A 144179-nucleotide genomic window follows, 5' to 3' on the forward strand; every position below is an offset into this window, starting at 1 on the left:
TCCACTCCATCCACAGCAAAGCTGATCACTGACGATGCTAACACATGCCCTTGCTTTTCTGGAATACGGTCCTGGGTGTGTCTTGTATCTAAGGAGCATGGTCCCAACCATGTGCACTCTCCTCATTACGGAGAACCGGACACAAAATATGTCCAAGTGTCTGACCGCTCGAGTCGGCCATAAAAATTTACTACAGAGCTATAGAGCATAAAGCTTAAGAGCATGAGCTCCAGCCAGACAGCTGGGTTCAAATCCCAGCTCTGCCACTTGAGCTACACAAGTTTTAACCTCTTTGTGTCCTTGGTATTCTCTTCCATAAAATGCAGGCAATAACTACACACACTTTCAGGGGTTGGGGATTGGGATTGTCAGATTCATTCATGCATGGACAGCGCTGACACAGAAGCTGTCGGTGCTCAGATCACAGCACCAGCCACTTGGTACAAGCCCACCCCATGCCAGAACTCTGCTAGGCTCCCCAGGGGTAGAGGGTAGAAGCGTTTTCTGCCCTTGAGAAAGCAGGATGGATGGAATGGAGACACGGTAAGAGTCATTTCAAACCAGAGGACCATGGTCAGCAAGGAGGCAGTGACTCCAGCCTGGGGGTACCAGGAGGACCTGGAGCAGAGAAGTCCTGAGCAGAATCTTGAAGACAGGACAGGAGTGAGGCAGGTGAGCGGAGGTGGGGAGGGCACCGCGACAGAGCAGGAGGTGTGAGCAAAGGCGGGAGCCTGAGACTGCCTTTCACATTTTCCTTTTCCTCTGCCTGCGTCGCCATCTTCATCTCTCCCCTTCTCGGATCGTGTAAAGATAAAAGATAAGCCTGGGAAAAATGGTTCTATACATAGAGCTAGAAAGATTAGTCTTGCTCTCCTTTCTGACAAGCATTTATCTAGTTTTCTAGATAAATACTGTGAAAGAGAACCGGAGAAGGAGACAGAGACCAAAGATTAAAAACCACAGGTCACAGTGCCTGTTGCTGCCCTGGGTTCCAAATGCCGGGGCCTCGCTGCCTGCGGCCCCCATCAGATGCCCCCTCTTCTCCTGCCCACGGGGAGTATGTGGTCCACGCATCGCACTGGAGGTCGTTCCAAAGCCGTGATGTTGAGCAGGGTGGAATTATTAACAATGATACCGTGTGTATATTAAGCTCATGGTTTGAGGGGTTCTTTACATTTCCTCACGTGCTCCACAACACAATCCCTGTATCCCCTAAAGGTCTCATTTTACAAATGAGGACGTGAACTCAGAGAGGTTGGGTAACTTGCCTGAGTCCCACAGCATGCACGTGGGGCTGAGATGGGACCAGATTCCTGGCCCCTCAAGCATTCCTTCCCCAGTACCACTCTGCTTCAAATTACTGAAAAGTAGTTTTAAGATCCACACATGACAAAGCTAAGCACCAGAATGCCCTGCAACACCAAGACACAACCTCCTTTCTTAGACAGAAAAGTAAAGACACAGGAAATTGATAGAATCACCAACTCAATGGACATGAATTTGAGGAAAGTCGGGAGACAGTGAAGGACAGGGGAGCCTGGCGTGCTGCGGTCCACTGGGTCAAAAAGGGTCAGATATGACTTAGTGACTGAGCAACAACAGGGAAACTGAATCTTTGTCTTGTATTTTTACTTAAAAAAAAAGTACCCTCTGAGTCACTAGTTAATGCAGATATTTGAAATGAAAAGAGTTCCTTCTTATCCTTCTTGGAATGAAGCAAATGTATCTCATGGAATAATAATAGTGAGTCCTGCTACTAGTAAAAACCCAATGATGAAGCCGGATGCTTGATCGCCATTCTCTTATTCTCAGCACTCAAAGTGGTAGTGTACACCTGGGTTTGAGAAAGACATAGGTGGGAGAAAATGGGTAATCATCAGAACGTCCAAGACTAAGTAAGTTCAAAGGGGACTGTTTCCTCTTAAAGAAAGTATCTTCAAGTTGGAGGTGCAGGATATTTACAGAAGGGTAGGAATAGGCTAAGAAGATGGTGTCCAAGCCTTAACCATCATGTGAAATAAAAGAGACGCTGATTGCCAATGCCATGACTTTCTCACCTCTTGTCCTCACTAAATTAAATTACAGTCCAGAAGTTGGCTATTTTGTAGGATGCATTTTTCTACTTGAAAACAACTTTGTCTTTTGCCAAGAGCGAAGCCCAAAGAGAAGGGATCAGAAGGAAGTCACTTCAGCTAAGTTTCAGAGTACATGTGCTTATGGGGCCCTCTACATGCGACATAAACCCTCCCCGCCTTTTACATGGAAGTGGCTCTATAGAGTTTCAAGAGCCAGAGGTTAGAATCCAAGGGTGTCGGCTGGAATCCTGGCTTGCTGACTGCTAGGTGCCCTTGTGCTCTCTAACCTTCACTCTGTCCATCTGAGAAAAAGAAAATAATGTCAGCCTGCTGGTAAGGATTGAATGAGATAACATATGTAATGCAAGCCAGAATATTACATATATAATGTAACCACAAATATCTATTGCCAATTCAAGGCCCAATTTCAACAGAAAATTGAAACTGTCCTAAGCAAAAGTGAGGCCATTCCTTTTAGATGATTATTATACTTAAACTGACAGCAATAATTCTTAGTATTTTCATTCCACCATTTCTCTCCCAAATGATCTATAACTTCTGGCCACCTAATTCCAGGACCTTCTCATTTCCTTCCCTAACCTCAAACTGAGGTTCCATAAACCGAGGTACATAAACGAAGACTGACCAATAGCTGAGATTCCCTGCTATGGTGGTAGAAAGACATTCATAAGTTTCAGAACCAACTTTGAATTTTATCTTGAAATCAAAGCCTCTCTGTAAAGAGCGACAGAATAAAAAGGAGAGGTTGAGAAGGTGAGTAACCATGTTCCTATTTATTCCAGAAAGCCCGGTGCAGTGAAAGCAACTGGGGCACATGAGATGAAAAGGCCTTCCTAGGGATTTGCCCCCAAAGTTAGCATGAGAAAGGTGAAAAGAAAATAAAAAGAGGATGTATACAGATGACTTGAGAGGGCTTATTTCTAGCTGGGAAGATCAAGCAGGACTTGGCGGAGGAGAGAGTCTTACAGATGGACCTGGAAGGATGACAGTATTTTACACGGAATTTGCAGCAAAGGGGAAAAGCACAGTAAGTGATAAGGGAGCGCTTTTGGAAGAAATGCCCTTAATAAACACAATGTAAAATGAAACTCAAAGAAGCGAGGCACTGAGAAATGGGTATGTTTTCATCACCAGTCTGTAGCAAGCACTAGAGACACTCGCATCCATACAGCTCTAGTGAAACACACCGGAAGCATCACGAGGTGCTTGGATGGCCAGGAAATGAAAACGTTAGACGTACAAATATGTCAACTGTATCCTCAATGCATGTTAATTTCTATCACATCGGTATCGACAAGCAGCATTTTTGAGCAGTGCCCATGTGCAGAGAGCATTCTGCTAAGCACCAAAGACTTAAAGTGACATAAAGCAGGAAGCAGGAGTCTCATTCTCATGGAAAAACGGCAAATTCATCAACAAGCAAAAGTGATTTCTCTTCTATACGGAGGAAAAAAAACCCACCCAGTATTTTTTTTTTCCTCAAAAAATCCAAAGGGTCAACGTTCTCCTACCTAAGAAAGACCTTCCGTTAAATCTGAGCACCTATATTTGGCCAGGGTCAGATTTCTTCTGCAGTCTCTCTTCCTCTGTGAGCTGAAGGAAAAACCAGGACACACACGTAAACAAGACCAGCACAGGACTGAAATGAGTTCCGTCTCCCCTTAAGCCCAGAAACAATCCCAGAGTTTCTAACAAGGTGATCGAGAGAAGAGCCACGAACCCCAAAGACAACAGCTCTGGCCCCACGGAACGCATGGTCTGCATGGTAACAAACCCAAAGCAAGAGGCTGCAGTATCTCCATGATTCGGATGTTCTGCTTCCAAAGGACCAACCAATAGATATTGGGAAATGCAGATCAGTGAGTCCTCTGCTCAGGGTTCTCCTAGACAATCATCGGCTCACACCTCTGCACATCACACCAAACTCCACTGTGAGTCCAAACCACACTAATCACCTTTCTCTCCAACTGCTCTGAGCAGACGTCCAAAACAGAACTATTTTTACTTTCTTATGATTTGTCCTTTTAAAGGAACACAGATCCAATAAATCTGCTTTCTCCTCTCACCTCTGTACATTTAGGTTCACATTGATTTTAAAATGGGGAAGGGAGGGAGACAAAAAGGAAGCAGGTGAGAAAACTATTAAGCCAGCCAGCTTAACAGTCAGTGATTAAAGTAACAGTCACAGAAGAACGAAGCTTACTGCCTCCCACCTTCTTCCTCCTCTTCATGCCTTTAATATTCAACTCCAGGCGCTGAGAGGGAGGGGACGGGGGCCAGTGGATCCCAACCGCACTCAGATAATTGCCCCATTCACACCCCTCACCAGTCAATCAGGGTCCGCTCAGCCAGCCCCATTTATTAATAGTTTTCCTACATTTACAGTGTTACACAGGAGTGAAATGAGGCTCTCTCTCGAAATGAGAAATGGGGCACCCTCAATACAGACTAAGTGGAACAGGGGATGGGGCCATGCGCCCTACTTGCAGGCAGGCACACCTGTTTCAAGGGTGTCCGGGAAAGCAGTCCCCCACCATCCCTCCCCCCAACCACCCTGTTCCCAGCGCAGGTCACTGGTGAGAGAGCCCAGGAACAGGGTTACTATAGCTCTCCTCTGAAGCTCACACCAGTTCCACCCTTTGGGTACACTCTGTATAGTACATGCCCTCACGCTCCAACCACTTCTTCTGACCTCTGACTTAGGGACCCTCTGCTGGTTATGGGACCATTTCACAGCCTTAGGGTCTCCATTTGCACATTCAAATACTAGGGCTGTGGGATGCTAAGAGCTAACAGGTGCCTGTCAGTCATCTCGCCCAGCGGTTCTCAAATATGGCCTCACATGAGGCTCCCTGGGAAACATATTTAAATGACCACAGCCTGGCTATCACCCTGAGAGATTTTAATTGAACCGTTTGGGGTCGGCCTGGGCACGGACATCCATGACCTTGGGGTGGTGTTATTTATTTGTCTGTATTTATTTTTGCCAAAGTTCTGCAGGTGATTGTGTGACTGACCTGGGGCTAAGGAGCACTGTCTTGCTTGGTTAAGGAGCCTGTCTTGCTCTTTCAGAAATGAGGAAGTCAATGCCCAGCATCCCTGGGGGTCACATGGTCACGGGGTAAAGAACACAAGCAGAAACCAAAAGGCGTTTCTGATTGCCAGGACCACCGCCGTCCTCACCACCACGGAGGACACCCTGGGAAAACGTAACTCTGTAAAGACCCCTCACACTCCCAGAGGGAACAGGATACCCTGGGCTCCAGAAGATGGGGCCAAGGGCTCACCACTGGCTGGCTTCGGGGTCAGGCAGGCCAAGGAGACAAGTGGGGCCGGGCAGTGGAGGGGAGGCACCGAAAAGGGACTCCGTGGACCTGACTCTGCCACACGCACGTGGCTTTAGGCCACGTGGCTAACCTCAGAACTACTTTCACAGTTTCAAAATGGGGCCTGTGGAAGATAATCTCCAAGGTGCCTGTCAGCATTAATATGCTGCTGCTGCTGCTAAGTCGCTTCAGTCGTGTCCAACTCTGCGCGACACCACAGACGGCAGCCCACCAGGCTCCCCCGTCCCTGGGATTCTCCAGGCAAGAACACTGGAGTGGGTTGCCATTTCCTTCTCCAATGCATGAAAGTGAAAAGGGAAAGTGAAGTCACTCAGTCGTGCCCGACTCTTAATGACCCCATGGACTGCAGCCTACCAGGTTCCTCCGTCCATGGGATTTTCCAGGCAAGAGAATTGGAGTGGGGTGCCATTGCCTTCTCCAATTAATATGCTACTTATCCTATTTCTTTCATATACACATATACACACCCACATGCATTACTGTACCTAAATGCACAGACACATTTACTGCATTTAAGAAAATCTTTGACTACTGTTTGGCAAGTAAGTCCCTGCACAAACATGCCCATATGTACACAAGTCTAGTGTGTGTGTGTATTTGGATACACACACACAAAAAAACTGCTCTCTAATCTAAAGTGACCAGACTAAGACCCCTGGGAGGTGAGAGGGTCGACCCAGAATGTCTGGGCATTCTCATGGGGTACAGAGGGCTTTGGGGAAAGGATTAAAGACATCAGCTAAGCTCCAGGTTTCTCCCAAGCCTCTCTTCTCCCCTCCCAGAACAATGCAGCTTTCATCCGGCCCTTGTTTTGAAGTCCCTTCTCTCCGAAAGAAACGAGATCCGATTTCCTAAGAAATTCTCACCAGTTGAAGCTCTGAGAGGGTCTCTATAAAGAGTCATAGGAAATTGAGGCTTGACATTTCTCTCTAAAGGAGGAGATTTGTGGTCTGAATGAGGCGGTGAGCAAAGCCACAGACGATGGCATGTGTGGAGCACGGTGTGGCTGTTAGAAGTCGTGCGAGTTAACCAGTTGAAACCTTCAACTGTCTTGATCTAGGAAGCTCTCCACGACGGGTGACAGATACTTCCCCTTAGAAGGGTGGACCCCCAGCAGGGCCCAAAACTGCATCTCTTTTTCCTTCCAGACCTGTCACTCCCTTAGGCCTGGCCTCCTCCTGGCCCCTGGCCCCGCTACTCTAAGCACAGCCCTGTCACTATGCCTTCCCTGCCCTGCCCCTCCGGTCACCTTGAAATGAATGTCCCACCACCCAGCGGTGCCACCTGCTCATCTACACACCCTCAGGTGTACGCTGTCTTTACATGTAGGTGGCTCTTCAGGCTGAGCTTAGGTTCCTTTTGCTAATGAAACGTATACAGACCATAATATCCAGAGAAATGGTGACAGTGCGGGGAAAGGGGTAGAGAAGGATGGGGAGCAGGAAAAGGTACAAATAAAATTTAGCAGAACATTCATTTCCAATCCCTCTCCCCTTAGGCTCCAGTGCTACAGTTCACTGAAGTGCTAGCTGGAGGTGTCTTCTGAGCATGTCTACACCAGGACAGCCCCATGAGGAACACTCCTGAAACAAGAAGCCCTCTAAAGAGGCCACCAAAACATTTTGTGAATGTCCTAAGAGCAAGTAACTGAGCCCCTCTTCTTTCATCACTCCCCTTCACCATTAAAGAAAGTAGCTAGTGTCTGCCTGGCATAGCCTCTCTCTGCCTCCCTTCCTCTAGAAACACATGGGGCTCGGCTGGGCCTTCGTTCCTAGTAGCTTGGCCCGGGCTAGGATCCAGCTCTCTCCCTGGCTACAAACCAACTAACAGCTGTCCCTTTCTTTATAACGGCCATCAGCAAAGTTAGCAGCAAGCCATGGCCTGAGATGAAGATGGTGTCCGTTGCTCATTCCAGAGGCAAGCCTTATAAACAGGGCTAGGATTCATTAACCGTAGAGCTGCTAAACCAGAAAGGACTCTCTTCCCTCTTCTTTCAACAAGACCCTCACATTATCCTCTGGCCTCATCATCTGGAATCTGAAATTCCTTCCTAATCACTGAACCAGCACGATGACGTGCTGATCTTCTCCCCAAGTTAAGGGATGTGAGCAAAAGCGGGAGGCTTGCCCCGTGACAACACCTGCCTCTCCGTCTGTTCTCCATCCTCCTGAAACGACCATTCTCTCCTTCTTCTAGGAAACTGCTAATTAAAGATGTAGTTTAAATGTCACCACCTCCATGAAGCCCACCTCTTTATCCAAGGTTGCTCTCTTTTACATCTCTTACCCAAGGACACAGTGGTCTCCTTACATGTCTCCCCCATTAAATCCCCAACTACTGGAAGGCACAGCCAGAGCTAAATTTTTTTTATAACACAGTGCTTGACAAAAATTGGTTCTTAACACATGTTTGTTGAATAATTGAGGAGAGCAAAAGTCATAAAAATAAATGAAGTTAAAAGAAGAGATAGTGTGAAAGAAAAGAGACCAAGAGATAAATAAACTCAGAAGCTGGAGTACAAGAAAAGAATCGGTGATGAGAAGGACCGGAATAAGAAAACCAGAGAGGACCGAAGGCAAAGAGGCAAACGACATCTGTGGGTGGAAGAGTGAAGGAAGAAAGGACAAGGGTGAACTTAAATACAAAACCTCCTCTCTGATTTTTGTCTTTTCTATTTTTAAGAACAAAGCAGAAAGGCTGGAAGTCCCCAGAGGAACAGAAATACATGTGGAACTGCCAATGTTCACGATGATACAGAATTGGGTTCAGGAGTGATGTAGACCCACGATCCATGGTCAAGTAATTTGGGCATCACTTGGGAGATGGCCAAAAATGCAGAATCTAAGGTACCAGCCCAGACCTCCTGATTCAGAATGGACCTTCTAATAAGGTCCCCGGGTGATTGTTATTCAATAAAGTTTGAGAAGTGCTGATGGAGACATCTGAAATTCACAAATAACCTCCATATCTCACTCTGTTAAGAGAAGCGGTACACAAAGCCTTGGCAGTAAGCAGCTACCCAACTTAAACAAATCACTGAACGTCCCTGGATCTCAGTGTCTTCATCTATTACGTGAGGTCAGAGAAGATGCTTTCAAAAGTGTCACAGAGCTCTCAAACTCTTGATCTCCTCTAACATCCTAACTGTGAACCATTCCTAAACCCACCTGAATGAATAACAAGTAGCATCTTTCACTAATTAATATTTCACTTCTTCTCTCCACTCATTCACTTACTATTTTCCCAAGTCTCTATTATGTGCCAGACACTGTGTCAAGTAAAAATGATTCCAAGGTGAATAAACCCCTCCGTGCCCTCAAGGGGCTCACAAACTTCTTAGGGAAACAGGGCATATAAACAAAACTAGGATAAAGTGGACTCATGGTCATCCGCAAGTACCAGTGATGGAGAGAAGGCAGGACTTCCCAGGGTAGGCACAGAGGATTTCAATGACAGGTTACATAGGCACGAGGTCCCTTCTCTGCCAACCTCAGCTGAAAGCAGTGGAAAGTGAAAACACAAAAATAATATGGTTGGAAGTCACTGAGGAACCAACTGCAAGGTTCTGAACACACCTCTCTGGGCTCACCAAACCCTAAGAGCTGATCCACACCACGGATCTTGTGTCATGGCTGCAGGCACCTCATTAACAGCCACAGGTATACTGTAGAAACCCACCTCCTCTGAGTTATGCCTGCCCCTTCACATTCTATCTTCTGCAACCTTCTGAAAGATAATATCAATTCATCCACTAATTTACTCTCCCTGGAGACTTCTTCTTGTGGTTGCAAAGAGGAGATGCACTTTAATAAATGTGAACAATTCATTAGACTCTTTGGATTCATATTTATTTACAGAGAGAGCAGATATTACAATCCAACTGTATGCACCATAGCAGAGACTGCAAATGTAGTTTACCGAAAGGAAGAAATTTCTAGAATTCTTAAGGAGGGTGCAGAATGGCAGTGAGGAAAAGGAGCTTATCCACTTCTGACCCCAGCAAGTTAGCCAAGATGAGCTATTTTGTCAGCCCTACTGTCCATCACTACAGAGAGAAGGCCATCATTCAGAACAATAGTTTCCCTGCCTTTAGAATGACGAGCTCCACCTGGCTCCTATAGGCTGCTATTTTGCTCTGGTTTCTTCACACACAACCGGTCCTTTCCCCTGCCTCTATTTCACAGTCTGTAAATATTAACTAAATTTTTGCTTTAGCCTGTCAGTACTAGTCGATATGTTATCTCAATTTTCAGATCCTTGAACAAGAAAATAGGGGGGAAAAAAAACTCTATATCCTGGGTTCATCATATTCATGGAGGAGATGGGAGATGGTTATACAAGGTAATGATGATGTGGCCAAGGACTGAACCCAGCTCAGTCCTGTGCAGCCACTCATCCCACCAACCAATTTTAGTCCACGTGTCCACCCCCCAGATGCCCATTGCCCCACACACACACACAAGTCTGGGTGCGTGAATGTGAAGGTCAAGGGAGACGGTCAAGGTTCTGAAACCATATTTCTGGAGGTAAAGCAGGAATACAAAATCAAAGTACCTGCTGTTCATCCCTTCACCAGAGGAAGTCTCTCTTCTCTCTCAGCCTAACAGAAAGGCACTGGGTGTGCAAAGTAGTGACTAGAGGAATTTTTTCTCTTACTCCTCCTTTTCTGTCATTTCTCCTCCTTCCTTAGTCTCTCTGCCTCTAACCCCCCCTGATAAATTATACAGATAGTGTGGCAAAGCAAGGCTCTTCAGACAGACAGGCTTCCCAGGGATGGAACCAATGGAGAGAAGGAACTAGACACTCCTGGGCACACCCTGCCCCCTCCTTGCTTCCAGTATCTATTCTAAGCTGCCACATCGTCCTGTGTTCACATCTCCATCAGGCTTTGCTACACCTGAAACATATATACAGAAGACACCATGTTGTTCTGCTTCCCTTGAAATCACCAGTCTAACATCCTTAACCGTGCTTTCCTGGGAAGTCTTTATTTCCTATTAATTTTTTTCTTAATTGCATATCATGGAGGCACCTCATTTGGAATTAAATGTGCTCTTCCTCCCACAAGGAGCCACATTTCTTTCCCACGTAGCCCACACCATCAGGGGAGTTGACAGGAGGGAAGACAAAATAGAACCCAGTCAGCATTTTGCACAGTGAGGGGAAAAAAAAAAAGCAGGGGTAGAAAACAATGGACCCGAGACAGCCCAGAACACCACTGAGTTCAGGGCATCTGCTCTCGAGGACCGGACACCTGCCTCCTCCCAGGGTCTCCAAAAGGGCTTTGGATGTGGAAAGGCATGGATCACCTGTGGTGACTCCTCCCTGAATCCCAACAAGCTCTTTCCGGATAGATTCCATTCTTCCTCTTGGAGGCTTTCCCACCACTTAGTCCTCCCTTCCTCCCCTTTCAGTGTCTTGTCCTTTGCCCAGTCTTAGAGCCTGCTAAGGATGGCCTGGAACCTGTCTTCACCCCATTGGCATTCAGGGCAAATGGGGCTGAGACTCTGATCGAAAGGCCTCCTGACAATCTCGTCACCAACCAACCTGATGAAGGACCTACTTGGTGGAGAGCACTGGGGTGGCCTCAGAAATGCAAACGAGGCAGAGGCCCATCTCAACTGGTTCATCCTACCTATGGGATCATTGCACATGGAGCTGCTATTGTCACCCAGACCTCTGCTCTATTCTGAAGTCAAATTCAGACTTCATCCTCCCACCTGAAGGAGCAGAGCAGATGGGGAGCCACTCAGGTGTCTCAGGTGAGCGCACAACTAGATCACCCCGGCTATTTGTAGATGGTGAGAGCGTGGCTCCAAGTGGGATCCCAACCTGTCACTCTGATAACACCATGGTTACAAATGAGAGTTGAAGCAAGGAATGTTCAGAAGAACGAAACCTGGGGCAGGGCAGCAGTGAATCAGATTCCAACCATTCTTTCTGGACAATGAACTAACTCTCCTCTAAAGTGATGTTGAGTGATAAGGACCTTCCAGGACTTCTCCCACATCCCTTTAGTATTTTAGATTGTTTCAAAGTATTATAAAAAAAAAAAATACTGGAAAAAAAGATTTGGAGGTGGAATACTTTCAGGAAGATTACTGGTACTAGTGATTCTGCTACATTATGTTGAAAATCTTTATCTCAACCCGATTCCTACCCTTGGGTGCCTTCGGAGTTTGGGAATATACGGTCAGTGGAGTAGCCAGCTCACCACCTTGGCCCTCCAGCCCGTGGGCGATCTTATTTCCTAGGAGTAGTCTTGGATTGCATGAGTGGCTAGCTGAAGAGCCATTAGCTAAGTCTTTTCCATTTCTCCTGCTATTTCTCTTTCCAAGTCCATGAAAATACCGCCAAACCACACTGCTCATGTTGTAGAATTCGATGAGACGGAGAAAAAATGTAAGTGTTCATTCTCTTTGGAGGGTCCATGGCTAACCCAAGCAAACTGCACATCTCTTTGTTTAACACAAAGACTCACGTGTCAAATTCTGCACCCCTGCCACACGCACAGCATTTTAGAACTCTGCAAGATAGCCATTTTGCAAGAGTGTGGAAGTAACAGTTTGCTTGGAGGATGTGTGGGTATAAATAGATGTGTAGACAGAAGGAGAAATTTATAGCTCAAATATAATAGCACACCAAAAATTACAAATGAAAAAGCAGAATACTGACAGAATTCTTTCTTTCCGAGCCTAAAATTTGAGTCCTCTTAACCTGCAGCATCCTCCAATTCCAGGTGTTCTGAGAGCAGGCTGATTTCCTACCTAGACCTGTCCCTCTGCAGTAGGCCTCCCGGGATCTCTGGCCGAGGGTCGGCGTTTATATAGCAAGTGGACTTCGGGGCAACAGCTACAAGAACCTCATTCATTATTTCATTTTTAAAAAGGGCATAAAAAGGATGCCCAGGAAGGTAGAGACAGGAGCTAGAGAGACATGGAAGTGGCAAGGGGGAAAGGCAGCCTGAAAAAAAAAAAAGAAAAAAAGCTTTCCCGATTCCCATAAAAATCAGAGCTTTAGCTCAGGGTGAATAAATTTGCTATTTGACTTGAAAATCACACAGGTCTCCCAGCCCTTCTGCCATCCAACGGCTGTCCCTACATATATCCGGCCCCATGCCTTCAAAAAAACCCCAAACCTGTTTGATGAGGCAGGAAAAGAAATAACATGGGAGATCTCCCCCTTTGTAACAAGCCTTTCCCCCTACACAGCATTATTTGAGTATCTTGTTACCCTTTCTTCCCCCCTCAAAAAAATCCACTTGAGGGACTTGAAGAGAGAGATAAACAAGGAATCCCTACCCCAGGTGAGAAGAAAATGAAATTGGATTTGCCCTACCTTGGTTTGTAGAAGCCAAACCTCTAGACGGACAGATTAAGGGAGTGAGCATGGTGGGAATATCCAGTCGCTTCTTCTCGCTTGCATATCCACATAAGAAAGACGAAGGATAAAGAAAAGGAAGATCATTTAAAATCCAATTCAGCGTGAATTTTGTTTTAATCTTGTGTCTTGAAGAGAGGCAAATTCAAAGAAAAAAAAAAGATGGAATTCAAAGGTAATTCAGGCTATGGAGAACAGCTCACAATGCAGAATCCAGAATGATTATTCCGTGTGCATGTGAGGTTAGTGGCCGGACTATTTTTTTTTTTTTTTTAAACAATTCTTCGGGCAATTACGGTTTTTGGTTTTTGGAGCTTTAGTGGAGGAGGCTCTGTGTAGAGAAGCTGGGGACCGGCTCTGTCCCTCCGTGGAGCGTGGTCATTCCCAAAGCGTCCCCTTCCTAAGGGGGAAAAAAGAGATGGTCAGGGTTTGATTCGAGTGTCCCCCAGAGGATGAGAAAAATGCATTCCGAAAAAAAGAAATCAATTCGTTTTAAAGAAAAGGGGGGAGGAAACCCTGCATTTCCCACAGAGTGCACACCAGAGGAATGGAAAACAGCTGGCACCGGTCTATAAATAATTCAGAAAAGGTCTGGCTATACCATTCCTGGGACAGGCATGGATGCGAGGTGGGAAAGCCAACCTGAATGGAAGAGGAGAGAGGGAGAGAGAGGGAGGGAGCGAAGGAGGGAAGTGGGAAGCAGGGAGGGAGAAGCGGCTCCCTGTAGCAACACACACTCACACACACACGCAGAAACACAAGCCCCACTTAACTCGCCAGCAACTGCGGCCCCCAGCCCCATCTGCAGTGCTGCCGACATGTCTGTCTCGCCGTCCCCATCGCCTCCAGCAGCAGCGCCTCCTCCCACCCCGGGCTCGTGCTCAGTGGGTTCTGATTGTGCACCGGGTGCACACTGGGCATTCCTTGGAAGGGGCACACTGACACGCGCGCGCGCACACACACACACACACACACACACGCCCCCGGCGCGCACGCGCCCCCGCGCGCACACTCACGCCGCCGCCGCGCTGATGTGCAGCGCACGGGGCTTCACCTGCAACGTGTCTATTGGACGGATGGTCGCGGCGCGCGGCTCCGGCCCCGGGCACCGATGCCCAGCCTCTCTGCTCGGTAAGGGGACGAAACCCCGCAACAAAAGGATCAGAGAGTGCCCTACCCCTCTACCCTGAAAAATCTTAAAAAAACAAAAAGCCACGTCCAAATGAGCAAGTGCCGGTTTCTGCCGGCTTTAAGAGCCTTACCTAATAACCAGGTTGGTTAAGGGTTCCACCGCCTCGACCCTTTATCTTCCTGACACCCCCCCAAACCCCAAAATTGAGACAAGAGACTCCAAGGCGAATATTTACTTACCGGTTCGGAGCTCCTGGGCGATTGCAGGGTCTCCGGAGATGGGGTGGCTGGGGATGGAGGGTTTCCCTTTCCTGCAAAGCAGGATTAATTATCCGTCTGGAAGGGTCTTGAAGTTCACGACTCTTCTTTGCAAAGCAAAGGCAAATGCATCCGGACGCCAGCACTTCTGGATGGTGGTGCTCAAAAACCGCCCAGACGAGCACTTGCGATAGAGCAAAGCCCCGAGATTTCCTAGAGGTGAAGAAGCCGAAGGAAGTGGTTTTTTTTTTTCCCCCCAAAGGGGGTGGGGGACCTGCCTTTCTCCAAAAAGGTGGGGGGTGGGGGGTGGAGAGGCAGGAGCCCAGATTCCAGTTGGTGGTGATGGGAGCCGGGGGAGGGGAAGCGGGCGGGGGCAGGCTGTGCAAGTCAACCGCGCGGCAGCGGGAGAGGGAGAGGAGGACGAGGGGAGGATGGGGAGAGTAAGAAAAAGGGGGATTTATCACCGGGGGCGGGGGCAGGGCGGGAGATCACAGGTCGCCTGGTCTGGATTTGGGTCTCACACTCAAAAACGTGCCACACACACACACACACCCTACCTCTCACACACTGCCCTGGTGGGCGGAGAAACCCACGAAGCTGGGGGAAGACGCTCGTTCTCCCAAGGTGTGTGTGCGCGCGTGTCCTCTTTCTCCAGACCCCCCACCCCACCCCACCCCCAAACCCCGTCACCCCCTCACTCCTATTGCTAAGACTCTGGCGGAGGCAGCTTCCCACGTCATGTGTTGGGGGAAGTGGGGTAGGAAAAAGGGGGAAACGGCTTAACCCGAGTCTGTGGCGCCTCCTGCTGGTCGGATTGGGGAACAGCGACGAGGAAGGGCGGCCAAGGGGTGGGGGGAGCGAGACAGGGCCCCCGGTGGGCGGCCCGGCTCCGCAGCGGGTAAGCGTCTCCCCAGACCGGACTGCGGTTTAAAATTTAAGATCCTGGCTTCATTGTCCATAAATCAGCCTTGGCTTCGTTAAGTGCCCGCGTGCTGCAAACAGTTGAAAGCCGGGTTCTTGCCTTCAAGAAGCTTAAGATCTATTTTGAGCACAGGAGGCTGACGCCTTAAAACAACGGGAAACAAAGCAAGGCAAATGTAATTAAGGGCTAAATTGTATAGTACCGATTACATGTGTGCTTTGCTGACTGCTAGTGAAGGTTTGAGGAATTTGGAATTTTTTATTAAAGTAGATGCTGGTATTTAAAGACTTTGAGAAGAAGATGAGACAGATGAATAATCCCTAAATAAAACTAGATTTCCTGACATTTGCAAACCCACCCTCTTGTGAAAAGCAAACATCTATTCATTTCTCTCTCTTAAGCTGCTATTTTAACAGTAGTTTCACCACCTGTAGTATTATTTTTAATATTAATATCATTGTGCAGGTATCATTTTTATTCAGATCCATTGTCTCTTCAGAGATACAGAATGCTATGGTGGTAGGACATTTTCATTTTGGTGACATCATGAGCTTCTCACCCATTTCTGAGAAGGAGCCACACATGCACAGGTCACAATCCTGTGTGAAGCGTTTACACCTAGCAGCTGGGCGCTTTGATCTTTGTAGAATGCAGTCCTACACACCAGACAGCACCCCCAATGTATCTGGACTAATTCTTTCATATTTCTGCATTTTGATAGGCCGAATCTTTGAATGTAAGATTTTTAAGACAAATACATAAGCATTACGTGAAAACACAAATACCCTGTGTTCACCTGCAAATTACTCTTTGGCACCCCACTTCAGTACTCTTGCCTGGAAAATCCCATGGACGGAGGAGCCTGGTGGGCTGCAGTCCATGGGGTCGCTAAGAGTCGGACACGACTGAGTGACTTCACTTTCACTTTTCACTTTCATGCATTGGAGAAGGAAATGGCAACCCACTCCAGTGTTCTTGCCTGGAGAATCCCAGAGACCGGGGAGCCTGGAGGACTGCGGTCTATGGGGTTGCACAGAGTCGGACACGATGAAGCGACTAGCCGCAGCAGCAGCAGCAGCAGTAATAGTAGTCCTATTTTTTTTTTTTTTTTAAGTCAAGGTAGAGCTGGTCTGGGCTTCCCTTGAAGACTAAAGAATCCATCTGCAATGCAGGAGACCCAAGTTCAGTCCCGGGGTTGGGAAGATCCCCTGGGGAAGGGAATGGTAACCCACTGCAGTATTCTTGCCTGGAGAATTCTGTGAACAGAAGAGCCTGGCAGGCCACAGTCCATGGGGTTGCAGAGTAGGACACGACTGAGCGACTCACTCAAGACAGAGCTGATCTTCCATCTCTTTGGAGAAAAGCAGAAACATCTGGAATTGCTGTGCCCCTTGACACACAACAGCTTACCCAACCCAGGCCCCTCTGTACATAAATTTCCAGTTGTTAGAAGTGTGGGTTCCAGGAGGGGTGTAGGATGAGGAGAGCCAGGGCCCTGTGGGAATTTCCTGAAACACTTTTCCCAGAGTCTTCCAGGAATGCCCATTAACTTCAAAATAATATCCAAGCTCACTCAAGGCTTTTTTTTTTTTTAAACTTCAGAGCCCACCATCCCCTTCCTATCCCCAATCCCCTTCACCCTAACTGGACCAATTCTCTTCTTTTATTCCATTCCTGGACCCAGCAATCCTGCTCTTCCAGTTCACTTTTGCAAGTGCAGAGGGAGGGAGGAGCTGTCAGACCCCCTCTTCCTCATGAAGTCCACTCTCCCTTTCAGTGGCTCAAGTGCCACCTCCACAGAGGGTATTTTTCTGTTAACCCAGCCTGAATTGATTTCTGTACCAATTTCAAAGATTTTTAAATGAGGTCTGGCACCTCACTACCATCCCCACCTCTAGTTTTCCCAACTAGTTGTTTGACTATTTAGGGAGACAGACCAGCATCTAGGTATCCATATATTCCCAGCATGGACTGTTGGTTAGCAACCAGAGGAGTTCCCCTGGGGTGATTCAAAATGGCCTCATACATGGAGGGCAAGGAGGGACCAAAGGAAGAGGCAGACCACTCCAGATTGGTAGGTGGCAGTTTTTTTTATTATTATTAATTTGTTTATTTTAATTGGATGCTAATTACTTTACAATATTGTGGTGGTTTTTGCCATACATTGACATGAATCAGCCACGGGCGTACTTGTGTCCCTCATCCCCAAAGCCTTCCCACCTCCCTCCCCATCCCATCCTCTGGGTTGTCCCAGAGCACCAGCTTTGAGTGGCCCACTTCATGCATTGAACTTGGACTGATCATCTATTTCACATAAACATGTTTCAGTGCTATTCTCTCGGATCATCCCACCCTCGCCTTCTCTCACAGAGTCCAAAAGTCTGTTCTTTACATCTGTGTCTCTTTTGCTGTCTCGCATATAGGGTCATCATTACCATCTTTCTAAATTCCACATATATGCATTAGTATACTGTATTGGTGTTTTTCTTTCTGAGTTACTTCACTCTGTATAATAGGCTCCAGTTTCATCCACCTCATTAGAACAGATTCAAATGCATTCTTTTTCATAGCTGTGTAATATTCCATTTGTATATGTACCACAACTTCCTTATCCATTCATCTGCCAATGGACATCTAGGTTGCTTCCATATCCTGGCTATTGTAAACAGTGCTGCAGTGAACACTGGGGTACACGTGTCTCTTTCAATTCTGGTTTGCTCAGTGTGTATGCCCAGCAGTGGGATTGCTGGGTCGTATGGCAGTTCTATTTCCAGTTTTTTAAGGAATCTCCACACTGTTCTCCATAACAGGTATACTAGTTGGCATTCCCACCAACAGTGTAAGAGGGTTCCCTTTACGCCACACCCTCTTCAGCATTTATTGTTTGTAGACTTTTTGATCGCAGCCATTCTGTCTGGCATGAGATGGTACCTCATTGTGGTTTTGATTTGCATTTCTCTAATGATGAGTGATGTTGAGCATCTTTTCATGTGTTTGTTAGCTATCTGTATGTCTTCTTTGGAGAAATGTCTGTTTAGTTCTTTGGCCCATTTTTTAATTGGGTCGTTTATTTTTCTGGTATTGAGCTGCATGAGCTGCTTGTATATTTCTGAGATTAATTCTTTGTCAGCTGCTTCATTTGCTATTATTTTCCCCCATTCTGAAGGCTGTCTTTTCACCTTGCTTATAGTTTCCTTCGTTGTGCAAAAGCTTTTAAGTTTAATTAGGTCCCATTTGTTTATTTTTGCTTCTATTTCCATTACTCTAGGAGGGGGGGTCATAGAGGATCTTGCTGTGATTTATGTCAGAGAGTGTTTTGCTTATGTTTTCCTCTAGGAGTTTTATGGTTTCTGGTCTTACATTTAGATCTTTAATCCATTTTAAGTTTATTTTTGTGTCAATGGCAACCCACTCCAGTACTCTTGCCTGGAAAATCTCATGGACGGAGGAGCCTGGTGGGCTGCAGTCCATGGGGTCGCTAAGAGTCGGGCATGACTGAGCGACTTTACTTTCACTTTTCACTTACATGCATTGGAGAAGGAAATGGCAACCCACTCAGTATCCTTGCCTGGAGAATCCCAGGGACAGAGGAGTCTAGTGGGCTGCCGTCTATGGGGTCGCACAGAGTCGGACACGACTGAAGTGACTTAGCAGCAGCATGGTGTTAGAAAGTGTTCTAGTTTCATTCTTTTACAGGTGGTTGACCAGTTTTCCCAGCACCACTTGTTTAAAGAGATTGTCTTTTCTCCATTGTATATTTTTAGGTGGCAGTTTTAATAAGGAAAGGAACTCACATACCAGGCTTGCTGTCTTTGGCAGCTGCAAGATGAGTAGATCTCCATTTCTATTGGCCCTACATAGAAGCCCTAATGGAGTTCAGTCACATACACATTCCAGCGTACAAAGGTGCTTGTCACACAATTGTGTCCAACTCATTGTGACCCCTCCAGGCTCCTCTGTCCATGGGATTCTCCAGGCAAGAATACTGGAGTGGGTTGCCATTTGCTCTGAAACAATTTCAGGGGATCTGAACCCAGGGACTGAACCCAGGGATCGAACTCTCATCTCCTGTGTCTCCTGCATTGCCAGGCAGATTCTTTACCCACTGAGCCATCAGGGAAGTCCTGTACACTCCAGATGATCTTAATAACATGTCCTCTCAAGGCTGCATCCTTGAAGTGGCTCCGAGTGCGAACAGCGGGTGAAATGAATATTCCAAAGATAGGGGAGGGTGTAAGGAGTTTTTATATTGCCTGGGTCCATTGGCGGTCACATCCTCTTAATGATCTCCTCCAACAGTGGTGCAATTCCAGACATGCAGTGGGGTCTCAGTGAATCTTAAGGAAATTTTTATGACTGTTAGAAACCATTTTCCCAAGCAGCCTTGCTGACCATGGAAGAGCTGATTCTAGGGACGATGCAGCTTGTGAGTGGAAGGTGGTATCACTTCTCTATGATGTTCACTGCCTATTTAACGGGGGAGACCTCTCTCCTTATTTCTGACTTCCGGTCACTCACTTACCCTCGTAATGAACAACCTTTGCCTCCAAAGACCACAAGCCTTTCAATAAAACTGTTTTCAAAGATCACCCAGATTCATGAAATTTGAAACACCATTTCTCAATGTTGCAAGTATGCATTTCCTAACTCCTAGTCCAATAGTTCAGAAAGCAATATTCTAACATGACAAGATGCTGGCTTGTATTTCACAGCATTGTTTATTGAGGTAAAAGATCTTGCTCCAGGCTGCTAATGACACCGTTGGAGGTATTCTGCCAGCTCACTTGACCCAAAGGATCCCCGGAGATGCAGACTCTTGTCCATGGCCCACTCAGCAGATGCAAAGCCCATGCCTAGTCTAGGGAAAAAGAAGTATATTTATCTCACAGCATCTTTCAGATCAAACACTAAAACCAAAAGGTAGGGCCTGAAGCTTACAATTCAGGGTCCTTCTTTAAGGAAAAGAGTAGAAATTTTGATGCGAAAGCAAATCTTTACTTAACATGAGAAAATAAATCGCAACAATTTAAGAATTCTGATATTTATAAATGTGACATTTTTTAAAATTAAATAACAGGTTTTACTAGTTGCTGCTTGACTCTTTGGTAATACTTGCTTTTCTACCTTTTTAAGCTTCATACTCTTTGAACACCTCTTCACATTATGATTTATATCATTTTCTATAAAAATAATAGAAAGAATCCAGTCTGATGGTTGTTCAAAATTTTGTTGTTGTTGTTGATCATTCAGAAAGATTTCTTACTTATTGGTAGTAGTGAAATGTACATTTTTTTTTGAATTGTTGTAGAATTGGGGAAAATCTTTTCTCAAATTTCTTTCATATATAAATTGTAAGGCTTCAGGAGTTTCAGTTTTACTGTACAGTGACTCATCTTATATATCTTTGGACTGATGACACTCATTAACCAGTTTGCAATGTATTATAAAGTTTTACATTATCTTCATCCATGTCAGTATTTTGCCTCAAACCTGCCAGAAACTTAAATCATTTCCCAATGTGTACAGATGATTCACTCCTCTTCATTAACTGGATTATCGAACAATCCAGAGGGCTATTCATTACTTCTATTCAGAATTTCTCTTTTCTTCTTAAAGAACTAAAGTATAATTTAAAAAATAAAAGAAAAAGGTTGCAATTCACTTCTCAATGTCAGATTGATTTCTATTGATGTCAAAGCTAATCTTTTTCTTTTTTGTTTCACATTCCATTAATTATTATCTAAGTTTTCTCTCAACTCTTTGATAAATAAATGTAGATTATAAAAGAAGGAACTCTTCAAATATGTCCCAAACACCAGTCTGTAATTTCTCACTTCTTTTATTAAAATATCCCAAAATGTTTTTTCCAAATTACAGGTTAGGTGGTGCAATCAAGCTTTATCAACTCTTTGAATAAACTTTTTTACATTTCCATGTTTGGGTTTCTCTTCCCTGCCGATGAAAAATCTTAGAGCCTTAATACTGATGTACACATGTTACAAAGCTTGAGCAGCTTTCTCATGGGAAACATAATGCTTTGGTTCTTTAACAAAAATTCTAAGTGGTCACATACTCTATCTGGGAGAAAATTTAAACGGAAAGAAAAAAACTGACAAAATACAAACGTGGTCAACAACTTCAGGTGAGGTGGGGAAGATTTTTTTTCCAACGAGAAAAGGAATGACCCAAAGAGCACATGTTCTGTGGCTCTTTCATGCCACAATGCTGGGCGAGTAGGTATGAGGCGCAGGTGGTGTTTTCTGGAAGCTTTCCCTTGGGACAGCTGGCAATAACTTCACAGGAAACTGATTGCAAGCCGCATAAATGTATCTCACTAAATCCAAATTAAATTATTCCCAGCTCAACTTCCTCCTAGCTTCATCTCGAAGATGCACACCACCATTTCAAGGACATTCAGCATGAGGGTGTTGTAGCCACGCGTTCTGAGAAACAAACTCACTCAGAAGGACAATGCAGATAGTGGAGTGCAGTTTATTACAACAGTGGGCCCAAGGCAGAGTCTCCTCTTAGCCAAGGACCATGACCGACTTTTGTGAAAACCTTAAATACCCAAAGTGTACTTGCTCAAACCCACCTCCCCAAGTTCCTTGAAACTAGTCCGGACAAGGTAAAAGAGAGATATGATCAAAGTTAGCTTATGATTCATGTGTCACAAGACTAGATAAACAGTGGACATTTATCAGTAGGACTGTGGTCATATCCCGATAAACTTAATGGAATTTACAACTGTGTTCTGTTACAGAGATAATTAGCATATTCTTTTAGGCAACGGAGAGTCCAAGTCCTGAGGCTCTTTTATCCTGGGGTCTGGTTTCCCATTAGTATGCCATTTCTATAGACACCGGGCACAAAGTTCAGAGTCCTTTAGGAGGGTGACCATGCATGTAGCCTAATGTTCACCGCCTGGCCTAAGATGGAGTCCAGCTCTGTCTGTTTCCTCCTTCAAGGGAAAAATCAGAGAAGATTGGAGTGGAAAGAGATAGCAATCTTAAATTATTTGCAATTTAAATATGCTACTTTCACAAATTCTACTAAAACATTTGGACACGTTATTAGGGCCTCTCTCACAGCTTTAGAAAGGGCCCAGGTGAGTGGCTGGGAGTCTGAAGCTGCATTAGCTTCAAAGTCAGCCTGCCCCTGCTCGTTACCTCAAGTAAAAGAGGCTTTCCGGTTTCTAGAGAAAATATTCAACTGTTTATTATCTCTGAAAAAATAATTGGTTAAAGGGTTAGTTGACAACATGCATATTAATGCCTTCAGCTGAATCCAATCCATCTTATTTTGCTTGCAATTCCTGGAGTGTACAGGAAACACGGGCAGAGCATTCAATTTTAATCACCCTCACAAGCATACTAAGATTCTGACTCTACCATCATTACTCTTTTAAAAGAATCTCTGTTTTGTTCTTATCATAATGATATTAATTATTCAACTCGGGCAGTCTTTTTTCAAAGGGATAAACAACTTTCATTCCTGTGTGAAGACCTGCCTGTCCTCCAACAATGAAAGCAAGTCTTCATTATCCACTGCGGTTTTTTGAGCTTGTTGTATATATTGGGAACAATACATTTCTAGACATTTGCATTGTGTACTCAGGGGAATATTTCTTTAATACATCCCCAAATAGGCCCTTTTCTTTTCCAGATTATACAGTGGGGGCAGAAAGGAGGAAAGAGAAAAGGGAGGAATAAATAAGACTTTCAGAATGAAGACTGAATCTAGAAAGCAGGAGATATGATGTGATGCGATGTGGTGGTAAGAGTTCTCTGTAACAGAAGGGGAAGAATCCGCATGGTGTTATCTCTAGTATCACTCAACTCCTGCGAGAACACAACCCACATGGAAATAACTCCCTATTAAGCACAGTCAGAGTTGGCACTGCCTTATTAATTGTTTTTTCCCTTCCTGCAACATAGCAAAAATATGACAACGCTGTATCTGACCCAGCTTGTTTTTCTTTTTAAAAAGGAGTTCTTTGGAATCTTGCTTTTTGCCACCTGTAAAGGTCTTTTTATTTTTTCCACCTAAACACTTTGGGGGTGGGGGGGAACCGTCTCTCGTCTCACCATTACGATGAAGAGAAGATGCACTCTTCTGATGATACAGAATCAGATTGTTGAAGCTTCTTGAGAAATGTGCCCCAATGTCTTGTACTCAGACAATATGGATGAGAGACTCCATCTCCATCTGAAGGCATCTTGAAACATCTTATTCCCAGAGGCAGTCGGATAATGATGCAAATGATAAAACAAAATGGAGATAACTTTTATAACTCTTCTCTCACTAGTTCCTTTTTCTCTTGTCATTTCACGCTCTTCTCTTCAACTTTTAATGTCTTCCTTTGTAAGTCACACGTCTGGGCCCCCAATTTATTTTTCCACTTTATCATCTGCCTCCTTCCACGTGGTCCTTTACTCCTGGAACAGTCCCTGTCACCATCCTCTGGGCCGATACCACCTCTTTTTCCTGCCCCCTTCCTTTTATCATGCTTCTGCCCACTTCTGCTGGCCCCTCTGTTCATCACCCTGCACCCTCTGCCTTCGTAAGCAAGAGACCTTTTATAGAAACTAATTAAATAAAGGAAATAAGGACAAAGCAGCGTAGGGTTGTCCTGCTGGAGTTGAGGGGATGAAGAGGCTGCAGGGAGACCTGGGCACCCTATTGAGACAACACAGAGTCACAGGGTGTGAGATGATCACAACATGGAGTCAGTAGTTCCACAAAATAAATGTGAAATTAATGTGAAACTGTGTGAATTAAGCAAATTTCATTAGGGGCTGTGTGTATATGCATGTTGTCCCCACAACACATCAGACAGGACTAGTCTGGTGGCCAATCCCATGGGAGCTGGGAAGTGTAATCTTTTCGAGGAGGAGTAGATCCATAAATTCTGTGAGCAGCAATGATACCTAGTTCCTCAACCAGTTTCTCTCCTAACAACCAGAAATTAGACATTTAAGTCTTAAAGCTCAAAGTCAAGGTGAAAGCACTAATTTAAAATGTCTTTGGATAAGCATGTATACTCATATATCCTAATTTCTACCTCCCTTCTCAGAATCTAGGGTGTTCATGCTTTGATCCGCTTCACCACTCTTATTCCTGTCCAGAGAGACTGAAAAGATCCAATGACATAATCCATATGCTTTGCAAACTTTAAAGCACAGTATGAGTAGTATCATTCTGTCTGGTATTAGAATCTTTATTTACCCTCAGTTATCAACTGAGGGTCAAGTCATTCAGTAGTCATGGAGCACTTACACTAAAGTTATTCTACTAGGTACTGTGCGTATGTGCTTTGTTGCTCCAGTCGTGTCCGACTCTTTGTGACCCCATGGACTGTAGTCCACCAGGCTCCTCTGTCCATGGGATTCTCCAGGCAAGAATCCTGGAGTGGGTTGCCAATTTCCAACTGAAAGGGACTCAGCCATGTCTTGGGCAGATTCTTTACCACTAGCACCACCTAGGAAGCCCACTAGGCACTGTAGAAGATACAAAACAAATTAAACACCTATCCCTGCCCTCAAGGAAGTACAGTTTCATTAAGATACCAGGCTGTGCCTGTGAAATGTTAATAAATAAAAGCAAAGCAGCAGAAAAGATGTGACAATTGGCACTTCTCACTGGAAATACTATTCCAGAGATCATGGAAGAAAAAAATGTGGAATTTTTCAAAACGGTTTTCTGGGACAATCTTAACAGTTAAAGAAATGGCGAACTCAAATGCATGAAGTAACATAATGTAAGGATGATGAAGTGTATGCTGAACTGAAAAGTGTATGCTCTATCCAAAGGCTTTCAAATTCTGGGAGGAACACACAAACACACCATGTGGATCAAACAAAACACAGCTTCCTGGAAGTGTCTGGACTGTGACCTCTGCCTTAGAGTACGTTTGTGCTGGGAAAAATAAAAAAAAAAGTCAAAATGTTAGTCGCTCAGTCGGGTCTGATTCTTTGGGACCCCATGGGCTGCAGCCTACCAGGCTCCTCCATCCATGGATTCTCCAGGCAAGAATATTGGAGTAGGTAGCTATTCCCTTCTCCCGGGGATTTTCCCGACCCAAGGATTGAACCTGGGGTGCTACTTGATAACAAAGCTTTACATTAAAAAGGTAATTTTGATACTGCAAATTCATGTGCCCTACACACAGTGAAGCCAAACAAGCTGAAATGTCAGGGTTTAGAGCAGAGGAAGCTTTACTGCAGGACCATGCACGGAGATGGGTAGCTCCTGCCACAAAAAGCCCCAGACTCCCCAGAGGGTTTCGGCAAAACACTTTTAAAAGCCAGGTTGGGGGTGGAGACAGTCACAGGGTCGGTAATTGTGCACAATTCTCTGATTGGCTGATGGTGAGGTAGCACGGTGCTGTCACAGGAGTTAACATTATCAGTCCTTAGGCTCCAGAGGCTCAGGGCTATGTACTCATGGTCATCAAGTAGTTATCTTCCATTTGTTGGAGAGGGGATAGGTTTCTTACATCTACAAAACAACTCAGGACTTGTGCAGCAACTCCTATTATCGAGGTACTTTCAGTTCAGTTCAGTTCAGTCTCTCAGTCGTGTCCAACTCTTTGCAACCCCATGAATCACAGCACGCCAGGCCTCCCTGTCCATCACCAACTCCCGGAGTTCACCCAAACTCATGTCCATCGAGTTGGTGATGCCATCCAGCCATCTCGTCCTCTGTCATCCCCTTCTCCTTCTGCCCCCAATCCCTCCCAGCATCAGGGTCTTTTCCAATGAGTCAACTCTTCCCAAGAGGTGACCAAAGTACTGGAGTTTTAGTTTCAGCATCAGTCCTTCCAATGAACATCCGGGACTGATCTCCTTTAGGATGGACTGGTTGGATCTCCTTGCAGTCCAAGGGACTCTCAAGAGTCTTCTCCAATACCACAGTTCAAAAGCATCAATTCTTTGGCACTCAGCTTTCTTCACAGTCCAACTCTCACATCCATACATGATCACAGGAAAAACCATAGCCTTGACTAGATGGACCTTTGTTGGCAAACTAATGTGTCTGCTTTTCAATATGCTATCTACGTTGGTCATAACTTTCCTTCCAAGGAGTAAGTGTCTTTTAATATCATGGCTGCAATCACCATCTGCAGTGATTTTGGAGGCCCCAAAAATAAAGTCTGACACTGTTTCCACTGTTTCCCCATCTATTTCCCATGAAGTGATGGGACCAGATGCCATGATCTTTGTTTTCTGAATGTTGAACTTTAAGCCAACTTTTTCACTCTCCACTTTCACTTTCATCAAGAGGCTTTTTTGTTTCTCTTCACTTTCTGCAATAAAGGTGGTGTCATCTGCATGTCTGAGCTTATTGAGATTTCTCTTGGCAATCTTGATTCCAGCTTGTACTTCTTCCAGCTCAGAGTTTCTCATGATGTACTCTGCATGTAAGTTAAATAAGCAGTGTGACAATATACAGTCTTGACCTACTCCTTTCCAAATTTGGAACCAGTCTGTTGTTTCATGTCCAGTTCTAACAGTTGCTTCCTGACCTGCATACAGCTTTCTCAAGAGGCAGGTCAGGTGGTCTGGTATTCCCTCTTTCAGAATTTTCCACAGTATATTGTGATCCACACAGTCAAAGGCCTTGGCATAGTCAATAAAGGAGAAATAGATGTTTTTTCTGGAACTCTATTGCTTTTTCAATGATCCAGCAGATGTTGGCAATTTGATCGCTGGTTCCTCTGCCTTTTCTAAAACCAGCTTGAACATCTGGAAGTTCGCAGTTCACGTATTGCTGAAGCCTGGCTTGGAAAATTTTGAGCATTACTTTACTAGCATGTGAGATGAGTGCAATTGTGTGGTAGTTTGAGCATTCTTTGGCATTGCCTTTCTTTGGGATTGGAATGAAAACTGACATTTTCCAGTCCTGTGGCCACTGCTGAGTTTTCCAAATTTGCTGGCATATTGAGTTCAGCACTTTCACAGCATCATCTTTCAGGATTTGAAATAGCTCAACTGGAATTCCATCACCTCCACTAGCTTTGTTCGTAGTGATGCTTTCTAAGGCCCACTTGACTTCACATTCCAGGATGTCTGGCTCTAGGTGAGTGATCACACCATCATGATTATCTGGGTCGTGAAGATCTTTTTTGTACAGTTCTTCTGTGTATTCTTGCCACCTCTTCTTAATATCTTCTGCTTCTGTTAGGTCCATACCATTTCTGTCCTTTATTGAGACCATCTTTGCATGAAGTGTTCCCTTGGTATCTCTAATTTTCTTGAAGAGATCTCTAGTCTTTCCCATTCTGTTGTTTTCCTCTGTTTCTTTGCACTGATCACTGAGGAAGACTTTCTTATCTCTTGTTGCTATTCTTTGGAACTCTGCAATCACATGCTTATATCTTTCCTTTTCTCCTTTGCTTTTTGCTTCTCTTCTTTTCACAGTTATTTGTAAGGCCTCCTCAGACAGCCATTTTGCTTTTTTGCATTTCTTTTCCATGGGGATGGTCTTGATCCCTGTCTCCTGTCCAATGTCACGAACCTCCGTCCATAGTTCATCAGGCAATCTGTCTATCAGATCTAGTCCCTTAAATCTACTTCTCACTTCCATTGTGTAATCATAAGGGATTTTATTTAGGTCATACCTGAATGGCCTAGTGGTTTTCCCTACTTCCTTCAATTTCAGTCTGAATTTGGCAATAAGGAGTTCATGATCTGAGCCACAGTCAGCTCCCAGCCTTGTTTTTGCTGCCTGTGTAGAGCTTCTCCATCTTTGGCTGCAAAGAATATAATCAATCTGATTTTGGTGTTGACCATCTGGTGATGTCCATGTGTAGAACCCTCTCTTGTGTTGTTGGAAGAGGGTGTTTGCTATGACCAGTGCGTTCTCTTGGCAAAACTCTATTAGCCTTTGCCCTGCTTCATTCCATACTCTAAGTCCAAATTTGCCTGTTACTCCAGGTGTTTCTTGACTTCCTACTTTTGCATTCCAGTCCCCTATAATGAAAAGGACATCTTTTGGGGGTGTTAGTTCTAAAAGGTCTTGTAGGTCTTCATAGAACCGTTCAACTTCAGCTTCTTTAGCATTACTTGTCGAGGCATAGGCTTAGATTACTGTGATACTGAATGGTTTGCCTTGGAAACGAACAGAGATCATTCTGTCGTTTTTGAGATTGCATCCGAGTACTGCATTTCGGACTCTTTTGTTGACCATGATGGCTACTCCATTTCTTCTAAGGAATTCCTGCCCACAGTAGTAGATATAATGGTCATCTGAGTTAAATTCACCCATTCCAGTCCATTTGAGTTCGCTGATTCCTAGAATGTCGATGTTCACTCTTGCCATCTCCTGTTTGACCACTTCCAATTTGCCTTGATTCATGGACCTAACATTACAGGTTCCTATGCAATATTGCTTTTGCCAGCATTGGACCTTGCTTCTATCACCAGTCACATCCACAACTGGGTATTGTTTTTGCTTTGGCTCCAACCCTTCATTCTTTCTGGAGTTATTTCTCCACTGATCTCCAGTAGCATATTGGGCACCTACTACCTGGGGAGTTCTCCTTTCAGTATCCCATCATTTTGCCTTTTCATACTGTTCATGGGGTTCTCAAGGCAAGAATACTGAATTGGTTTGCCATTCCCTTTTCCAGTGGACCACATTCTGTCAGACCTCTCCACCATGACCTGTTCGTCTTGGGTGGCCCCACACGGCATGGCTTAGTTTCATTGAGTTAGATAAGGCTGTGGTCCATGTGATCAGATTGGCTAGTTTTCTGTGATTATGGTTTCAGTGTGTCTGCCCTCTGATGCCCTCTCGCAACACGTATCATCTTACTTGGGTTTCTCTTATCTTGGACGTGGGGTATCTCCTCATGGACACCCCTCCTGATCTTGGAGTAGCTCCTCTTGGCCCTCCTGCACCCGCACAGCCGCTGCTTCTTGGACCTGGGGTTGCTCCTTTTGGCCGCCGCCCCTGACCTCGGACGTGGGGTAGCTTTAGAGAAAAGCAAAGGCAGAGGATAAGGGGGAAGGTCTGCCCCCATCCCAAGGCACCATGCTCTGTTACAAGTTTCAGACAGATAAGAGATAAGGAAGATTGGAGGGAGTGGTCTTCAGAATATCTGCTGTCCCAGAGAATCTGGCCACAGGAAAGTTTGCCTAATCTAGTAAAACTAGATTCGAAGAGAATTTAAGTACATTTTGCTTAAAGTATCACAAATTTAAACTTAGTAAGGTCAAAATTAATGAGGTTTTCCTGTACTTTGAAATCAGATCTGATGGCATGGTAGATGTTAGAACTAAAAAATTAATAATTATCTAATAACTTCAACATTTAAAGAAAGAACAAGGAAAGAACAATTAACTAACATGATTGCAGAAGGAACAATGGATTGGCTTAATTAAGGCCTTCGAAAGACATGTGCTATTATGCTACAGGTTTTCTGAGTTTTTAAAAGAGTACATTCACACTTGACACCAAAATTCTTAGAATTTGGTTAAGCAGGACAATTACTTTATGTCTTATCTTGACCCCTGAAAAAGACTGACCATGTTATTTAATTTGAAAGGAACTTAAATTTAAAATTATTACTAAAGATTCAAAATATTTTCTTTTGTACTAGTATTTCTAATTACTTTTACATTAAAATAACTCTTTAGCCTATACCTTAATTTCAAAACACTAGCTACTTGTGTTATTTGTTTCTATTTTTATAGATATTTATGTATATATTTAATTTTTATGTAGTTGTAATATATGTGATTACATAACTTGTATTCTTTTTTCACTTAAATCTACTTTTTATATTATTTTCTAAGTAATCTACATAAGTCATATATTGATGAGGATAAAGGTCATAATTTGCTAATCCATTCCTTAAATTTTGTTTCTAATTTTTTACTGTGATAAATAATTTGCTACTGCTACAGCTGGATATAAAAATATACATTTTTTCTCTTAGAAATATTTACTTGGGGTGCATCCCCCAAAGTGAGATTATTGATCATTGAGTACTATCACATTTATTGACTTCATTTCCAACTTTTCTCTAAGGAGATTTCTTTGAGGGGGCACCCAACTTCACAGCATGTGGGATCTTAGTTCCCTAACCAGGGATCGAATGCAGGCCACAGGAATGAAAGTGCTGATTCCTAACCACTGGACCATCAGGAAATTCCCATCTAGGAAAACTTTATGAGCTTGCAAAATCTTATTTGCACCTCTTTCTCACTGCCCTGCAAACTTTCTTTATATTATTTTATTTATATTTGTTTATATAACGTAACAAGGAGTATCTCCTATGAGCATCTCCTTTAATATATATTTCTGTAGTTCTTATCAAGCTTATTAATTTAATATTCATCCTCTGAGCAAACGATTTGCTCATCTTCTTTGGTCAGTCATTTTGTGGAGAAGAAATATTGATTTTACCTATAGTTATTTTCTTTACATTTGTATATTCAAATTATACCCATCACATTTATTTTGCACATTTATCCTAGTATAAAACTTTAATTTTGAAGATTTTTATATTAAACTATTTTAAAATATTTATCACAGAAGCACTTACAAAAATTCCTAACTATCATAAACTTCCAGAAAATTCACATTGCCCTAAAATAGTCTTGATTCAGTGAAATTTTGATCAATTTCAATTTTCCTTGCAATATTACTTTAGTGTTTTGACTTTGTGAATCACCCAGGTTGACCTGTGTTACAGAAGTTGAGTTAAGGTTGGATCTGGGTTTATGTTTTTATAGGGTTAGCAAATATAGTATAGAAAAGTCTCGTGTGGTAGCTTTCCATGGAGCAGCGATCATAAAATGTATAGTACCACCTAGCAACCTAAATCCACACTATTATTCCAATAATCCATTATTGGGCAATACTTTCAGAAGCCATGCTAGAAGCATCCTGGTGAGACTCTCACTAGTAATAGAAATAAATAAAAATTCACAGTGATGGAGCACTGCTGAGAAAAAGGCCGTGTTCCTTCTTGCAACAATGTTAACTATTTCTCTTTTCTGTGACAGCCACAGTCATCCACCATTTCAAAGTTAAAGAAACAATAGCCTCCTCTTAAAAAATTCCCTGTGCTTTCTGATGCTTCATTCTTATTAAGGAAAAAAATATTGCATTAGGAAATTCACTGGAGCAGTACTATGACCTCTGCAGAATCACTTTCTATTGGTCTCATCTACTCCCATGGTTTCCAACACCCAAACTGTACAGCTGGGATTTCCAGTGATTTCCTGTACCCTAGGCCAAACCTTTCTTCCAGACTTGAGAGCCACATTTTCAAATGCACTGGAGATTGCTGCCCAGGAGACTGATGTCTTTGAAACATTGCACACTCAACATGTCCACACTTATCCATATTCTTTCTTCTCTTGTCAAGTCCTCCTCCGCTACTATGTTCCCTACTGGGGATAGTATCAGCATTTACCCAGATGTCCAATTCAAAATTCTGAAGATGAATCCAACTTGTCCCTCTCTCACACCTCTTACTCTAATTCTTTCTCATGAATATCTCTTGAATCCATCTTATCCTTAGCTTCTCTACTCTCACGATTTCATTCCAAGCTCTCCATAGCTTTACCCTGAGCTGTTGTAATAGACCCATAATCATTCTTCCAACTTCTAGACTCAACTCCCTCCCATGCATCCAGCATACTACATTAGGGGGATCTCTTAGGAATACACATTGATCAAGACACTTCCCGCTTTAAAATTCTTAACTGTCTCTCATCACTTACAGGATAAAGTCTAAACTGCTTAGCATGGAAGCATGTTAAGAGGACATTCGTTATTTGCAAAATGCCTCCAAAGAACAGATAAAGACTTGAAATGATGACTCTACAATGGTGATGAATTACACTAACAACTTATATAGTTAGTATATAACTGTTATATACAGTAAACAATTTTTATAATTAATAACACAAATCTTATATGACTAAGTGGAAATAGAAATGCAGTCAATGACTGCATCCCTAGTTTTTCATACTTTCATCTTAGAAATAGACAGCTATGTTCCTTAATCCAATTTCTATAGTTTTTGGAGGTGAAGCTTATATTATCATAATGGTTTATTATTAACTCAGTAGTGGGGGCTTCCCTGATAGCCCAGTTGGTAAAAATCCATCTGCAATGCAGAAGACCCCAGTTCGATTCCTGGGTTGGGAAGATCTCCTGGAGAAGGGATAGGCTACCCACTCCAGTATTCTTGGACTTCCATTGTGGCTCAGGTGGTAAAGAATCTGCCCACAATGCAGGAGACCTGGGTTCGATCCCTAGGTTGGGAAGATGCCCTGGAGAAGGGAAAGTCTACCCACTCCAGTATTCTGGCCTGGAGAATTCCATGGACTATCCATGGGGTCACAAAGAGTCAGACACAACTGAGTGACTTGAAAAATAAAAAAGTAGTGGATCAATATTTATCAACATTGGGCTTTAATAGTGTGGTTATTTAATATGTTATGTTGTTTTTATTCACTAAGTAGTGTACAACTCTTTGTGACATTATGGACTGTATTCCTCCAAGCTCCTCTGTCCAAGGGATTTCCTAGGCAAGAATACTGAAGTGGGTTGCTATTTCCTTCTCCAGGGGATCTTCCCAATCCAGAAGTTGAATCCAGGTCTCCTGCTTGGCAGGTGGATTCTTTACCACTGAGCCACCAAGGAAGCCCTTGCATACTCTGCTGCTGCTGCTGCTAAGTTGCTTCAGTCGTGTCCGACTCTGTGTGACCCCATAGACGGCAGCCCACCATACTCTACACATGCTTAATAATTTTAGCATAATTCCTGAATGAAAGAGTTTATTGTAAGAAGTTAAACCCACATGCTTTAATGACATACCAGAGTTCAAAAGGCAAGTGTAACTTAATTACAACCAAGTCCAACAGAAAGATTAATTCACACAATGAATTTATAGATCTACTCATCATAACATTTCTGTTTTTTCATTTCATCATTTGAGAGTAAATAGTGATTTGATATTTTTTTAAATGAAAAAACACACAAGTGACAAAAAGGAAACAGTTGACCAGAAGGACAGCTCTAGGCTTATAAACTATATTGCAGGGTTTCAACAGGGCATTCAGAGAAGCCACAGGTTTAGGATTGTTAATCATGATCAACTATTAAAGTCAAGCTTGAAAAAAAAAAATCACTTCTAACAATAGAATGGAATATGAAATTTTTCCAAAAGGGTCGATAGAAAATCTGGTTGTGGCACTGTTTTAGTTAATGGATCAAGGAAAGCTGTTTTGCCTACTTTTAGAATGTTTTCAAATGAAGGATTGGACAGAACCCACCTGGGTCTCTTTCCCTTAGAAAAGTGGAGCACTGGCAGAATTCTTTCCTCCACTCTCTTGTGCTTTCTCTTGAGCCCCAAAGTTATTCAGGCTCAGGGAAAAGAAGACAAAGAAGAGAGACTTTCTCACATCAGCTCAAAGGTATTCCTCCTTTTGTGGATTTTCACTTCTATTCATCCTAATAAATCCTCTCATTTCTTTCTCTTTGATCCTTTCACCTTCAAAAAAAGGCCTGGATGTAAATATACCATACAGTGACTAAGAGAAACACCAGAAAGAAAAGAGGCGACGGTGGTGTTTTACCTAACCGCTAGAAACAATTCATTCTCTCTCGGGGCTTCTCGCTCTGCCAAGCAAAGTACAAAAACAGCTATCACGTTATCAGTTCCAACTTTGAACCTGGAGCTTCAGATTCCTGCTCAATGTTGGCCCTGCCTCTCTAGCCCATGAATTTTCCCAGTATTCCTAACCAAAGACCCGAGAAGACTGGATCACCTGTATTCAGAGTTTGTCAGATCCAGAAGAAGAAATGAATTACTTTCAGCCAAATGAATGGTTCTCTGATTCTCTGTACTTCAACCTAACCCTCCGAGGCATTCATCCAAACTAGAAAACATGTCTACGGATTGCTTCCTTCCTATTCCCTAGGGAAGTGGAATAAATAACAATTTTTAAAAGAACTTCCAGGTTAAAAACATATAAAACTCAATATTATCTTGCCTAAAATAGTCTTTCTTATAATAACATCTTATGTCTCCCTTTAGCAGAGGAAATAAAGTTTTTTTATTATATTTAATACAGAAAGTTTTAAGGCAGGCTAGATTTTTTTTTCTCGATTTGTCCATGTCTTGCTTATAACAGTCAGGTCACATTAGGTTTGGGGGAGACAAAGGAGACATAGAATAGGGTAAGTCAGGTAAGTTCCTTGAAATAATTGATTGTTTCCAAGTATTATGTTTACCCCAAACACCCTCTTCATTATGATGGAATATAAAATTCTGATCTACAAATAAACACTTCACAAAAATGTTCATTAGACTTTTTTTTTCCTTTTGACTGAAGAAACACCACTCTTGCTCAAGAGCAAGGATTTAAAATTATGAGTTAAGAAGTTGGGGGATTTGATGAGTTGTTACCAGGCTCCTGTGTGTGTAAGTTACTCTTCAGCCATTAAATAAATGTTCACTGAGAGGAAACTCACCAGCACGAGTGTCAAGCTTCTGATTAAGCACTTGCAGTACAAAGGTGGAGGCAGAAGAGAGGTCACGTTCATTCTAATATCATTGTTTTAAGAGCAAAAAGGAAGCATCAATAGCATTAAGGTACCAAACATGTTTTAATGATATTTTTGAAGCAAGAAAAAGCTTCCAGATATTCAAATGGGATGGGAAGGTTAAAACTACTCATAAGATGGATGAGAATAAGGTATTTAGTTGTCATGGGAAGTAGATTTCAACATGGAGTTCCGCCTACTTAACGTTTATATCCACTTCCTCTCATCTTTATAGGGAGGAAGATGAATGCATCAGTGTCCTTACAGGTGCTTATTACACATGAGTCCTTACATCACTTCTTCCCTATCCTTCTCTCCAGCAAAGTCTCCGTGGAGTAGGTACCCACTTACTGTTGCTGCTGCTAAGTCACTTCAGTCGTGTCTGACTCTGTGCGACCTCAGAGACGGCAGCCCACCAGCCTTCCCCGTCCCTGGGATTCTCCAGGCAAGAACACTGGAGTGGGTTGCCATTTCCTTCTCCAATGCATGAAAGTGAAAAGTGAAAGTGAAGTTGCTCAGTCGTGTCTGACCCTTAGCATGGACTGCAGCCTACCAGGCTCCTCTGTCCATGGGATTTTCCAGGCAAGAGTACTGGAGTGGGGTGCCATTGCCTTCTCTACCCACTTACCGTGGACCATACCAAATTCATAAAGGTTAGTTTTCTCTAACTAACACATTTGTTAGAAAACACATTTGTTCCTCCCTCTCTTGGTCCTCATCACTCCTCAGTCCAGCCCAGAGACATTTCAGCACTCTGGTGGGTGTGAGTAGGGAAGGACAATGCCTTCTCCTCTTTCCCAAATGGGATCTGGGATCCAGCATACGTGGCCAATGTGATATTAAGGTGTTTCTCTTTCAGGCCACTTTGCTCCCATATACACACAGAGAAATGTATACATTCAAGTGAATACATTCAAATGTATAAGTCATGGACTGATTCTTGACAATTTTCACCAGTATATCTGATCCTTTTTTTCCACTTTCTGGTATGCTGTAATCTTGTAGAACTGAAGTTCCAGTCTGTTCATTTCCATACAGATTTAAAAGGACCTTATTATTTGAAATGTTCCCCCCTTTTTAGAAAGTATTACTAAAATCTTTCCAGAGGGTACAGTATTCCTAATATTAAAACTAGTCAAAGATATAAAATCACACAGGTACACTTGTATAATGAAAAACTTGCTTGAGCGGTAACTGGAATGTAATCTTCCAGGGAAATAGGTCCTTTACTCTGGTTCGCTTATCAGTAAATGCCACATCCCGTACACTGTTGAAGCCTGGGACCACTTGTCACTTCAGAAAAAATGCCTGGATTTTAAGAATCTTCAATTTTCAGTTTTATGAAGTGCACAGCAACCAGATCCATTGTTCTGTTCAAAAAATTTTAAGCGTTTTTAAATGTCTCAAATGACACTTGGCATGCAAAATGGTATTATTATTGCTGCAATCATTTTAATATTTGGATAAATACAAGAATCTCCTAGAAGACCCTGGGGAAGAATAATCCTCCTTCTCTATTCTACCTTTCAGTACTATTTCCTGAAATAGGGAATCCCATTTTTTGTACTCCCGAAGTCAGCCATGTATTTGACAGCATCGCCTAGAATGGAATTCTTTCACATTTGGGAAAGAAGATGAAGGTGAATGAAAAGAACTAGAAAATTTTTGCACAGTGAATAGCCTAAGAGATGGCTTAGTAACAGTATTCAAGGGTATAAGTGTTTACTCTAAGAAAGATGATGGCAAGCTTAACTTCATTCCACTCAGGACAGAGTGCAGGAAAAAAAGAACTTAAAATTGCCCTGGAAAAATATGTTGTCCCTACGAAAATATTTAAATGCACACATGGAAACTGGACATGCACATATACAGACATAAATACATTCAAAGCCTTCATAAAGCCCTTGTGTATTGTATTTTCTTTAACGTGTGTGTCTTGCAGTTTAATAACTTAGTTTAGATTTATGATAGAAATAACCTGTGCCGAAGTGAATTTATGAAACTGTAGGCCAACCATATTGTGCAGTTATAACAGTATATACTAACTGTATGTCCTATGTCAATAGAAATGGCTTCCTTACATAAAAAGATAATGGTTAATTTTGGCTATGGAATTAGTCAGTATCAGTCTTGAAAGAAAATTTCTTTTGACTTTTATATGATATACATATGCTATTTCTATCATATCTATAACCCAAGTTATGAAACTTTAAAAAGCTATATCTGGACATTATGAAGCACCTGTGTGTGTGTGTGTGTGTGTGTATATATATATATATATGATAAATTCTAATATAAAGATTGAATCTAAAAGTAAATAAAAGTTTGCCAGCTTCTTAGACTCCTAAGGAAATATTTTGTTTGAATGTTTTGTAATTTCAGTCTCTTTTGAGTAACAACACCATTTCCTAAAACTATTCAGGACCCAGTACTTTTTCCCATATCTTCTCATATATAATTCTTCCTCAACCTTCTTTGAAGACACTTCCTTTCCTCCATATCCTGTAGATATTGAGTCTTAGTGAATAACTATGTGTCTTCCTATATGTATGAAGGCAGAAAAACTCAGGTGAGAGAGGAGAGAATTCCTCTCCCAGAGGAAAAAGCCAGAGGAAAAGCACAGGGATATGGAACAAAGTAACGTGTTTAGGGAAATGCAGGTACCTGGAATGTGCCTGGAGAGTGGATGCTTGTTTGGTGGGGGGAGGTGGTGAAGATGGGGACATGATGCTGAATGACAGATAGGGCTATGGATGGGACGTAGGTAGACAGGCTTTGGGACCTTTCACCACACTCTGAGGTTTAGAGTTTTTGCAATGGGTAGCTCATGATGGTTTTAAGCAGAACATTGGGGTCATCAGGTTAGGACTTGAGAAAAAACATTCTTGCCACGGTGTGGAAGACTCACTGGAGGGTCCAGAAAGAACTAGGTGGATGCTGAACTAAAGCAGCAATGGGGGAATGAAATGGAGGTAGTTGGTCTGAAAGAAATTGACAGGAAAAATTTATAAAACTTAGTAGTAGTTAAATGAGAAATTAAGCAAGAGAGATGAATGGCAGATGATTCAGTGGGTTCTGAATTTAAAACATGAGATGTCTGATGCTACCATGCATTGAGGCAGAGACTCGGTTCAGTTCAGTTCAGTCGCTCAGTTATGTCCGACTCTTTGTGACCCCATGAACTGCAGCATGCCAGGCCTCCCTGTCCATCACCAACTCACAGAATTCACTCAAACTCACGTCTATTGAGTCGGTGATGCCATCCAGCCATCTCATCCTCTGTCGTCCCCTTCTCCTCCTGCCCCCAAATCCCTCCCGGCATCAGGGTCTTTTCCAGTGAGTCAAATCTTCGCATCAGGTGGCCAGACTTTTGGAGTTTCAGCTTTAGCATCAGTCCTTCCAATGAACACCCAGGACTGGTCTCCTTTAGGATGGACTGGTTGGATCTCCTTGCAGTCCAAGGGATTCTCAAGAGTCTTCTCCAACACCACAGTTCAAAATTCTTCGGTACTCAGCTTTCTTCACAGACCAACTCTCACATCCATACATGACCACAGGAAAAACCATAGCCTTGACTAGATGGACCTTTGTTGGCAAAGTAATGTCTCTGCTTTTCAATATGCTATCTAGGTTGGTCATAACTTTCCTTCCAAGGAGTAAGCCTCCTTTAATTTCATGGCTGCAATCACCATCTGCAGTGATTTTGGAGCCCAGAAAATAAAGTCTGACATTGTTTCCACTGTTTCCCCATCTATTTCCCATGAAGTGATGGGACCAGATGCCATGATCTTCGTTTTCTGAATGTTGAGCTTTAAGCCAACTTTTTCACTCTCCACTTTCACTTTCATCAAGACGCTTTTAATTCCTCTTCACTTCCTGCCATAAGGGTGGTGTCATCTGCATATCTGAGGTTATTGAGATTTCTCTTGGCAATCTTGATTCCAGCTTGTGCTTCTTCCAGCCCAGCGTTTCTCATAATGTATTCTGCATATAAGTTAAATAAGCAGGCTGACAATATACAGGCTTGACGAACTCCTTTTCCTATTTGGAAGCAGTCTGTTGTTTCATGTCCAGTTCTAACTGTTGCTTCCTGACCTGCATACAGGTTTCTCAAGAGGCAGGTCAGGTGGTCTGGTATTCCCATCTCTTTCAGGATTTTCCACAGTTTGTTGTGATCCACACAGTCAAAGGCTTTGGTATAGTCAATAAAGCAGATATAGATGTTTTTCTGGAATTCTCTTGCTTTTTCGATGATCCAGCGAGTGTTGGCAATTTGATCGCTGATTCCTCTGCCTTTTCTAAAACCAGCTTGAACATCTGGAAGTTCACAGTTCATGTATTGCTGAAGCCTGGCTTGGAAAATTTTGAGCATTACTTTACTAGTGTGTGAGATGAGTGCAATTGTGTGGTAGTTTGAGCATTCTTTGGCATTGCCTTTCTTTGGGATTGGAATGAAAACTGACCTTTTCCAGTCCTGTGGCCACTGCTGAGTTTTCCAAACTTGCTGGCATATTGAGTGCAGCACTTTCACAGCATCATCTTTCAGGATTTGAAATAGCTCAACTGGAATTCCATTACCTCCACTAGTTTTGTTCATAGTGATGCTTTCTAAGGCCCACTTGACTTCACATTCCAGGATATCTGGCTCTAGGTGAGTGATCACACCATCATGATTATCTGGGTCGTGAAGCTCTGTTTTGTACAGTTCTTCTGTGTATTCTTGCCACCTCTTCTTAATATTTTCTGTTTCTCTTAGGTCCATACCATTTCTATCTTTTATTGAGCCCATCTTTGCATGAAATGTTCCCTTGGTATCTCTAATTTTCTTGAAGAGATCTCTAGTCTTTCCCATTCTGTTGTTTTCCTCTATTTCTTTGCACTGATCACTGAGGAAGTCTTTCTTATCTCTCCTTGCTATTCTTTGGAACTCTGCATTCACATGCTTATATCTTTCCTTTTCTCCTTTGCTTTTTGCTTCTCTTCTTTTCACAGTTATTTGTAAGGCCTCCTCAGACAGCCATTTTGCTTTTTTGCATTTCTTTTCCACGGGGATGGTCTTGATCCCTGTCTCCTGTACAATGTCACGAATGCCAATCCATAGTTCATCAGGCACTCTATCAGATCTAGTCCCTTAAATCTATTTCTCACTTCCACTGTATTATCATAAGGGATTTGATTTAGGTCATACCTGAATGGTCTAGTGGTTTTCCCCACTGTCTTCAATTTCAGTCTGAATTTGGCAATAAGGAGTTCATGATCTGAACCACAGTCAGCTCCTGGTCTTGTTTTTGCTGACTGTATAGAGCTTCTCCATCTTTGGCTGCAAAGAATATAATCAATCTGATTTCGGTGTTGAGCATCTGGTGATGTCCATGTGTACTCTTGTGTTGTTGGAAGAGGGTGTTTGCTATGACCAGTGTGTTCTCTTGGCAAAACTCTACTAGCCTTTGCTCTGCTTCATTCTGAATTCCAAGACCAAAATTTGCCTGTTACTCCAGGTGTTTCTTGACTTCCTACTTTTGCATTCCAGTCCCCTATAATGAAAAGGACATCTTTTTTGGATGTTAGTTCTAAAAGGTTTTGTAGGTCTTCATAGAACCGTTCAACTTCAGCTTCTTCAGCATTACTGGTTGGGGCACAGACTTGGATTACTGTGATATTGAATGGTTTGCCTTGGAAATGAACAGAGATCATTCTGTCGTTTTTGAGATTACATCCAAGTACTGCATTTCAGACTCTTTCGTTGACTATGATGGCTACTCCATTTCTTCTAGGGGATTTTTGCCCACAGTAGTAGATATAATGGTCATCTGAGTTAAATTCACCATTCCAGTTCATGTTAGTTCGCTGATTCCTAGAATGTTGACGTTCACTCTTGCCATCTCCTGTTTGACCACTTCCAATTTACCTTGATTTATGGACCTAACATTCCTGGTTCCTATACAATATTGCTCTTTAGAGCATCAGACCTTGCTTCTATCACCAGTCACATCCACAACTGGGTATTGTTTTTGCTTTGACTCCATCCCTTCATTCTTTCTGGAGTTATTTCTCCACTGATCTCCAGTAGCATATTGGGCACCTACCGACCTGGGGAGTTCCTCTTTCAGTATCCTATCATTTTGCCTTTTCATACTGTTCATGGGGTTCTCAAGGCAAGAATACTGAATTGGTTTGTCATTCCCTTCTCCAGTGGACCACATTCTGTCAGACCTCTCCACCATGACCCACCCGTCTTGGGTGGCCCCACATGGCATGGTTTAGTTTCATTGAGTTAGACAAGGCTGTGGTCCATGTGATCAGATTTGCTAGTCTTCTGTGATTATGGTTTCAGTGTGTCTGCCCTTTGATGCCCTCTTGCAACACCTACCGTTTTACTTGTGTTTCTCTTACTTTGGACGTTGGGTATCTCTTCACGGTTGCTCCAGTAAAGCGCAGCCGCTGCTCCTTACCTTGGACGAAAGGTATCTCCTCACTGCCACCCCTCCTGATCTTGAACGTGGATTAGCTCCTCTCGGCCCTCCTGGGGAACCATGCCTTGAGGCAGAGACTCAAACAGAAGCAAAAGTAGAGAAAAAGAGGAGGTAGAGGGAAGAAAGGACAACAAACTCTGTTTTTATATTTTATATTTGAGTTGGTTGTAGGATATTCATCAATTTTGAGCTCAGGGAAAAGATGAATTTTAGGACACCACCTAAAAAATCTGATGTTAGCAAAAGCAAAGTTCTGATGCTGCACTTCAGAGCTGAAGTCCTTGACAACACTCTTGTAAATGATAAAGGGAGAGGCTTCCCCTTTTCAATCTTCTTTAGAGTTCCACACCAAAGGGTTCCAAAACACTGTGGTTTTACTATTTTGTCTCTTATTTCATACACATAACCACTTCCTCTCGGAGAACATTCACCTTTCAAAGAACCTGCATGTGATCATTAGCATGTCAATTTGCCTAGGCTATACATACCCAGTTGTGAAACACTAATCTAGGTATTGCTGTAAAGGTATTTTGTATATGTAGTTACCATCTATAATCAGTTGACTTTAAGTAAAGAAGATTATCCTCAATAATCTGGGTGATGGGTCATTCAATCAGCCAAAAGGCCTTAAGAGCAAAACTAAATCCACAGCAGCATCATACTTAAGGGTGAAAGATATTTCTTTCACCTAAGTATTTCTCTTCTCCTTAAGAGCAGGAACAAAACAGGGTATTTGGTCTCACCACTTCTATTCAGTATATTACTTGAGCTTCTAGCTAGGGCAATTAGGCAAAAAAAGGAAGTAAATAGTATTCAAACTGAAAGGAGAACTTACACCTCCTGATTATAAAATACATTTACAAAGCAGTGGTATACAAGACAGTGTCGACAAAGATAAACATATAGACCAACAAAATAGAAATGAGAGCCCAGAAATAAATTCATCTGTCTATATATAATCAACTGGTTTTTGACAAGAGTGCCATGACCATTCAATAAGAAAAAACAGTTTTCTAAACAAATGGTACTGGGACAACTGGACAGTCTTGTGCAAAAGAATTCAGTTGGAATTTCATCTCAAGCAATATACAAAAATTTAGTTAAAATTATTCATGTTGAGGTTTGACAGAACACAACAGAATTCTGTAAAGCAATTATCCTTCAATTAAAAAAAAATAAAATTTTTTAAAAAGTCAAAAAAATTTACTCAAAATGAACCAAAATCCTAAATGTAAGGGTGAAAACTATTACTCAGAAAAAAATATAGGGGAATATTTTCATGCTCTTGTATTTGTCAAAGGATTCATAGGTATGACAACAAAGGCACAGGCAACAGAAGAAAAACCCAAATCAGGCTTAATAAAAATCTAAAACATGTGTGATTCAAAGAATATCATCAAGAAAGTAAAAAGACAACTCACAAATATTTGCAGGTTATGTATTTGATGAGATATTTTATATGCTATATAAAAAACTTACTGTTCAGTCGCTGAGTCATGTCCAACACTTTTGCAATGCCTTGGACTGAAGCCCACTAAGCTACTCTGTCAATGGGGTTTCCCAGGCAAGAATACTGGAGTGAGTTGCCATTTCCTTCTCCAGGGGATCTTCCCAACCCAGGGATCGAACCCATGTTCTTGTGCATTATTGGTGGATTCTTTACTACTGAGCTACCAGGGAAGCCCATAAAGAACTCTTACAGCTCAATAATTGCTATTGCTAAGTCACTTCAGTCGTGTCCAACTCGGTGTGACCCCATAGATGGCAGCCCACCAGGCTCCCCCGTCCCTGGGATTCTCCAGGCAAGAACACTGGAGTGGGTTGCCATTTCCTTCTCCAATGCATGAAAGCGAAAAGTGAAAGTGAAGTCGCTCAGTCGTGTCCGACCCTCAGCGACCCCATGGACAGCAGCCTTCCAGGCTCCTCCATCCATGGGATTTTCTAGGCAAGAGTACTGGAGTGGGGTGCCATTGCCTTCTCCGGCAGCTGAATAATAAGAGAACCCAATAAAAAAATGGGCAAAGTATCCAAATAATCATTTCTCTAAAGAAGATATATAGTAGCTAATAAGCATGCAAAAGGATGCTCAACATAATTACTAAATTAAAATCACAATGAGATACCACTTCTCACCTACTAAGATGACTAGAATAAAAAACACAGATAGCCAACAAATGATGAGAATATGCAGAAACCGGAAGTCTCATGCATTGCTAGTGAAAATATAAAATGATCCAGCTATTTTGGATATAGTCCAACAGTTGATCAAATGATTAAAATTGAGTTAGCATATGATCCAGAAATTTTACTCTGATGTATAGATCTAAGAGAAATGAAAACATGTGTCCACACAGAAAATTGTACACAAGTGTTTATAGCATCATGGTTCATACTAGCCCAAAGGTGAAAACAACCCAAATGCCTATCAACAAAACAATGGATAATTCATCTGAATCTAACAATCCATTCAATGGAATATTACTTAGCCATAAAATGGAGTGAAATATAGATACATGCTACAACATAGAAGAACCTCAGAAATACAGTGCTAAGTGAAAGAATCCAATAACAAATGTTACTATATATCCAGGAACACACATCATATAATTCCTAGTATATAAAATTCTGAAACAGGTACATTTGTAGACCCAGAAAGTAGATTAGTGTTTCTTCAGTGTAGTGCATCAAGAGGATAGCTTTAGGGAATGGGGAAATGGGAAGTGAAAGCTAAAGAATATGGAATTTCTTCTTTGAGGTGATGAAAACATTGTAGAATTGACTGTGGTGATAGTTACACATACCTGTGAATATATTAAAAACCGTTGGATTGTACATGTTAAGTGAGTGAATTGTATGGAATGTGAATTATACCTCAATAATGCTATTTTTTTTTAAAGCGTGAAACTGATTTTCTCTGAAGAAGAGAATCTGTCCATGCACAGTAGTGTCAGTTCCCATCAGAGCTGCCAGTCTGCTGACATGCCCTACAGATTCTGGACTTGCCAATTCCTTGAAATAGAGAGATTAAATAACAGATACAGAACAGATGGCAGATGATGAATGGATGGATGGATGAATGGATAGCTAGGTACATGTATGTATACATACATAGTATAAAATTTCTAGTATAGAATCTAGTATAAAATCTCCTGCTGTTTCTGGTTCTCTGGTAGAGCTCTAATACACATTTTGGCACTGAGAAGTGAGGTGCTGCTGTAACAAATACCTAAAAATATGGCAGTGGCTCTGGTGTGGGTTTTGAGTAGAGGCTAAAATGGGCTTTCCGGTAGGGCTAGTGGTGAAGAATCCACCTGCCAATGCTGGAGACACGAGAGACATGGGTTTGATCCCTGGGTCAGGAAGATCCCCTGGAAGAGGGCATGCCAACCCATTCCAGTATTCTTGCCTGGAGAATCCCATGGACAGAGAAGCCTTGCAGGCTACAGTCCACAGGGTCACAAAGTGGACAAGACTAAAGCAACTTAGCACTCACGCAGAGTCAAATAATTTTGAGGTGCTTGACTGAAAAATCTTACGTTACTTTACGGAGATAACTGGTAGAAATGTGAATGTTAAAGGTATTTCTGGTGAGATGTCAGAAGGAAACATTATTGGGAACTGAAGGAAAGATCATCTTTGTTGTTGTTGTTGTTGTTCAGTCACTCAGTCATGTCTGACTCTTTGTGACCTCATGGACTGCAGCATGCCAGGCTTCTCTGTCCTTTACTATTTGCTCAAACTTATGTCCATCGAGTCAGTGATGCCATCCAACCTATTCATCCTCTGTCGTCCCCTCCTTCTTCTGCCTTCAGTCTTTCCCAGCATCAGGGGCTTTTCCAATGAGTTGACTCTTTGTATCAGGTGGCCAAAATCTTGGAACGGCAGCTTCAACATCAGCCCTTTCAATGAATATTCAGTGTTTATTTCCCTTAGGATTGACTGGTTTGACCTCCTTGCTGTCCAAGGGACTCTCAAGAGTCTTCTCCCAGCACCACAGTTTGAAGGCATCAATTCTTCAGCATTTAGCCTTTTTTATTGTTCAACCCTCACATCCCTACAGGACTACTAGAAAAACCATAGCTTTGACTAGACCTTTGTCGGCAAATAAAGTCTCTGCTTTTTAAAGCAGAGGTGGCTCAGAGATTAAAGCATTTGCTGCAATGCGGGAGACCTGGGTTCAATCCCTGGGTTGAGAAGATCCCCTGGAGAAGAAAATGGCAACCCACTCCAGTATTCTTGCCTGGAAAATCCCATGGACAGAGGAGCCCGGTGGGCTATACTCCATGGGGTAGCAAAGAGTTGGACACTACTGAGTGACTTCACTTTTTTTTATCTTTGTTAAAAGTAGCAGAACTTGGGTGATCTTGGAAAAGCAGAATGTATAAGAAATGGACTCAAGTATTTTATACAGAGTACATCATGAGAAATGCTGGACTGGAAGAAACACAAGCTGGAATCAAGATTGCCGGGAGAAATATCAATAACCTCAGATATGCAGATGACACCACCCTTATGGCAGACAGTGAAGAGAAACTCAAAAGCCTCTTGATGAAAGTGAAAGTGGAGAGTGAAAAAGTTGGCTTAAAGCTCAACATTCAGAAAACGAAGATCATGGCATCCGGTCCCACCACTTCATGGGAAATAGATGGGGAAACAGTGGAAACAGTGTCAGACTTTATTTTTCTGGGCTCCAAAATCACTACAGACGGTGACTGCAGCCATGAAATTAAAAGACACTTACTCCTTGGAAGGAAAGTTATGACCAACCTAGATAGCATATTCAAAAGCAGAGACATTACTTTGCCAACAAAGGTTCATCTAGTCAAGGCTATGGTTTTTCCTGTGGTCATATATGGATGTGAGAGTTGGACTGTGAAGAAGGCTGAGCACCAAAGAATTGATGCTTTTGAACTGTGGTGTTGGAGAAGACTCTTGAGAATCCCTTGGACTGCAAGGAGATCCAACCAGTCCATTCTGAAGGAGATCAGCCCTGGGATTTCTTTGGAAGGAATGATGTTAAAGCTGAAACTCCAGTACTTTGGCCACCTGATGCGAAGAGTTGACTCATTGGAAAAGACTCTGATGCTGGGAGGGATTTGGGGGCAGGAGGAGAAGGGGACGACAGAGGATGAGATGGGTGGATGGCATCACTGAGTCGATGGACATGAGTCTGAGTGAACTCCGGGAGTTGGTGATGAACAGGGAGGCCTGGTGTGCTGCAATTCATGGGGTCGCAAAGAGTCGGACATGACTGAGCGACTGATCTGATCTGATCTGATTTCCAAGCAAAGCATTTAAGATACTGCTAGGTTTTGGGCTCTTTTGGTTTTGGGTTTTTTTTGTTGTTTGTTTGTCTCTGCTGCTTATAGTAAAATGCATGAAAAAAAATATAATTTGAGGGAAGAACTGTTAAGTAAAAAGAAACCAGTACTTGATGATTTGAGAGATTTTCAGACTATCCATATTGCAAAGGATGCTAAAATTAGGAAATTCACTGTTAAGGAAGTCTGCTCTGGAGAAAAAGCTGAGTGTAGCTGGACAGCCTTTTGTTGAAGAGATTTTAGGCGTGTGACTCATTTCCCAATCAACCATCTCAGTAGAAGCCAAAAATAAGGATGAGGTTATCCAGGAAGGATCTGTGAAGAACTCTCTCGCCTGATGGTATGAACACTCTTTACAGACATAGGAGGCTCGTGAGGGTTTTGATAATATTATACTGGGACAAGCATTGCCAATTCGAACTGATAAGGATGGGGACTGGACAAAAGGAAAGAAGGTGGTCTGCTCCCAAAATCCTACAGGAAGTAAATGGAAACACAGAGCCACTCAGCTGCAAGCATGAGCTACTCTTAAAAGAAAGAAGAAGAAGAAAGACTCAGAAGGTGGTACTGCCTCGGACCCAGAGGTCAAAGACAATGGAGCCATTGCCGAGGGCATAGGGCACAGGAAGCTGCAATTGAGGGTACAGAGGATAATGGTGCAGGCACAGAGGGAAGACCTTGAACTTCACACTACTATTCTCAAGTTTTGAAACCTAATGCAGTTGGCCCTGCCAGATTTCAGAGTTGCTTGGTACTTGTGACCTCTATCTTTTCCAATTGCTCCCTTCTGCTATGTAGCTATCTGTACTAAACTTGTCTCACCATTCCATTTTGGAAGCAAATAACTTGTTTTCTACATTTTCAGACCACATCTGCCCCAGGATAAATGATACCCAGAGTGCCACCCATCCTTGATTCAGATGATTTAGAAGATGAGATTTGGGCCCTTCAAACTGATAATATTTACATGAGATTTTGGACTAAGAGTTGGTGCTGTTGAGACTTAGGGTGATATTGGTATGGAGTGAGTGTATTTTATAAGTGATAAAATACAAAATACATAAACTGAAGGGAGCCAGAGAATGGACTTGGTGTGTTGAATAGCAGCCCTCACAAAGATAAATCACCTGGAACCTATGTATGAGAACGTATTCAGGAAAAGAGTCTTTGCAGACTTGCTTAAGTTAAGGATCTTGAGACAATATCATCCTGGGTTCGACGAGTCTTAAAGCCAATGACTGGTTCTTTGGAAAAAAGAAAAGGAGAAACAGACCCAGAAACATTAGAAAGAAGACCATGTGAAGACAGAGGTAGAGACTGGAGTTAAACAGCCACCAGATGCTAAATGAAGAAAGAAAGGATTCTCCTTGCATGATCCTGCCAACACTTTGGTTTCAGAATCCTGGCCTCCTGAGCTGTGAAAGAATAAATTTCTGTTGTTCTAAGCCACCAAGTTTGTAGTAATTTGTCACAGCTGCTGCTGCTGCTGCTAAGTTGCTTCAGTCGTGCCCGACTCTGTGCAACCCCATAGATGGCAGCCCACCAGGCTCCCCGGTCCCTGGGATTCTCCAGGCAAGAATTTGTCACAGCAGCCCTAGGAAACTAATACACTGGGCAAGGATGAATTTTATGTTTGTACATACTCTTTATCCAGAGCCATCACCCCCTCATAATAATATAAATCTAGATATTGAACCCAGTTCTTGTTGCAGACTCACCTCTACACTGCATAAAATTTATTCTTAGGAGTCCCATTGTCCTCTTCGGCAACCAGCTTCAGTTGGAGCCAGCCCCTTACAACAGGTATTATTTTATGTATATGAACCTCAGTTGGAGATGAAGTGGTCAGAGTACCAGCCCATCTTCTCCTAAGAGACTCCTCCACTCCTATGCAAATTTGTGGAGGCAAAAGAAACCTGTGGGGTAGAATGAAACCAGTTTAAGTTGCCAGAGCACCCAAACTCAAATAAATGGATCAATACTCCACCCCCTACAATATCTGAATCTCAAAATATCCTGTGGTATTACTATGAGGGTTTTAATTTTAATTGTATTTTAACTTATTTTTGACATATTATGATTGTAATTATTAAAGGCAAATGTCCTGGGGTACACATTTAAGATATAACTTCTGTCTTCTGGGGATTAATCATCTGGTAGGAATAATAATTGCTAATTATTTAAACAATAATTTAAAAATAAATAAACAGACTAAAATATACTGCTGCTGCTGCTAAGTCGCTTCAGTCGTGTCCAACTCTGTGTGACCCCATAGACGGCAGCCCACCAGGCTCCCCCATCCCTGGGATTCTCCAGGCAAGAACAGTGGAGTGGGTTGCCATTTCCTTCTCCAATGCATGAAAGTGAAAAGTGAAAGTGAAGTTGCTCAGTCGTGTCCAATTCTGTGCGACCTCATGGACTGCAGCCTACCAGGCTCCTCCGTCCATGGGATTTTCCAGGCAAGAGTACTGGAGTGGGGTGCCATTGCCTTCTCCTAGGCAGGTACAAAAAGTTTCTTTGAATAATATATATATTTATATATAAATATATATATTATTTGAATAATATCTAATATATAATGTGATAACTAGTTGATGATGCTGTGTTGTATAATTGAAATTTGCTAAGAAAGTAGAAACCAGAAAAAAAAAAAAAAGGCAGGGGGAGGGGTACAGGTGGAGCTTGACCAAGATGGTGGAGTAGGAAGATGCTGAGTTCAACCTCCTCCCATGGACACACCAAACTACAGCTATTTACAGAGCAACTACTGATGAGAAAGACCAGAATCCAGCAGAAAAGATCTAAACTAAAGATGTGAAGAAGGAACCACCACAAGATGTTAGGAGCTTAGTCAAGATCCAAAATCCCAAGTAGGTGACCCACAAGCTGGAGAACAATTATAATTTCAGAGTTAATCCCTAAGGCGAGAGGAGTTTGAGCCCTATATCAGGCTCCCCAGGCCCGAGGTCCTATACCAGGAAGTCGAGCCCCCACAACTAATATAATACTGTAAATCGAGTACATCTCAGAAAAAAAAACAAAAACTAATAAGTAAAAGTAAACATTAAAAATGTAAATACATGAGGCAAATACATTAATTAACTCCATGAAGAAATCCTTTCACAATACATGTTTATCAAAGCATCATGTTGTACTTTCAATATCTAACAATTTCATTTGTTGATTATACCACAGTACAAATGAAAAAATTCTTAGTTAAGAATTTAAACTCCTCCATTTCATCTATGAAAGTGAAAGTCACTGAGTCGTTTCCATAGACTCTCCATGGAATTCTCCAGGCCAGAATACTGGAGTGGGTAGCCTTTTCCTTCTCCAGGGGATCTTCCCAACCCAGGGATTGGACCCAGGTCTCCTGCATTGCAGGCAGATTCTTTACCAGCTGAGCCACAAGGGAAGCCCAAGAATACTGGAGTGGGTAGCCTATCCCTTCTCCAGGGGATCTTCCCAACCCAGGAATCAAACCAGGGTCTCCTGCAATGCAGGCAGATTCTTTACCAACTGAGCTATCAGGGAAGCCCTATGGAACAGAATAAATGGAGGTTTTAGTGTTTAAGGATACCTTGTATCTTATTACTGTCTGAATTTCCTACATTATTGATGTATTATTTTTAACAAATAAACAGCCCTCACTAAGAGGCAGAAGATGTAAGGAAATTGACATACGGCAATATGAGATTCTTTTTATGGATTACAAATGGGGTTTATTTAGCATTGTTCATAACAAGGTTCCCAAGAGGCACAGCATGGGAAACAGAATTATCCTCTCTAACTTCAATCTCAGAAGTTTAGTATTTAGCCCAGCTTCATTTCAGAGCCATTTATGACTCTATGATTCATAAATTTAATCATTTATTTTTAACTAATATATGAAATGCTTCAGATAAACTGGATGCTGTAACAGCTGCCCTCTGAGATGTTATTTCATAATGAACGATTCCTAAATCAATAGCTAATAGTCAGGTGCTTTATTCTTCTGATAGTGGGGACAGTTCATCTTCCTCTTGTGCTTAGCAAATGCATTCTGTAGGAATAACCCTCAACTGTGTATTCTAGGAAAAAAAAAAAAAAAAACAGAAAAAAACAGAGACTGTCTCAAATAATATAGAATGCTGTTTTTTCCTTAAACCTAAAAGAAGACATATGCGGGCAGACTAGAGCCACCACAGTGACTCCTCAAAGTCTTTAGAAGGCAGGTTCATTGCATCTTTCATCTCAAACCACCTAACACATGGCTTCTAATTCCAGCTATCACATCCACGTGAAGAAAGAGAGGAAAGAATGCTTTTCCCCTCACTTTCAAGAGGTCTTCTTCCACTAGTATCTCACTGGCCACACCAATCTGTAAAGGAGATAATATTTTCAGCTGGGCCCATTGCAAGGATGTGGTTACAAAGAAATAAACAGATAATAGACTTGGAGAAGCAATTAACAGTCTGTAACACAGCAGATATTCAACATATGCCACAGGCCAATTTCTGAAGATCATGCTTAGAGTCACAGTGATTATGCAAAATCTACTCCTGCTGTGACATTTACCATTTATGTTCTATTTATCATCTTGCTCAAGCAGCCATAATCCAGAAAAAGAGAAGAAATTCTTCCACTATCAAATTTGTGAATAATATGTAATCAACTAATTTTATATTTTAAGCTTCTGCTATGGAAATAAAGATAATATTAACAATATTTTTTAAAGACTAGACCCAAGAGTTTTTTAAAATGTCCATTATTCTATGTGCTCTACCAGGGACTTCTTAATAATAATGGTAAGTGTTGAAATGTAGTAAAGCTCACTACTAAGCCATCATCCATCACTGTGTTTTTAGGTATACCTGCATATGTTTGTCAGATTGAGGGAGTACCCTTTTCAGGGAGTCCTAAAGAACAAGATTGACCCCTTGAGTCAGAGGAGAATAAGGATTCTGAGACCCACAAATCCAGACTAAGAACATCAGTTCCCAACACCATTCCTTTGGTGCAGGTCTGAATCATAAGGAAAAGGAAGACTATGATTAAAACTAAAACTCTTTGGGTTTCCCAGATGGCTCGGTGATAAAGAATCCACCACCAATGCAGGAGATGAAAGGAAAGCAAGTTTGATCCCTGGGTTGGGAAGATGCCCTGGAGGAGGGCATGGCAACCAATTCCAGTATTCTTGCCTGAAAATTTCCACGGATAGAGGAGCCTGGTGGGCTACAGTCCATGGGTCACAAAAAGTTGGACATGACTGAAAACACACACACAAGACAAAAGTCTCTAAACTCTCTAACACTTTGGGGGCTCAGCAGCACTGTCTCAGGACACTTCTAACACAGTGCAACCCAAAAGATAGGAAGGCATCTTCTCCAGTTCCACAGGAGGGGCACTCCAAAGCTTTGATGTGCTGAGATCTGGGTGCAGCCTCCTGGGCACAACTGGCATGGCCAAGGCCCAGTGCTGGAGCCATACAGACAGACACAGTCTTCTGCCAGTTGTTTGATGATACAGCTTTGTATCAAAGGATGGAGGGCCAGGTGAGAAGCACCATCTGCCATACCTGGAAGTGTAAGAATAGCTACAAACAAGGAAACTACTCTATCCAGAAGAGCAGTGACAATGTCAGGAGGGCAAAGAGCACTTGAGTCTACACGTGAGATAGTCCCTGGGTTGCTGAGAAAAACTGCAGGATTTCATAAGAGCCTAAAGAGTTCGTGGTCCATCAGTTCAGTTCAGTTGCTCAGTCGTGTCCAACTCTTTGTGACCCCATGGACTGCAGCACACCAGGCTTCCCTGTCCAACTCCCGGAGTTTACCCACATTTGTGTCCATTGAGGGGTGATGCCATCCAACCATTTCACCCTCTGTCGTCCCCTTCTCCTCCCACCTTCAATCTTTCCCAGCATCAAGGTCTTTTCAAATAAGTCAGTTCTTTGCCTCAGGTGGCCAAAGTTTTGGAGCTTCAACTTCACCATCAGTCTTTCCAATGAATATTCAGGATTGATTTCCTTTAGGATGGACTAGTTGGATCTCCTTGCTGTCCAAGGGACTCTCTCCAACACCACTGTTCAAAAGCATCAATTCTTTGGCCTTCAGCTTTCTTTAAGTACAACTCTCATATCCATACATGACTACTGGAAAAACCATAGCTTTGACTAGATGGACATTTGTCAGCAAAGTAATGTCTCTGCTTTTCAATATGCTGTCTAGGTTGGTCATAACTTTTTTTCCAAGGAGCAAGCATCTTTTAATTCCATGGTTACAGTGATTTTGGAGCCCCCCAAAATAAAATCTGTCACTGTTTCCACTGTTTTCCCATCTATTTCCCACGAAGTGATGGGACCAGATGCCATGATCTTCGTTTTCTGAATGTTGAGCTTTAAGCCAACTTTTTCACTCTCCTCTTTCACTTTCATCAAGAGGCTCTTTAGTTCTTCTTCATTTTCTGCCATAAAGATGGTGTCATCTGCATATCTCAGGCTATTGGTATTTCTCCCAGCAATCTTGATTCCAGCTTGTGCTTCTTCCAGCCCAGCATTTCTCATGACGTACTCTGCATAGAAGTTAAATAAACAGGGTGACAATATACAGCCTTGACGTACTCCTTTTCCTATTTGGAACCAGTCTGTTGTTCCATGTCCAGTTATAACTGTTGCTTCCTGCCTGCATATAGGTTTCTCAAGAGGCAGGTCAGGTGGTCTGGTATTCCCACCTCTTTCAGAATTTTCCACAGTTTGTTGTGATCCGCACAGTCAAAGGCTTTGGAGTAGTCGATAAAGCAAAAGTAGATGTTTTTCTGGAACTCTCTAGCTTTTTTGATGATTCAACAGATGTTGGCAATTTGATCTCTGGTTCCTCTGCCTTTTCTAAAACCAGCTTGAACATCTGGAAGTTCACGGTGCACATATTGCTGAAGCCTGGCTTGGAGAATTTGGGGCATTACTTTACTAGCGTGTGAAATGAGTGCAGTTGTGCAGTAATTTGAGCCTTCTTTGGCATTGCCTTTCTTTGGGATTGGAATGAAAACTGATCTTTTTTCCAGTCCTATGGCTACTGCTGAGTATTCCAAATTTGCTGGCATATTGAGTGCAGCACTTTCACAACATCATCTTTTAGGATTTGAAATAGCTCAACTGGAATTCTATCACCTCCACTAGCTTTGTTTGTAGTGATGCTTCCTAAAGCCCACTTGACTTCACATTCCTGGATGATTTGAGTTACAGGTGTATTTTCCTTGGCAACAATATGAAAGCATCAAACCAAAAAAAAAAAAAAAATGACAATTTTCTAAAATTACAAAGCAACTTTAGATACTACTAAAAAATGCAGTGAGGTTTTGGCTGCATAGTAGATACTAAAAATTAGAGTTTTAAGACATCCTTATTACATATGATTCAAAAAAATATGTATTAAGCACCTATTATATGTCCTGTGCTGGGCTTCTCTGGTAGCTCAGCTGGTAAAGAATCCACATGCAATGCAGGAGATCCTGGGCAATTCCTGGGTTGGGAAGATCACCTGGAGAAGGGGATCAGGAACAGAGGAGCCTGCCAGGCTACACAGTCCATGAGGTTGCAAAGAATTGGACACGACGGAGTGACTAAGGACAGCACAGCAGCACAACGTCCTGTGGTAACTGCCAGGAATGCAGTGGGAACTGCAACAATGTGGATGTTGAGCTTGGTTGAAGTCAATATTAGATAAGGGCTGTAGAAGCCAGCAATTCAACTTTGACTGCACCAAGAAACTCACCAGCAAATTTCATTTATTTGAAGAAACTATGTATGTTTACTGTGACAAAGTGAATTATTATCCTTCTTATTATATAATTATGTATTTTTGTCATGTGACTTTTAACAGGTTTATTGAAGTATAAATTAAATACCATAAAATTCACCCATTTTAAGTGTACAGTTCAGTGATTTTTTTTGGTAAATGTATACTATAGTGGAATAGTCACCACAGTGCAGTTTTAGAACATGCCTCTTACCACAAAAAGGTTCCCCATGCTCTACACAGTCAATCCTGTCTCCCAGCCCGAGGCAACCATCTCTATAGTTTTCCCTTTTTTAGAAATTTTATATAAATGAAATCACACAATAAAGAGTCTTTTGTGTCTGGTTTCTTTTACTTAATATAATAGTTTTGAGAGTCATTCACATTGTGTCCTTTACGAAACTTGATTTCTTTTTCTTACTAAGTGGTGTATCATTGTGGATGTTCCCAGGTGGTGCTAGTGGTAAACAATCTGCATGCAATGCTGGAGATGCTACTTCAATTCCTGGGTTGAGAAGATCCTGGAGAAGGAAACAGCAACCCACTCCAGCATTCTTGCCTGGAAAATCCTATGGACAGAGGAGCCTGGAAAGCTACAGTCCCTAGGGTCGCAAAAAGTCAGACATGACTGAACATGTACACACAAAAAATACCATTGTACGGGTGTCCGAGAGTCAATTTATAGGCAGGTTGATAAGAAGTCCTGGGTCCTCGAGGAGGAGAAAGGGGTCTGAAATTCTCAAGGAGGAGGAGTCACACAAAACGTTTTTTCTTTAAGCCCTGAACAGATGATTACAGTTCAGTTCAGTTGCTCAGTCGTGTCCGACTCTTTGCGACCCCATGAATCGCAGCACGCCAGGCCTCCCTGTCCACCACCAACTCCTGGAGTTCACCCAGACACACGTCCATCGAGTCAGTGATGCCATCCAGCCATTTCATCCTCTGTCGTCCCCTTCTCCTCCTGCCCCCAATCCCTCCCAGCATCAGAGTCTTTTCCAATGAGTCAACTCTTCATATCAGGTGGACAAAGTGTTGGAGTTTCAGCTTTAGCATCATTCCTTCCAAAGAAATCCCAGGGCTGATCTCCTTCGGAACGGACTGGTTGGATCTCCTTGCAGACCAAGGGACTCTCAAGAGTCTTCTCCAACACCACAGTTCAAAAGCATCAATTCTTCAGTGCTCAGGCTTCTTCAGAGTCCAACTCACATCCATACATGATCACAGGAAAAACCATAGCCTTGACTAGACGAAACTTTGTTGGCAAAGTAATGTCTCTGCTTTTGAATATGCTATCTAGGTTGGTCATAACTTTTCTTCCAAGGAGTAAGCGTCTTTTAATTTCATGGCTGCAGTCACCATCTGCAGTGATTTTGGAGCCCCCAAAAATAAAGTCTGACACTGTTTCCACTGTTTCCCCATCTATTTCCCATGAAATGATAGGACCAGATGCCATGATCTTCGTTTTCTGAATGTTGAGCTTTAAGCCAATGTTTTCACTCTCCTCTTTCACCTTCATCAAGAGGCTTTTAGTTTCTCTTCACTTTCTGCCATAAGGGTGGTGTCATCTGCATATCTGAGGTTATTGATATTTCTCCAGGCAATCTTGATTCTAGCTTGTGTTTCTTCCAGTCCAGCATTTCTCATGATGTACTCTGCATATAAGTTAAATAAGCAGGGTGACAATATATAGCCTTGAAGTACGCCTTTTCCTATTTGGAACCAGTCTGTGGTTCCATGTTGAGTTCTAACTGTTGCTTCCTGACCTGCATATAGGTTTCTCAAGAGGCAGGTCAGGTGGTCTGGTATTCCCATCTCTTTCAGAATTTCCCACAGTTTGTCGTGATCCACACAGTCAAAGGCTTTGGCATAGTCAATAAAGCAGAAATAGATGTTTTTCTGGAAATCTCTTGCTTTTTCCATGATCCAGCGGATGTTGGCAATTTGGCCTCTGGTTCTCTGCCTTTTCTAAAACCAGCTTGAACATCTGGAACTTCACGGTTCACGTATTGCTGAAGCCTGGCTTGGAGGATTTTGATCATTACTTTACTAGCATGTGAAATGAGTGCAATTGTGTGGTAGTTTGAGCATTTTTGGCATTGCCTTTCTTTGGGATTGGAATAAAAACTGACCTTTTCCAGTCCTGTAGCCACTGCTGACTATTCCAAATTTGCTGGCATATTGAGTGCAGCACTTTCACAGCATTATCTTTCAGGATTTGGAATAGCTCAACTGGAATTCCATCACCTCCACTAGCTTCGTTTGTAGAATGTGGTCCACTGGAGAAGGGAATGACTAACCACTTCAGTATTCTTGCCTTAAGAACCCATGAACAGTATGAAAAGGCAAAATGATAGCATTCTGAAAGAGGAACTCCCCAGGTCAGTAGGTGCCCAATATGCTACTGGAGATCAGTGGAGAAATAACTCCAGAAAGAATGAAGGGATGGAGCCAAAGCAAAAACAATACCCAGCTGTGGATGTGACTGGTGATAGAAGCAAGGTACGATGCTGTAAAGAGCAATATTGCATAGGAACCTGGAATGTCAGGTCCATGAATCAAGGCAAATTGGAAGTGGCCAAACAGGAGATGGCAAGAGTGAACGTCGACATTCTGAATCAGCAAACTAAAATGGACTGGAATGGGTGAATATAATTCAGATGACCATTATATCTACTACTTCGGGCAGAAATCCCTCAGAAGAAATGGAGTAGCCATCATGGTCAACAAGAGTTCAAAATGCAGTACTTGGATGCAATCTCAAAAACGCAGAATGATCTCTGTTCGTTTTCAAGGCAAACCATTCAATATCACAGTAATCCAAGTCTATGCCACAACCAGTAATGCTGAAGAAGTTGAAGTTGAACGGTTTTATGAAGACCTACAAGACCTTTTAGAACTAACACCACCAAAAGATGTCCTTTTCATTATAGGGGACTGGAATGCAAAAGTAGGAAGTCAAGAAACACCGGGAGTAACAGGCAAATTTGGCCTTGGAATACGGAGTGAAGCAGGGCAAAGACTAATAGAGTTTTGCCAAGAGAACGCACTGGTCATAGCAAACACCCTCGTCCAACAACACAAGAGAAGACTCTACACATGGACATCACCAGATGGTCAACACCAAAATCAGATTGATTATATTTTTTGCAGCCAAAGATGGAGAAGCTCTATACAGGCAGCAAAAACAAGACCAGGAGCTGACTGTGGCTCAGATCATGAACTCCTTATTGCCAAATTCAGACTTAAATTGAAGAAAGTAGGGAAAACCACTAAACCATTCAGGTATGACCTAAATCAAATCCCTTATGATTATACAGTGGAAGTGAGAAATAGATTTAAGGGCCTAGATCTGATAGATAGAGTGCCTGATGAACTATGGACTGAGGTTCGTGACATTGTACAGGAGACAGGGATCAAGACCATCCCCAAGGAAAAACAATGCAAAAACGCAAAATGGCTGTCTGGGGAGGCCTTACAAATAGCTGTGAAAAGAAGGGAAGTGAAAAGCAAAGGAGAAAAGGAAAGATATAAGCATCTGAATGCAGAGTTCCAAAGAATAGCAAGTAGAGATAAGAAAGCCTTCTTCAGGGATCAATGCAAAGTAGAGGAAAACAACAGAATGGGAAAGACTAGCGATCTCTTCAAGAAAATTAGAGATACCAAGGGAACATTCCATGCAAAGATGGGCTCGATAAAGGACAGAAATGGTATGGACCTAGCAGAGGTAGAAGATATTTAGAAGCGGTGGCAAGAATACACAGAGAACTGTACAAAAAAGATCTTCACGACCCAGATAATCATGATGGTGCAATGATTACAGCTCAGTTTAAATTCTGTACTATTTATTATACAACAACAATGTATCCTGCCTGAGGACAGTTTTTGCTTCCTGAAAACCTGACTAATCCTGTTATCTTAAAATGTATATATGGGAGTGGGTCTGGTAAAATCTTTCTACTGTTAAATTTTAACGCTGTTACCTTAAAATGTAAATTGTGAGAGTGGGTCTGGTAAATTTTTTACAACTTTGAGACATTCTTTTGATCTATTGTAATAACCAATTTAAAAAGTATATAACTCCCTTGCTTAAACTCACAAGGGGGACCTTCTCCATCCCTCTTCTGATGTCTATGTCAGAAGTGTTCTCTGTCCCTTTCATACTTTAATAAAACTCTGCTACACAAAAGCTGCTGAGTGATCAAGCCTGGTCCCTGGTCCTGGAGCTAAATCTTCTTTGGAGATCACAAATCTGACACTGTTCACCATAAGCTATCAGGTATACCACATTTCACTTATCCATTTCCTACCTGATTAAATCAACAAATATAGATTTCCAAATTTGGGTTATTAAAAAATAATGCTGCTGTGAGTATTCACAAGTAGTTGTGAACATTTCTCCTGAGTAGACACAGAGGAGTGGAAATGCTGGACAGGATGGTAAGTATATGTATAACTTGTCAAGAAACTGCCAACCCTTTTCCAAACTGGATGTAACAATTACATTCTCATGAGCTTTGTATAAGGATTTCAGTTTGCCCATCTTCTTGCCAACCTTCATGGTGTCAGACTTTTCGATAATAGTCAATCTGATGGGTCTGTCATAATACTTCATTGTAGCTTTAATTTACCTTTCCCAAATGTTTTCATCTCTTCATGTGCTTACTAGCCATTTGCATGTCTTTGATGAAACAGCTTTGCCAACAAAGGTTCATCTAGTCAAGGCTATGGTTTTTCCTGTGGTCATGTATGGATGTGAGAGTTGGACTGTGAAGAAGGCTGAGCGCCGAAGAATTGATGCTTTTGAACTGTGGTGTTGGAGAAGACTCTTGAGAGTCCCTTGGACTGCAAGGAGATCCAACCAGTCCATTCTGAAGGAGATCAGCCCTGGGATTTCTTTGGAAGGAATGATGCTAAAGCTGAAACTCCAGTACTTTGGCCACCTCATGTGAAGAGTTGACTCATTGGAAAAGACTCTGATGCTGGGAGGGATTGGGGGCAGGAGGAGAAGGGGACGACAGGATGAGATGGCTGGATGCCATCACTGACTCAATGGACATGAGTCTGGGTGAACTCCGGGAGTTGGTGATGGACAGGGAGGCCTGGCATGCTGTGATTCATGGGGTCGCAAAGAGTCGGACACGACTGAGCGACTGAACTGAACTGAATTGATGAAACAGCTATTCAAATCTGCCCATTTTTAAATTGAGTTTGTCTTTTTATTATTAAGTTGTAACAGTTATGTATTCTGAATATGTCTGTTGATATGTGACTTACAAATATTTCCTCCTAGTCTGTGGCTTGTGTTTTTATTTTCTTGATGGTGTCTTTTTTAAAAATTTATGTATTTATTTTTGGCTGTACTTGGTCTTTGTTGCTGTGTGCAGGCTTTCTCTAGTTGCTTTATCACATTGGCTGGAGCATTCAGTAAAATGTTGAATAAAAATAGTAAGAGTGCCTTATACCCAATCTCAGTGAGAAAACTTTCAGCTATCCACAATTAAGTATAATGTTAGCTGTACATTTTTCATACATGCCCTTTTTCAAGTAGCAGATATTTCTTCCTATTTTAATTTGATGAGAGTTTTTTTTTTTTATCATAAATGGATATCAGATTTTGTCAAAAGATTTATTCCTGTCTATTGAGAAAATTGTATAGTTTTTTTCCTTCCTTCTATTAATATAAATATTATATTAATTGATTTACAGATGTAAAATCATTCTTGCATTCAAGGGATAAATCCTATTTGGTCGTGGTATATAATTTTTTATATATGTTACTTGTTCCACTTAGCTAATATTTTATTGAGGAATCCTGCATTTATGTTCTTTAGAAATAGTTTTATACTTTTCTTTCTTGTGTTATCTTTGTCTGACTTTGGTATCACACTAAACCCTGGCCTCACAGAAGATACCAGAAGGTGTTCCCTCCTTTTTTTTTTTTTCCCCCTGAAAATATTTGTATAGGATTGGTTTGTGTCTTCACTGTTTAATAAAATTTACTAATGATGTCATCTGGGCCTGGGCTTTTCTTTGAAAAAGATTTTCAATTTCCAATTTAATCTCTATGCATTTTAGGTTTATTGATATTTTTATTTTTTCTTGAGATAGTTTTGGTAACTTGTATCTTTCAATATATTAACCGTTTCATCTAAGTTGTCTAATTTGTTTATATAAAGTGGTTCATAATATTCCCTTAGAATCATTTTGATTTCCGTAGGGTCTGTAGTGATATTCTCCCTCTTAAGGACTTCCCTGGTGGCTCAGATGGTAAAGTGTCTGTCTACAATGTGGAAGACCTGGGTTTGATCCCTGGGTCGGGAAGATTCCCTGGAGAAGGAAATGGCAACCCACTCCAGTACTCTTGCCTAGAAAACCCCATGGACGGAGGAGCCTGGGGCAGGCTACTGTCCATGGGGTCACAAAGAGTCAGACACGACTGAGCGACTTCACTTTCACTTTTCACTTTCTCCCTCTTATTCCTGATTTTATTAGTTTTTTCTTTCTCTTGTTTTTGTTACTGTAAGCAAATGTTTGCCAATTTTGTTGACCATTTATGTGAACCAGCTTTTGGTTTTCACAGATTTTCTGTTTGTTTTTCTGATTTTTATTTCATTTATTTCTTCTCTGGTCATTATTGTTTCTTTCCTTTTATTTACTTGAGGTCTGAAATGCTCATATTTATCTAGCTTCTTGAAGTGGGAGCTTAGATTGTTGATCTTAGATGTCTTTCCTGTCTAATATAAACATTTAAAGTGGTAAGTACCCCTCTAAGTACTGCTTTAGCTACGTATCATTTGATGTTTTGATATGTTAGGTTTTAATATGTTATTTTTTGATATGTTAATATGTTAGGTTTTCATTTCAAAGATCTGTAGAAAAATGTCAAGCCTATCAATTGTACTTGCAATAGCAGTCCCAGGAAAAAATGGAGAAACACAAAGGGAAAATGTTTATTGAAGAAATAATGACCATAAACTCCCCAATTTGATGAAAAGCCTCAATCCATAGGTTCGAGCAGCTCAATAACCACCAAGTAGACTAAACATGAAGAGCCACACATAGGCCAATGATACTAAAAGCTCCAGAAAGCCAAGACAGTCTTAAAGCAGCAAGATAAAAATGACTTATCATGTATGGAACAATACAAGTAAGGGCTGACTTCTAACACAAATATGGAGTCTGTTGGTAATGGAAGAACATATCCAAAGTGCTAATAGAAAAAAATGACCAATAAAGGCTGTTAATCAAGAATTTTCTATCTAGCAAGACCATCTTTCAAAATGAAGGCAGAATAAAGATCTTCCCAGATAAACAAAAATAGACCACCTTATAAGACCACCTAAAGGCTATCCTTCAAGCTGATATGTTAGGTTTTGATATGTTAGGTTTTCATTTAAATCCAATTCAGCACATTTTCTAATTTTCCTGTGATTTCACCTTTGACTCATGTTTTTTCAAAAGGATATTGTGAAATTCAAAATATTTGGGAAATTTTAAATTACCTTCTGTTGCTGGTTTCTTATTTAATTTTGTTGCAGTCAAAATAGTTTGACTCATTTTGTTTCCTATAACATAGTTAATATGAGGAGACTTCCCTGTGCACTTGAAAAGAATGTTTGTTTTGTTGTTGGATGGAGCATTCTGTGTCATTTTTACCTAGTTGCTTGCTTGTGTTTTTAAATCTTGAATATTCTATCTAGTTCTATCAGTTACTGAGAGAGGAATATTGAAATTTTCAACCACTATAATACTGAATTGCTACCTAGTTTTCAATTCTGTCATCTTTGCTACAAGTATTTTGGTGCCTGGTGTTAGGTATGTATACATTTATAATTGCTCCTTCATCCTGATGTATTGAAAATCTTACCAGTATGAAATGTTTCCATTTGTCTCTAGTAGTATTTCTGGTCTTAAAGCCTATTTTTGTATATTAATAGTCATTCCAGTTCTTTAATAATTATTGTTTGCTTTTTCATCCTTTTACTTTGTAACTATTTGGGTTTTTAAATATAAATACATTTTTTATAGATGATATTTAGTTGAATCTTGCTCTTTCTTCTATTAATAGTTTGGGAAAAAAAAGTGAAAAATGTTAGTCTGACTCTTTGAGACCCCCATGGGCTGTAGCCTGCCAGGTTCCTCTGTCCATGAAATTCTCCAGGCAAGAATACTGGAGTGGGTTGCCATTCCTTTCTTGAGGGAATCTTCCCAAACCAGGGATCAAACCCCAGTTTCCTGCATTAAAGACAGATTCTTTACCGTCTGAGTCACCAGGGAAGCTCTATTAATGATTTGCCTGTTTTTTTTAATTACTTTATTTTAATTGGAGGCTAATTACTTTACAATATTGTGGTGGTTTTTGCCATACACCGACATGAATTTAGTGTGCGGGCAGCTGCGACCGGCGCATTTAGCGCGCGGGCAACTACCCCACGTCCAAGGTCAGGGGCAGAAGCTGGGAGGACCCCATGCACAAGAGGAGGTGGCCAAGAAGAGTTACCCCAAGTCCAAGGTCAGGGGCGGCAGCTGAGAGGAGCTACCCCACATCCGAGGTTAGGGGCGGAGGTCTGGAGGACCTACCCAACGCCCGAGGCCAGGGGCAGCAGCCTAGAGGAGCTACCCCACGTCCGAAGCCAGGGGTGGCGGACGGGAGGAACTACCCAACGCCCGAGGCCAGGGGCGGTGGCCGAGAGGAGCTACCCCACATCTGAGGCCAGGGGTGGCAGACAGGAGGACCTACCCCACAACCGAGGCCAGGGGCGGCGGCCGGAAGGAGCAACCCCATCTCCAAGGAGCAGTGGCTGTGCGGGCACAGGACGGCCTAGAAGAGCTATTCCATGTTCAAGGTCAGAAGTGGCGGCGCTGAGGAGATACCCCTCGTCCAATGTAAGGAGCAGCGGCTGCGCTTTGCTGGAGCAGCCGTGAAGAAATGCCCCACGTCCAAGGTAAGAGAAACCCAAGTAAGACGGTAGGTGTTGCAAGAGGGCATCAGAGGGCAGACACACTGAAACCATACTCACAGAAAACTAGTCAATCTAATCACACTAGGACCACAGCCTTGTCTAACTCAATGAAACTAAGCCATGCCTGTGGAGCCACCCAAGACAGACGGGTCATGGTGGAGAGCTCTGACAGAATGTGGTCCACTGGAGAAGGGAATGGCAAACCACTTCAGTATTCTTGCCTTGAGAACCCCATGAAGAGTATGGAACCGCAAAATGATAGGATACTGAAAGAGGAACTCCCCAGGTCAGTAGGTGCCCAATATGCTACTGGAGATCAGTGGAAAAATAACTCCAGAAAGAATGAAAGGATGGAACCAAAGCAAAAACAATACCCAGCTGTGGATGTGACTGGTGATAGAAGCAAGGTACGATGCTGTAAAGAGCAATATTGCATAGGAACCTGGAATGTCAGGTCCATGAATCAAGGCAAATTGGAAGTAGTCAAACAAGAGATGGCAAGAGTGAATGTCAACATTCTAGGAATCAGCGAACTCAAATGGACTGGAATGGGTGAATTTAACTCAGATGACCATTATATCTACTACTGTGGGCAGGAATTCCTTAGAAGAAATGGAGTAGCCATCATGGTCAACAAAAGAATTCGAGATGCAGTACTTAGATGCAATCTCAAAAATGACAGAATGATCTCTGTTCGTTTCCAAGGCAAACCATTCAATATCACAGTAATCCAAGCCTATGCCACAACCAGTAACGCTGAAGAAGCTGAAGTTGAATGGTTCTATGAAGACCTACAAGACCTTTTAGAACTAACACCCAAAAAAGATGTCCTTTTCATTATAGGGGACGGGAATGCAAAAGTAGGAAGTCAAGAAACACCGGGAGTAACAGGCAAATTTGGCCTTGGAATACGGAGTGAAGCAGGGCAAAGACTAATAGAGTTTTGCCAAGAGAACACACTGGTCATAGCAAACACCCTCTTCCAACAACACAAGAGAAGGCTCTACACATGGACATCACCAGATGGTCAACACCAAAATCAGACTGATTATATTTTTTGCAGCCAAAGATGGAGAAGCTCTATACAGTCAACAAAAACAAGGCTGGGAGCTGACTGTGGCTCAGATCATGAACTCCTTATTGCTAAATTCAGACTGAAATTGAAGAAAATAGGGAAAACCACTAGACCATTCAGGTATGACCTAAATCAAATCCCTTATGATTATACAGTGGAAGTGAGAAATAGATTTAAGGGACTAGATCTGATAGATAGTATGCCTGATGAACTATGGACTGAGGTTCATGACATTGTACAGGAGACAGGGATCAAGATCATCCCCAAGGAAAAACAACGCAAAAAAGCAAAATGGCTGTCTGGGGAGGCCTTACAAATAGCTGTGAAAAGAAGGGAAGTGAAAAGCAAAGGAGAAAAGGAAAGATATAAGCATCTGAATGCAGATTTCCAAAGAATAGCAAGAAGAGATAAGAAAGCCTTCTTCAGCGATCAATGCAAAGTAGAGGAAAACAACAGAATGGGAAAGACTAGCGATCTCTTCAAGAAAATTAGAGATACCAAGGGAACATTTCATGCAAAAATGGGCTCAATAAAGGACAGAAACGGTTTGAACCTAACAGAAGCAGAAGATATTAAGAAGAGGTGGCAAGAACACACAGAAGAACTGTACAAAAAGATCTTCACGACCCAGATAATCACGATAATGTGATCACTGACCTAGATCCAGACATCCTGGAATGTGAAGTCAAGGGGGCCTTAGAAATCATCACTACGAACAAAGCTAGTGGAAGTGATGGAATTCCAGTTGAGCTATTTCAAATCCTGAAAGATGATGCCGTGAAAGTGCTGAACTCAATATGCCAGCAAATTTGGAAAACTCAGCAGTGGCCACAGGACTGGAAAAGGTCCATTTTCATTCCAATCCCAAAGAAAGGCAATGCCAAAGAATGCTCAAACTACCACAAAATTGCACTCATCTCACACGCTAGTAAGATCAGATCAGATCAGATCAGTCGCTAAGTTGTGTCTGACTCTTCGCGACCCCATGCCAGGCCTCCCTGTCCATCACCAACTCCCGGAGTTCACTCAAACTCATGTCCATCGAGTCAGTGATGCCATCCAGCCATCTCATCCTTTGTCATCCCCTTCTCCTCCTGCCCCCAATCCCTCCCAGCATTAGAGTCCTTTCCAATGAGTCAACACTTTGCATGAGGTGGCCAAAGTACTGGAGATTCAGCTTTAGCATCATTCCTTCCAAAGAAATCCCAGGGCTGATCTCCTTCAGAATGGACTGGTTGGATCTCCTTGCAGTCCAAGGGACTCTCAAGAGTCTTCTCCAACACCACAGTTCAAAAGCACCAATTCTTCGGCGCTCAGCCTTCTTCACAGTCCAACTCTCACATCCATACATGACCACAGGAAAAACCATAGCCTTGACTATGCCCTCACGCTAGTAAAGTAATGCTCGAAATTCTCCAAGCCAGGCTTCAGCAATACATGAAGCGTGAATTTCCTGATGTTCAAGCTGGTTTTAGAAAAGCCAGAGGAACCAGAGACCAAATTGCCGACATCCGCTGGATCATGGAAAAAGCAAAAGAGTTCCAGAAAAACATCTGTTTCTGCTTTATTGACTATGCCAAAGACTTTGACTGTGTGGATCACAACAAATTGTGGAAAATCCTGAAAGAGGTGGGAATACCAGACCACCTGACCTGCCTCTTGAGAAATTTGTATGCAGGTCAAGAAGCAACAGTTAGAACTGGACATGGAACTACAGACTGGTTCCAAATAGGAAAAGGAGTACATCAAGGCTGTATATTGTCACCCTGTTTATTTAACTTATATGCAGAGTATATCATGAGAAACCTTGGACTGGAAGAAGCACAAGCTGGAATCAAGATTGCCGGGAGAAATATCAATAACCTCAGATATGCAGATGACACCACCCTTATGGCAGAAAGTGAAGAGGAACTAAAAAGCCTCTTGATGAAGGTGAAAGAGGAGAGTGAAAAAGTTGGCTTAAAGCTCAACATTCAGAAAGTAAATATCATGGCATCTGGTCCCATCACTTCATGGGAAATAGATGGGGAAACAGTGGAAACAGTGTCAGACTTTATTTTGGGGGCTCCAAAATCACTGCAGATGGTGACTGCAGCCATGAAATTAAAAGATGCTTACTCCTTGGAAGAAAAGTTATGACCAACCTAGATAGCATATTCAAAAGCAGAGACATTACTTTGCCAACAAAGGTTCATCTAGTCAAGGCTATGGTTTTTCCAGTGGTCATGTATGGATGTGAGAGTTGGACTGTGAAGAAAACTGAGCGCCGAAGAATTGATGCTTTTGAACTGTGGTGTTGGAGAAGACTCTTGAGAGTCCCTTGGACTGCAAGGAGATCCAACCAGTCCATTCTGAAGGAGATTAGCCCTGGGATTTATTTGGAAGGACTGATGCTAAAGCTGAAACTCCAATACTTTGGCGACCTCATGCGAAGTGTTGACTCATTGGAAAGGACTCTAATGCTGGGAGGGATTGAGGGCATGAGGAGAAGGGGATGACAGAGGATGAGATGGCTGGATGGCATCACTGACTAGATGGACATGAGTCTGAGTGCACTGCGGGAGTTGGCGATGGACAGGGAGGCCTGGCATGGTGCGATTCATGGGGTCACAAAGAATCAGACACGACTGAGCGACTGAACTGAACTGAACTGAACTGACATGAATCAGCCATGTGTGTATATGTGTCCCACTGTCCTGAACTTCTCCCACCTGCCTCCCCACCCCATCCCTCTGGGTTGTCCCAGAGCACCAGCTTTGAGTTCCTTGTGTAATGCATTGAATCTGCACCAGTCATCCATTTTACATACTGTAATGTACATGTTTCAATGGTATTCTCTCATATCATCCCACCCTTGCCTTCTCCCACATAGTCCAAAAGTCTGTTCTTTATATCTGTATCTCTTGCTGTCTTGCATATAGTGTCATTGTTGCTGTCTTTCTAAATTCCATATATATATATATATGTTCATATACTGTATTGGTATTTCTCATTCTGACTTACTTCACTCTGTATAATAGGCTCCAGTTTCAACCACATCATTAGAACTGATTCAAATACATTATTTTTTATAGCTGAGTAATGTTCCATTGTGTACATGTACCACAATTTCTTTATCCATTCATCTGCCGATGGACATCTAGGTTGCTTCCATGTCCTGGCTATTGTAAACAGTGCTGCAATAAACATTGGGATGCATGTGTCTCTTTCAATTCTGGCTTCCTCAGTGTGTATGCCCAGTAGTGGGATTGCTGGGTTATATGGCAGTTCTATTTCCAGGTTTTTAAGGAATCTCCACACTGTTCTCCATTTTGGCTGTACTTGTTTGCATTCCCACCAACAGGGTAAGAGGGTTCCCTCTTCTCCACACCCTCTCCAGTATTTATGGTTTGTAGACATCTTGGTGGCAGCCATTCGGACCGGCATGAGATGGTACTTCATTGTGGTTTTGATTTGCATTTCTCTGATAATGAGTGATTTTGAGCATCTTTTCATGTGTTTGTTAGCCATCTGTATGTCTTCTTTGGAGAAATGTCTGTTTAGTTCTTTGGTCCATTTTTTGATTGTGTCATTTATTTTTCTGGTATTGAGCTGCATGAGCTGCTTATATATTTTGGAGATGAATTCTTTGTCAGTTGCTTCATTTGCTATTATTTTCTCCCATTCGGAACCTCAAGAAACAAGAGAAACATCAAATAAGCAACCTACCTTTACAGCTAAAACAACTATAAGAAGAAGAAAAGAAGAACCCCGAAGTTAGTAGAAGCAAAGAAATCATAAAAATCAGATCAGAAATAAATGAAAAAGAGATGAAGAAGACTATAGCAAAAATCAACAAACTAAAAGGTGGTTCTTTGAAAAGATAAATAAAATAGACAAACCACTAGCCAGACTCATCAAGAAAAAAAGGGATAAGAATCAAATCAATAAAATTAGAAATGAAAATGGAGAAATCACAACAGACAACACATAAATACAAAAGATTTAGCTATTATTTTAAAAATTATTTTCTTAATAGTTCATCTAAATATTACAATACATATCTTTAACTCATTACAGTCTGCTTCATAATAATCACAGTAACAACAATAAGAATAATATAGCAAATTTTCTCTGATATATTTTTATTTTCCCTCTCATTTTAATGCTAGTATTATTATACATATTACATCTATCCATGCAACAACTCCCAAAAATAAAGCATTATAATTGTTGCTTCACATAGTCTTTGTTTTTAAAGAAATTAGGAGGAAGAAATAAGCATTCTTTTATGTTTACTCACATATTTAACATTTTCAGTGCCCTTCATTCCTTCCTGTTGAAGTGAGTTGAGTCATATCTGCTATCATCATTTCCTTTCAGCCTGAAACAGCCTTTAGGATTTCTTATAGTGTGGTCTATTTTTTTTTAACCTGGAAATATCTTTATTTTGCCTTCATTTTGAAAGATGGTCTTGCTAGATAGAAAATTCTTGATTAACAGGCTTTTTGGGTCATTTTTTCTATTAGCACTTTGGATTGTTCTTCCACTACCTTCTAGACTCCGTATTTGTGTGAGAAGTCAGCCCTTACTTTGTATTGTTCTCCATACATCTATGCAGAGGTTTGCTTAAGCACCTCAAGTCCAAAAGTACTTCCACCCTCTGTCAGTCAACCTGTGTATAGTTTGGGAAATGCATTCGACATTCAGTTACTTCTCAAGTAAGCCTTTGCTTTTACTTTCCACTGCATTCTTTTTGGGCTTCTCTGAAATGAGCATAGTTCATAGTTCCACTCAGCCAGGAATGTGTGGAAAGCTTAGGGAGTCCTTTTATGTCTCTCTTACTTCTAAGGATTCACATTGGCAAGTGGGTTCTTTATATACTGTGTCACCTGGGAAGCCCCACCTTGGATGGTGCCTGGCCTTTAAATAAAGAAGCATGTAGTAGATCTACATCCAGTCTTAAGCCTGAAGCCAAGCCCAGCTGAGCTCAACCATATTCAGCCAAACTCTAGCTGAAACCCTACTGACCCACAGACACATAAATAAGAAAATAAATATTTGTTATTAGGAGCAACTGAAAATTTTGACATTACTTTTTATGCAGCAAACTTATGCAGTCACCTAATAACAGACAGCATCATATCTAACCTGTTCCATATCACCAATAAAGGAGTGTAGTGCCATGATCTGCTCTGTACAACCTTTTCAAAGGATCCCAGACTGAAGGGTGATGTCTAGGTTACAGGCATCATCAAATGCCATGGGGAGATAATGAAGCAATTGGCATGGATTTATCATGAAATTCCTTACAGAGTCAAGAAAGAGCAATGAGCTAGTGTAAGCCTAAAGAAGCCATTTAATTCTAAGGGTTATTGACAAAGAAGTAGAGAAGCATATGAAAAATGCCATTGTGTTTTTTGAGCCTGATAGACCAAGTTGAGAGGTAACCCAGCATTACTCTCGTACTCTGCATTATGAACTGAGAGTTCATAAGCAAGAATGCATCTAAACCTGCTTTGTTGAAGGCTCTGCATTCTTTGCACACCTTACAGGGCCTCTTGAGCAGTTTCATTGATTCAGTTCAGTTCAGCAACAGCCACAGCAGAATACCTACAATACTCTGAGAGCAGCCCAAGGCATCCTAGAATCCTTCACTTGATTGATAGAACTTACCAATAAATAGAGGCTTCTAATAGGATGTTATATGGGTTATAAGATTAGATGTTTATGTGTTAGGGAACAGTATTATATTCCAGATCTAAGAATGTTAACTTAAAAATCCGATCTCTCACCAGTATCCTAAGAAATATTGTCAGTCTTGGCACTGAAATAATCCTCATATTGACATGCCCCTGGAATGTGTGTATGCAGAGAATGCAAGACAGCAGGACACTCAAGGACCTATTGTGTATGATAGCTGAGGCTGGAAAAATCACAGGCAAGGAAAGCAGGATAAATGCTATAAGTACACATTGAAACACAGCATCAAGCAATGCAACAGAGCTTTAGACTGCTGTGAAACAGCAGCAATACACAAAACAGCCCGAGCTCAGCTGTAAGGAATGTAGAGAAAGCCTTCAGCTGAATAGCTAAACAACAATAGGCTACATCCGCTAACAGGTTCACATTTCACATGAGCATGGTTCATTCTGCTTAGCCACACTTGAACACAGCAGCTGTGGCTTGGACCCACAACACTGTCTAAAAAAAAATTTAAAAAACAGAGGTCAACAGAATAATTCTAGCTATTGCCTATCAATCCCTTATATATTTTATATAGTTATCTCAACAATTGTATACATAAATTCTAATGTCATCTGAAAGTGCCACACTGAAGGTAATAGATTAGTGGGATGACTTCTGGCAGCCACAGATATCTCATCCAGAACGTCTAATCCAGAAACCAAAAAATCAGTGCCTTGCAAGAAAACCAGCTGAAATAAAACCCCTGGACTTTATCTACAGAAGAAGCAGGTCTACCATGGGCACTCAGATCTACAATTCTATAAAAGTTTACAGACCTCATAAGGGGCTTGTCTGCTTTTTCTAGAAAACTGTTCAGTTCAGTTCAGTTGCTCAGTTGTGTCTGACTCTTTGCAACCCCATGAATCGCAGCACACTAGGCCTCCCTGTCCACCACCAACTCCCGGAGTTTACTCAAACTCATGTCCATCGAGTCGGTGATGCCATCCAGCTATCTCATCCTCTGTCGTCCCCTTCTCCTCCTGCCCCCAATCCCTCCCAGCATCAGAGTCTTTTCCAATGAGTCAACTCTTCACATCAGGCGGCCAAAGTACTGGAGTTTCAGCTTTAGCATCATTCCTTCCAAAGAAATCCCAGGGCTAATCTCCTTCAGAATGGACTGGTTGGATCTCCTTGCAGTCAAGAGTCTTCTCCAACACCACAGTTCAAAAGCATCAATTCTTCGGCGCTCAGCTTTCTTCACAGTCCAACTCTCACATCCATACATGACCACTGGAAAAACCATAGCCTTGACTAGACGGACCTTTGTTGGCAAAGTAATATCTCTGCTTTTGAATATGCTATCTGGTTTTCTTAAATCATAAGGGACATACAGGTTGCACTAGAAAGGGCATAAAGGTATCCTTAAGAAGCACTGACAAGCATTGGGGAAAACACAGCCAACATTCCTGACTATAATCATACATGAATCAGGGGCCATTTTATATGAGAGCAATAGCCCTATAAGCTTCATTAACTCATAAGGGCATCGATAAAACACAAGATAAAAAAATATTAAGCTCCATAAATGATGATATTGACTTATCAAGGAAATGTTACATTAAGTTGCTTTTTCTGATTAAGAAGATGTAGAAGTGTAGTATGTGTAAGAAGACTTTCACAAAAATAATTGACACAGTGAACATTTAAATGTATCTGGAAAATATAAACATGTGAATTGCTTCATCACACAATGGCTCTGGATCACCACTGCTCAGCAGAAACAAAACATTGAGCCAGCAGTGGAGGCCAACTATGTAATTTTAAGTTTCTAGCAGATATATTAAAAGAGTTTTCAAAAGAGTAAAATTAATTCCAATAATAAATATAATTTAACCCAAAGTAGTGAAAATACTACATTATTATGGCACTTCAATGTACAATCAACATAAGAATTATCAAGGAAATTTTGCCACATTTCATTTGTACTAAGCCTATGAAATCTGGTATATGTTACACTATGGCATGTCTCAACCCAGACTAGACACATTTCATGTACTCAGTGGACACACTTGGCTGATGACCACCATACTAGACAGCACGGCTCTCAATACATGAAGCTTTATTGAAGAACAACTGAAATTAATGCAAATGCAACTGGAGTATTCCAACCCAGTATTCAGAACTACTAGAAGAAATGCAAATATCAAGACACATATGTTCTCTCAGTTTCTCCAAAGATTCATAAACAAAGTCAAAAGAATTGAAGATGTGTCTCTAATAACCATTACCAAGGCAGAAAAAAAAAAAGTACTAACTCCTAGTAAGAGGAAGGAAAGAGTCATAGACTCTTCGAAAATGAGATTTATGAAGAAGTTTTCTTTGTCATATTTCCTCGAGCACTCAGAAATGAAGTGTTATCTTTGATGCCACAGTCCTGGCATCTGGAGAGGAGGAAGGAGAATTGTAAACACCCAAAGCTATTTACATAGTCACTTCTGAGATTAATAAGTTCAATCTTCAAAGCTGTAACTTTGAACTTTCAAAGATTGTTCCAATGTATGTCTAGATCACAGTAAGAAAGGCTCTATTAAATACATCTAATAAAAATATTTTAAAGTAAGTCTTTTCTTCACATGTCTATCAATATAGGGTCATTTGACTGTATATAAGTTTGTATTATAGTTTGGTGCTATTAAAAATCACATGTAAATTTCCTTGTGTTTCACTGCACTTTCTAAAATAAAAACAAATTTTAAAAATCTTACTAATGTAACATTAAAATTAAACTCTTTAATGATCAAATGACAACAAATGCAAAGAACATGTTTCTTAGGGAAGTAGGCTTTCTCTGTGATCTAATTCAGATCTTGTGTCATTCCACATTTTTCTACAAGTCCTGGTCCACAGGACAATGCCTTGTGAAATTTTCTGCTTAGCCACCTCCCTCAAACCAAAAAGGTGGAGGGAATGTCTTTTTTTCTCATTGGATGAGAGCCAGGGCAAAGTTTAGCAAAGAACCAGATGAACTGTAGGCTTCCTCTAGGACAACCCTGTGTGAAGGAAAATTCTTAAATGTCAGGTCCTAAGAAGCAGATGGAGAATAAATCTGTACTCTTTACCCCACGAGGTGATAATTAAGAACCACTGGAAGATGCAGAGGTTTGGGGAGACACAGTGTATTCGTGGTATGGGAAATGATGCTCGAGTAAACTGAGGACTCAGAGGAAGAAGGATGGCAAGAATAAAGCTTATAAGACTATTACCTATAAGGTTTTATTTACTGTGGACTTTGTGGGTTTAAGTGTATTGATTTTGAATGAATTATAAGTTTGTTATATTTTTATACAATAATTATGTAACCATTTTCTACAAAGGTCTGCTGATTCTGCATCTTTTCATCTTTCTTCACGATTTTCATCTAATACTTGATTACTCTTACATGAATTTTCTCAACATTTTCTTTCTCTTCTGAGGTGTTGAGGATTTTAATACAACTCACAGTACATATGAAGAGTCTAACTACAGCTGAAGTGCAATAAGAGGAAAACCCATGGTCCTAACATTAACTAGCTCTTACAAAAGATCTTTGTATCACAGGTTGATTTTTAAAAATCAGACTATTAATGCATGCTCTTTTTGATCTGTCTTTGGCCCTCCTTAATCCCATATTCCCTCCTAGCTTTGGAGGATCCTTTTACAATCAGGATGATGAATGCACTTTATAGTAACCATGTGTAATAGATTTGATACTATTATCCATCAGTTAATAGGAAAAAAACTGAAATGATTGCTTAAGGACAGATATATGAGGTAACCTTAGGCTTTCACTTTAAGGTTTAGCTTCAAGATCCACTCATCACTCATCTCTCAAAGTCCTCCAGACAACTCTCATGATATCTGACTACCAGAACAAGTACCTGGTGTCCAGAATTCATTATTATTTTCCACCATCACTCAAGTAGTAAAGTTCTGGCTACCCTTTCCTTTATAGATGTCGGTGAGTAGACAGGCATTTAAAAGTAAATGGAAGTTTGGGTGACAAAGAGATCAATTCACACTAACTAACTAAAAGCCACATGAGACAAAAGTAAACATCAAAGGCTGATGTGTTAATTTACAGTGAGAAATACAACACCGCATGCAAGAAATACCATGTTGGCTTGATCAAAGCATTTTTTTTCTTGGGGTCCAACCACATGAAAATCAAAAGATGCTTTCGTGAGCACGGACTCAAAACAACAGGAGGTAGAGAAATCAAGTCTTCAATGCAGCCTTTCCCAAATGTGCTTTGTGCTGGGAGATACTTTAATAGATCTTTCAGCAACAGAAGGTTCAGTGATCAAGTGAGGTTGAAAAGTGTTGGATTAAACCAAGGAAAACAGCTTTCATAACTGCACATTTCCTTTGGTCTGCAGATGTACACTGTGGAGTTGTGAGCTCAGATAGGCAGCTTTTCTAGAATAAATTTAGCTCCTGTCTTTATAGAATATCTCAGAGAACAATATTATTTTTCAGATACAGTTTAGGATTAACTGACCAAATTCTAGCCATAAGGACAGATTTTTAGTGGTCTTAGTGTATTTGGAAAGCAAGGACTAAAGTCCTGCATCATTCACCCTTCATGGACACACCATGAAAGTGAAATGCGTTAGTCACTCAGTCATGCCCGACTCTTTGCAACCCCATGGACTGTAGCCTACCAGGCTCCTCTATCCACAGAATTCTCCAGGCAAGAATACTGGAGTGGGTTGCCATTTCCTACTCTAGGGGATCTTCCTGACCCAGGGATCGAACCTGGGTCTCCCACATTGCAGACACATTCTTTACCATCTGAGCCACCAGGGAAGTTTTTTTAAATAAAAAATTTTTTAATGTTTTTTTTTTAATAACAATTTAAAAAATAAACAAAAAAGAAAAGAGAGACTCAGAACCAAGAGAAACGAAATAATCAATACCAAAATTTTTATTAAAAAACAAACAAAAAACATTTGTGGCAGCACTGCACAGCATATGGAGTCTTAGTTTCTCCACCAGGGGTCAAACGCATGCCCTCTGCATTGGAAGTGCAAAGTCTTAACCACTGAACCTCCAGGTAAGTCCCATCCCTTTTCCTTTTTAGTGATTGGGTGAGCACTGCCAATATATATCTACATTATTGTTCTTTTTCTTCAATTTTATTTAATTCTACCATTGATATTAAGACATTGAAGAGATTACAGTGAAGGCATGCTTGCCTACCAGTAATTTCATCTTCTTCAGATGATTTTTCTCTATCTTTATGGTAAATTATATAATATTTAGATAGAGTCCCACCAACTACAACCCCTAAATGCTTATAGAAGGAACTTCCCTGACACTCCAGTGATTTAAGACTTCACCTTCCAATGCAGGTGGTGTGGGCCCAATCACCGGTTGGGGAGTTAAAATCCCACATGCTTTGGGGCTAAAAGACCAAAACATAAAACAGAAGCAATATTGTAACAAATTCAATAAAAAGGTTGTGGACCTTTTTAAAAAGAAGGTCCACAACAAAAAATCTTTCTTAAAAAAAAGTATATAACCAGAAAATAATACAACCATGGGAAACAGATTAATACCTTCCACTCAAAACTCTATCTCCAACCTCTAGAACCCGCAAATATGTTAACCTTGTATGATAGAAGGCCAAGCGCCGAAGAATTGATGCTTTTGAACTGTGGTGTTGGAGAAGACTCTTGAGAGTCCCTTGGACTGCAAGGAGATCCAACCAGTCCATTCTGAAGGAGATCAGCCCCGGGATTTCTTTGGAGGGAATGATGCTAAAGCTGAAACTCCAGTACTTTGGCCACCTCATGCGAAGAGCTGACTCATTGGAAAAGACTCTGATGCTGGGAGGGATTGGGGGCAGGAGGAGAAGGGGACGACAGAGGATGAGATGGCTGGATGGCATCATTGAGTCAATGGACGTGAGTCTGAGTGAACTGTGGGAGTTGGTGATGGACAGGGAGGCCTGGCGTGCTGCAATTCATGGGATCGAAAAGAGTCGGACACGACTGAGCGACTGAACTGAACTGAACTGTATGATAGAAGGAAGCTTGCAAATGTGATTAAGTCAGGGATCTTGCGATGGAGAGATTATTCTGGATGACTTGGGTGGGCCAGTGTAATCACAAAGGTTCTTATAAGTAGAAGAGGGAGGCAGGAGAGTGAGAGGAGGAGATGTGATGATGGATGAGATGTCACAGTGACACAACTGCTAACTGGAAGGGGGCCACAAGCCAAGAAATGTGGGCAGCCTCTAGAAGTTGGAAAGGGCATGAAAAGGAACTCTTCCCTTGAGACTCTGGTGCCTTGCTGACACCTTGATTTTATATTAATTTTTTTAAATTCCTTACTGAATTTGTTGCAATATTGTTTTTGCTTTATGTTTTGGTTTTGTGCCCACAAGGCATATGGGATCTTAGCTCCCTGACCAGGGATCAAACCCATACCACACTGCACTGGAAGGCGAAACCTTAACCACTGGACAACCAGGGAAGTCTCACTGACACCTTGATTTTGAACCCATGAAATGGATTTCAGATTTCTGACCTTCCGAACTATAAGGCAATAAATTTGTTTTGTTCTAAGCCCCTAACTCTGTACTAATTTCTTTAAAGCAACAACAGGAAAGGAACAGAACAACCAACATCTTGAAGTCACTTGTCCCCTGTCCACTTGGTCTCGATTACCCATATGCAACATGTAACCCTCTGTGTTCAACCTTGAGTGATAACTAATACCCTGAGCACAGTATCTATTTGTCCTCTAAAACTTATTTGGAGACTCATGTGAATGTCACTCCATAGTGCTTAAGAAGTTTCAACAAGCATGAAATAAATCATTGAATGCTGCAGAAAGAGACCAATGTAGTTAGAGAGTAAAAAGCTGAAACTTTTAACTGAAGATGACAACTACTTGAGAAATGTGTTTTCAGAGCCCTGACAGTAGAATGAACTCAGAAGAACTGACCCATGTTAAACAAACTCACAAGACACTTGAAATAACTGTCAGGGTTCTCCAGAAAAACAAATCCAATAGGAAGCATACATAAATAGAAAGAGGTTTATTTTAAGGAATTGGCTCACGTGATTATAGAGGCAATCTGAAGGGTGAGCTGTCAGGCTGGAGACCCAGGAAAAGCCAATGTTGAGTTGAAGTCCTAAGGCTGCCTGCTGGCAGAACTCCTTGTTTGGGGAAAGGTCAGTGTTCTGTTTATTCAGGCCATCAGCTTGTTAGATGAGGCCCACCCACATTATAAGGGCAATCTGCTTCAGAGTCCACCAGTTCAAATCTAAATCTCACCAAAATAACACTTCCACAGAAATATTCTGAATAATGTTCAACCAAACATTCGGGCACACAAAATGTCAATTTATTAATTTAAATTCGGGACATTTCTTCCCATTGATTGAAGTATATATGTCTTCTAACCAGACAACTTTAGTGTCAAAGCATGTGACAGAGTAAATTTAAGCCCTAAGCTACTTGTTGGACTTCCCTGGTGGCTCAGAAGGTAAAGCGTCTGTCTACAATATGGGAGACCCAGGTTCGATCCCTGGGTTGGGAAGATCCCCTGGAGAAGAAAATGGCAACCCACTCCAGTACTATTGCCTAGAAAATCCCATGGACAGAGGAGCCTGGCAGGCTACAGTCCATGGGGTCGCAAAGAGTCGGACATGACTAAGCGACTTTACTTTCAAACTACTTTTTGGGTGTGAATTAGAACAAAGTTAGTAGGACAGCTGTGGGGAATAATTCACTATACTGGTCAGGTTCTGGCAGGTTCCTATAATTTTACCATCCTTCAAAGAAGCCTACAAGTTCTTGCCTTTTTGAAATTTTCCTTGTCAATAGATTTCTATCATTTGTTCCACATGATGGAAAACCATCTAGAAGGACCACCATCTAGAGGTCTAAGAGCTGGCCTTGTATTGATTGTATGTAACTTAATAGGTTCATTTATCCTTGAGATTTTGGTTATGAAACCTATGGAGAGAGAGGGAAAGAGAATAAGTAAAAGCCTTAAAACATAAGAAACAACATCTTGGTAGAAGCAATATAGAAAAAAAATGGAGATGGGTTGTTGTTCAGTGGCTAAGTCATATCCAACTCTTTGAGACCCCATGGACTGCAGCACGCCAGGCTTCCCTGTCCTTCACTATCTCCCAGAATTTGCTCAAACTCATGTCCATTGAGTCAGTGATGCCATCCAACCATCACAACCTCTGTTGCCCCCTTGTTAGTTTGGCAAATATAAAACAAGTACAAATAGAAAAACAAGTAAAGTCTGAAGTGCTGAATCACGGCTCTTCAGCCAGTGAGAGTCACTCAGGTGCTCTGGTTATACACCACTTTCTAGTTCTCCCATGTATCTTACAACAAACCCCATTTGTGAAGCCCTACAGTAAACACATTCACCCTGGGCCCCAGGAAAAATCCATAAACATTCACTATCCCACCAGAAATTGCATCTCTCCCAAAGACCAAAGAATTCCTATGCCCTGGGTCTGGTATCTAGACCCTAGGTTCTCTGGATAGTGTTGGAGACTTAAAACTTCTGTAGGCTTGTGACCCCCATCTCAACATATATTACAACATGCAAGATGCATATGCCTGATGTATGGTCAGGTCAGTGCTCTGACCTTGTTAATACTGCAGAATATGATTCCACTGTTCATCTGTTTCCAGGAACGATGTCCTGGTTACACACTACTTTCTAGTTCTCTCAAACTTTCAAAAATTGTGGTACCATCTCATCTTCCCAAGACCATACCCCAGTCTTGGTCTATATACCACAGTATTGCCCTCTAGACACCAAGTTCTTGATTATTCCTCAAGGTGTGCACATTTTAAGGATGGCTGACCTCATCCACTCTATGTGGACTTTCTGAGGTTTATTGTCACAAGTCAACCTTATTTTACAGTTCCCATGTGACATTCCTCATTTCCCCTCTTTGTGCTGATAATAGCATCACACTTATTCAAATCTATCAATGAAAAATTAAGAGATTTAAGATTAATTACACAGTACACCTTAGGCATTGTACAGGAGACAGGGATCAAGACCATCCCCATGGAAAAGAAATGCAAAAAAGCAAAATGGCTGTCTGAGGAGGCCTTACAAATACCTGTGAAAAGAAGAGAAGCAAAAAGCAAAGGAGAAAAGGAAAGATATAAGCATCTGAATGCAGAGTTCCAAAGAATACCAAGGAGAGATAAGAAAGCCTTCCTCAGCGATCAGTGCAAAGAAATAGAGGAAAACAACAGAATGGGAAAGACTAGAGATCTCTTCAAGAAAATTAGAGATACCAAGGGAACACTTCATGCAAAGATGGGCTCAATAAAGGACAGAAATGGTATGGACCTAACAGAAGCAGAAGATATTAAGAAGAGGTGGCAAGAATACACAGAAGAACTATACAAAAAAGATCTTCACGACCCAGATAATCACGATGGTGTGATCACTGACCTAGAGCCAGACATCCTGGAATGTGAAGTCAAGGGGGCCTTAGAAAGCATCACTACGAACAAAGCTAGTGGAGGTAATGGAATTCCAGTTGAGCTATTTCAAATCCTTAAAGATGATGCTGTGAAAGTGCTGCACTCAATATGCCAGCAAATTTGGAAAACTCAGCAGTGGCCACAGGACTGGAAAATGTCAGTTTTCATTCCAATCCCAAAGAAAGGCAATCCAAAGAATGTTCAAACTACCACACAATTGCACTCATCTCACATACTAGTAAAGTAATGCTCAAAATTCTCCAAGCGAGGCTTCAGCAATACGTGAACCGTGAACTTCCTGATGTGCAAGCTGGTTTTAGAAAAGGCAGAGGAACCAGAGATCAAATTGCAAACATTTGCTGGATCATGGAAAAAGCAAGAGAGTTCCAGAAAAACATCTGTTTCTGCTTTATTGACTATGCCAAAGCCTTTGACTGTGTGAATCACAATAAACTGTGGAAAATTCTGAAAGAGATGGGAATACCAGACCACCTGACCTGCCTCTTGAGAAATCTTTATGCAGGTCAGGAAGCAACCATTAGAACTGGACATGGAACAACAGACTGGTTCCAAATAGGAAAAGGAGTACATCAAGGCTGTATATTGTCACCCTGCTTATTTAACTTATATGCAGAGTACATCATGAGAAACAGACTGGAAGAAACACAAGCTGGAATCAAGATTGCCGGGAGAAATATCAATAACCTCAGATACGCAGATGACACCACCCTTATGGCAGAAAGTGAAGAGAAACTAAAAACCTCTTGATGAAAGTGAAAATGGAGAGTGAAAAAGTTGGCTTAAAGCTCAACATTCAGAAAACGAAGATCATGGCATCCGGTCCCATCACTTCATGGGAAATAGATGGGGAAACAGTGGAAACAGTGTCAGACTTTATTTTTGGGGGCTCCAAAATCACTGCAGATGGTGACTGCAGCCATGAAATTAAAAGACACTTACTCCTTGGAAGAAAAGTTATGACCAACCTAGATAGCATATTCAAAAGCAGAGACATTATTTTGCCAAAAAAGGTCCGTCTAGTCAAGGCTATGGTTTTTCCTGTGGTCATGTATGGATGTGAGAGTTGGACTGTGAAGAAGGCTGAGCGCCGAAGAATTGATGCTTTTGAACTGTGGTGTTGGAGAAGACTCTTGAGAGTCCCTTGGACTGCAAGGAGATCCAACCAGTCCATCCTGAAGGAGATCAGCCCTGGGATTTCTTTGGAAGGACTGATGCTAAAGCTGAAACTCCAGTACTTTGGCCACCTGATGCAAAGAGTTGACTCATTGGAAAAGACTCTGATGCTGGGAGGGATTGGGGGCAGGAGGAGAAGGTGACGACAGAGGATGAGATGGCTGGATGGCATCACTGACTCAATGGATGTGAGTCTGAGTGAACTCCGGGATTTGGTGATGGACAGGGAGGCCTGGCGTGCTGCAACTCATGGGGTCGCAAAGAGTCAGACATATCTGAGCAACTGAACTGAGCTGAAAACCTTAGGCAGGGGCAAAATTATAATGTGAAAATCCAGGCTTATTTAATCAATTTTAGTGGACTCAACTTTCCAGGGAGGAGCAAGGAATCTAAAAGCTGATGTCGAGGAATTCTCTGACCTTCTGGTAAGTTCCTGACTCTGCAGATAGTTGAATGATGACAGAATCTGACTGTCCAGAGGAGGCCAGAATGGGGGTCTCTGAGTTGAAGCAATCTGGCAGCTGCTTCTGGCTAAGGCCCACAAGCCCTTAGGACCAAGTGTCAAGTCGTAGCAGGAGGATTCAGCAGATGCTTCGGGATCAGGCAGCTAAGAGAAATCTTGACTAAGAGCAGAATGCGAGCCAGTGGCAGAAAAAACAGTATGGCAGCTCTGTCAAACAGGCAGGGGTCCTCTGGTCCCAGCACAGTGACCCTCTGCCCCCTGCCCAACCTTAGGGTTGGCTCGGTAGGCTGTGGGAGACTCTGAACTTCTAGGGCTTGTTTCCAACTAGCAAGAAAGCGTTGGTCTACAGATGTATCCCAGGCCTGGATGATGCCTGGGCACAGAGCTCAGCTTGCCCCACTTTCTTGTCACAGGAAACAAGCTGCCACAGAAATGCCTTAGAACAGTAGTGATTCTTTTCCTAATGGTTAGTAAGACAACCTTTGTTCAAGTGAAATTTTTCTGTGGGATGTTAAATATATAAAAATAGTTGAAAGCATATCAGTGCAGAACAGTGCAGAACCCAACTAGGCCTCCCCACTGGGCCCCACCCCCACGGCATCCTAGCGGCCCCGCCCCCACTGGACCCCGCCCCCACGGCAGCCTCTATGGCCTCTCCGCGGATCTGTTGGCACCGGTGAGACACAGTTTGAAAGCGGCTACTTCAGAATGCCACGCCGTGTGCCTCTGAAAGCTTGCAAGCATAACTTTAGGCAAACATGAAATATAAAAATCATGCATCACACCAACAACTTAGAAAACCTATCAAGGTTGAAACAACTGGTCCCTGGAAAACTCTGTGTCAAAGGCATCTTTGAATCCTACCACAACCACAGTCTGCTGCTGGAAAACACCCTTACTGGGAAGGCTCCTGAAAGGCCATGCATTGCATGGAAAGGGTCACTTGTGGTCTAAACCCTGGATATGAGTCACAGCTCTGAGACTTACTAGCTGGGCGACCTTGAGAAAATGTTCTAAACCCTCTGAGCCCTGATTTTCTCAACAAGAGAAATATCACGCGTTTTTTACTCACCTTACGTTGTTATGAGGATCAAACAAAAGAATGCATTTAAGAGGTCTATAAACTGTTAAACTGTGTTCATGAAGATTGTTGACATTATAAAAACCTGCTGCCTACTGTGTCATTCTTTCACTCTGCAAATTTTTATTGAATAATATTCTAGCTAGTGTAAGACTAATAAATTGAGCTAATTGGAGTGTGACTTCTCTGTATCCCATGGACAGAGGAGCCTGGTGGGCTACAGTCCATGGGGTGGCAAAAAATTGGACATGACTGAGCACTAGCACCCTCTCTCTCTCTCTCTCTCTGTATATCCCACTGAACAGGGCACTGCTCAGAAGTGGCAACTCCCTTCTAGGAGCAACGATGGGATCCTGCTGCTGGAGAGGGTCTCTCCCCACTCTCCAGCTCCCTCTCCCCCACCAGGAGCTCCCTGAAGCGAGTGAAGCTATCTCATGGGAGACTCTACTCCTGTCACTCACTGTTACCTCCATGGGAGCTGGGGGCCTGAGCTTCCTGATCTCCACCTCTATACGGAAAGTTCAGAGCTAGCTGACTAGCCTGACAGATAAACCTCACTTTTGGCAACCCCCGAGATGCTGGCAGCACTGCCCAACAGAACTCTGCGGTGGTGGAAATGTTCTATATATGTACTGTGTAGAGGACAGCTGCCAGTCACATGTGGCTATTGACCCCTTGATTAGCAGTCCTGAAGGAGTAACCTAATTAATTTTTTTTAGGTAAAAAGATATGTGTATTTATTTTATTTGGCTGCTCTGAGTCTTAGTTGTAACATGCAGAATCTTTAGTTTCAGCATGCTGCTGCTGCTGCTGCTAAGTCGCTTCAGTCGTGTCCGACTCTGTGAGACCCCAGAGACAGCAGCCTACCAGGCTCTCTCGTCCCTGGGATTCTCCAGGCAAGAACACTGCAGTGGGTTGCCATTTCCTTCTCCAATGCATGAAAGTGAAAAGTGAAAGTGAAGTCACTCAGTTGTGTCCAACTCCCAGCGACCCCATGCACTGCAGCCTACCAGGCTCCTCTGTCCATGGGATTTTCCAGGCAAGAGTACTGGAGTTTCAGCATGGGAACTCCTAATTGTAGCATGTACGGTCGAGGTCCCTGACCAGGGATGGAACCCTGCAGGAGCCCCTGCATTGGGAGCACTGAGTCTTAGCCACTGGACCACCAGGGAAGTCCCTTAACTTAACCAACTCAAGTAGCCGAATTTGGATAATAGGGCTTCTCTGGTGACTCAGATAGTAAAGAATATTCCTGCAATGCAAGAGACCCAGGTTTGATCCCTGGTCAGAAAGATCTCCTGGAGAAGGAAATGGCAACCTGCTCCAGTATTCTTGCCTGGGAAATCCCATGGATGGAGGAACCTGGTAGGCTCCAGTGCATGGGTTCACAAACAGTTGGACATGACTGAGTAACTAAAACTTTCACACTTTCATTTGGATAGTAAACAGCACAGTACTAAAGGAATGGAACAGAGGTCAAGCCTGATCTTTCCAATAAAAGTTTTAAAAAGTGTAGTAGTTACATCCCTGTCATTTTTAAAAATAAAAACATTGCCAAATAAGCAAGTAATTGTGTCACTATATTCATGTGCTCTTGTGAGGAGCAGATTGAGTTCCCTGTCCTAATTCAATCTTCAATAGTGCTTCTAATTATTGAAGGTGGTGAGCAGAGGCCAATGTCAGACAAGAAGACAGCATGCATCTGTGGGACTTAGAACTGTGATCAAATAAAACTTACAATAGCATTCATCTGACACCTATTAATGATGTGCATAATAGCTGTGGTGCATGCTGTAATTAGTTATAAAGGGTAAGTCACTCTCATAAATTACTAAAATTAGCATAATTTTTATACTATTTGTTCTCTGGTATTAACAAATTACACCAATATCCCCAGCTTTCCCCTATCTCTGTATACAGAGAATCCCATGTATAGAATTCTCTATACATGTTCATAGATGGCCCGTCCCCAGCATCACTAAAAAAACAGAATTTCAACTCCAAAGCTGTTGCTCCATGTTCTGTCTCCATGTTCATTCCCTTCCCAAATAGTCCACAGTTGAGGTGTTGGGCACTCTTGGCCTTATTGCCAAGTTGTCCCCATCCCAGCCTTGAGATACTGGTAAACAGGGTGATTTTCACTCTTCCCATCTTAAAGCTTTTGCCCTGGAGGACCAGTGGCAGAAACTCTGAGGCAGATTGTAGATGGAGAGCTCTATTTGGTCACCATGCAGCAAAGAAAAGGGAAGGAAGAGAGGAAAGAACAGAGGCCAGGAAGGAAGTCAGACACGGGGCAAACGTGCCTATTGGAGGAGCCAGAGGAAGTGCTGGAGGTGGAGTCTGGGTACTGGGTGGATCGCAATTTGGTAGGCAGAGGGGAAGAACATGGAATAAAAGAAGACAGTGCAGCAGTGAGTGAGGTGAGAGGACCTGTTCTTGCAAATGCCATCCTGGTCCTGAAGCCACATCCAACAGAAGCCAAAAGACATGCAGACCAGGTGGCTTCCGGACACATGCAGTGCTGCGCGGTCCTGGGAATGTGCTTCTAGTGACTCTAGTTCTGACACAGCTTCCACACTGAAGAACACAACTAGCACCGCTGCAGTCTTGACCTCGTGGAAGATAAGAGGCAGCGCAGGGATAGCAGGTAAGAGAGAGGATGGGGGGAGGAGAGGGGTTGAAAAGCCCAGGAAAGAGAAAGACTGCGTTCCTTCATGACTGGAAAACCCTGCAGGAACCCTGCCACATTCGCAGGAAATATTCATGTCCGTAGAAAGCAGTGGATTATAAATACCTCAAATCAACCATAGCAGGCCCTACGGGCACACTACCTGCTTTCCGGTAGTCTCAGAGCCCAGGGCTTTGAGGGAAACTAAATGGTACAGCTTCCCTGGTGGCTCAGTTGGTAAGAAGACTGCTAGCAGTGGGTTCAATCCCTGCTCAGGAAGATTTCCTGGGGAAGAAAATGGCAACATGTCCCAGTATTCTTGCCCAGGACAGCCCTTGGACAGAGGAACCTGGTGGACTACAGTCCATGGGGTTGCAAAGAGTCAGACACAAGTGAATGACTAAACCGTAAAGGGTCCAGACGTCATCCTGCTCCATGTGCTTTCTCAAAGGCAGAAGCTGTCAAGCACTGGTTTGTTTTTCCAAGGTCCAAAAACAAAGGAGTAGGAGGAACTCAGCAAGGCTTGTACTAACCACATCCTTTTCTCTCCAAGGACCCTCTCTGTCTTCACAGTTTCCAGTTGTTGACTCTAAAACAAAATACCAGTAACAACTACAGACCCATCATGGAAGCATTTGCGTGAGCTGCCCTCAGTGTTCCCACCTCAGCTCGGCCTCCCTCTCTTTTTCTCTCTCTCAGCTGCCTGCAAGGCTACTGTGCAGCTCTTGACATCTTCTCCATTCCCAGAGCCAGCTCAGAGAGAAACCAGCAATTTCTGTCCTCAATTTAAACTCACTGGGAGGGAGAATTACCTAGCCCTGCTTGAATTAAAAATCCACCTTGGTTGAATCAATGGACACCAGAAGCTTGGGAACTTATAGAATACAAGTACATAATGGGGTCCCATTTGAGGGAGAGAGAGGTTGACTGCCCCCACAGAAGAGACATGCGAGCTGGACAGACAATTGGGAACATGTTTACTGCCGTGCAGCACTTCAGTGTTGTTCATCTTAGACTGTCTTCGAACTTTAGGAAGTTGTCATCACCGGAGGTGAGGAAATTCTGAAATGCAGTATGCAGTAACTTCTAACTGCAGCATGGTCTACCTAAGACTGTCTCAGTTACCTCCAACTGACCAGGTAAAATGGTTTATCTAGTGGTAAAGAATGCTCCTGCCAATGCAGGAGATGTAAGAGAGATGCAGTTTTGATCCCCAGGGACAGAGGAGCCTGACAGGCTACAGCCCATAGGGCTGCAAAGAGTTGGACATGACTGAAGTGATTTAACATGCACACACATAGGACCGGATAAATAAAAGCTGTGTCCAGAGAAATCTAGCCTTGCCCGATGGCAAGTACAAGGGAGGTACAGTCACAATCTCTTTTGGAGAAAGTGCCTCAGAAGAGAAACACTACTGATGTTAAAGTCCTTGAGCTGAGAGATTATTGTGCCCCCTTCCTTTCAGAGAATCAGAAAACCTGGTTGGGAACAAGTGGCTCAGGTGGCAGGACATGGGGCAACTGTCTGTGAGACTATATGGAGAGAATGAGCTTCTGATCCCCAGCGGAGCTACTGATAAAGATTCCTGTTCCAGCGATAGGTGATTAAGATGTCTACTGCAATTAGTATTAAGGAGTTACCTTTATTAGGCTCCAGCAGAGGAAATAAGGACCAAAGACCAGATGATTAGGCTTACCTTTGGCAGCTGCTGATTGAAAGTAATTCTGAGCTGCATCTATGATGGTGAACCCCTTATGACTAAGAAGAAGACACCAATGCAGAAATCCTTCTGTGGAAAAACTTTAAATACTTATCTCCTAGGAAACCAGTTCACTCCTCCTCATTTTCTGTTCAGAAAGGTGGCCAGCTTTCCCTTTTCCCTTCCCCAATCCCATCCCCATTTCCTTCTTCAAAAGCTCACAGTTTATCAAAGCAAGCAAGCATCCTAGATTTATATATATATAAATCTGAATTGTATCCAGCTGTATTTAAAGCTGAATTGTATACAGCCAAGTTCCAACATCATTTCCAGATTCAGAATCCATTTTAAAAAGATATTTGGGATATAAACTCACAGGCAGGTGCTGAATAATCACTTAGATATGACAAGGAAATCAGGCCTTGAATTAGAACACAGCTAGAACCTACCTATATAACCTTGTTTTCCATAGGGTAGAAGTTAGTGAGCAGTATTTCTATTATAAAGGACCTGGTTCCTTATATCTCTCATAAGCAGTTTTACTGGTGCTATGGCCTCAAGGCACAGTGCCTTATAGAAGCTGTCATCCACTCATTCATTCCGTGTGAATTGAGCACCTACTACAAGCGAAACACTAGGCAGGGTACTAGGGAGGTAAAGGTTAAGAAAAACAAGGAACTCAAAGTGTAATAGACGAGGCAAGCACAGAAGTGAATATTGCATCTACTAAAATAAAGACGCAAGCCCAAAGCACAGTGCTGGTATAAGAGAGGGTCAGTTCTACTAAGGATAATCTAGGAAACGTCACAAAAGAAGAGCTCTTTGCGTTGAGGGTCTTAAGCATAAATAGAATTTTGCCAAGAAAGCTACTGCACAGGAGGGTAGGAAGACCTCCAGATCTGGAATGGTATGAGACATGAAGCTCTAAGTAAGTAATTCAAGAAAACCAGCACCAGGGAAGACAGTGGAGTGGAGGGAAGTGACTGGAGTCATGAAGGTTGTGTTTGGTCATGGCTGAGGGGAGACCACCAGATTGCTTGTGGTCCTCAGAACCATTTCCACTCCTCCTAAGCACTCTCCTGTGTCTCAGGAGTTGGAAATCTGGGAGTACACTTCCTGAATCTCTTGTCAGCAGTATTCCAGTTTCAGGTCCACTAATTTAGAATCCTGCCTAATTTAGAAGGTAAAATGAAATCAAAGGCCACCATTCCTCCTCCAATAGTAGCACGAATGTGTGAGCTTCAGTAGATTTTAGGTTTTGTCAATGTTCTGCTGCATGTTCAGTACCCACTTTGGCACGTCAGACAGCTCTGAGCTTCAGCAGTGGTTTTCTGAAGTCCTTAACCCAGGTGACAATGGCTGCTTCGTCATCCCCGGAAAGCTTGCTGTCACATTGTAGACCTACTGGTAAACTGCAGAGCCATCGACAACCTTCTCTGACCTACAATCCAACAACTTTTCCAGTGTTTTATAAGCATTATTTAGTGGTTTTAAATCCACCCTTGCCTAAAATACTTCGTGTGGTTTCTATTTCCCTGATCCAGTTTAGTATGACCCTCATGGCTTCATGAAGAAAGAACTGAAAGAGGAAAGGACTAGGGCCAGGGAGATCAATAGATGGATTATTTCAACAATACAAAGGAGAGTTGATGAAACTCAAAATTATTAATAGGACAGTGGCAATAGATATAGAAGAGAATGACTTTAAAAATATTCAGGACATATAACCACTTGGATGGAGGAGTAAAATAAAAGGAGTTTAGGAGGCACTCAGATTTCTGGTATAGGTGATTGCACTAATGATATAGAAGACAGAATATAATACAGGGAATAGGGGGAGAGGGATACTCGCCCAGCATTATAGATGATGAGTTCAGTTTAGAATGTATTAAATTTGTGGTCTGGATATTAAGTAGGCAGTTGGCTTAGTAAGTCTGAGGGTGAGGGGACTGAGGCTGAAGGTATTCATTTTGAAGACTAGGAGCACAGAAATGGTCATTAAGCCGTGAGAGTGGGTAAAATTGATTAAGGGAAATGTGTAACATGAAAAAAGTGGAAAGTTAAAAAAAAAAAAAGATCCCTGGAAAACATCAAAGGTTAAAAGCAAATACTAGAAGAGAATTTAGCAAAAGAGATCAAGAAGTAACCAAAAGAGATAGAATAATCCAGACAGTATGGTATTAAGCAGGAAGAGGTTATCTGAAATCATGGGTAAAGACATGAAGATGACATAAATGATAACTGATGGAAGACATCCATTTAAAAACACAAGAAGGATTCCAACTGACTACTCACATTCATTCAAATGTCATTCTTTATTGCTTTTCCACATGGGTGTGGTTTTATACAACGAGAAGAAGAAAGGATGTTTTTTGCAGCTTCACCTTTTCACTGGCTTTCTTCTCTTCCACTATCTTCCCCCTCCATCCTAAAGGCAACTTTCCCTTTCTTCACTGCTTAATCTCCTCATTTCATTCCCTTTGTTCTCATGGAGCTTCCCTGGTGGCTTAGGTAAAAAATCTTTTTCTTCTCATGATGAAGCCAATACATTTCTGCCTTTACAGATGAGGTCATATCTCATATCTCCCAGATACCTAGTCTGCATTTGTTTAGCCAGCAATCTGAATCAAAGCTTTGTGGATCTGATGCCCATGCCAAGTTTGGATGTGGCCATTCACAGACTTATGGGTTCAAAAACTGTAAATAGACTTCTAGTGCTGTGTTGAAGTCAGTTTAACTTCTGGTCAGTCGTGACCAGACTGCTTTTTAAATGAAATATAAGAAAGTAAAATGGAATGGAAAACACAAGCATATGTTACTGGTAGTGAAGATAAATATTATCGCATGGAACATTTGTGATAGGTTATGTGTGTATTTCATCTTCACGCACAGTATGTGTGAAGAGTCAGTCACAAAGTAACAACCCAGAGCAAAGTCTCATAAATGTCAGACAAAAGAGGACTGAGTCCTGTCTTAGTCTTAGTCTACCTTTACAGACAAGGTCCCAGGCGCAGGTAGTTTCTTTGGAAAGTAATCCTAGGAAACAAAAGGGAGGAAGAAGGGAAAAGAGAGGAAAGGAAGGTCAGAGCCCATAAAGTGTGTGTAATCTACTGGCTACCACTGTGGGCAGCCCATCTCCATCTTTCTGGTAATCAACTGAGGAACTGTCTCAGAACTGTGTGCCTCAGAACTGACCCACTTAGAGGGTTATTTTCAAGTATCTTTTGATACTTATTTCTAACAGAGTCTGTAAGAGAACAGACTCTGTAAGATTTCAATACCTTTAGACCATGAAAATTTTTTTTTAATCAAGAGGTTTTTTTTTCTTTCTTTTTTTTTATTGAAGGATAACTGCTTTACAGAATTTTGTTGTTTTCTGTCAAACCTCAACATGAGTCAGCCATAGGTATACATATATCCTCTCCCTTCTGAACCTCTCTCCCATCTCCCACCCCATTCCACCCCTCTAGATTGATATAGAGCCCCTGTTTGAGTTTCCTGAGCCATAAGCAAATTCCCATTGACTATCTATTTTACATGTGCTAATGTAAGTTTCCATGTTACTCTTTCCATACATCTCACCCTCTCCTCCCCTCTCCCGATGTCCATAAGTCTATTCTCTGTGTCTGTTTCTCCACGGCTGCCCTGTAACTAAATTCTTCAGTACCATTTTTCTAGATACCATATATATGCATTAGAATAAGATATTTATCTTTCTTTTTCTGACTCACTTCACTCTGTATAATAGGTTCTAGGTTCATCCACCTCATCAGAACTGACTCACATGTGTTCCTTTTTATGACTGAGTAACATTCCGTTGTGTATATGTACCAGAACTTCTTTATCCATTCATCTGTCAGTGGACATCTAGGCTGCTTCCATGTTCTAGCTATTGTAAATAGTGCTGCAATGAACAATAGGATTCATGTGTCTCTTTCAGTTTTTATTTCCTCAGGGTATATGCTTAGGAGTGGGGTTGCTGGATCACATGGTGGTTTTATTCCTAGTTTTTTAAGGAATCTCCATACCATCTTCCATAGTGGTTGTATCAATTTACATTCCCACCAATAGAGCAAGACCATTCCCTTTTCTCCACATCCTCTGCAGCATTTATTGTTTGTAGACATTTTGACGAGGGCCATTCTGACTGGTGTGAGGTGATATCTCATTGTAGTTTTGATTTGCATTTCTCTAATAATGAGCAATGTTGAGCATCTTTTCATGTGTTTGTTAGCCATCTGTATTTCTTCTTTGGAGAAATGTCTGTTTAGGTCTTTTTCCCAATTTTTGATTGGGTTGTTTGTTTTTCTGGCATTGAGTTGTATGAGCTGCTTGTATATTTTAGAAATTAATCCTTTGTCAGTTGTTTCATTTGCTATTATTTTCTCTCATTCTGAGGGTTGTCTTTTCACCTTGCTGATAGTTTCCTTTGCTGTGCAAAAGCTTTTAAGTTTAATCATGTCCCATTTGTTTACTTTTGTTTTTATTTCTTTTACTCTAGGAAGTGGGTCATAGAGGATCTTGCTTTGATTTATGTCATTGAGTGTTCTGCCTATGCTTTCCTCTAAGAGTTTTATATTTTCTGGTCTTACATTTAGGTCTTTAATCTATTTTGAGTTTATCTTTATGTATAGTGTTAGGAAGTGTTCTAATTTCATTCTTCTACATGTAGTTGTCCAGTTTTCCCAGCACCATTTATTGAAGAGACTGTCTTTGCCCCATTGTATATTCTTGCCTCCTTTGTCAAAAATAAGGTACCCATAGGTGCATAGCTTAATTTCTGGGCTTTCTATCTTGTTCTGCTGCTGTTGCTGCTGCTAAGTTGCTTCAGTTGTGTCCGACTCTGTGCGACCCCATAGACGTCAGCCCACCAGACTCCCCTGTCCCTGGGATTCTCCAGGCAAGAACACTGGAGTGGGTTGCCATGTCTTTCTCCAATGCATAAAAGTGAAAAGTGAAAGTGAAGTCGCTCAGTCGTGTCTGACCCTCAGTGACCCCATGGACTGCAGCCTTCCAGGCTCCTCCATCCATGGGATTTTCTAGGCAAGAGTACTGGAGTGGGGCGCCATTGCCTTCTCCCTATCTTGTTCTATCGGTCTATATTGCTTTTTTTGTGTGCCAATACCATACTATCTTGATGACTGTAGCTTTGTACTATAATCTGAAGTCAGGAACATTGATTCCTCCAGCTCCAGTCTTCTTTCTCAAGACAGATTTAGCTATTTGGGGTCTTTTGTGTTTCTATATGAATTGTGAAATTTTTTTCTAGTTCTGTGAAAAATGCCATTGGTAATTTGATAGGGATCTCATTGAATCTGTAGATTGCATTTGGTAGTATAGTCATTTTCACAGGATTGATTCTTCCCACCCAAGAACATGGAATATCTCTCCATGTGTTTATGTCATCTTTGATTTCTTTCATTAATGGCTTATAATTTTCTGTGTACAGTTTTTTTTTTTTTTTGTCTCCTTAGGTAAGTTTATTCCTAGATATTTAATTCTTTTTATTGCAATGGTGAATGGGATTGATTCCTTAATTTCTCTTTCTGATTTTTGATTGTTAGTATATAGAAATGCAAGTGATTTCTGTGTATTGATTTTGTACCCTGCAACCTTGCTAAATTCACTGATTAGTTCTAGTGATTTTCTGATACTATCTTTAGGGCTTTCTGTGTAAAATATCCAAAGAAGGCAATGGCACCCTACTCCAGTACTCTTGCCTGGAAAATCCCATGGACGGAGGAGCCTGGTAGGCTGCAGTCCATGGGGCCATGAAGAGTTGGACACGACTGAGCGACTTCACTTTCACTTTTCACTTTCATGCATGTCATCTGCAAACAGTGAGAGCTTTATTTCTTCTTTTCCGATCTGGATTCCTTTTATTTATTTATTTTTTCTTCTCTGATTGCTGTAGCTAGACTTCCAGAACTATGTTGAATAATAGTGGTGAAAGTGAACACCCTTGTCTTGTTCCTGATCTTAGGGGGAATGCTTTCAGTTTTTCACCACTGAGAATAATGTTTGCTGTAGGCTTATCATATATGGCCTTTACTATGTTGAGGTAGGTTCCTTCTATGTCCATTTTTTGAAAAGTTTTAATCATAAATGGGTGCTGAAATTTGTCAAAGGCTTTTTCTGCTTCTATTGAGATGATCATATGGTTTTCATCTTTTAATTTGTTAATATGGTGTATCACATTGATTGATTTGCATATATTGAAGAATCCTTGCACTTCTAGAATAAACCCAACTTGATCATGGTGTATGAGCTTTTTGATGTGTTGCTGAATTCTTTTTGCTAAAATTTTGTTGAGGATTTTTGCATCTATGTTCATCAGTGATATTGGCCTGTAGTTTTCTTTTTGGGGGCTGTCTTTGTTTGGTTTTGGTATCAGGGTTATGATGGCCTCATAGAATGAGTTTGAAAGTGTTCCTTTCTCTGCAATTTTTTGAAAGAGTTTTAGAAGGACAGGCATTAGCTCATCTCTAAATGTTTGATAGAATTTTCCTGTGAAGTCATCAGGTCCTGGGCTTTTGTTTTTTGGGAGATTTTTAATCACAGCTTCAATTTCAGTGCTTGTAATTGGGTTGTTCATAATTTCTATTTCTTCCTGGTTCAGTCTTGGAAGAACTTTTATAAGAATCTGTCCATTATTTCCAGGTTATCCATTTTATTGCCATATAGTAGTTCATAATAGTCTCTTATAATCTTTTATATTTCTGCATTGTCTGTTGTAACTGCTCCTTCTTCATTTCTAATTTTGTTGATTTGATTCTTTTTTTCTTGATGAGTTTGACTAAAGGCTTGTCAATTTTGTTTATCTTCTGAAAGAACCAGCTTTTAGTTTTATTAATCTTTGCTATTGTTTATTTCATTTCTTTTACATTTATTTCTGCTCTGATTTTTATGATTTATTTACTTCTACTAATTTTGGGTATTTTTTGTTGTTCTTCTTTTTCCAGTTGTTTTAGGTGTAAAGTTAGGTTGTCTATTCAATGTTTTTCTTGTTTCTCGAGATAGGATTGTATTGCTATAAACTTCCCTTTTAGAACTGCTTTTGCTGCGTCCCATAGGTTTTGAGTTGTAGTGTTTTCATTGGCATTTGTTTCTAGAAATTTTTTGATTTCCCTTTTGATTTCTTCAGTAACCTGTTGGTTATTTAGAAATGTGATGTTTAATCTCCATGTGTTTGTGTTTCTTACAGTTTTTTTCTTGTAATTGATATCTAGTCTCATAGCATTGTGGTCAGAGAAGATGCCTGTTACGATTTCAATTTTCTTAAATTTACTGAGGTTTGATTTGTGACCCAAGATGTGGTCTATCCTGGAGAATGTTCCATGTGCACTTGAGAAGAATATGTATTCTTCTGCATTTGGATGGAATGTCCTGAAGATATCAATGAGATCCATCTCATCTAATGTATCATTTAAGACTTGTGTTTCCTTATTAATTTTCTGTTTTGATGATCTGTCCATTGGTGTGAAAGGGGTGTTAAAGTCTCCTACTATTATTGTGTTACTGTCAATTTCTCCTTTTATGTCTGTTAGTGTTTGTCTTAAGTATTGAGGTGCTCCTATGTTGGGTGCATAGATATTTATGATTATTATGTATTCCTCTTGGATTGATCCCTTGATCATCATACAGTGTCCTTCCTTATCTCTTGTAATAATCTTTATTTCAAGGTCTATTTTGTAGGACATGAGTATTGCTACTCCAGCTTTCTTTGGCTTCCCATTTGCATGGAGTATACTTTTCCATCCTCTCACTTTCAGTCTATATGTGTCTTTAGGTCTGAAGTGGGTTTCTTATAGACAGAATATATATGGGTCTTGTTTTTATATCCTTTAGTCAGTCTGTGTCTTTTGGTTGGAGCATTTAATCCATGTACATTTAAAGTAATTATTGATACACATGTTCTTATTGCCATTTTCTTAATTGTTTGGGGTTAACTTTGTAGATCTTTTTTCTTCTCTTGTATTTCTTGACTATATAAGTCTCTTTAACATTTGTTGTAAAGCTGGTTTGGTGGTACTGAATTCTCTTAACTTTTGCTTGTCTGAAAAACTTTTTATATCTCCATCAATTTTGAATGAGATCCTTGCTGGGTACAGTGATCTTGGTTGTACATTTTTCCCTTTCAGTACTTGAAATATATCTTTCCATTCCCTCTGGCCTGCAGAGTTTCTGCTAAAAGATAAGCTATTAAATGTATGGGGTTTCCCTTGTATGTTACTTGTTGCTTCTCCCTTGCTGCTTTTAATATTCTTTCTTTGTGTTTAGTCTTTGTTAGTTTGATTAGTTTCTTGGCATGTTTCTCCTTGGGTTTATCCTGTAGGAGATTCTTTGTGCCTCTTGGACTTGATTGATTTCCTGTTGGGGAAATTTTCAACTATAATCTCTTCAAAAAATTTCTCATATCCTTTCTTTTTCTCTTCTTCTGGGACCCCTATAATTTGAATGTTGGTGCATTTGATATTGTCCCAGAGGTCTCTGAGACTATCCTCAGTTTTTTTCATTCTTTTTACTTTACTCTGCTCTTCTGAAGTTATTTTCACCATTTTATCTTCCAGCTCACTGATTCGTTCTTCTGCTTCAGATATTTGGCTATTGATTCCTTCTAGAGTATTTTGATTTCAGTAATAGTGTTGTTTGTCTCTGTATGTTCATTCTTTAATTCTTCTAGGTCTTTGTTAATTGATTCTTGCGTTTTCTCCATTTGTTTTCAAGCTTTTTGATCATCTTAACTATCATTATTCTGAATTCTTTTTCAGGTAGTTTGCCTATTTCCTCTTCATTTATTTGACTTCTGTGTTTCTAGTTTGTCCCTTCATTTGTATAGTATTTCTCTGCCTTTTCATTATTTTTTTTTTTAACTTATTGTGCTTGAGGTTGTTTTCCCAGGCTTCAAGGTTGAACTCTTTCTTCCTTTTGGTTTCTGCCCTCTTAAGATTGGTCCACTGGTTTGTGTAAGCTTCATATAGGGTGAGATTTGTGCTGAGTTTTCGTTTGTTTGTTTTTCCTCTGATAGGCAAGGCTGAGAGAGGTGGTGATCCTGGCTGCTGATGATTGGGTTTGTGTTTTTGTTTTGTTTGTTGTTTAGGTGAGGTGTCCTGCACAGGGTGCTACTGGTGGTTGGATGATGTCAAGTCTTGTATTCAAGTGGTTTCCTTTGTGTGAGTTCTCACTATTTGGTATTCCCTAGGGTTAGTTCTCTGGTAGTCTTGGACTTTGCAGTCAGTGCTCCCACTCCAAAGGCTCAGGGCTTGATGTCTGAGGTTTCTTCACCTTAATAATCCAGGTGGGCAGAACAATAACAGCAGTGTGAGCCTCCAGGGACAGGGTTACTCAATGTGATGCAGCATGAAGCAGGTCAGCTTATTGTGAAATGCCTGCTTGCACCAGAATAGCTGATAGCCACAATCTCTCTACTGTGGAAGGAGAAATTTTGCTGGAAGTCAACATAGAAGAAATTTTTCCCATTGGAGCAGATCTCAAATTAGACCATGAAATTTTTGCATCTTGTTTTATGTCCCTAGATATGTTCCAATGTCTCCTGGTTTATAGTCTATGAGAACCTGAAGAGAATTTGCATCCTGCTATTGTGTGAAAATTGTATAAATCTTAATTATGTTGAATTGGTTCATAGTGCTTTTAAGGTCTACTATATCCTTCTACTTTTCTGTCTATTCATTCTCTTAATTTTTGAAAGTTTGATATTGAAACTCCAACTAAAAATCATTATCTGCTTAAAAAATTGTAATATATAGTAGAACTATTTGTAACTTTGTTCTGTATTTTACAAGTCTCCTGTAAATGTGTTATCATACTTTTATAATTTAAAAAAGAAAGGAAAAAAAAAAAAACAAGAACTGAACCACTAAGACAGAGACTGGCAAAGATATCCTGTAAAGAGCCCAATATTAAATATTTTCCTCTTCACAGACTGTACAGTCTCTGGTAACTATTCAACTCTGCTACTGTAGCATGAAAGTAGCCATTGACAATTTGTAAATAAATGGGTATGATGGCATCTCAGGAAAACTTTATTTACAAAAATAGGCGAATTGGGTTTTGCCCACAGGCCAGAGTTTGCCAACCTCTACACTACAGTGATAGCTTCCCTTGTGGCTCAGTGGTAAAGAATCGCCTGCAATACAGGAGATGCAAGTTTGATTCCTGGGTCAGGAAGATGCACTGGAGGAGGGCATGGCAACCCACTCCAGTATTCTTGCCTGGAGAATCACATGGACAGGGGAGCTTGGCAGGCTACAGTTCATAGGGTCACAAAGAGTTAGACATGACTGAAGTGATTTAGCATGCACACACCCACACTAGAGCAATAATCTTCTATCCATTGCTCAGTGGGCATAGACAGTGAGAAACCAACACAAATGGATACCCCATGTGTTTGATGGAGAACCCTGGCCAGCAAGGGTATATGGGAGTATCCTTGTGTGCGGGAGTCAGACGGACTCAGGGGATGTGATGGAGTGCCTCCCAGATGCTGCAGGGAACCAGCTGAGATCACAAAGTTCTGGAGAAAATATTACCATACTCTCATCTTTGCTGAAATGACTGCACAAGTCTCTCCTAAGTCCTAACGCATCCAGCCATACCACTTTTTTCTCTGGAAATGATAAGCCTTGGTGTTTTTATATTCAGTATGACCCATTCCCTAAGGAAATGAGTAGCTGCATTTCAGAAAAGTTCTTTTCTTTTACTTCTTCAAAGTTAACTGTGTGTTCAGCTCTCATACCTAGCTTTGCACACACTCTACCATTTCAAATCATTTTCTCTTAAAATTGACCACACAGAGGGGTTTCACCTAATTATGCTTACACAGCCTAAAAGACGCTGTCTCTTTATGCTTTTAAGCTCATTTTCTTTTCCACACACTTTCCTTTTTTCCCCAAATGGATATATCCAATTATTCTCCTCTTGGGTGTTTTAATTTCACACATTTTTGTACACTTAGAAAGACCATAGATTGCACTACATTCACTGGTAAATCATCAAAAAAACATTTAGATGAAAGAAAATTTTTGTAAAAACATATCTTTTGTAGCAACATAAGCAGAAGATCATTCCTTGTTTTAAACCACATAACTAGAGATGAGGAGGAAAACAAGATTCCATGATTTGAATTCTTTTTTAACAACTTTTTCATTATAATAGCATTTTTACAGTTCACAGAGCTCTTTCTCATTGAAGTTGTGTAATTTACACATTTCTTTATTTGACCCGTAGCAAAAATGAGACTCAGAGGTTAAGTGCGTTATAAACTTTACACAGAAAATCAGTAACAAGACTGGGTCTACAATTCAATATCCCTTTATCTCAATCCAGTATGCTTTTGGATGGGAATTATTTATAACTTTCCTGTGAATTACAGAAATTTTAAGTTATTTATTTATTTATTTTTGGCTACTAACTTCTCACAGAGGCTTTATAATGCCGTGTCATTCAACTTTCTCCATGTCCAGATATTGGCTGTAACTGCTTGATATTTTTCTTTGTTTGTTTGTTTGTTTCTGTTCTAATGCAGATAGGTCCTAAGCATGGTATGTGTTCACTCAGTCGTGTCCAACTCTCTGTGACCCCGTGGACTGTAGCCCACCAGGCTTCTCTGTTCATGGGATTCTCTAGGCAAGAATACTGGAGTGGGTGGCCACTTCCTTCTCCACTAAGCATGGTAGATTATTTGCAAAAATGGCTACAAAGCCTCTTACCCTTATATGCTCATGACTTTGCCATTCTTTCTAGTGAGAGATGGCATCTATTCCCCTGCTCTTGGGTTTGGGCTGACCTTGTGATTTGCTTTGAACAGTAGAATGCAGCAACGTGACATAGTGGAACTTCCAAGCCCAGGCCTCAAGATGCCTCTTGGAACATGGTGATGCCATGTGAAAAAGCGTGGCTCTCTTGCTTGAGAATTAAGGGCTATGGGGAGAGAGTTCCAGCTAAATGCCAATGCTGAATGGCAGGTGAATGAAGCCCCCTTGTACTATCCAGCCCTATTCAAGCCTCTAGGAGACTGAACCACACAAGTGATTCTAGATGACACCGGTAGAAGTAGACAACTAAGCTCATCCCAAATTGCTGATCCAGAAAATAAGGAGTGAATAAAAACTGTTGTTGTTTTAAGCCATGAAGTGTGGGGGTGATTTGTTATGCAGAGTATACATAACTGATAAATAAGGGATGAGAGATTTCATGGCCATCATTTTGAGGAGGCAGTGGAGATTCCCCAAAGATTGGGAGCTACATTTAATGCCTCAGGGAATGATGAGTTTCCTCCATTCTTGCTATATCAATTTCCCAGGCTTATTTCAGAGTAATGCTCATGCATACTCAGTCATGTCTGACTCTTTGTGACCCCATGGACTGTGGCCTGCTAGGCTCCTCTGTCCTTGTAATTTTCTAGGCAAGAATACTGGAGTGGGTTGCCATTCCCTTCTTCAGGGGATCTTCCTGACCCAGGGATCAAACCTGCATCTCCTGCCATTGGCAGGTGAATTTTTTACCACTGAGCCACCGTGGAAGCTCTAATAGATAAATAGCATTGCCTATTATATTAAATTCTCACAGACCTGCTCAAGTTCTCCATAGGAGTGATCTCTGGTAGCAACTTTCTGTTGCTTGACTCTTCGCCATCAGCCATAACTAATTTATCCATGAATGAATATCCAAGAACAGATACTATTACAAGTTGGGCAAGTTTATCTCTCCTTGGTGAGTCTGAAATACTGAATGGAAATCTAGAGACTAGAAACCTTTGAGAACTAAGTATCTTTAATAGTATGGCTCTGGAACAAAGGCTCAGACTACTCTGAGGTCCCCAGAGACACACCGTCCCCCACCCTTCCTAAAGAAATGGCTGTTCAACTCTTCATTAGACTCCGTGACATATTTTAGTATTCATCCAATAAACCCCCTTTCTCACATAAGCTTCCTTGAGTTGGTTTTTTTGCCTGGCTGCTGAAAAAAGTAAGTCTAAATGCAAGTCCCAATCCCCGCTTTAGCAGAGTGGAAGCTCAAGGCTGGGGTTCCTGTGGGTGTCTCAGGGGGTCTTGCACCTCTCCCTGCTCATCTACTGTGTAGGAGATAGAAGGAAGCAGATGCCTAGGAAAATAACCTCATAGTATAGTGAGATCAGGGGAGCTGGTATCTTACCTTTCTCCCCGGTTCCACCTACTGCTCAGATCAGTGCTGACATCAGATACAAGCAAGTCTCTGTCAATAATAATTTCACTGATGAAAGCTCTCCCTGTCCCAATCACTACATGCTCCTATCACATGGACATCAACCCTGTGCTGTCCAGTTCACCCTTGGTGATGGCAGTAGGAAGAAGCAAGTGTAGATGATGACATCTGCAACTAATTTCTCAGGAAACTGGGTTTTTGGTAGTCTGTGGTGCCAGGTACAAAGTCTTTCTCCACTGCCCACCTGGGCAGCTCAGACCATTGTATTCCCTTGTTCCCTGTGGCCTCTGTAAATTACTATAATATACTAATTTTATTTAAGAAATCTTAGTTAAAAGAGCAGGGATCTTACATAATTACCACAATTCAGGGCCCAGAAAAAAAGACCACAGGTTACACAGTCATTTTGTATTATATTTGTTCAGGGAAAGGTGAATGCTGCCAAACAGCTCCTGAGGGCATCTTGTTTTCAGTAAGAGCTCACACAGTCACGTGGCTAAATTTCACCTATTTCATTCAGGACAAGTCTGGGAATTGATTCAGTTTTGTTACTGAAAAGGGAAAATGGTCTTAGTAAATGTCCAGCAAATAAGGGTTACCAAACTACAATATCATGACAATTTTTGCAAAGGCTAAATCAAGGATAAAAGTTAGGCATCCTGTGGGCAGATGTCCTAGTACCTGGGTCTCTTTTTGATTCTCTGAAAAATACGAATAAGGTCTTCGAGTGAATTTAAATCTGAGGAAGTTGGTATCTTTTAGTAAACAGTTTTGGGCTTCTCTGATGGCTCAGTGGGTATAGAACCTGCCTGCAGTGCTGGAGATGCAGGAGACACGGATTCAATCCTTGGGTCAGGGAGGATCCCCTGGAGAAGGAAATAGCAACCCACTCTAGTCTTCTTGCCTGAAAAATCTCATGGACAGAGAAGCCTGGCAGGCTACAGTCCAAAGGGCTGCAAAGAATTGGATATGACTGAGCACGTACACACAGAGTTAACAGTTTCAGGTTGTGGTCTACAGATTAGTGATTATTCATGTTTGTATAAAAGCAAAATCCTTGGTTCTTGATCATATTCAAATCTCGTCCTCCATTTTCAGAAACCAAAGAGTTGAGGTTTCAACAAAAGTTAGTGGTCTGAAGAAACAAGTCAATTGATTCCAGTTTCTTGTGACTTGGAAAAGGAAAAAAGGGACAGAATTATACAATGTAAAAATGGAGATGATGTCTTAATCCCACTCTATAAATACAAACTTGCCTAGGTTGTTCTAGTTTTAGTAATCCTAGAGAAAACACATTGTGTATGTAAAACCTCTATTCAAGTTAAAAACAAATTTTTTTTTAAAAATCCTAAACTAAAGCTTTAGTTTAATCTAAACTAAAGTTAGAACCACTTCCTTAGAAAGGAGTAATTACCTACTGGTAGGACCTTGTGTACTGAGTATGTAAGCATCTGTGCTTGAGTACAAAGAGTACATAGATACCAAGATGATGCCAAGAAAGGAGTGTATTTGGCCACTGGCAACTGCCATTTTTTCAACGAACTATACTCATGACCTATGAGTCATTTTTCTTTCATTCACTCACTCTTTCACTCATTCACTCCTTTGCTCACTCATTCATTCACTGGTATGAATGCAGTGATGACTGTAATGTACTAGGTAGGCACTGTGATAAACGCTAGAGAGGAAGAGAATTTTTATAAAATCCAGCTCCCAGCTTCAAGAAGTTTACACTCTGATCTTGGAAATTCTCCATTCTCTTATCTTTTGCATCCAACTGTGAAAATCAATATAAACCTCTTTTCTTTTCATCTCTTCCTTGCCTCCACCGTGATTAATCATTACTTGATGACTGAATGGTTATAGTTGTTTCCTGTTTGGAATTCCTACATTTAGCCTTTTCTTTTTCTGCAAATTCTTTATACCACTGCCTAATTCATCTTTGAGACCTCATGGACTATACAGGCCATGGAATTCTCCAGGCCAGAATACTGGAGTGGTTAGCTTTTCCTTTGCCAGGAGATCTTTCCAATGCAGGGATCAAACCCAGGTCTCCCACATTGCAGGCAGCCAGGTGAATCAAGCTGGAATCGAGATTGCCGGAGAAATATCAATAACCTCAGATATGCAGATGACACCACCCTTATGGCAGAAAGTGAATAACTAAAGAGCCTCTTGATGGAAGTGAAAGAGGAGAGTGAAAAAGTTGGCTTAAAACTCAATACTCAAAAAAACTAAGATCATGGCATCCAGTCCCATCACTTCATGGCAAATGGATGGAGAAACAATGGAAACAGTGACAGACTTTGTTTTTTGTGGCTCCAAAGTCACTGCAGATGGTGACTGCAGCCATGAAATTAAAAGATGCTTGCTCCTTGGAAGAAAAGCTATGACCAACTTAGACAGCATATTAAAAAGCAGAGACATTACTTTGTCAACAAAGGTCCATCTAGTCAAAACTATGGTTTTTCCAGTAGTCATGTATGGATGTGAGAGTTGGACTATAAAGAAGCTGAGCACCAAAGAACTGATGCTTTTGAACTATCATGTTGGAGGAGACTCTTGAGAGTCCCTTGGACAGCAAGAAGATCCAACCAGTCCTAAAAGAAATCAGTCCTGAATATTCATTGGAAGGACTGATGCTGAAGCTGAAACTCCAATACTTTGGCCACCTGATGTAAAGAACTGACTCATTTGAAAAGACCCTGATGCTGGGAAAGATTGACGGCAGGAGGAGAAGGGGACGATAGAGGATGAGATCATTTGATGGCATCACCAACTTGATGAACATGAGTTTGAGCAAGCTCTGGGAGTTGGTGATGGACAGGGAAGCCTGGCGTACTGCAGTCCATGGGGTCGCAGAGCCACGCATGACTGAGTCTCTGAACTGACTGACTGGGCTTCCCTGGTGGTTAGTTGGTAAAGAATCTGCCTGCATGCAGGAGACGTGGGTTCATTTCCTGGATCAAGAAGACTCCCGGAGAAGGAAATGGCAACCCACTCCACTATTCTTGCCTGAGAAATCCTATGAACAGAGAATCTTGGCAGGATACAGTCCATGGGGTCGCAAGAGTCAAACACCATTTAGCAACTAAACCACCTCCACTGAAGGCTCACTATGTGCCAGGAACTGTGCTAAAGACTTTCTGTGCATTACATCATTTACTCTGCATGACAAACCTTTAAGGCAAGAATTATTATCTTCATTTTATAAAATAGAAAAATAATGCTAAGAGGTGATCACTAACTTTCCCAAGGTCACATAGAAAGTATGGAGATGACCAACTCCAAAGCCCCCACTCTTTTTTCCCTAAGTATTTGCTTTATATAATTTATTTATTTGACTGTGCTGGGTCTTAGTTGTAGCATGCAGGATCTTAGATCTTCATTGCTGCCTGTGGGAACTTTTGGTTGAGGCATGTGGGATCTAGTTCCCTGACCAGGGAGTGAACCCAGGCGCCCTGCATTGAGAGCATGGAGTCTTAACCACTGGACCTCCAGTAAAGTCCCTCAAATGCCATGCCCTTAACCACTACCTTGAACTACCATTCTGCTCCTGAGTCAGTTTCAACCCTGTGCAAGCACCTTTGCTCCCACTGGGTCCCCTACATGATACTGTCCTTCTCCTGCCTTCCAAGCCCTACTGACACTCATTCAAAGCAAAGTTTAAATCCCCTCTCCTCAGTGAATTCTTCCTAGAGCACACTAGTCTGTGTGGACCTCTTCATCCTCTGAGTTCTAACAGGGTGTATTTCTACCACTCATTTGGCACTGAGATGTCCCCTATCATATTTTATAGAAATATCTCATATGTCTCAGGTGCTATGCTGTGCTTAGTGGCTCAACTTAGTCATGTCCAACTCTTTGCCACCCCATGGAGTGCAACCCTCCAGGCTCCTCTGTTCATGGGGAATTCTCCTGGCAAGAATACTGGAGTGGGTTGCCATGCCCTCCTTCAGGGGATTTTCCTGACTCAGGGATTGAATCCAGATCTTCCGCATTGTGGGTGGATTCTTTACATCTGAGTCACCAGGGAAGCCCATGTCTCAGGTACAGCAATTAAAATCCCTTGGAAGCACATGATCTGCAAGATACTTAATAAATACATGTTGCTTTTGTGGTGTGTACACTTAATTGGTGGTGATGGTAGTTTAGTCACTAAGTCGTGTCCATCTCTTGTGACCATGTGGACTGCAGCCCTCCAGGCTCCTCTGTCCATGGAATTCTCCAGGCAAGAATACTGCAGTGGGTTGCCATTTCCTTCTCCAGGGGATATTCCAACCCAGGGATTGAACCCAGGTCTCCCACACTGTACGCAGATTCTTTACCAACTGAGCTACAAGGGAAGCTTGTGTGAGAAATTAAGAGCTTGGACAGTAAACAGTGATGGAAGCCTGTCACTTAGTATGAATGGTAACAAGGCACATGCCATTCTCTTGTCATGGTGGATGGAAAAGGGTGATGTTGGAAGTGCTGCATCTCCCTGCCCCAGCATGCCATAAGGAACAGGAAGTTATAGGGGAATCATAAGGGTGCCCCAAATCTTGCCTGAGTAGTCAGACAAAGAAGTATTTTGAAAATCCTTGACCTGATCCTTTGTTTGAATAAGATTTAAATGGAACTTAAGTCCCAGAGCTTTGCCAAGTTCCAGGGTAGAAATGATGAACTTCCCAAACATTTGGCAGCAAGGTAGTCTGGCTAAGACTGGGTGGTGTAGATGCTGAGGACCCCCACCCTCTCCTCAAGATACAAGAAGTTATTTTAATTCTAGTCTAATCTAAGCCACATGGAGCATCCACAGACCTCTTCAGCCCCCAACCATGTCCTTCCACACTGAGCCCCTCCCCACCCAGTACATGGCAGGATGTGCTGACCACCCCATGTGTCATACCTGGAGTCTAGCCAGAGAGAGACTGCCAACTGGATGATAATCTCCAGTGGGAAAGTCTGGCTGCAGGCAACCTGTGACTGACCGCTCGATATCATTATTTCCTTTGGGAATCAGTAGCAGAGCAGGGTCCATGCCTTCACTTCTTTGCTAAGGATAAAATGCCACCTCCCTCAACAATGGATGATTCTCAGCAGAGCCTCAGATGCCTTCAAGTAAGCATCATAATGTTCGAGGGAAGAGAAGAAATGGAAGAACTTGTGGCATGATGGACGCACATTCTCTGGAAAAGAACTGATAGTATGCTATGCTTGGAATTAGCCTTTCCCATTTTTAAAGGGGGGTTTCATAAGTTTCCATATAACTTCAGCCTCTCGTCAACCCTGGGAGATGTTGCAGGCAGCTGTAAGCATCCTCCATTGTTCACACATGGTAGCAGCAGCCCAGAGCCTAGTCGGAGGTCCCGCTGCTGGTGACAGGCAGCACCAGGGCTAGACCCTCAGTGCCGCTCACCCTTCCTCTAGTGCCCTGCCCGACTCAGCACACTGTTCTTCCCCCTGAAGGGACTGGAATATACAATTTCTTGGTTTGATTTGGTTGGCTTGGCTTTTTTGGTTTGTTTGTTTTGTTTTGTTTTTGCTTCCATTCCTGTTTTGACTTTGTTCACTTTCTTTCCCTTCCTTCCGACTTTCACTTCTCTCTCCCTCCCCACAACCCCTACGCTCTCAGATGCTGCCTCACTGGCCAGCCAACCTCCCATCTTTAGAGCCAACATTTGAAGCCTGCAGATTACAGAGCCGTGTCCTCAAGCTGCCTGTTGCTCCTTCTCTTGGTTAGATGATTATTTTTTAATGGAGGAGGGGTGTTAGAGAGGAAGAAGAAAGAGGTGAATAATTACTGGAATGAACAGCGATTGGTGCTCACCTAACAATGTCACTGAGACCTCAAATCATCTCAGTCTAACTCTTCAGGTTTATGATGGACAAAGTTAGGGGTCAAAACCCCAGGGTTAGATGCTTCCATTATTTTGAGATAGCTGACTGGTCAACATCTTGTTGTTCAGTTGCTAAGTTCTGTCCAACTCTTTGTGACCCCATAGACTGCAGCACACCAGACTTCCCTGTCCTTTACCATCTCCTGGAGTTTCCTCAAACTCACACTCATTGAGTCAATGATGCCATCCAACCATCTCATCCTCTGTCACCTCCTTCTGCTTTTGCCCTCAATCTTGGCATATAATAATCAAAAAGACTCTAAACAGAGATCTCGAGTGAGAATCCCCCTCGCTGACTGCTAACTTGTGAATGAGAGACACCAAGGAGGGGGCAGGATGTGCTGGGAGCTGTCAGTCTGGCCTCTTACTGGCATTAAATTCACACAAAGCACAAATGAGCAGTGAAGAGAGAGCAAGGAGAATCAGAGGGCTATGTTGTCATTCTACTCAGAGGGAAAAGTGTTCTGAAATTGTGGAAGGGAAGGTCCCACTCTGGGCCTCTCTTTATTCCACAACAAAACTGGGCAACTCTCACCATGACACACTCTTCCACTGAGCTCGCTCGGGGAGGCAGCGACTTAGACCTCCAGTGCTTCTCCCATAATAAAGATTTTACCAGCTGCATGGAACGTTGCTGTGGAATCCAGCTATGGCTGTCAGGCTAATAAGAGAGAAGATTCCCTGTTGTGAATCGAGTAAATAAACATGCCTAGGAAACACCATGGCAGCAGATAACACTGAGAAGAGAAATGAGAATTGGTACTATTTTTAGTGCTAGCATTCTGATTCTAATTGTACTTGAAGAGCAACTAGCATGAACAATATAAAGGCAAAGTTAATTTCAGATCCTGAGCTTGCCACACCATTCTTGGATGATTTGAAACTCAATGTGATCTACAGTCATTTTTCAGCTATGAGACAAGGAAACTCGGAGATGGCTAAGTAGCTGCTGGGAGGCTCATGGGTAAATGGGAGTTGAGTATATCTCATATCATGTATATATCATGAGTATATCTCATCTCATTCTCCCTTATATGCTAACATTTCCTGAAGACTTCTAATGTGCTAGGTAACACATCAATTGCTCTCATGAGAATCATCTCATTTAATTATTACAACAACCTGTGTGGTGGGTACTGTTATTGCTTCCATCAGATAGAAGCCATACAGCTTGCAAGGACAGAGGTAAACTTTGAACCCAGTCCTCTGACTCTAGAGCCAAATCATTGCACTATTGTAGGTAAAGAAAGGAGATGGGACTTCCCTGGTGTCCAATGGTTTAAAATCCACCTGCCAATGTAGGGGACATTGGTTTGATCCCTGGTCAGGGAAGATTCCACCTGCTCAGGGGCAATTAAGCCCACATATCCAACTTTAGAGTCTATGTGCCATGACTAAGACCTGAGGCAGTAAAAAATAAATAAATAAATATTTTTTAAAAAGAAAGGAGATAACTCATCCTTCTACTTTCTGTCCTTTGGTGAGAAAAAGAATCACGTCCCACTACCAGCACTGACCTGCATGTGTGTGCATGCTCGGTCGCTTCAGTTGGGTCTGACTCTTTGTGACACTATGGACTGTAGCCCACCAGGCTCCTCTGTCCATGGGAATCTCCAGGCAAGAATACTGGAGTGGGTTGCCAGTGGTCTCCTCTAGGGGATCTTCCCTAGCCATGGATCGAACTCACATCTCTTATATCTCCTGCATTGGAAGGGGGATTCTTTACCACTAGTGCCACCTGACTTGCACACCCATCACTAGTGACAGCACCTATGGTTGCTGCCCCAGTGATGCAGAAAAAAAATGGCAGTATGCCTTCCCAACACAGCTGGAGCACCACTCCCCATGGATCTGCACAGGGGGGACCCTCTCCCCCACTCAGTCCAAGCCTCATCACAGAGCTACTCTTATCTCTCTTCCCAGATCAGAACCCTTAGAAGCAGACACTCAGGTCCAGCTTTGAATCACTGCTCTCTTACCATCATCCAGGGAAGCAGAATGGAAGGCAGTCACTTCCACGACTCAACATCACTCAGTGTCTCCTTTCTTTTCCTGCCACGGAGCTACAAAGTAGCCAGGTTCAGACTCACTAAATGCATATATGAAAACAACTTTCATTCCTATACACTGTACCAAATGCTGAGCTTACAAGATCGGTGAAGTGAGGAACAAATTTGTCCCACATTATGTGATGCTCTGAGTAGTAAAGTACTAGGTGTACATGTGCATGGCAATATCTACAGGTGGAGCTCATTGTTAAACACTGCAGGTCTTTCAGACTAAAGAAAGATGAAAATCAAACCAAGTTGCAAGGATAGGATTAAGAGAAGAAATCCCCATTAACTGGAAAACATAGCATGCCTGCTAACTGACCACAGGGTCCAGAGATATGGTGGTCAGTTCAGTTGCTCAGTTGTGTCTGACTCCTTGAAACACCATAGACTACAGCATGCCAGGCTTCCCTGTCCATCACCAACTCCCAGAGCTTGCGCAGACTCATAACAATCAAGTTTGTGATCATGATGTGGTGGTACTGATGTCATTTCCAAGTTTATGGAAATATTTCTTAGAGAATGCTTTATCAGTTCAGTTCAGTCGCTCAGTCGTGTCCGACTCTTTGCGGTCCCATGAATCGCCGCATGCCAGGCCTCCCTGTCCATCACCAGCTCCCGGAGTTCACTCAGACTCATGTCCATCGACTCAGTGATGCCATCCAGCCATCTCATCCTCTGTCATCCCCTTCTCCTCATGCCCCCAATCCCTCCCAGCATCAGAGTCTTTTCCAATGAGTCAACTCTTCGCATCAGGTGGCCAAAGCATTAGAGTTTCAGCTTTAGCATCATTCCTTCCAAAGAAATCCCAGGGCTCATCTCCTGCAGAATGGACGGGTTGGATCTCCTTGCAGTCCAAGGGACTCTCAAGAGTCTTCTCCAACACCACAGTTCAATAGCATCAATTCTTCGGCGCTCAGCCTTCTTCACTGTCCAACTCTCACATCCATACATGACCACTGGAAAAACCATAGCCTTGACTAGATGGACCTTTGTTGGCAAAGTAATGTTTCTGCTTTTCAATATGCTATCTATGTTGGTCATAACTTTCCTTCCAAGGAGTAAGCATCTTTTAATTTAATGGCTGCAATCACCATCTGCAGAGATTTTGGAGCCCAAAAAAATAAAGTCTGACACTGTTTCCACTGTTTCTTCATCTATTTCCCATGATGTGGTGGGACCAGATGCCATGATCTTCGTTTTCTGAATATTGAGCTTTAAGCCAACTTTTTCACTCTTCGCTTTCACTTTCATCAAGAGGCTTTTGAGTTCCTCTTCACTTTCTGCCATAAGGGTGGTGTCATCTGCATATCTGAGGTTATTGATATTTCTCCCAGCAATCTTGATTCCAGCTTGTGCTTCTTCCAGTCCAGCGTTTCTCATGATGTACTCTGCATATAAGTTAAATAAACAGGGTGACAATATACAGCCTTGATGTACTCCTTTTCCTATTTGGAACCAGTCTATTGTCCCATGTCCAGTTCTAACTGTTGCTTCCTGACCTGCATATAGGTTTCTCAAGAGGCAGGTCAGGTGGTCTGGTATTCCCATCTCTTTCAGAATTTTCCACAGTTTATTGTGATCCACACAGTCAAAGGCTTTGGCACAGTCAATAAAGCAGAAACAGATGTTTTCCTGGAACTCTCTTGCTTTTTCCATGATCCAGCGGATGTTGGCAATTTGATCTCTGGTTCCTCTGCCTTTTCTAAAACCAGCTTGAACATCAGGAAGTTCACGGTTCACATATTGCTGAAGCCTGGCTTGGAGAATTTTGAGCATTACTTTACTAGCATGTGAGATGAGTGCAATTGTGTGGTAGTTTGAACATTCTTTGGCATTGCCTTTCTTTGGGATTGGAATGAAAACTGACCTTTTCCAGTCCTGTGGCCACTGCTGAGTTTTCCAAATTTGCTGGCATATTGAGTGCAGCACTTTCACAGCATCATCTTTTAGGACTTGAAATAGCTCAACTGGAATTCCATCACCTCCACTAGCTTTGTTCGTAGTGATGTTTTCTAAGGCTCCCTTGACTTCACATTCCAGGATGTCTGGCTCTAGGTGAGTGATCACATTATCATGATTATCTTGGTCGTGAAGCTCTTTTTTGTACAGTTCTTCTGTGTATTCTTGCCACCTCTTCTTAATATCTTCTGCTTCTGTTAGGTCCATACCATTTCTGTCCTTTATCGAGGCCATCTTTGCATGAAATGTTCCTTTGGTATCTCTAATTTTCTTGAAGAGATCTCTAGTCTTTCCCATTCTGTTGTTTCCCTCTATTTCTTTGCATTGATCACTGAGGAAGGCTTTCTTATCTCTCCTTGGTATTCTTTGGAACTCTGCCTTCAGATGCTTGTATCTTTCCTTTTCTCCTTTGCTTTTTGCTTCTCTTCTTTTCACAGCTATTTGTAAGGCCTCCCCAGACAGCCATTTTGCTTTTTTGCATTTCTTTTCCATGGGGATGGTCTTAATTCCTGTCTCTTGTACAATGTCACAAACTTCATTCCCTAGTTCATCAGGCATTTTATCTATCAGATCTAGTCCCTTAAATCTATTTCTCACTTCCACTGTATAACCATAAGGAATTTGATTTAGGTCATACCTGAATGGTCTAGTGGTTTTGCCAACTTTATTCAATTTAAATCTGAATTTGGCAATAAGGAGTTCATGATCTGAGCCACAGTCAGCTCCCAGTCTTGTTTTTGTTGACTGTATGGAGCTTCTCCATCTTTGGCTGCAAACAACATAATCAATCTGTTTTCGTTGTTGATCATCTGGTGATGTCCGTGTGTAGAGTCTTCTCTTGTGTTGTTGGAAGAGGGTGTTTGCTATGACCAGTGCATTTTCTTGGCAAAACTCTATTAGTCTTTGTCCTGCTTCATTCCATATTCCAAGGCCAAATTTGCCTGTTACTCCAGGTGTTTCTTGACTTTCTACTTTTGCATTCCAGTCCCCTGTAATGAAACGGACATCTTTTTTGGGTGTTAGTTCTAAAAGGTCTTGTAGGTCTTCGTAGAACCGTTCAACTTCAGCTTCTTCAGCGTTACTAGTTGGGGCATAGACTTGGATTACTGTGATATTGAATGGTTTGCCTTGGAAACAAACAGAGATCATTCTGTCGTTTTTGAGATTGCATCCAAGTACTGCATTATGGAGTCTTTTGTTTACCATGATGGCTACTCCATTTCTTCTAAGAGATTCCTGTCTGCAGTAGTAGATATAATGATCATGTGAGTTAAATTCACCCGTTCCAGTCCATTTGAGTTTGCTGATTCCTAGAATGTCAACATTCATTCTTGCCTGACCACTTCCAATTTGCCTTGATTCACGGACCTGACATTCCAGGTTCCTATGCAATATTGCTCTTTACAGCATTGGACCTTGCTTCTATCATCAGTCACATCCACATTGTTTTTGCTTTGGTTCCATCCCTTTATTCTTTCTGGAGTTATTTCTCCACTGATCTCCAGTAGCATATTGGGCACCTACTGACCTGGGGAGTTCCTCTTTCAGTATCCTATCATTTTGCATTTCCATACTGTTCATGAGGTTCTCAAGGCAAGAATACTGAGGTGATTTGCCATTCCCTTCTCCAGTGGACCACATTCTGTCACATCTCTCCACCATGACCTGCCTGTCTTGGGTGGCCCCACAGGCATGGCTTAGTTTCATTGAGTTAGACAAGGCTGTGGTCCTAGTGTGATTAGATTGACTAGTTTTCTGTGAGTATGGTTTTAGTATGTCTGCCCTCTGATGCCCTCTTGCAATACCTACTGTCTTACTTGGTTTTCTCTTACCTTGGGCCTGGGGTATCTCTTCATGGCTGCTCCAGCAAAGCGCAGCCACTGCTCCTTACTTTGGACGAGGGGTATCTTCTCACCGCTGCCCTTCCTGAAATTCAACGTGGAATAGCTCCTCTAGGCCCTCCTGTGCCCGAGCAGCCACCACTCCTTGGACGTGGGGTTGCTCCTCCCAGCCACCATCCCTGGCCTCGGGTGTGGGACAGCTCCTCCCGGCCGCCGCCCCTGACCTCAGATACAGGGTAGCTCTTCTCGGCCGTTCCTGCGCCGTCGCAGCCTGGCACTCTCCGCCACTGCCCCTGACCTCAGACGTTGGGTAACTCCTCTCGGCCACACCTAAGTGCTCTGGTCGCAGCTGCCCGCGCCTAAGTGCGCCGGTCGCGGGAGTTAATGGGACAATAGTTTTGTCTTTAAGGAAGAGTCTTGTACAGATAACTTGGCTAGAATACATTTGTATCATTTTAAGAGTTTTTTGCTTCCCTGGTGGCTCAGATAGTAAAGAATCTGCCTGCAATGCAGGAGACCCCGGTTTGATTCCTCAGTCAGGAAGAGTCCCTGGAGAAGAAAATGGCTACCACTCCAGTATTCTTGCCAGGAGAATCCCATGGAAAGAGGAGTCTGACAGGCTACAGTCCAAGGGGTCACAAAGAGTCAAACGTGACTGAGTGACTAACACTTTCATGTTCAAGAGTTTTTCAGTTCCAAATGAGACAAGAGCCAACTCAAACTAGCTTGGATAAAAAGGGCCCTTGTTAGTTAAGTAACAGGCCTAGAGCTGGCTTATGGCACAGACTAGCCCAAGAGCCAAGCTCCATCACCAGAGCCTGTTCTCTCGCCACACTGCATTCCTCCTTCCTTCATATTGCTTTCCTTGTTGGTGTCCATTTGGTGGCAGAAAGGATGATCAGCACTTTGTGGAATCCTACACTCTGTGGAGCTGGAGGAGAGTTTGAAGGATAAATGTTCTGGGCTCCACTCTGATTGACCTGACTTGTTTCAAGGACTCATTCTTGATCACATTCCTATGAATTTGAGTGTGTCCTTTGGCCAAGTTGAATCACATGCCTGCCTTCCATAATGGCTGTGAGAGGAAGAGAACAGAAATTCAAGGAATTATTTCCAAAAGAAGGGGGAAAGAAGGCCTATGATCAACAGATGTCCTCTATAGCCATAACACAGAAGTCCTTGTGTTCTTTTATTAAAAGTATTCAGTGTCAACACATAAAACACTTGACTGTGAGTATGCTTAAGTTTCCCCCCACAAGTAGCATCTCGTTACTGTTGTTCAGTTGCTCAGTCAGGTCCGACTCTTTGGGACCCCAAGGACTGCAGCACACCAAGCTCCCTTGTCCTTTGCTATCTCCAAGAGTTTGCTCAAATTCATGTCCATTGAGTCTGTGATGCCATGCAACCATCTCATCCTCTGCCTCTCCCTTCTCATTTTGCCCTCAATCTTTCCCAGCATCAGGGTTTCTTCCAATGAGTTGGCTCTTTGGATCAGGTGGCCAAAGTATTGGAGCTTTAACTTCGGCAACAGTCCTTCCAATGAATATTCAGAGTTGATTTCCTTTAAGATTAACTGGTTTGATCTCTTTGCAGTAGATTAAATGTAGCATTTTAGATGGACCTAAAATATTGGCACATATTTTAAAGCTTTAGCTTCCCATTGGTATGAACATGATTGCAAAGCTTATACAGGTCTAAAATTAAAATCAAAGATCAAGTCCAAAAAATCTTGTATTTCTATCTCAGATTGACCTCTGAGTCATAAAATGTTATCCTGATAAATTCAAGTAAACTTTCTATACTATTTTTCCACTAGGTATTGTGCAAGGGGATTGGTTTGGGGGGAGAAGACAGGGAAAGATTTTATGGTTGCTCAGTAACCAGAGAACAATTACCTGGAAGCATTTAGCCCATATCCTATTAGAAGCAAGGACCACTGTTTGGTATGGTTCTATGAACATGGTCGAGAAGAGCTGACTTACCCATATTTGCCTGTTCTTTGCTAGATCAAAAGACATTTTTTGTTTATAAAGAGGGGGAGTTGGACTGTCACTGTAGATGATATAGTGAACAACAAAAATAGAGCAAAGAGGGAAAAACAGAGAGTGTGATCCTTAACACCACCCCCCCCCATGCCTTTATTTGTATCAATATTCCTGTGGGTAGCTCACTCTCCTTCTGCCTCAGGCAGGAGAACTACTTAGAAAGTAGAATTGGTTATGCTATCCCTGCAAATCTCTGCTGCTGCTTGTCTATTTTTTGTTTTTAATTTTTTTAAAAAGCCAGTGGTAAGAGAACCAAGGAATAAGAGAATATACTCATTTCTTACTGGCCCTTGGCCTTTCTTAAGTCCATGTTTTGTTTTGTTTTGTTTTGTTTGACCCCATCCATGGCAGCTGTTTTCAGTCGCCCAACTGAGTCTGAATTTTAAGGAAACGTGCTATCCTCTTCCTATTCAGTTTAGGATAATTGTTGCCCAGGCAAATCATTATAATTAAATTCAATTTAAAAGTGAGAACCCACCTGCAACCATATGTTAAATCTGCCTTTGGGTAAAGAAGTTGGTATTGTCACTTTGTATTTAAAGTAAAGTTGGGTAATAATAAGATTCTCAGTGGTGATGGTTAAAGAGATTTGCTTCTTTTTTAAATGATTAATTGCAATTCACCTGTATCTGAAAGGATATTACTTGATTCTTAGGAAAACATTTTCATTAAACAGAACTACCATTGAGCAGGCTTCTATCAAGTGGATTTGGTATTGATGCAGAAAAATAAATTGAAATAAGATGCTTTCATTAGATATGTGAAATGAAACTGAAACATAGGAGGCTCCTATATAAAACATGCAGTATCGTTTGGCTGCCCAGTGTCCTTTCCATTTCCTAAGAGTGTTCTGAAATTCTTCTGAAAAAAACATTTCTCATTCAGAGTTTGGAAGAATTAGATCCTCCCAAACTAAGAGCTAGGTTTCCCTGGTGGCTCAGAGGTTAAAGTGTCTGCCTGCAATGCGGGAGACCTGGATTCGATCCCTGGGTCAGGAAGATCCCCTAGAGAAGGAAATGGCAACCCACTCCAGTATTCTTGCCTGGAGAATCCCATGGACAGAGGAGTCTGGTGGGCTACAGTCCACGGGGTCACAAAGAGTTGGACACGACTGACTGAGCGACTTAACTTAAACCAAGAGCTGGTGTTACTTAAGCCAGTCAGATTAAGCCAATCATCCTAACCCCATTCCTCTGGCCATTGTAACCTGACTAGGAATCAGAGTCAGTAAGATGCTATGTTGGAACTTATGGGAAGAAAAGAATTCCTCTCTCTTCTTCAAGAGTTACTTAAAGAGATATTTTTCTCTAGAATGTATAGTTTAAAGATGCAAGATTTACAACTGTGATGCCATTTTGCAAGCTGGGAGGAAAACCCAGAGTGGTTAGGGCCCTCTAAACATGAAGCTTTTACCTAGGAAGGCAGAGCAATGTGATTGCCTTGGTGACATCATTGAAGCCATTAGACCAAGCTTGTGCTACCTCTGATTTCTCAGCCATGTGAACCCACCTTTATGCTTCAGCTAATTTAGGTTGACTTTTCTGTCATTTGCACCCATGAGAATCCTGGAGGAGTGAGGCAAAAGTCAGACGACCTCCAATCTGTGATAGGGTAGAAAAAATGCCAGTGCCAGTGCCTGGGACAGTGCATTAGAGCAGGAGTTCCTGGGTCTGGGTAATCATCTGAATCACCAGGAAACTTAGCAAAAATACATGTGATGGGCTTCCCTGGGGGTCTGGTGGTTAAGAATCTGCCTGCCAATGCAGGGGAACACAAGTTTGGCCCCTGGTCCTGGAAGATTTCAAATGCTGTGGAGCAACAAAGCCCATGTGCCACAGCTACTGAGCCACTCACAGAACTACTGGAGCCCCCACACCCTAGAGCCCTTACTCTGCAACAAGAGAAGCTACCGCAATAAGAAGCCCATGCATTGAAATTATAGTAGCCCCCACTTGCCACAGCTTCATTGCACAGCAATGAACACTCAGTGCAGCCAAAAATTAATTAAATAAATAAATCTTTTTTTTAATTTTTATTTTATTTTTAAACTTTACAATATTGTATTAGTTTTGCCAAATATCGAAATGAATCCGCCACAGGTATACCCGCGTTCCCCATCCTGAACCCTCCTCCCTCCTCCCTCCCCTACCCTCCCTCTGGGTCGTCCCAGTGCACCAACCCCAAGCATCCAGTATTGTGCATCGAACCTGGACTGGCGACTCGTTTCATACATGATATTATACATGTTTCAATGCTATTCTCCCAAATCTCCCCACCCTCTCCCTCTCCCACAGAGTCCATAAGAATGATCTATACATCGGTGTCTCTTTTGCTGTCTTGTACACAGGGTTATTGTTACCATCTTTCTAAATTCCATATATATGTGTTAGTATACTGTATTGGTGTTTTTCTTTCTGGCTTACTTCACTCTGTATAATAGGTTCCAGTTTTATCCATCTCATTAGAACTGATTCAAATGTATTCTTTTTAATGGCTGAGTAATACTCCATTGTGTATATGTACCACAGCTTTCTTATCCATTCATCTGCTGATGGGCATCTAGGTTGCTTCCATGTCCTGGCTGTTATAAACAGTGCTGCGATGAACACTGGGGTACACCTGTCTCTTTCCCTTCTGGTTTCCTCAGTGTGTATGCCCAGCAGTGGGATTGCTGGATCATAAGGCAGTTCTATTTCCAGTTTTTTAAGGAATCTCCACACTGTTCTCCATAGTGGCTGTACTAGTTTGCTAAATAAATCTTTTTAAAAAATATGCATGAAAACTTGAAGATCAATGATTTTAGGACATTAGTTTTTAAAAATAAGTGAATTGCTAAAGAGAACTAAGATAAACATAATTAATGAACTGTGTCTAAAAGAGGAAGGAGAGAACGATGGAAGATATGGACAAATTTTCATTCTCTTATTCAACTAATATCTATTTAAAGTCATTTAATGGCAAAGTACGGTGATAGAACTTGATAGAGATGATTACAAAGCTGTGTGAGAAAAATACGTCCGCACAAAGAATTTTTTTTAATGCAATAGGAAAGCTAAACATGTATGCTCCAAAGTCCACTGCAATTCAGTACAAGGCAAATGCTGAGAAGTTATTTCTATAGTCTTTAGCAGCTTACCAAGCATATTCACACTCATTATATCATTTGATTCTCACAACAACTCTTTGAGATAGGCAGTGGCACTTCCGTATCTGGCATAAAGAAACTGAGACTCAGAGCACACAAAGATAAATATAAATGAATGTCGCAGTGGCATTATTTGAAAGAGAAGAAAACTAGAAACTGCATAAATAGCCAGGAATAGAGGAGAGGCTAAGTACATTATGTCTCTCCGTACAAGGGACTGGTAGGCAGCTGGTAAAGATAATAAGACAGGGCTTCCTTGGTGGCTCAGTTATAAAGAATCTGCCTGCCAATGCATAAGACATGGGTTTGATCCCTGATCTGGTAAGATCCCATATGCTGTGGAGCAACTAAGCCTGTGTGTCACAGCTATTGAGCCTGTGCTCTAGAGCCCAGAAACCACAACTACTGAGGCAATGAGCTGCAACTACTGAAGCCTGAGTGCCCTAGAGCCTGAGTTCAGCAGCAGGAGAAGCCCTCGCATCACAACTAAAGAGTAGGCCCTAGTCACTGCAACTAGAGAAAACCCCTCAAAAGTAGTGAAGACCTAGCACAGCTAATAAATAAATTCAGAAAATAATTAAAATTATTTTTTAAAAAAGAAATATCTTTTAAAAATGTTAATAAAAATGAATTATCATTAAGGATCTGAAGCAAACTTTTTTATCACAAAAAAATGTTTTAATCTTCTCATATACTCTGTTCACTTATTCAATAACTATTTATAACTTGGCAAGTATTCTGGAAGGAACCAAGGACATAACAGTCAGTGATAAAACCACTGCTGACTAATAATATTAAAAATATACGACATGTGTCCAGTGTACATGCCAAGTGAGTTACAACAGTTTTTTGCTTACAGAGGTGATGAGAGCTGCCTGGGCTATTCCAGCTGAGAAGTGAAATAGTGGACTTCTTAGTTGTAATTCTTGTCTGGAGAATTCCATGGACAGAGGAGCCTGGGGGGCCCCAGTCCATGGGGTCACAAAGTGTCAGGCACAACTGAACGACTCACATACTAGCTGTAATAGGCAACATTCAAATCTGGTTTGGTTGTCTCTAGAGCCCGAGTTCTTAACCACAGAGCTATCGGGCTCTTCTGGCAGACAATGTTTGTTAAAGTACAAGTGTGACAAATGAAATAGTAAGTAAATCTAAGGCACCCAAACTTGCAGGTGGTCAGAGGAGACCATCATGGCCACGACATTTTAGCTGAATAAGAGTTAGCTAAGGAAAGCTGGAGTAATTGAGGAGATTGTGCAGAGAAGTAGAGGAAAAGTAGGGGCAAGATGCAGAGAAACTAAAAAACAAACAACAACACACCGCCACCCCCACACACGCACACACAAAGACAAAACAAAATTTGCATGGCTAAAATCAAGTGGTGGGAGGATGGAGAAAGGGCAAATTGTAAGATGCAAGCTTACTGATGAGCTTTATTAATAACACAGAGCTGGATCTAACTGCAAAGGCTCGTAATCCTACCACCGAAACACAGATTTCCTATGTTTGAAGAAAATTCTTAACAGAAGTAGAAATGAGGAGTGGAAAATCTTACTTATATAGAGTAGATTTTTAAATATTTGTTACAATTTGTAATATTGTTTAAGACTCGTACAATGAGAGAAACTGAGGCTCAGGTAAGTTGAGTAACTTGTTGAAAGTCATATGGTGACAGAATCAAAAGCCTTCTTACACATCCCTAATGTTCTTTTCAATAAATGACAATGAATTCAAAAGAAAGTTAGGAAAGTGAACTTTCCTGGTAGTCCAGTGGTTAAGACTTCGCCTTCCAATGCAGGAGGCGTGAGTTTGACTCATGGTCAGGGAACTAAGATCTCACATGCCACACAGTATGGTCAAAAAAAAAAAAAAAAAAAAGGTTAGAAAGGGAAGACTGGGGTTTGGGAAAGACTGTGTTAAGGAAGAGGTATTTGGTGTCATACCTCAAAGGACAGAAAAAATTTAAAAGGCGGAGATAACGAGAAAACATTTTTGGCAAAGAGACTCTTAAGTGCAGGGGCAGGTTCCAGGTTATTTAGATCAACTATATAGGTATACATATAGCATGAGTATAAGGTGATTCAGAGATGTTACAGGGCCCGAGAGCTTTATAAACACTGTATGGGGTTTGGGAATTGGAAATAATTAATAATACATTAATAGCCTTCAGAGAAGCCAGATGAGATTAAGCCATCTTAGTTTGAGGATGGACAATGACTAGCTGTGATTTCCAGAGTAAGTAGTTACTTCCCAAAAATATGATTCAAAATTTATCTGGGTTTATTTGCAGGGAAACTTGTGTTCAGCCCAGTTAAAAAATGATGTTTCACCTGTATAGCGTTTAAAAGAATCTTTGGTGCTCTGAAAACTGAGAAGCATCCTGACATTATCCTTCTCATCAGTTATTTAGCAACAATCTTAGCTGTTCTGGGATGCTTATTTCCAGAGCATTCTGGCCCATAATAGTAACCTCTCGCCTACACTATGTAATATATTAAGGAAAGATAAATCGTAGGTCTAAGGGTTGTTTGGGAGCAGGATGTCACAGTCTACCAGCACTGTTTACTAATTGGATTTAAGATTTGTACTTGGTTTTGATGCAGCCAGGCAAGTTTGACAATTAAGTGGTCCTGAAATCTGGAAGTCGGCTTTGCTTCTCTTTTCCTGGCTCTCAAGAGCTTCCTCCCCTCCCCAGGTTGGGTGGGAGTGTACAGACAGAAGTCTCAGATGAGCACCCAGCTCATGGACACACTGCTCATCATCTTTGTCTTCTCCTGCCTCTTATTCTCAGGTTTCCCTGGTGGCTCAGCAGTGAAGAATCCACCTGCAATGCAGGAGCCGCAGGAGATGTGGATTCTATCCCTGGGTCAGGAAGATCCCTTGGAGGAGGCCTTGGCAAGCCACTCCAGTATTCTTGCCTGGAGAATGCTATAGACAGAGGAGCCTGGCTGGCTACAGTCTATAAGGTCATGAAGAACTGGACATGACTGAAGTGACTTAGCACCCACACACACGCCAGAGTAACCTGGGTTCTGGTCTACAGGATAGACAAGGACAAGAGACTGAAGGCAGAAATGGAAAAACTGGGTAAAAAATTAAAAAGAAGGAAACGTTAAAAATCAGCTGGTTGACCACCAAAAACTAGAAAATAGGCAAGAAGAGAAATTGAAGAATAACAACAGATGTGCTGTGCTGTGCTTAGTTCCTCAGTCGTGTCCAACTCTTTGCGAGCCCATGGACTGCAGCCTGCTGGGCTCCTCTGTCCATGAGGATTCTCCAAGCAAGAATACTGGAGTGGGTTGCCATGCCCTCCACCAGGGGATCTTCCCAACCCAGGGATTGAACCCAGGTCTCCCGCAAAGATGGCTTGAATGAAATCCTTGTTTGCAATTGGCGTTTGTTTTACTGCTCAAGTGGGAATCTTCAAGTCCATATTTGATGGTAGAATGGTGACATGGGTCTCCTCCGACTCTGCTTTCCTTCATCTGAGGACTACCTCAAGGGAGTCTGTTGGAGGCTGACACCATAGACTGTTCCGCCATCTTCCTGTGTATTCTCTGCACCATGTCATTGGACAGAACATCCAGAAAATCTCAGCCTTGCCCTTTCACAAGCTGCCACCAAGCACACAGGTGGATTTCTTGGCCCTCTGCCTCCTTCTGGCAAGTTCTTTAGAAATCTAGAAGAACCCTATAATTCCCATTCTTTTTAGACATTCAAATCAGACTGGCAACTATTTTATAGCAAGAATCATAGGCAGCCTTAGCAAATAGCCACTTTCTAGTTTTGAGTTATTTCTAGATGCTTTGGATATGATTCCAATGAGAATGGCATCCAACAAACAAGATGATGCTTTTAGTTTCAGATTATTTTTTTTTAACTAGTGTGTTGATTAGATAAATTCAGGTAATGTTTGTGTAATGAGAAACAAAATCTTGTTTTGCTCATATAAATAATTCCTGTAGGAATGACTCTCGAGTATGTGCTGTCTGCTATGCATCATGGAAGCTGACTCTCCATGAGCATTTAGAAATCCAGAAGAAAACCGTAGCTTCTGTAACTTTTAATTGGAACTGTTTATTGTGGTTTTTTCCCAAGCCAAATATATGACCTGCAATCAGTAAAGAGGCCAAAATTTTAGCTATTTCATCTACAAGAAGAAATCTGTTTTGTTTTAATATATTTCTAGGTACATGTTTTTAGTCATCTGAGCATAAGGGTGAACAGTGCCCACAAAGGAGTAATGTTTTAACCATTATTGTTTTAACTATTATTTTATTTATTTATTATTATTTTATTATATTAAACCATAATGTTTTAACTATTATTTTACCAAGCATGCATGCTAAGTCACTTCAGTTGTGTTCAACTCTTTGCAACCCTATGGACTGTAGCCCTCCAAGCTCTTCTGTCCATGGGATTCTCCAGGCAAGAACACTGGAGTGGATTGCCATGCCTTTCTCCAGGGGATCTTCCAGACCCAGGAACTGAACCCATGTCTCTTATGTCTCCTGCATTGGCAAGCAGGTTCTTTACCACTAGCACCACCTGGGAAGCCCATTATTTTTACCATGCCTGCTCAGATTGTAGAGTTGTCCTATTATAGGAATTGAGAAGCGTGAGGGGAAAGGGATGACTCATATGAGTATTAAAGATGACAATCCTCAGCAGTTCCCTTCATACCCCAGTACAATCTATTGGATTCTTGGGAAGGCATTCTTAGTCCTCCCTGGAGGCATTTCATAGTTATACGTGGTCAATCTTGGGCTTCCTTTTAGTTACAATGGCCTTCAGTTCCTACCATGTTTCCTGTAGGTGCCATTCTTATACCATGATCTTCCTCTCCTTTCTGAGAAAATTTTGTAGGGCTTTATATTTAAGTTTCAGTTCAGTTCAGTTCAGTTATTCAGTCCTGTCCAACTCTTTTAGACCCCATGAATTGCAGCATGCCAGGCCATCCTGTCCATCACCGACACCCGGAGTTCACTCAAACTCACGTCCATTGAGTCGGTGATGCCATCCAGCCATCTCATCCTCTGTCATCCCCTTCTCGTCCTGCCCCCAATCCCTCCCAGCATGAGAGTCTTTTCCAATGAGTCAACATTTTTGACGGGTCATGGTAGAGAGAGGTCTGACAGAATGTGGCCCACTGGAGAAGGGAATGGCAAACCACCTCAGTATTCTTGCATTGAGAACCCCATGAACAGTATGAAAAGGCAAAATGATAGGATACTGAAAGAGGAACTCCCCAGGTCAGTAGGTGCCCAATATGCTACTGGAGATGAGTGGAGAAATAACTCCAGAAAGAATGAAGGGATGCAGCCAAAGTAAAAACAATACCCAGTTGTGGATGTGACTGATGATAGAAGCAAGGTCCCATGCTGTAAAAAGCAATATTGCACAGGAACCTGGAATGTCAGGTCCATGAATCAAGGCAAATTGGAAGCGGTCAAACAGGAGATGGCAAGAGTGAATGTTGACATTCTAGCAATCAGCGAACAAAAATGGACTGGAATTGGTGAATTTAACTCACATGACCAGTATATCTACTACTCTGGGCAGGAATCCCTCAGAAGAAATGGAGTAGCCATCATGGTCAACAAAAGAGTCCGAAATGCAGTACTTCGATGCAATCGAAAAACAACAGAATGATCTCTGTTCATTTTCAAGGCAAACCATTCAATATCACAGTAATCCAAGTCTATGCCCCAACCAGTAATGCTGAAGAAACTGAAGTTGAATGGTTCTATGAAGACCTACAAGACCTTTTAGAACTAACACCCAAAAAAGATGTCCTTTTCATTATAGAGGACTGGAAGGCAAAAGTAGGAAGTCAAGAAATACCTGGAGTAACAGGCAAATTTGGCCTTGGAGTACAGAATGAAGCAGGGCAAAGACTAATAGAGTTTTGCCAAAAGAACGCACTGGTCATAGCAAACACCCTCTTCCAACAACACAAGAGAAGACTCTACACATGGACATCACCAGATGGTCAACACCGAAATCAGACTGATTATATTCTTTGCAGCCATAGATAGTGAAGCTCTATATATAGCAAAAACAAGACCAGAAGCTGACTGTAGCTCAGATCATGAACTCCTTATTGCCAAATTCAGACTGAAATTGAAGAAAGTAGGGAAAACCACTAGACTATTCAGGTATGACCTAAACCAAATTCCTTATGATTATACAGTGGAAGTGAGAAATAGATTTAAGGGACTAGATCTGATAGATAGAGTGCCTGATGAACTATGGACGGAGGTTCATGACATTGTACAGGAGACAGGGATCAATACCATCCCCATGGAAAAGAAATGCAAAAAAGCAAAATGGCTGGCTGGGGAGGCCTTACAAATAGCTGTGAAAAGAAGAGAAGCAAAAAGCAAAGGAGAAAAGGAAAGAAATAAGCATCTGAATGCAGAGTTCCAAAGAATACCAAGGAGAGATAAGAAAGCCTTCCTCAGAGATCAATGCAAAGAAATAGAGGGAAACAACAGAATGGGAAAGACTAGCGATCTCTTCAAGAAAATTAGAGATACCAAGGGAACATTTCATGCAAAGATGGTCTCAATAAAGGACAGAAATGGTACGGACCTAACAGAAGCAGAAGATATTAAGAAGAGGTGGCAAGAATACACAGAAGAACTGTACAAAATAGAGCTTCACAACCCAGATAATCATGATGGTGTGATCATTGACCTAGAGCCAGACATCCTGGAATGTGAAGTCAAGTGGGCCTTAGAAAGCAACCCTGTGTACGAGACAGCAAAAGAGACACTGATGTATAGATCAGTCTTATGGACTCTGTGGGAGAGGGAGAGGGAGAGGGTGGGGAGATTTGGGAGAATGGCATTGAAACATGTATAATATCATGTATGAAACGAGTCGCCAGTCCAGGTTCAATGCACGATACTGGATGCTTGGGGCTGGTGCACTGGGACGACCCAGAGGGAGGGTATGGGGAGGGAGGAGGGAGGAGGGAGGAGGTCTCAGGATGGGGAGCACAGGTATACCTGTGGCGGATTCATTTTGATGTTTGGCAAAACTAATACAGTATTGTAAAGTTTAAAAATAAAATAAAATTAAAAAAAAAAAGAATCAGACATTACAAGATTAAAAAAAAAAAAAAAGCATCACTACGAACAAAGCTAGTGGAGGTGATGGAATTCCAGTTGAGCTATTTCAAATCCTGAAAGATGATGCTGTGAAAGTGCTGCACTCAGTATGCCAGCAAATTTGGAAAACTCAGCAGTGGCCACAGGACTGGAAAAGGTCAGTTTTCATTCCAATCCCAAAGAAAGTCAGTGCCAAAGAATGCTCAAACTACTGCACAATTGCACTCATCTCACACACTAGTAAAGTAATGCTGAAAATTCTCAAGCCAGGCTTCAGCAATATGTGCACCATGAACTTCCTGATGTTTAAGCTTGTTCTAGAAAAGGCAGAGGAACCAGAGATCAAATTGCCAACATCTGCTAGATCACCGAAAAAGCAAGAGAGTTCCAGAAAAACATCTGTTTCTGCTTTATTGACTATGCCAAAGCCTTTGACTGTGTGGATCACAATCAACTGTGGAAAATTCTGAAAGAGATGGGAATACCAGACCACCTGACCTGCCTCTTGAGAAACCTATATGCAGGTCAGGAAGCAACAGTTAGAACTGGGCATGAAACAACAGACTAGTTCCAAATAGGAAAAGGAGTATGTCAAGGCTGTATATTGTCACCCTGCTTATTTAACTTATATGCAGAGTACATCATGAGAAATGCTGGGCTAGAAGAAGCACAAGCTGGAATCAAGATTGCTGGGAGAAATCTCAATAAGCTCAGATATGCAGATGACACCACCCTTATGGCAGAAAGTGAAGAGGAACTAAAAAGCCTCTTGATGAAAGTGAAAGAGGAGAATGAAAAAGTTGGCTTAAAGCTCAACATTCAGAAAACGAAGATCATGGCATCTGGTCCCGTCACTTCATGGGAAATAAATGGGGAAACAGTGGAAACAGTGTCAGACTTTATTTTTGGGGGCTCCAAAATCACTGCAGATGGTGACTGCAGCCATGAAATTAAAAGACGCTTACTCTTTGGAAGCAAAGTTATGACCAACCTAGATAGCATATTCAAAAGCAGAGACATTACTTTGCCAACAAAGGTCCATCTAGTCAAGGCCATTGTTTTTCCAGTGGTCATGTATGGATGTGAGAGTTGGACTGTGAAGAAAGCTGAATGCCGAAGAATTGTTGCTTTTGAACTGTGGTGTTGGAGAAGACTCTTGAGAGTCCCCTGGACTGCAAGGAGATCCAACTAGTCCATTCTGAAGGAGATCAGCCCTGGGATTTCTTTGGAAGGAATGATGCTAAACCTGAAACTCCAGTACTTTGACCACTCATGGGAAGAGCTGACTCATTGGAAAAGACTCTGATGCTGGGTGTGATTGAGGGCAGGAGGAGAAGGGGACGACAGAGGATGAGATGACTGGATGGCATCACCAACTTGATGGATGTGAGTTTGAGTGAACTCCGAGAGCTGGTGATGGACAGGGAGGCCTGGCGTGCTGCAATTCATGGGGTCACAAAGAGTCAGACACAATTGAGCGACTGAACTGAACTGAAGAACTTATATTTAAGTTTACTCATAAAAAAAAAAAAAACAGGCATGAGGGCGTCTCTGGTGGCTCAGTGGTAAAGAATCTGCCTGCCGATGCAACAGACAGGGGTTCCATTTGTTCTGGGAAGATCCCACATGCCACAGGGCAAGTAATCCCAGCACAACAACTATTGAGCCTGCCCTCTAGAGCCTGGGGGCCTCAACTACTGAAGTCTCACACCTAAAGCCAGTTCTCCATGATAAGAGAAGCCACCGCAACAAGTAGCCCATGTAGTGCAAGGAAGAGTAGCCCCTGCTAGTCACAGCTAAAGGAAAGCTCTTACAGCAATGAAGGCCCAGCACAGCCTAAAAAAAAATAAATAATGGGCATGAACTATCAAGGAGAAGCAAAGAAAGAAAGGCAAAGGAAGAATAAATCCAAAGAAATAGAGATATGATATTGATTATAAATATTAGTCATAGAGAGCTATTTAAATAAATTACAATAACTCATGCAACTAAATTACTATATAGTCTTTAAAAATAAGAATAACATTTTTTTTAGGTTTTTTAAAAGTTTATTTATTTTTAATTGAAGGATAATTGCTTGACAATATTGCGCTGGTTTCCTCTCTAGATACTAATAAAGAAAAATGTCTACCACAGTACACATCTCTATACTGTTAGTCCTAGAAGAAAACATATGTCCGTGTTCAAGACATGTGTCTTTATGATCAAGACAATGAAACAGAAACTGGATTTGAATAATATTGGTAGAAATTAAAAAAAAAAAACATTAAAAACAAAATTGTTGAAAACATAAAGTCTTAAAAGCAGCCGAAGAAATAAGACTATCTTCAAAGGAGTAACAATTTGGTATATGACTTCCCAACAGAGATAATAGAAAGTAAAAGATGAAGGAGTTACATTTTCAAAGTGCTGAAAGAAATAGTAACCAAAGATTTATAGCCAGAAGAATCACCCTTCAAGAATTCAGATGCTCATTAATAACCCATTAATAACTACTCAGAAATAGTAAAAATGTAACCAAGCTCATAGGGAGAGGGGAGGCAAAATAAGAAAAGTTATTCAATACAAAAGGAGTCAAGAAAGGAAAGAAAAGAGAATATAGGATAAGTGAAATAAATAGAAAAAAGTAGTGAGATAGAATAATAAAACTCAATGCATACCGTCACTTAGATTTAATGTAAATGATCTAAATGTTTTAATTTTTTCAAAAATATATTTTTAGGATAGATTTAAAGATAGAAACTATACACTACTTACAACTAACACATGGGAAATATAAGGTTACATGTGTCCTCTCCCCAGTGAGCCCACCTTCCAATATTTATACCCTTTTGTACTCTCCTCCCCTTGAATCTGGGATGAATTTGTGGCTTGCTTTGCACTAATAAAATATAAGTGCTGCTTTGTGACTTCCAAGTCTAAGTCAAAATAAGCCTTGTATCATGTACTTAATTTCTTAGAAAATATGCCTTGGGGAAAGATAGTCACCATGCAAGAAGTACAAATATTCTAAAATTACCATGCTTTGAGAAATATAGATTGAAAGGAACTGTGCCCAAGTGATACAGCCAAAAAGCCTCATCTGTACCTGGACATAATTCATATAACGAGATCCTTGACTTCAGGAAGGAGCTTAACGCCACAGTAGAATGAGACTTCAGGGACCTTGATGGATAGATTCATGTGGAAGAGATAGAAACCATTCCAGGCCAGAGAGCAAATTGTCGTAACTAAGTTTTCAAAAATAGCCTTCAGTGAATCATACTCCCCAGTATTTACACTCTTGTATAGTCTCATCCTCCTTGAATCTGAGTCAACCCTCTAACTCTGAACAAACAGAATACAGTAGAGTGGTGCTACATGACTTCCATTAATTCAGTGCAGTTCAGTTCAGTCACTCAGTTGTGTCCGACTCTTTGCAACCCCATGGACTGTCGCACTCCAGGCTTCCCTGTCCATCACCAACTCCCAGAGCTTGCTCAAACTCATGTCCATCGAGTCAGTGATGCCATCCAACCATCTCATCCTCCGTTGTCCCCTTCTCCTCCTGCCTTCAGTCTTTCCCAGAATCAGGGTCTTTTCCAATGAGTCAGTTCTTTGCATCAGGTGGCCAAAGTATTGGAGCTTCAGCTTCAGCATCAGCCCTTCTAATGAATCTTCAGGGTTGATTTCCTTTAGGATTGACTGGTTTGATCTCCTTGTAGTCCAAGGGACTCTCAAGAGTCTTCTCCAACACCACAGTTCAAAAGCATCAATTCTTCAGCACTCAGCTTTCTTTATAGTCCAACTCTCACATTCATACATGACTACTGGAAAAACCATAGCTTTGACTAGCCAGATCTTTGTCAGTAATTGAATGTCTCTGACTTCCATAGCTAAGACACAAAACATCTGTAGCTTCTTCCTTAGTCTCTTGGATCATACCCCCTGGGGGAAGCCAGTCACCATGAAAGAAATCCAACTACTCTGAGCTTGACGTGCTGTGAGAAAACCTGAGCTAGCCATATACAGAGGTCCTGTGAAGAAAGGGTGATGACTGATCATCCCTCAGCTACTTCAACCATTCCAGCTGAGATGCCAAATAAGTGAGAAAAGAAGATATTTTGGCCATCCAGTCAAATCAAGTCCATACATGATTCCAGCATCAGCTGCCATAAGACTGAAACTACATAAGGGACCCCCTTCCAGATGAGAACTACTGAGCTGAGGCGTATGAACCCACAGAACCATGAAAGATAATAATACACTGTTGTTTTAAGCCACTAAGGTTTGGGTGTCATCAACAGATAACAGAAACAGGACTGCTGCTAAGTCACTTCAGTCGTGTCCGACTCTGTGCGACCCCATAGACCGCAGCCCACCAGGCTCCCCGTCGCTGGGATTCTCCAGGCAAGAACACTGGAGTGGGGTGCCATTTCTTTCTCCAATGCATGAAAGTGAAAAGTGAAAGTGAAGTCGCTCAGTCGTACCCGACTCTTAGCGACCCCATGGACTGCAGCCCACCAGGCTCCTCCATCCATGGGATTTTCCAGGCAAGAGTACTGGAGTGGGGTGCCATTGCCTTCTCCTAAAGAGGTCAAAATAAAGGGAAGTAACATAAATATACTACACAAACACAAAAAAAGAGCAATAACTATATTAACACCAGACAAAGTAGATAAAATGTGAAAACCTTTACTATAGATTAACAGGAAACTTTTGCAATGATAAAAGATTTAATCCACTAGGAAGATGAAAATTTTAAATATGTGAACACCTGATAACACATCCTTGAAGTACATAAAGTTAAAATAGCACTCTAAGGAGAAATAGATAAATCCACAACTATTCTGGGCAATTTTAACTACCTCTCTCATTAACACATAGATTAGGCAGAGGAAAACTATCACAAAGGATAGAAGATTTGGGAGTTCCCTGGTGGCGCAGAGAATAAGAATCTGCCTATCAATGAAAGGGACAGGGGTTCTATTCCTATTCTAGGAAGATTCTACATACTGTGGAGCAACTAAACCTGTGAGCCACCATTACTAAGCTCACACACCTAGAGCCTGTGCTCAGCAACAAGAGAAGCCACCACAATGGGAAGCCCATGCACCGCAACTAGGGAGTGGCTCCCACTCACCAGAACTTGAGAAAGCCCACCCAAAAAGCACTGAAGATCCAGCACAGGCAAAAATAAAATAACTGAATAGAAGAAGACTTGAACAATAATATTAACTTGACATACAATATTAATTTGACATACTGCTAAGTTGCTTCAGTCATGTCTGACTCTGTGCGACCCCATAGACGGCAGTCCACCAGGCTCCCCCGTCCCTGGGATTCTCCAGGCAAGAACACTGGAGTGGGGTGCCACTACCTTCTCCAATGCATGAAAGTGAAAAGTGAAAGGGAAGTCGCTCAGTCGTGCCCGACTCTTAGTGACGCCATGGATTGCAGCCCACCAGGCTCCTCTGTCCATGGGATTTTCCAGGCAAGAGTACTGGAGTGGGATGCCATTGCCTTCTCCAATTTGACATACTAGACATATATAAAACTCTGCATTCAACAACTATAGAATATATATTACTTTCTACTGTGCATAAAACATTTTCAAAAAATTGATTGTAAGCTGGGCCATAAAATAAATATCAAAAAATTTCAAAAGACTGATATAGAGTACATCTAATACCACAGTGCAATTAAGCAATAAACTGACAAGAGAAAGATATCTAAAGATCATCATATCTTTATAAATTAAGAGTGTATGTAAATAAAATCATAATAGAAAATATCTGAACTTACTAATCATTAAGATATTACACTTTGAAACTTGTAAGATGCAATTAAGCCATGCTTTAAAGGATATTTATATCTTTAAATGCATATAAGAAAGAAAAAATGCTGAAAATCAGTGATCTGAGAATCCATTTCAAGAATTAGAAAGACAGCTGAAATTTAAATCTTAAAAGAAAGTAGAATAGGGGAAACAGTTAGGAGAGAAGAAAAAATTAATGAAATAAATTTAAAATGTACAATAATGAATCAAGGCCAAAAGTTGGTGTTTGGAAAAAAAACTAAAAACAAACAAACACAAGGAACTGAGCTATGAACACTCTGAAATTTAATTAAGAAAAATCCAAAAAAAAAAAAGAAAAAATCCACTTACAATATCATCAAAAAGAGTAAACTAATTTAGAGTAAACTTAACCAAAAAATTACATAATGTGTACACTGAAAACTATAAAACATTGTTGAAAAAAAGTTAAGAAAGCTTTAATTAAATAGAAAGATATTCATAATCACAGACTGGAAAACATTATTACTAAGATACTGATACTACCCAAACTGACGTACAGATGAAGTGCAATTGCTATCACAATCCCAGCTGGCTTTTCGCAGAAATCAAAAAACTGATTGTAACGTTTATCTATTCCATGCATATGCAAGGTTCCAGTCACAGGCAAGGAACCCGGAGAAGACAATCTTAAAAAAAAGACAAAGTTGGAGAACACATACGTCTCATTTCAAACTTATTACAAGGCTACGGTAACAAAGACAATGCAGTAGTAGAATAAGATATCAATGGAACAGAATTGAGAGTACAGAAATAATCCCATACACTGTGGTCATTGATTTTTAAGAATTCAGTGGAGCTTGTGGAATAATCGTTTCAGTGAATGATATTGGAACAACTGGATATTGACATGTAAAAGAATAAAGTTGGAACCCTCCCTCACACTATGTACAAAAACATTAAAATGAGTCATAGATCTAAATGTAACTGTTAAAACTGTAAAACTGTTAGAAAAAAATAGGAGTAAATCTTTGTAACTTCGGATGATATAATGGTTTCTTATACATAATACCAAAAACCCAAGTGTTAAAGAAAATATAAACAAATGAAACTGCATAATTAAAAAGGTTTATGTTTCAAAGTACACCATCAAGAAAGTGGAAAAACAATTAACATATGAGGAGAGAATATTTACAAATCATATATCTGATAAGAGCTTTCTACCTAGAGTATTTAACAAACTCCTACAACTCCATAATAAAAAAAAAATTAAAAAATTAAAAATGGTCTGAATAAACATTTCTCCAAAGAAGATATAAAAATAGTCAATAACTATATGAAAAGATGCTTAACATCACCAGTTATTTGAGAAATGTAAAGCAAAACCACAATGAGATACTACTTCATTCCTACTCACTAGGATGACAAAAGCAAAAAAGATAGACAATAACCCGTTTGGTGAGGATGTGGAGAAATTGGGACTGTTAAGCATGCTGGTGAAATTATCAAATTATGCATTCACTTTGGAAAACTATTTGACAGTGCTTCAGAATATTAAACCTAGAGTTACCATATGACCCAGGTATTCCACTCCTAGATATGTACACAATGAATTGAAAACAAATGTATAGGCAAATCTTGTATACAAATGTTCATAGTAGCATAATAGACAAAAAGTAGAAAACAAACCCAAATATCTGTCAACTGGTGAATGAAAAAACAAAATGTGAAGTATCTATGTAATGGAGTACAGATCTTCCTCCACTTAAAAATGGGGTTACATCCCGATAAACCCATTGTAAGTTAAAAATGCATTTAGGGCAACTAGCGTAGCCTGGCCTACATTACGTGTGCTCAAAACACATTAGCCTAAAGTTGGGTAAAATCATCTAACACAAGCCTATTTTATAATAAAGCACTAAACATCGCATGTGATTTATTTGACCCCATACTGAAAGTCAAAACCAGAATGGTTGCATGGGTACAGAATGATTGTAAGTATATTAGTTGTTTACCCTGGTGATTGTGTGGCTATAGCTTGCTGCCGCTGCCCAGCAGCATGAAGGAATATCTCAACTTACTGTGTATCACTAGCCTGGAGAAAAGATTAAAATTCAAAATATAAGTATGGTTCCTACTGAATACATATCATTTTGCACCCTTATAAAGTTGAAAAATCATTAAGTCAAACCAGTATAAATTGAGGACCATCTGTATTATTTGGCAGTAAAAAAATCAATGAAGTACTGATACATGCCACAACATGAAAAAACCTTGAAAACAGTATGCTAAGTGAGAGAACCCAGCAGGATTCCATTTAAATGAAATGTCTAGAATAAGCATATTCATAAGGATGCAAAGTAGATTAGTGGTTGCTTAGGGCTTAGGTAGGAAGAAATGGAGTCTCTGTTAATGGGTGCATTAGCAGGACTAATTTGGAGTAATGAAAATATTCTGAATTAGATATCAGTGATGGTTGCACAACTCTGTGAATATACTAAAACCCACTGAATTGTACATTTTTCAATTTTGTGGTATGTGAATTTTACAGTATCTGAATTCTGTCTCAGTAAAGCTGTTATCAAAAATGAAATGCTTAAAGACTAAAAGTCTAAAAGAAGAAGTTATATATTACCATATATATGGTTAGAAGTCATATGTAACCAATACTAATAATAAAAATAGGAGCACTGTACTATATCCCCAAATATTAAAAAAACAATAAAATAGGATGACATGAAAAACTTTATACTAATATTTGAAATTTTTGATGAAATGAATCAACTCCTAGGGGGAAAAATATCTTACCCAGAATGATATGAGAAAATCCTATAGCTCTTTAAAAATTTTAGTCTATAACTTAAATTCTTCCTAGAAACAGATATTTTGCAGGTAAAGTTAAATTACTATATAAGAAAACTGTTGCCATATTTACACATACTTTTTCCAGAAAATACTTTTCAACATATTTGGGGCCCATATGTTCTTGATATCAAAACTTAAAAAAGACATTGTAAGAAAGAGAAATCATAAATGTACACACATAATCAATCAATATATAATATTGATTAACACCAAAATTTAATGGCTAATGTTGCTAAAGCAAAATTCTTTAAATAAACCAACTATCATTAATAAGGAAAATAATATTATATACTAATTACAATAGATACAAATAAAGCAATGTATTTACTTCAACATTTCTAAGAAATATGCTCTTAGTAAATGGAGAATGAAAGTGAAAGTGGCTCAGTCGTGTCTGACTCTCTGAGACCCCATGGATCCATGGAATTCTCCAGGCCAGAATACTGGAGTGGGTAGCCTTTCCCTTCTCCAGGGGATCTTCCCAATCCAGGGATTGAACCCAGGTCTCCCACATTGCAGGTGGATTCTTTACCAGCTGAGCCACAAAAGAAACAGAAGAATATTGGAGTGGGTAGCCTATCCCTTCTGCAGGGGATTTTCCTGACCCTGGAATCAAACCTGGGTCTCCTGAATTGCAGGCCAATTCTTTACCAACTGAGCTATGAGGGAAGCCCCAGTAAATGGAGAATAGAAGGGAGTTTTCTTAATGTAATAAAGTGTATCCAAAAAAGTTATCTAGTGTCATCTAGCCAGGATCTAATGTTAGTCGCTCAGTCATGTCTGACTCTTTGCAACCCCATCGACTGTAGCCCACGAGGCTCCTCCATCCCTGGAATTCTCCAGGCAATAATAGTACTCTTGCCTGGAAAATCCCATGGACGGAGGAGCCTGGTAAGCTGCAGTCCATGGGGGCGCTAAGAGTCGGACATGACTGAGCGACTTCATTCACTTTTCACTTTTATGCATTGGAGAAGGAAATGGCAACCCACTCCAGAATTCTTGCCTGGAGAATCCCAGGGACGGGGGAGCCTGGTGTGCTGCTGTTTATGGGGTCGCACAGAGTCGGACACGACTGAAGTGACTTAGCAGTAGCAGCAGGTTATAGCAGATATTTTATTTAATGATGAAATCCCAAATGCTTTCCCTCTGAGATTAGTAACAAGACAATAAATCCTATTCTCATCACTTCTAATGAACATTCTACTTAGGTCTTAGACAATGCAGCAAGACAAAAATAAATAAAGGAAATTTATTATTTATTATTTGCAGATAATATGATGTGTATTTAGAACACTCAAATAAGCTACAGATAGATTATTGAATTGTGAATGTAGCAAAGTTACTAAATACATGGTGGTGATGGTGGTTTAGTCACTGAGTCGTGTCCAACTCTTGCAACCCATTGACTGTAGCCCTCCAGGCTCCTCTGTCCATGGGATTTCCCAGGCAAGAATACTAGAGTGGGTTGACATTTCCTACTCCAGGGGATCTTCCAGACCCAGGGATTGACCCACTTCCCCTGCATTGCAGGTAGATTCTTTACCAGTGAGCCACCAGGTAAGCCCTAAATACATGATCAATAAAGAAAACATAATTATATTTATATACACCAACAATAAACACTAAGAAAAATGAATTTTAATAACTTAAATTTATAAAATCATCAAAAAAATTTAAACTAGGAACAAATTTATAAAAGCATGTGAAAGAACATAATCCATAAAACTAAAGCATTTCTGAAGTGAAGACACCAAAATGGAAAATAGGAGACCCCAGCCTCTGTTTCCCATCTTTGGTCAGCAGTTAGTTATCCACAAACAAACAAACAAACAAACAAAAAACACATCTGGGAGAGCTCTAGAGTCCACTTGAGAGATTTTAGCAACACAGTAGAACAGAGAAACCTGAGAATGACAGTTCAAGAAGAGAACAAAAAACAGTTTCATTTTGCCTACATCATCCTGTCCCCCTAGAAAGCATCAGATCAGATCAGATCAGATCAGTCGCTCAGTCGTGTCCGACTCTTTGCGACACCATGAATCGCAGCACAACAGGCCTCCCTGTCCATAACCAACTCCCGGAGTTCACTCAGACTCACGTCCATCGACTCAGTGATGCCATCCAGCCATCTCATCCTCTGTTGTCCCCTTCTCCTCCTGCCCTCAATCCCTCCCAGCATCAGAGTCTTTTCCAATGAGTCAACTCTTCGCATGAGGTGGCCAAAGTACTGGAGTTTCAGCTTCAGCATCATTCCTTCCAAAGAAATCCCAGGGCTGATCTCCCTTCAGAATGGACTGGTTGGATCTCCTTGCAGTCCAAGGGACTCTCGAGAGTCTTCTCCAACACCACAGTTCAAAAGCATCAATTCTTCGGCGCTCAGAGAAAGCATGGTGTAGTGCTAAGAGGTAACTTTCCCAACTTTTCTTTCTCACCATGAAAGAAGAGCAACATGAGAATTCAGCTTCTCCAGCCTTAGACAGCAGCAAATGAATTTCCCAGCTTAGTTTTACCCCCATCCAAACCAGCAAACCTCAGCAGTCTCTAGACTGCTAGGAACAGGGGTAAAAAGCAGGGGCTACCAATAGCAGTCATGCAGCAGGAGCTATTACACAGTGGTTTGCTGTACAAACTCGACAGCCTTAGCCACTGAAGAAGTAACCAATGGTCAGCAGAACTGCTGCAGACTCCCTGCAGATATATCAGCTTTGGTCTCCCAAGTATTTATGTTTGATAAATCAGCTGCCTAACTCTCAGCCCACTCTCTAACCCTAGGACCCACTGACTCCTGGGAATCACCGGTAGCCATCTCAGACCTCTGCAACTGCATCAGTGCAAGACAGTAGCCTGGACATGAGTGACTCTCACTCATAGTGCAGATTTGCACTTGCACATCACTGACCCAACACCTGTCACCAGCCTCCACTGCAGTGCACAGGCTGGGGGCAGGGGGTAGAGGGTGGAATTTGCACAGCCTTGGAAGAGCACATTGACAGACACACTACGTGTGTGTCTGCAGTTGGTCCCCACCACTGCACAGATACCTGTAACTGGTCCCAACAGCCAAGTGTGTGCACGCCACCATCTTGGCCACTACCACTGCCTGCTATGGTCCCTAGTGCTGCACCTGGATGTGCCACTGAGGACTTAGCAGCCCTTACAGCCACAATGTCTGTCAAAGGCCACACAGTCATCAGTGCTATGGGACTCAGTGGCCTGAGCTGGGAGGCCTGACCTGGGTGCAATATCACCACATACCCCTGCACTTGGCACCCTGCACCTCTAGATCCTGAGTCACAGAACACTCCTGGGTGCCCCAATCCACAGATAAAAGTCTTCCATTACCAAAATTACTCCGTAAAACCTAGAGGAGGTGACTGTTTCTTCAAATGTGTAGACACCTGTGCGAGGTTATAGGGAATCACAAAGAATCGAGAAACATATTTCCATTAAAGGAATACAGTAAACCTCCAGTTGTTCTAAATAAATGGAGATTTGGGAACTTCCCAACAAAGAATTCAAAGTAGTTGTTCTAAACATTCTCAGAGAGCTACAAGAGCACACAGATAAAATTCTCAACAAAATATTAGAAAACTGAAATCTGTAGCACATTAAAAGGGTCACACACCATGATGAGAATAAACATCTTGCAATGCCAGGATGTCTCCATGTATAGAATGAAAAATAAAAACCATCTGATCACCTCATTAGATGAAGAAAAAGCATTTGACAAAAAAGTAACATACTTTCATAAAAAAAAACCCACTCAATAAATTGAAACAAACTTCAGCTTAATAAAGGCCGTATACAACAAATCCAGAGTCAACATCATCCTCAACAGTGAAATGTTGAAAGTTTTTCTTCTAAAATCAAGAATAAGACGAGGGTGCCCACACTTGCTACTTTTACTCAACATAGTAATGGAAGTTCTAGCTAGTGCAATTAAGCAAGACAAAGAAATAGAAGACATCAGAAAAGAAGATATAAAATTGTTATTATTTGTGGATGATATGATTTTATATGTAGAAAATCCTGAAGATGCCACCAAAAAATTATTGGAACTAATCAACGAATTCAGTAAAGTTGCAGGATATAAAATCAACATATAGAAATCATTTGCATTTCTACATAAAAGTAATAAAATATTTGAAAAATAAAGAAAACTCTCCCATTCACACACACAAATTAGGAATAAATTTACCCAGAGAGATGAAAGATTGGTGCAATGAAAACTATAAGATCTTGACAAAAGAATTGAAGAAAATACAAACGTGTGAACAGATATCTCATGTTCATGGATCAGAAAAATTAATATATTAAATGTCTATACTATCCAAAGCCAGCTAAGAGTCAGTACTGCTGCTAAGTCGCTTCAGTCGTGTCTGACTCTGTGCGACCCCATAGAAGGCAGCCCACCAGGCTCCTCCGTCCCTGGGATTCTCCAGGCAAGAACAATGGAGTAGGGTGCCATTTCCTTCTCCAATGCATGAAAGTGAAAAGTGAAAGTGAAGTCGCTCAGTCGTACCCGACTCTTAGCAACCCCATGGACTGCAGCCTACCAGGCTCCTCCATCCATGGGATTTTCCAGGCAAGAGTACTGGAGTGGGGTGCCATTGCCTTCTCCAAAGAGTCAGTACAGTCTTATCAAAATTCCAAAGGTATTTTTTACAGAGATAAAAAAATAATCCTAAAATTTATATGGAATCAAAAAAACCCTAAACAGGCAAAGTAATTCTAGAAAGAATAACAAAGCTGGAGGCATCACACCTGATTTACCACTGTATTACAAAACTGTTGTAATCAAAAAAGAATAGTACATTTACAAAAGTAGACACATAGGCAGATGGAATAAAACTGAGAGTCCTGAAACAAACCCAAGCATACAAAGTCAACTATAATTTGACAAGTGAGCCATGAACATTCAAATAGGGAAAGGACAGTCTCTTCAATGAACGGTGTCAGCCAACTGGATAACCACCTGCAGAAAAATAAAACTGGACCCTTATATTACACCACTTGAAAAAATTAACTTGAAAAGGATTAAAGACTTAAACATAAAAACTGAACCACAAAATTCTTAGAATGAATCATGGGGGAAAACTTCATGTTCGTGTTGGCAACAATTTTTTTGGATATGATAACTTTAAAAAAAAAGGCAACAAAAGCAAAAATGAACTAGTGGGACTCCATCAAACTAAAGTCTTCTTCAAAGCAAAAGAAAAAATGAGCAAAATGAAAAGGCAACCTACAGAATGGGAGAAAATATAAAAATACATATTTAATAGATATCTATATAATAAGCAGTTACTATCCAAAATATATAGGGTTTTCCAGGTGGTTCAGTGGTAAAGAATCTGACTGCCAATGCAGGAGATGCAGGAGACCTGGATTCGATCCCTGAGTCAGGAAGATCCCCTGGAGGAGGAAGTGGCAACCCCTCTAGTATTTTTGCCTGGAAAATCCCCTGGACAGAGGAACCTGGTGAGCTGCAGTCCATGGGATCACAAAGAGTCAGATACAGCTGAGCAACTGAGCATGCACGCACAAATCCAAAATATATAAAGAACTTATACAAATCAATATTATACAAAATTCAATTAAAATGTGGGCATTGGGACATTTTTCCAAAAAAACATCAAATGACCAATAGGTACATGAAAAAATGCTTGACATCACTGGTCATCAGGGAAATGAAAATCAAAGTAATAGTGAGCTATACCACCTCAAACCTATGGAATGACTATCATCAAAAAGAGAGAGAGAGAGAATTGCTGGTGAGGATGTGAAGAAAAAAGAACCATTTGTACACTGTTAATGATAATGTAAGTTGGTAGAGCCACTGTGCAAAGCAGTATGAAGTTTCCTCAAGAAATTAATAATAGCACTACCATATGTCCAGCAATCCCATTTCTGGATATATATCCAAATGAAATGAAAACAGAATCTCAAAGAGATCTGCACTCTCATGTTCATTGCAGCATTACTCACAATTACCAAGATATGGACACAACCTAAGGATCCATCAATGGATGAACAGATAAAGAAGATGTGGTATATACATATACAATAAATATTAGTCAGCCATCAGAAAGAAGGAAATTCTAACTTTCAACAACATGGATTGAGCTTGAGGGTATTATACTAAGTGAAATAAGTCAAGCTGAGAAAGACAAATACTGTGTGTGGCATGTTTATGTGAAATCTAAACAACTAAAATCACAGGAACAGGCAGTAGAGTGATGGTTACCAGGGGTAGGAGATGAGAGCAATGGGAAATGTTGGTCAAAGGGTACAAGACTCAAAAAAACTGGAAATAGAACTGCCATACAACCCAGCAATCCCACTGCTGGGCATACACACCGAGGAAACCAGAATTGAAAGAGACATGTGTACCCCAAAGTTCACCACAGCACTGTTTACAATAGCCAGGACATGGAAGCAACCTAGATGTCCATCGGCAGATGAATGGATAAGAAATCTGTCGTACATATACACAATGGAATATTACTTTGCCATTAAAAAGAATGTATTTGAATAAGTTCCAATGAGGTGGATGAAACTGGAGCCTATTATACAGAGTGAAGTAAGTCAGAAAGAAAAACACCAATACAGTATATTAATGCATATATATGGAATTTAGAAAGATGGTAATGATGACCCTATATACGAGACAGCAAGAGATACACGGATGTAAAGAACAGACTTTTGGACTCTGTGGGAGAGGGCAAGGGTGGGATGATTTGAGAGAATGGCATTGAAACATGTATATTATCATATACGAAATAGATTGTCAGTCCAGGTTTGATGCATGAGACAGGGTGCTCAGGGCTGGTGCACTGGGATGACCCTGAGGGATGGGATGCAGAGGGAGGTGAGAGGGGGGTTCCAGGATGGGGAACACATGTATACCCATGGCTGATTCATGTCAATGCACGGCAAAAACCACTACAATATTGTAAAGTAATTAGCCTCCAATTAAAATAAATAATTTTTAAAAAAGGAGTACAAGACTCCGGTGATAAGATGAATAAATTCTGAGAATTTCATGTACAATATGGTGATTATAGTCAATAATACTGTATTGCATACTTGAAATTTGCTGAGTAGATTTTATATGTTCTTATCACACACAAAAAAAGAAATGGTAATTATGTGATATGATGGATATGCTAGCTAATGCAATAGTGATAATCATTTTGCAATGTTCAAATATCAAATCAGCATGTTATACACTTTAAAATTACACAATGAAAAAAAAATAAAAAAAATAAAATTACACAATGTTTTATGCCAACTATATATCAATAAAACTGGAAAATAAAATAATAATTCTAAAACATTTCTAAAAGATATTAAATGAGATCTAAATCAATGAAAAGATAGTCCCTGTTTATAGACTTGAAGACACAAAACAAGATATTAACTGTCCCAAAACTGACTTACAGATTCAAAGAAATATCAGTAAAAACCCTAACCAATAGTTGTTGTTGGCAAATAAATAAGTCAACTCTACAACTTACACGAAAATGCAAAGTCCAGATGTGCTCAAAAAGAATCAGGTTGTAGGACTTGCTCTGCTAGATATAATGACTTTATAAATCTACTGTAATTAGGATAGTATAGATACTAGGGCATAGACCAAAGGAGCAAGAAATGGACCCATATATATAGACACACACACATACACACATTTTACATATATATGAATATATATATATATGGGTACTTGTTTTATGACAAAAGTAGTACTGCCTAACAATGAGGACTTGACAGCTTTCAAAAACTGCACTTCAATAACTGTAATGTCTATGTGAAAAATAATTAATTCTGACCTCTACCTGATGCCACATAAAAATTAATTATAGGTTAATTGCAGACCTAATGTGAAGGCAAAACAATGGAACTTCTAGAAGATAATATAAGAACACTTAGTGTCTGTGGAGTAGAAAAGATGTCTTCAGCAGGCACAGAGAGTACAGTATGTTTTCACATATAATATTATTACTAAAGAAGAAATTCATTAGATTGAATTACCTTAAAATTAAGGACTTATATTCATCAAATAAATATTAAGAAACTGGAAAAGACAGGTACAGAGTGGAAGAAAGTATTATATCATATATAAGTGACAAAGGACTTGTATCCTGAATTTATAAGGACCTTCTACAAGTTCAACAACAATAAAAAGACAGGTAGAGAGACTTGAGGAGGTACTATATACTGGAGTAATTTTTAAATGGAATTAAGGGGGAAATGGAAAGAATTGATTATTTCTCAGGCTATTTAATATGAAACACTTGGTTATAAACTTTCTCTGTAATACTGAACATGCTTCACTGAAAAATGTGATGACACTAGTAATACACAGCCCTCCTTTTGTCCCCCCACCGTCTGACTGATGAACCACACATCATTTGAGGGATAAAAGGACAGCTATTGAGACTCGTCACAGATGGAGTTTGCAATGCGAGTGAAAACCAACTTAAATTTAGGCAGTGCTTTTAGCTCAAAAATTACACAGACAAGAATACATTAAAGAACCTTTAAAAGAGGCTGATAAAATATGTTCATCTTTAAGCTTTATAACCAAATGTTTTTAATGGTCCCACTACACTTTTACTAACATTAAAATAAAAACTCGAAAACCATCCCTGGTTATTTTTCCTAAATGGATTTGAAGAAAATGAATGGGTAAAATGTATTTACTTATTACGCAACACGTTTGTTTTTAATGCAGCCTCTTACATATTTAGGCAATTTAATGGAGTTTAAATTTCCCTCATGATTAGTCTGGGGCCCTGCCTATCCCTTGAAGTAGAAAGACACCGACATCTGTGTTCTCAAGAGGGACCTTAAATAATGAATAGGAATCTCTACACATCAATTCAGCTGGAGTAAACTATATTGAGATAGTACAAAGAAAGAAAGAAATTTAAATATGTTTAATTAGAAAAACTCTAACTCATAAATACTGTGTTTCTTTGGAAGTTGAAATAACTATGATAATATTGGATGCTCTAGGATATGAACGTGGGCTTCCCTTGTGGCTCAGCTGGTAAAGAATCTGCCTGCAATGCAGGAGACCTGGGTTTGATCCCTGAGTTGGGAAGATCCCCTGGAGAAGGGAAAGGCTACCCACTCCAGTATTCTGGCCTGGAGAATTCCATGGACTGTACAGTCCATGGGGTTGCAAAGAGTTGGACACAACTGAGCAAATTTCACTTCATTTAGGATACAAACTTACAACTGCTCCTGAGACATCCTTCACTCAAGTGCAAATATATGTATGTTTCAATATTAGAGATGATTATACCACACATTTGATTAAAATGAGAAATATCTTCCTCATACTAGTAGAAAGCAAAAGAGAAGTTCTACCACTTGAATACATAAGAGAAGAGCCAGTCTTTGGCATAAGGAAAACATGTATTGAGCTGATACCACATCAAGCACTATACGTGTTCTAATCATTAAATTTGATTTTCACAACTCTACGCAAGAGATAATATTAACCCACTGAACTGAACTGATGGAGCTGAAGTGAGTTGACCAAGGTCACAAAGATATGGAAGAGTCTGGATTCCAATCCAGTCCTGTGGTTTCAGTCCTGTGATCTTCCTAGAGGACCAAGAAGAATGATTCCCATTTCACACAGTCCAGTCCAGCTGAGGTTCTGAGCCCCTTCAGTGTGAGGGATATGATAGTGACTGAAAAAAGCTGGATAGATTAATTGCATTGATGGCCCCAGTTCTTTGCCTCCTCTGTTTTAATGCCACTTTGCCAGACGAGTCTACATTTCTCATGGTTTTGCCATGTCACTTGCTTTGGCTAATGAGATGTAGGCAGATCTGATGCAGGTGTAACCCTGAAAAAGCACTTCTGCTCTTAGGCTTTGGCTGCTGGCATGAGGACGTGCCTGGGCTCACCTGCAGAAGCATGAGAATCCAGGGTCTCATTGCCTCAGCTAACACTCAGCTGATCACCTGACCGCTCAAAGAAACCAGCTGAAACTGCAGAATTGTCCAGACGTGCAGCCTCTGACCTGTAGACTCGTGAGTGAGGTAAATGACGGTTGCTTTCAGCATCTGTGAGTTTTGGGGTGGCTTGTTTTCCCTGCAGTAGTTAACTGACACAGACACCTTCTCACAATGAGGGGAAAGGAACACTAATTCTGGGGGAAATATATGGTTGGTGAGTATACAGAGGCCTTCAGAACACAAAATGAATCCCTAATCACCACTGCAACAGATCAGAAAATGTCAACCTCTAAACTGAAAGCAAGTTAAAACAATGAAAGTTCATGAGAAATATCTACAAACTATACTATTTCCCCACTCTCTAATGCTTCAAGTAACAAGGAGGGTGTAAGGACCAGTCCCCACTTGTCACTAAAAATGAGCCCCCTTGGATGAGATTCCCACTCCATCCTGAGAGCCTGAAAGTATCCCTTGCACAAATTTTTATATCATTTTTAACCATAATTATATACAGAATTATCAGTAGCTTCTTAAATAAAAGAGGTGGGAGCATCATGTCTTTGGGTGACAATTGCTACCTTTAATAACAACCACAGTGTACATAGGACATACTTTTCCTCTTTCACAATAATAATGACAAGAATCACAAAGGGTTCCAAAGGTGTCCTGGGGAAAAGAAAACATAGTCCACATGTTTTAACGAAGGATGAGTGCAAGTCTGCCATGAGTCAAGCATAGGAAAGACAGCATGTGGGATGGAGGGCCGTGGAGATCAGTGAGCTATTATTCTGGAGTACAGGGATGTAGAGTCTGTGGGGGAAGACAGATGTGTAAGCTGCCAACTGTAACTCAAGGTCAAATGCAGCAAGAATTCTGTCAAGTTACAAGCTGTGGAAGAGACAGGATACCTAAGCAAATTTAAACAGATATTACAAGGGGGAAGAAAGAATTTTTTTAATTTTTTAAAGAAGAAAGTCAAACTTTGTTTAAATGACACACTGATTCTTCATTGCATTGTGTATATTTTGCTTTCTCTAAATATAAAGCATTAGGAATAACTCTAAATTATTATGATTTTCATGTCTGGTGTCCCTACAATGAAGTTACACAAAATTGTGGGTGAAAGTAATTTCTTTACAGCTTTTCAGGAGAGAGTTGACGCTCGAAGCCTGTCTCTTATCTAGATTGTGTCCTCTCCAGGGAGGAAAATGTGCCTTATATTCTCTGTATTTCCCAGTTGTCAACAATGTCTAGCACGTGAGCAATTTTTGAGTTTCTAGTGAGAGATTAATATTATATAGAAACAGGCCTTGATTTATAAATTAGCTATTTTAAAGGTCCTATTTAAAGTCTGTGGTTTAATCTCAGAATGTGTTTTCCCACAGAAACACAGCTATTAGTGATAACAAGCTTCCTAGGTTAGACTTCCTCCCTCCTCCCCATTATACAAACAAAAAAATTTGTCAATGTAGCAGCAGCATATCCTTGAATTAGACAAACAACTCTATGAAAACTCTTCAGTAGACTACTGACGTCTCCCTCTGCCAGCATTTGGATCTGACACCTCCCTGCCCTGTTCTCTCCCCGGTTCTACCTACTAAGCAGTCCAAGTGCAGGACTCCGCTAAATCCAAGCCACTCTTAACAGGCCTTGGGGTATAGGATAGGAAGGTGATATGAGGTCATTTTTTCATTCACTTGCTCCTTTACTCATTAT

At 41.3% G+C, this 144179-nt stretch overlaps 1 pseudogene; it reads left to right on the plus strand.

Annotated features, from left to right (window-relative positions):
- The first annotated feature begins 570 nt into the window (after positions 1 to 570).
- Positions 571 to 120445, plus strand: LOC102287350 (calcium load-activated calcium channel-like; annotated as a pseudogene).
- Positions 120446 to 144179: the final 23734 nt, after the last annotated feature.

Source organism: Bos mutus, chromosome 5 (genome assembly GCF_027580195.1).
Source record: "Bos mutus isolate GX-2022 chromosome 5, NWIPB_WYAK_1.1, whole genome shotgun sequence".
NCBI classification, from domain to species: domain Eukaryota; kingdom Metazoa; phylum Chordata; class Mammalia; order Artiodactyla; family Bovidae; genus Bos; species Bos mutus.